The sequence below is a fragment of the Vidua chalybeata genome, chromosome 19 (assembly GCF_026979565.1).
Source record: "Vidua chalybeata isolate OUT-0048 chromosome 19, bVidCha1 merged haplotype, whole genome shotgun sequence".
NCBI classification, from domain to species: domain Eukaryota; kingdom Metazoa; phylum Chordata; class Aves; order Passeriformes; family Viduidae; genus Vidua; species Vidua chalybeata.
This window is the reverse complement of record NC_071548.1, coordinates 10770659-10909626: the sequence shown is the minus strand read 5'-3', so window position 1 is coordinate 10909626 and position 138968 is coordinate 10770659. Positions and strand designations below refer to the sequence as shown.

Sequence of the window (138968 nt, the reverse complement as noted above, 5' to 3'; positions counted from 1 at the left end):
ACAGAGGCATTATTACTCACATAGAAGGCACCCTGCCCCCATGTCTATCTAAGGGTTCATTGTAAAAGGATTAAAAGTTAAAGACCTTCATCTTATGATTCTTTCATTTAATCTTCGTGGCGCCTGAAAGACATGCTGGATGGATGATCACATTTAAAATATTCCTAATGTCGGCTACCTTAGGACTCCAGGCAGGGCAAACAAACGTAATTTATTTCCAGAAGAAAGGGTATATTGAGATGTTTAAGTTTATGAACCACCATTACCATGTATATTTGTTAGGTTCTGACAAATACCCAAATAACATTAAAATCAGCCATTCATCACATATGAATTTATGCAAAACCTTGTATGCCTGGGGCCAATATTTTTTTAGACAGAGTTTCACTTGCAAAAAAAAAAAAAAAGTTTATTTAAAAAAAAAAGCAAGAGTTTTTCATGACTGGTAAACACGAGAATTATGTGAACAGAAACTATTTCATGCTGGGATGGCAGCCAGGGACTCGGGAATGTCAACAAAAGTTCTCCGAAGGTTGAAAATGTCACTGGATTACAATACAAGGTCCTTTGCCCCATTAGCAAACTTTGCTAAAGTAATATTCCCACTACTTAGCAAGGGGGCTCACCCAGTGATTTATCTGTCTGTGATCCCAGCAATGGGGCAAACAGGGACTTCATCTGGAAACCACCTCTGACTGCTGGCTTCAGGATTTAAATTTTTTTATGCCTGCTGAGCTGAGTGTGTATTGGTGACTGTTACATGAGTGTAAAAGAAGTGTGCTGTTAATGTAGTCTAAATATTTATCACCATATCTGTCTTAATTTTAATCCAAGGGTCATTGTTACCAGGGAGTCATGTGTACATACATGCTTTCTCAGCCAATAGCACCCTGTTAATAAATTCATGAGAATATTTTGGGTTTTAAAAAATCAAGTTTCACCATCCATAAGGCCCATGATTTTTTTTTTTTTTTTAATAAATAGCTAAATTTTGTCAGCTGGTAGATCAAAAGTAAACTAGTAGTTTTCACTGTTGTTTCTGGTCAGGTTCACTTTCTGGTCCTCCTGCCCTAGTGTTGAAATGTTTGGCTTGTAGTGGAAGTGTTTCAAGCCAAACAAATAAAATATCTTTCTGATGAATGTTTCCATGCAAATCTATTTAATATTAGATTTTGTAATATGTTTTTGTAGCAAAATTGAATTATAGCTTTTCTAAATAGAAATCAATTCATAACACAGCCAGTTTTTCTTTGCTGATCTTTGTAGTGGCATCATAAGACTGCACAAAGACCACTGTGGGGAAGAAATAAGAGAAAAGTTTAAAGTTTGCTTTTAGATACTCTGCATTTTCTTCTTTTGCAATTTTAGTGTCTTAAAGCATAATAATGGGAATTTCAATTAACTTCTGTGTCTGCCATAGGCTCAGCTGAGTCATTTAACCTGTGTGCTGCAGTTCCTTGTGAGGAGAACAGGACTTCATCTTCTTTGCCACTTTATCAGTCTTTATCAGAATAATCTGTTCTCTCACACCACGTGTTTATTCAAAATCTAGTAAAGTTAAGGCCCAGTGTTCAAGGGAGGATCCTCTATGACGTTGCATTTAGCATCCAAGCCATTGTCTTTGCCAGTGCAGAGCAGCATTCTACATATCATTCTCCAATGCTTTATACTTCTGATTATAAGGGAAGAACATGTGGCTTTTAACCAAAGTTGTGATGATGGCTAATTTGAAAGTGCTAAGAGGAACACAGTCAATAAAAGCATAAAAAAGCAAACCAGTGTAATTTGTCCAAAGTAACTAATTCAAAATTAGTTCAGATAGTGTGAAGAAAATGAACCAATTAGGAAACATTACACATTAAAGTGTTGTGTCCTCACATACATACTTAATTGAAAAATCTATTTGATTTCTTTTATCATTTTCAAAATACCACCACAAAGGTGAGTTCTTGAGATTGCATGAGGGCACTGTGGAGTCATCACCAAAATAACCCCAGCTAGAAATTAGAGCAGTAGTATTTGGGTAAATACTGGACAAGTTTTTCTTCTTCCATAATTTTAATAGAGAAATAATCTTAATTTAGTTACAGACAACACCTTGAAAAAAATTCCCAGCAGTTCACCTCACTGGGCTGTGTTATATAAATGTAATCTGCACCACATTGGCTGGATCTTAGACACATTAAAGGGAAGATATTCCAGCTTGGAGACTCGCCAGAAATCTTCATTTAAAGCTGAAATAAATATAATGACGTCATCATATAATGTAACATCATAGCTTTCAAGGTGAGCCAAACCAAAGGTATGCTGGCAGGGGAATGTTGCCACCTGGTAGATCCATGCTAGGAATAGATACGATACTCTCATGCAGCAGGGAGGAGAACAGCCACACTCTTCCTGGAGTGCCCACAAGGATCCTGCAGTGTTTCTGTGCCTGCAGGTCCAGCGGGAGCCTTGCTGCACGTGGGAGCTGCAGGATCTGTGTCAATGCTCTCTTTTAAGAGAGCAGCTCCAGCAAATTTGAAGAGACCTTTTCATTCCCTCTTCCCTGCTCCCAGGCCAAGCAAGAAGCTCCAATGGTTAAAAGGAAGGGAATGAATACAGTCACTTGAAACAACTGTTGGAATTGTTCAGACAGGAACAGAAATATTCAGCAATCAACATTAAAGACTCTAAATCCTTGGAGGTGTTATTGCAGGATCAGCAGCTTACAGCCCTCTTCGTGAAGCCTGGGTACCAATGTATTACTGTTAAGTCCCCTGCAGCTTGTTCCCTGAGGGGAAAGCAGCTGCCCTGTGTGATGTGCTTTTGAAGAGTCTGGGAGAAAATCTACCGCAGAGAAATCTGCACGGGTGTAATGTCACAGTGAGTCACTTTTCCCTGCTGAATGGTGGGACAGGAGTGCAGAGATGCCACAATTTAGGCTCTGACTATGTTGGTGGATGGCTTAGATGGAAACCAGCTGAGTTGATGCTGTGGGAGCTCACTGGTTGTAGTTCTCCCTCTCTGGGGGTATGTTCATGTGCCTTCGAGCATCGTGCTCTGAGTCAGCACTCAATGCCAGACCAACCTGTGCGTGCACTGAGGCCCTGCCAGCCTGCAGATGTCCTGGAAAGCTTTGGAGCCACCCCTGTGGGGGGCTCTGGCTGTGTGTGGGTGCTTCCATCCCAGAGCCCAGCTGAACTGACTGAAGCAGCAGCACCGACTGAAGGCACACAGATCCTGGCACTGACAGGTCTGGAGTCTGCTCTTCACCCAGGACAGACATCACCCAGCACTCAGGTCTCTCCCGTGGAGAATCCGAGTAGTCGCTGCATCAGATAATCATAACAGAGTTTGAAAATAGGTTTCACACTCCCTCCTCGTTGTTTTCTTTCCCTCATGAGAGGGGGAGTGGCAAGGTTCCCATCACAAAGAACGTTACTCAGAACCAGGACAGATCTTAAGGCACAACACTAAAAACCTGTATGCAATGGAGAAGGACTGGGTGGCTCGAGGGATTGGTAATGGTATAAAGAGCTTTTCACCACTAGGCTTCTGGCTCTGATCCAGAGGTAGTAACTGAAAGCCACAGTCATCTGATGCCTGCAGAGTGGGCTCTGTAGAATAAGTTGTTGGTCTCTGCATAGATCCTACCAAGCAGGATCCCGATCACAAAGCCACCACCAGAACTGTCATACTTGCAGGGATTCTCAATCCAAACTGCAAAATGAAACAGGAATGAGGATGTTTGATCTGTGTTTGTGATTAGTAGCTTAGCAGTTTGTGATTGTGATTATGATTGATTGTGATTGTGATGACTGTGATTGTGATTGTGATTATGATTGTGATTGTGATTGTGATTGTGATTGTGAAGAGTATATTTTTGTTGGGTATTTTTCTTTTGTGAGGAAGGGATTAAATTAGGAGAATGTAGCCAGTATAGCTCCTTGTATTGATACAACCCTAACAGCATTTTCCTTCTGGCATGGTAATGCCTTTATTTTTGGCCTACACCTGGCAACTTACTACCTGGCTTGGATGCAAACCGTGGTCCAGAGGAAGATAGAGCAAACAGAAGAGCCAGGCACTCCTGTATTAATTGAAGTGCCTCCTGCACTGGGTGGTGTAAATAACTTCATAATAAGTGCCTCTTACACCTACTGGTGCAAATACCTTATTTACAACAGCGCAACTTCCCAGGGCTCAGGTTAGAGGTTACCCTTCCATAGGATTCCAAATCACACAGCTCTGAGCACACATTTCTCTAGACAATTTCAGAATATCATTGCCAGGCTGCCGTGTTGTACCTGTGCAATAAAAAATATCCAGTACCTTTCTCGGCAATAAATAAGCTGAGTTTAACTTGAAGTATTAGGGAAAAGAAGTACATAAAATCCATATATATTTATATAAAGGCCAGTGTAAACATCAGTCCTCTGTTTTAAAATGAACCTTCTGGTATTCCAGGCACTTCATAATATTGTCTGGGAGTGAAAAATGGACAGAAAATAATTTTCCCTCACTCCCTCTCTTAGTTTGCTTTGGACATTTAGACACTGCATATCTAGCCAGGTTTATTTTGCCTTTTGTGTGGATTTGTTCCTCCAAGGGCATTCCATTTTTCACACAGCAACAGAATGTTGAATAATATTGCACAGATATTATTGTAAACATGCATAAATTATTAGAGGGATTTTATACCCCAGTGAGACAAGCTGAAATACTATCTTTTAAAATTGGGTGGACTTCCAAGTTCATCATGTCCTTTTGGAATAAGTGGGTAAATTTTTGTTTTGTAGGTAATACTTGCACAATAAATGAGGTCATTGACCTGAACCTTGAAGCTCTTGTTAATAAGCCTCAGTTAAAACCAATGCCTAAATTAGGTCTCAGTGCTACATCTCCTGGCCACAGAAACACCCAGGTACCTCTCCGCACTCTCATTGTATCTGCTCCTGCCTTCATGAGGGTGTGAAGAGCCCTTTTCACCCAGCAGTGTACTGGGTCTGTGGGGGGTTCAGCCTGGCAGGACTCCAGGTGCCCACCAACGCTGCTGTTATCGCTCCTCATCTGGATGGGGGGCAGAAAATACAACAAGGAGTTCTTGGGTCAACATAAAGGCAGGGAAAAATCCCTCACCAATTACCGTAACAGGCAAAACAGACTTAGCTTGGGGAAATTTATTTATTACCAATCAAATCAGAGTACTGAGAAACAAAACCAAATCTTAAAACACCTCCCCTCCACCCCTCCCTTCTTTCCAGGCTTAAATGCACTCCTGATTTTCTCTGCTTCCTCCCCACCAGCAGCACACAGGATTGGAAATGGGGGCTGGGGTCAGATCATCACGTATCATTATTCTGTTGTTCTTCCCTGCAGAGAGAGAGAGAATTCCTCACACTCTTCCCTGCTCCAGGGTGGGCTCCTCTCTCCATGAGGCCACAGGTCCTGCCAGCTCCAGCATGGGCTTCCCATAGGACAGCTTGGCCTGGGCTCCTCCAGGGCTGCAGGTGGATGTCTGCTCCACGGGGGACCCAGGGACAGCCTTCCTGACCATGGTCTTCACCAGGGGCTGCAGGGAAATCTCTGCTCCTGGAGGTGCCTGGAGCACCTCCTCCCCCTCCTTCTCCACTGACCTGGGTGTCTGCAGAGTTGTTTCTCTCCACTATTCTCACTCCTCTCTGTGGCTGAAGTAGCTGGATTTTTTTTTTTCCATTTCTAAATATCTTTGCCCAGAGGCTCTCCCGCCACGGCTGATGGGCTCAGCCTTGGTCCACCTTGGAGCCAGCTGGAATTGGCTCTGTGGGACATGGGGGAAGCTTTTCACTGAAGGCATCCCTGTAGGCCCCCCAGCTGCCCAAACCTGGCCACACAAAGCCAGCACGGTTGTGTGTGTGCACAGTGGAGTTTCTGGTGAGCTGGGAAGTCTAATAAAGCTCCCTGAGCACTACATGAAGAAGGCATTAAGGCTGGACCACCAGGCTGGGAATAGTTACACTGTACTTAAGCTGTCTTCAGAAGTGCACAGCGTTCTGCTCTGAGCCAGAAAACCTTGAGCACAACTTGGCCAAGGCTTCACAAGCGCCTCCTCAGAAGGACTCACTGCTCACCCCACGTGTCTGTAGCTCTCTCTTGGACCAGCTGAAACCTCAGCACCCTGTACCAGAGTCCCGAGGGAACCGGGAGCAGCTTGGGTGTTCAGGGGAGGGCTGTTATACCTAACCAGGAACAGCTGAGTGTTGTGGTTTGTATAAACTGTTTGCCATGTATGTGTGGCATGTGGCAGTAAATGAAACACTTACTTTAAAACTTATTGAAGTCTTTCAGCAAAAAAATTAATGTGGGGTTGGCTTTTATGCGTTGTTTCAAATGAAGCTGAGATTTATACACCTTATTATCCTAATTTTTTTCCAGACACTGCCCTGAATATCTCTCATATCTTATGGGAAATCAAATATCAGAGATCACTGTTAATTTCCCATCTATGGTAAGAACAAAAAAATGAAGTGGCATGTAGTCAAATGTTCAGACTCTAATCATCCACGAAATATTTAAAGCAATCTGAAAGAAACTTTTCAGACTAGGCAGACTAAGTTTCTCTTACTCCTAAGCTTCTGAGAGATGCCAGCAAACTTTAAGGTTAACATTTTCAGTCCTGGGTGCCTGAGATTAGGCATTTTCTTCAATAAGGTGACATCTATGGCAGGAAAAACTTTTGGTTTGAATTTTTGGATGCAGGAATTCACCGCTCTCAGTAGGAGACAATGATAATACACCATACTGTGAAAAACAGCAGATGTAGCTTTACTGCTATGTACAAGACTCTGTCTGATATGGTGAATTTTGTAATTGGTTATAATAAGGTGTTTTGTTTTGTTTTGTTTCATTTTCAAAAGAGCTAATAGATGCACATTTTTTTAAATGGTGCATTTAGGTATATAACATTCCTAGGAGCTGCAGAAAACCCCATTTCCAAATCTTCTCACTCTAAAGTAATGAGAAAAAGAGGTGGGCTTGGAGTTTCTCACAGACAAGAGAAATCTTAAAGCAAAATAATTGGATTCTAAGCCATATATTCTGTCAGGGGGGATTTATAGGGGTAAAGGGAGGATGGGGGAGGAAGAGCTAATACAGCATCACCCTCTTGTCACTTTTTTCCCTCCTGCCTTCCACCAGTGTGGGTGATGTTGTCACATGCTGAAGGAGTGGTCGAGTCCCCTCTGTCCTTCATCAGTCCCTGCAGATGTGATGGATAAACATATTGACTTCAATACAGTTATTTTATGCCAATCAAATTTCTTCATCTGCTTTTAAAAATATGAAGTATTTTCAAAGATCTCTTTTTCTATTTCTTATTGCCTAGAATCTTTCTGTCTTTGGTACAGTAATTACTTGTCACTGAAGTTTCTCTTTACCTGTTATATTTTCCCTGAAGGTTGTCCTAATATTGTGATTAAAATATTTTTTTACTAAATAGTAGGTGTTCTGTGAAATTGCACATTTTATCTTGCAGGTTTAGCTTTGTGGAATTTCTTTCACTTTCTGTAAAAACAGAGCAAAACATGGACTTTAATGTTCATAACTGGGAGACCATAGAGATTAATACAGTCTGCCATATAGACAGCACGGTCCAACCACCCTAATTTCAGTTGAAAACAAAATATGTTTAAAAAATTGCTGTAGCAGTGAATGATTGATCTGAACCATAAGTAGCTCTACTGTGAGTATAAAATAGCCCCATTACAAATCATCCCCAAATCTCCTCTTTCCTCAGAGACTCTTGAGCATCATTTCTATGATGCCACTTGGAATGTGTGAGTCAAATATGTTATTTATTTCAAAGTATGCCTTCCAGCCTTATGGAGCAATTCTACAGTTTATTCTGTAACCCTTGTCCCTCTTCTTAGTATTTTGGATTCATATGAGTGTTCCTGCTGTAAATTGCTCAAAATAGTTTAGGTTCTGTAAGACAGTAAATGCTCCTGGCCCTACCTGTGCAAATTGTCTTACTAAGGTAAATAAATTTATCTACTGGTACCGTCTGAGAAAAATATTTTGCCCCAGTTTTTCTGGGGCAAAACCAGTGACTCATTGGCAGCATAACATTTTATAGATTCCTATCAGCTGAAAAATCTGGCCGCTTTGAGCTTTGAAAACAATAAACTATTTTTTTTAATAAAAGATTTTGTTCTGATTTTTTCAGGGTAATACCTGTTGATTTTTTAAACTTAGTGGGTTTTTTCATTTTAGAAGTCCTCATTCAATTCTGTTACAAAAATCCATTTCTTTTCAGCCTGCATAAACTGAAATCCCATTTCAATCAAAATTATACATGGAGCATGAGGCGAAGATGGAACAGAGCATTCCATGTGATTCTAAGCCAGTATTTCTTATTTTTCAGCTCACTAAAATTTTTTTTAATGTATTATTTTTGAGTTCAAAGTATATATTTAAATTATTCACCAGAGCTGTGAGGAATGGAAAATTTAGATTGTCTCAGGGCTCAAATCAGGTGCCAGATCCATGGCTGCAGTAAATCAGCATAGCTGTGCAGATGTCAGGTGAGCTGGATGGTTTTATGCCAGCAAGGAATCCATCTCCATTTAAATATTTGGCTCAGTAGGAATGTGTAGATGGGCTCTTCAGGTGGCTATGGGTTGGGGCTGAGATCTTGAGAGGAAAGACTTGCAAGGCAAAAGTACTACCTGACTTACTTGTGGCACTAATGTGTGATGTTTGCGTACTAAGTGTGTGCATGGCCAGTATTACATGAATTCCCTTCCACACTTCTTCACTAGGAATATTAAAAGTTGCATAACCTCCAAGTCTTTCTATGAGTTGTTGATTAGCATTCCACCAGGATCACTAACCTATTGGAGTGTCTGTCACTATTGGTGGAAAAGAGTCTTTTATTTCCTTCTCAAATGATTTTGCTTTTCTTCAGTGGTGTCCATAGCAACCCATACTGGTAGTGATGAGTCCCTGATTCTGTTGCAGGCTTTCCACAGCAATGTCTTGCCAGGAACAACAGCTGACCCAGCCTTGTGAGGCTGCTGGGGGACACGAAGCCACACTGGCTCTCCTGAGCAATGGGAGGGGTCTTTCCACACGTGGCAGGTCAGTTCTAGTAAGTGGTGTGGCTAATTTCTGGTCACACTGACATTTTCTCTTATTCTGAACACAGTGATGGGAATCTTACCCTAGAAGGTCTTTTGCCTGAAACCTGAAATTCACCTTTTCTGAATGTGTCAGTGCACAGATGTTTCTCTCCATGTCTAACTATTTCCATGAGTATGAGTTTGCTGCCCCAAGCTGAAAGTTAGTTCTGGTAGCAAGTAGTCTGGGGAAGAGGTTGTCCAGAATATGGCCAAGGGACCAGGAAAGCAGTTTGTCCCTTAATCTTTTCAGTCATCTCTCCTTGTTTTAACCTTTTTGTCTAAGTAAAAGACATCTCAAGAAATGATTCATCTGCAATACAGACTATCTTTGCTGCAGACTTCAAATCAGAACCAACAATCTAATGTCCCTCAGATAAGAATGACTTCATTACCTAGACTCAAACTGGCAAGGAAGACAAAATGCTCTCTTGTGGTCTCTTGTGCCTTAACCTAACAAGTGCTGGACTTAGTAAGAATTGGCTTTATATCACAACGTGCATAAAGCAGGGACTAGATCCAGTGACCTTTCTTCATGCAAGCAATTCTTGCTCACATATGTAATCAGTGGGATGGTTTGCTTAGGTAAAATTTCCCTGCATGTGTAAAAGTGGAAAGGACCTGGACAAAATTCCACAGTTTTTCTTTCTCTGACTCATACTTGTCTCTGGATTTACTTTGTGTGTGTATTGGCACTGCCATTGCATCCAAGCCCCAAGTACATCTCTGCAGCTCTTTAGGTTGCATTTTGAGTGCCAAACAGACATCCTGCATTTCTCATGCACCCGCAGAAGATCTGCCTTTTGGAAGCAAGAAGTCTTGACCAAATGTCTGTTGCATGAAAGGAAAATTATTTGTGCTGTCTGAAATGCCCCTGGCATCTTCATTTGTGCTGGTGGTGTGTCAGTTCTGGTGTTCAGTGTCATTTCTTCCAGGCCAGCTTCGCCCTGAAGCCCTGGACTGAGGGTCCCAGCTGAGCTGGGGCCAAGCACAAGGAAGGTTGTGTGAACAGATGGACAGGCAGCAGTCAATAGAGCGTGCCTGAGTGTGAGAGCAGAGCTCACAGGTGGGAATGGCCAAATGTCTGTCTGTACTGTGGTTAGGGGGACATACCATTGCTAATTCTGCTCTGGGCTGACTTAACTGAAAAAAGGAATTCTTCCCTTACCACATAAGGAGAGATTTTGGCCTGTTGGAATTGCCTGGGTGGTGCAAAGAAAGGTGGGGTGTAGAGAGACATTCTAATTAAGTCTCTATCCCCTTTTGTTCATATCTTTTTAGGAAAGCCCCCGTGGAATAGACCAAAATAATCTCCTACCCCTAGCTGAATAAGTTGTCAGGGTGCAGAACTATATTCTGCAGACTTATGCATGTGTAAGGGGTGTGTAACATTTTTGTCTGAATGGAGCCCTATGTTCTCATAATTTATAGTAAGTAATCTTATTTGCAAAGCATGCCCTTACAGTTTTAAAAAACAGCTTAATTGACTTGCATAAAAATCAAACATGTCAAAGTTTTCCATCTCGACACAAACACCACATTGAGCAGCACATTGCTACAATAGCCATGATGCAGTCTGAGCTACCTATTGAGATATTTCATAAACCAAAATGGAATCTTAAAAAGTTTGTCAGTTTTGCATACCTCTGAATTTCTGAATTTAGGAGTCCATTACTCTACTAATTATACAATGTTTTATTTTTTTCCTTGTGTAAATAAACAAACTTGTGTCTGAAATTTGGCAAGGGGCACTAGAAGCCAATTAGAAGGTGTTCCCAATGTATTACAGTATTACAAACAAGATGCCTTTTCTTAGAAAGGCGAACACACCATGTTTCTTTTAATGAGTGTGAAAATATACCAGTTGCTTAATCACTAGCAACTTATAGTTATAAGCATAAGTGAGTCCTTTCTCAGGAATGAAAAACATAGCTTAGTTTCTTTACTAACAGATGACATTTTAATTTAGGGCTCCAGTTTTTGTCTGGAAGGGCTAAAATATCTGAATTATTTGAGAGAGAAAAAGGGGGTAGAGGGGAGCTATGGGAGGGCAGGCAGGTTTTTCTTTGAGTAGACTTCACCCCATGCTCCTTTGAGTGGTGAGAGGAGTGTGTGTCCCCTCAGGCTGTGTCTGCAATGCCATCTGAGGTACTGTGCCATGTCTAGCATGAAACTGGATCCAAAACTAAAGCACCGTGACTTACTTAAGAGTATAATATTCTTTCTGCATGTTTTAGGTCTGGGTTGGAGCAGCATCCCCAGCAGATTGAGCCCAAGGAAGGATAGTGGCCCAGCTATAGTTTCTTCCCATGGTCCTCTTCTGGGTGAAAAACAGGAATACAGCCTGCAGTTACTTTGAAAGGATAAAGCATCCTCCTGTGCAGCCCAGGCAAGTCACAATATGCTCGTTGTGAAGCAACAAAAATATTAAGCTGGATAAGAGGCTGGATAGAACAAATAGCTCCATATAGAGACCCTTTATCCTTGTTTTCCTTGAAATGTTTGTCTAGAAACATAAAGATCGCTTGATTTATGACTTGTTCAACAAGCTCCCAATCAGATGGTGTTGCATTCAGAGCAGTGAATCTGTCAGCCTGGCACTGCTCCACTGCAGCCAGTGGAGTGCTGAAAATTCCACACAACACATCCCCAGCTGCTGCTCAAAGGGGTTATGGCAGGAGTGTGGTGCTTGTCAGCAAATAGAAGTGTGGAAGAATCTGGACCATCACAATTTTTAATCCTTCTCAGAAAAATAAAATAAGCCTTGAGAAAGCTCTCCAGTGTTACTTAAAAATAGAAGAAAGAATATTAGTGGTTTTATACGGATTATATAAATTACTAGTTTATTAGAAAAAGGGATAATTTTAAAAAGAGAAAATTTCCATTGAAGGGAATGTTTAACTTCTTTGCATCACTTTATGGATATTTTTTTTCTTACATTTAAATATAGTTAAATCTTGTAAAGCAGAAATTTTCTCTTTCCTTTTTTGTTCTTTTTTTAATTCTTTTTGTCAAATAATGCTGTCTCTGCTTCAGAGCACCCTAGCTTCTTGTGTGCCATCCTCAGTGCTGCTCAGCCTTGTGGCATGAGCTGGAGCTCAGTAAGTTACTGTGCCTGGCTTCATCCAGGATCTGTGAAGGTACTCTTAATTCAAGGGAGGGCAATGCTGACTTAGCCAGAAAACCAAGCACAGGAGGTTTAATCCAAAGCCAGCTACAATGCCCAGCTTTAGTTGTGCCAGGTACATGAGTTAGATTCCTAAGTTAGCAGTTTGTGTCTCGGGTTCCAGTGGAGCGTTCAGAGAGGCAGAACACAGTTCTCAGCCTATTTACTGCCTTATGTGCTCTAAAGCACCATCAGAATTTTCACACAGGCATTTTAATAACTGCAAAAGCAGCTCAGGAGTCCCTGAAAGATAAGGATGAAGAAAAGGAAGAAAATGTAGAAAATTGCCCCTTGTGCTGTGATTTTTTAGTGGAAAGTCAGTCTTGTCAAAAAATTGGGTTATTTTTTCCTTTTGCTAATGCATCTCAAAATGTTCAGGTTCTGAAAAAATTGTGAGGCTTTGATTGGGTAGAAAACCTTCTGTTAAAACCAGGAAAAAAAATCAGGTTTGCTTGTAAAAATTCTTTGGATTTCAGTACCCAAAAGTGGAGGGGAAGATCTTTGTTCAAAACTAAAACATTTCAGCTTTCTGTCACTGAAAACCAAAAAGTTGTCATTGAATTTTTTGTGGTGAAAGTAATAGTTTCTAATCTAGTTCTGAGATTTTCCAGGACATTTAGGGAATAGCAAGCTATGCTCTGGATGGGGACACAGAAAGACAAAGTTCTCAGCTTTGTCAGAGCTTTCTGACCATTTCTTTGGGTATGTCCACATGCCCTGATACAGGTGACTCAGGGCTCTGCTGGAGTCAGTTATGTCTAGGTCGGTAGAAAATAACCACTTAATGCTTTTTTTGCCTCAGTTTTTCTTCTGTAAAATGGGACTAATATTCTTGACCTCTTTTCTCTCCTCAGTGTGTTGGTGCTCTCTGACAGGGTCTGTGTCTCTTGGCAAATGAGGTCCTGTTTGTAGCTTCAGAGACATAGCTGTTAAAGGCTTCTGGTAGTACTGCTAAGGAGAGAATATATGTCTAAATACTCCCTTTTATTCAGATTTTTATAAGCATTTTGCTTTACTAGGAAAGATCCTCAACCATTTTAAATTTGGAATGTGTCCACCAAAGGGAGAGCAGCTCTACCAACTTACACCAACTGAAGAGCTTGGCCCCAAAGTGTGCTTTTGGGGGGAAAAGTAAACTTTTGGTGTAGGAATCCTTTTGTTAATACAATTAGCAGATCTTGTGTTTACAGCATTTTTAAAAGTTCTGTTAAAAATAAATTCTAGAATTCCTGGATAAATAAATACTATACAGAAGAGTCCTCTGTAGCCACAAAGGTGCCAAAAATTATCAGTAATCCTCAGTCAGATGGAATGTACAGTTGGCAAGGGGATGGCAGGAAAAAGTCCTCACCAGTTCTGCCTCATATTCCCATACAATGAAAGATGCCAAGTTTTTCTGTTAGTGTCTGTGATGCAGCTGAAGATGGGAATGTTTGTGATTACAGAGACCTTGTTTTGGTTAAATAACCAGTGAAAGGCTCAGTTCAGTTGCATATTTTTCCATCACTAGACGTCAATTTCACATGAGCTGCTTTATTTTGTTAATGAAATTTGACCTTCATTTCTTCTCCCTCTGCATTTAACTCAGTTTAGGTCAAAACATATACTATGCAAATGAAGAACCACAAGTCCAGCCCACTAGTGATGTGGTTTTAAAGTCATGAATAAAAATAAAAGTTATTTACAGGCTAGTCTGGGGCAATATACGCCTTGAAAACTGTCATCCAGGATCCTGGCAGCTGATGTATGTATTTATTTAGGCTTTTACACTGCCAGGATTTATAACTGGGGGGGTGGGGGAGTGGGGCTGGTTTTTTGGAAAGTGACTGGTGATTTTAAAGGCCTTTATTCTGAATGACGAAATTCAGACAAATGAAACTGGCATGTGCTCCCTGCTGTCTGAAATACGGCTTTGTTTGAGCCCTGTGTAGGAAAGCTTCAAGCTCTTGAGGAACCCCCAATCACTTGTCAATGCTGTGTATCTTGGCCCCTGGGCACAGTGCATGTAAGTGGATAATGGGCCAAGAGCTGTTTTTATTTAAAACTGTGGAATTCCCGCTTGGTTCAACAGGAATTACACCTGTTCAGCCATAGGCAAACTTTGGCCCAGGCATTGAAATTTAAAGATGCTGCTGCATCGGGGCACAGCCACCCCAAGCAATCGCAGTCTCTACGCTGTCTTGTCTCAGAAGTACTGCACCAACACAAGGCACACTATGAAGATGAAATCACAAATAATAAGAAGATGGGAAATCTGCTCAATCTGAGGTTCTCCAGTCAGTTTGTCTGGCTCCAGCCCTAATAAATACCCTCCTTAAATGTTCCATCATTAGATCTCTGTGATGGCATTGCTCTGTGCCAACAGAAAAAGTTAGAAACACTTCGCTGCTTAGAAAAAACATCTGCTGAAAAGTTTAGTAGTTTCATTGCAAAGTGTGTAGAAATGTTTAATAGCCAGAAGAGTAGAGCTGTAGGAGTGACTGTGCCTGCATCGTACTTGAATCTTTTCAATTAGCCCTGAAGGTAGATGTCTGAGAACAGAAAAATTAAGAGACTGAAAAGATTTGCCATCAATGCCATGATTAAGCCCCATTCATACTCAATTTCTCAGTGTTTTCCAGACCCCAAAAACATAAAGGCAAAGTCTGAACTATTTAAGGACTGATGCAGCTCCAGATTAAATTAATATCTACATTATAGCAGCTACTACTGTGACTGTCAAAAATTAGTTTTACCCCAGAGAGAAGGTACAAAGGAAACAATGGAAGGTCTTCTGCATGAAACCCTGAAATCAGATCCTAACAGGCACACAGAGCTGTGCAGATGTAACACAATCTAACCTTTTCATGTTTAGACTAAAGCACTTTCATTTAACATTACACTTAACGGAACAGCTTTAAACCAGCCACAAAGAAGTGACCTGGCATGTTTTGACTATAATAAGCATTGATTCCATGCCTATAAATTTTATAGTTGAATCAATTATACTCTTTCTTTATAGGATTAAGGAAAATGTTCCATTTCAAATGGAATTTTTTTTTTTTATTCTCATGACAGAGAGGAATTGAAGAGAGGAAAAAAGAAAAATGAGTGAGCAATGCTAAAATTATTAAGAAAATGCCTAGAGTATTTTCTGCTAGAATAAAAGCTGTCTAGATAGACTATCTCAGCCTGTGGAAAGATCCACAAGTGCTGAAAATATTTCTTGTTTCCCATAAAATAAGAAAATCACCAGCTGTGGTCTATCAGTTCCCAGAGCAGTTATGAGCTGACACTCAGATCCCAGTGCATATGGGCCTGTAATATCAGACTCAGCACTGACGGGAAGGGACACACTTTTCCATCAGAAATAGGATCCTGGGCTTTGGGCAGGAGCCACAAGCTTCCTTGGGCAACTCTTGCACTGGAAATGGTCAGGCCTGGTACTGTGTGTTCATAAAGTGCCCAGTCAAATGTGACTTTGAGTCTTTAGTGGGACTGGACACAGAGCCTATTGATCTGATACAATTAAAGTTTCTCTACGGAATAGATATAATTTACTAACTAATATTACTAATTGATACAGTTAAATTATCTCTATGGAATTCAGTGTTCTCAATACTTCTGGCATGTTGAGTGGCAAAGTTGTAAAGTCAAGTAGTAGGGGAAAGCTCTGGAAATCTTAGGTTGAAGTTGTATGGAGGGTTTGAAGTACTTTTCAAACTCCTGATCATGCTACTATTTATAAAGCAGACAATTCCAGACATTTGCAGAAGATTCACTAAGATACCAAAGCCTGTTGTTAGTCAGAGGTCACAGAGCAAGGAAAGGCCAGAATAGAAGCTCTTCCCATTGAGCCACATCCCACTCTGGAGTGGAAATATCCACTTCACCATACTGAAGAGAGATTGTGAAGCAGCTTGTGACATATATCAACAACACAAACCAGAACTCTTCAGAGTCTCCAGAACTCAGGCAAACTTGTGTACTGCAACAGTCTTTATTTACATGGGCTCTGGGTGAGCTGCCAGTCCAGAAGTGCTAAAGACTATATCATATGTAACGATTGAAATAATATACTTCATTTTTTTAAAAAAGCAACTAGGACACAATTTATGCCCAAAAGTTAGGGGTACATGTTACAATATTTGTTCCTATGTATCCACACAGAACATTGCTGCAAGCCAGTAAAATATAACATGTGACCCACAAAAAAAAAAAAAAAAACAGCACAGTGAGCTGTAAATTTTCTGGGTAAATCCTGGTCTGGGGAGAAACCTCAGAAAAGCTGTACCAAGAGCAGAGAAACCCTTGGCTTTGCCCTGTAGGATGCAGTGCAGTGCAACATTTTCACAGTGAAAATGGAAGTGACACAGACCCTGCTGTCAGAGGACAGCGAAGCATCCTGGCCCAGAGCACATCACTCCACCTTGGGAGGGATCCTCTGGATCAACAGTGATCACACAGAAGAGAAACAGAGCCTCTGGCTGTTCCTTTGCACTTCCTGAAGGTCAAAGCCTGGAGCAAACACACTCTGTTTAAGTGATGAAATGCAGATCAAGGTGTGCTAATTTATGATGTATGATTTTATAGCTCTAAATTACACCTTTTTTCTCATCACAATTACTCTAAGTACCTGACAAAACAGTGCCCAAGCAAATTTCCATAAAATAGGGGTGGGTAGCCAGCTTCTCTTGAAGGACACACCAGGACTTCTAAATCAGAAGCAGTAAAATATCCTTGAGGTTTCTAAAAACACTGCTAATGTCTTTTCAGTCACCTGCACTGTGTTTTAAAATAGATGAGATTTTTAATAATCTTCTGGTCTAAATACCTGAAAAAAAATACTGATCTCTCTTTGCTTCCTTTTTTGGAGACAGTATAGTGCAGACATTACTGTAAAATAGCAGATTTTAATTCATTTAGTCAGTGAATTTTTGCAAATGTATAAGCTTTAAGACCTGTTGATGCAACCAGCATGTATTTAAAGATGCCCTTCAAAGATTTCCTATAGTCAGGTAGGTAGTTCTGAGCAGGTAGGAATGGATTCTTTTTGTAAAAAAAGATTATTTCACCCATGAATAGACTGCCCTGGTTTGCCATCATTAGCAGCCTGATATGGAGAGTGATAATGTAACATTTCCCTGATTATTTGGGGGGTTATTTTTAGAATAGTAGCATTTATATAACAGTCTTGGTAGAGATTTAGGGTACAAAAACCCCCTAACCCAGGCTACAACTATTAACCTCATGTGTTGTGTTTATAAAAAGCCACTTTAATACAGTGCTGTATAAAGTACGTATAAAAGGAAAAATCCATTTCAACCAAGGGGATTTTCAATTAAGTATTAGGCTGGTAAGAGGGTTAACAAGTTTGGTGCTTTGCTTCCCTTCTTTTCTTTCTTTTTTTTTTTTTTTTTCAAATCAAGGCACAACTTGTTATAAGCAGTTAATGTGCAGTTTTGGTGCCACAGATTAAATTATGCAGGGAAAAGTACTGTGGGTTTTGTAAAGACATATATACAGTACACTGATACATATAAATAAGATTATACACTTTCCCCTGTATTTGCATTAGCCAAGACAAGTATTAGACATCATAATACAGAATGGTTATTCAGACTTCACTAATTATCGCTTTGTATCTTTAAATGAGATTATAATATGGCCAGCTCTGGATCCTGGTACAGCCTGACTGAGTTATGCTGTGACACTTGGAGGCAGCAGGAAAACAGCCTGGAAAATAAAAAAAAACTTCACAAAATATTTCATATCAAGTTGGTAAAAGAGTGTGTGTGTGTGTGTGTGTGTGTGTGTGTGTGTGTGTGCGTGCAGGGCAGGAGAGAAAATGGACCTTCACCTCCAGGTTACAAAGACCTGTTCCAGAGCTGGGATTCCTGGTACTCCAGCTGGCTCTGCAGGTGCTCAGGGGAAATCTCAGCAGGCTGCACTGCACTAAACCTGTGGTGACCATCGGGGTGGCTGCTTCCCAAACACTCCCACGCTGCTCCCATAACAAGGAGCTTTCAAGGACTATCCCAGAGATTTCCCATCCAGCTGAAGATGGGGCTGTGCAGTTGTTGTATTGGCTCTGGGGTCAGTAGACCTTTCCCAGTTCTGGCCTTCAGATGTTTGAAAAAGAGGATGCAGACTGGGTGAATTTTTATTTTGTATGGGACTTTCATGGCACTGATATCAATGTTCCATCCTTTTTTTTCGGAGCCTGTTGAGTCACTGCTGCTCTTCCCCTCTTCCACCTCTTACAATTTTTTAGCACAGTCACATCCCTGGCTCTCAGGATGGCAAAGGGGGCAGGTGGCTGAGTTTTCCTTCTGTTCCTTATTGAGCTACAGCCTAGAATGCTTAACATCACGTGTAAATCACAAATAGCAGTAAAGAATTCCCAGTAACTGCAGTAAGATAGGAAAGAAGAGAATCAGGCTCTGCCTGCTCCCTACTGGAAGCTGCTCTATGGTGTTGCTCTGGGCTGCTGCTGCTGCTGAACACACTTCACCCCAGGGCTGGCTGCCTCTCTGTGATGAATGAAGCCACCCTGTGTCCAACATGTCTGGTTTGTTTTAATTCTGCAGAGCTCTTTGGAATCTTCTAGGAAGAAAGGCACAATGTAAGTGTGAGATTGTTGTTTTTATTTGAATTGGGAAATAGCCTTTCTGAAAATAGTAGTTGTAGATTAAATGCCAAACCAGGATGAGGCAATACTGCTTTGTACACAGAGAGGATTATTAGAAATATTTCTTTAGAATGATACCCAGAATGTGAATTACTCAACTTGCCAGGTTACTTATGAAACAGAAAAAGTTACAGAAGTGCTTATGTAACATTGTTTTTCCAGAAAAAATAGGTGATTTTTCTCAGCAGTTCCATCTGCTAAATGGACTAACATCTTGCAAAACCCCCTCATTGCTTTCCCTCCCAGAACTCCTGCGAGGGGACACACACAAAAGCAGATCTATGCGTTACAAAGAGCAATCTCAGATGGTTTAAGTAGGCAATCGGATACAAGAACAGGCTTGGACTATTTGATGGGTGAGAAAGGTCAGTTTGTTTTTAGCTTCTCTGCATATAAATCATCTATGAAAAAGTTTATTTTGCAAATGTCTTGAGCAGTACAAACAAGCAATACAAAGTTCAGTGATTTGGGGGTGGGTGGCAAGTTGGCCAAAAAGGTCTCTTGACGTGCTTCATCCTTGTCACAGCAGCACTCCGTTACACCCCTCTGACACAATCCCAAATTATTCCCTTTCTGCCAGCAGTGATTTGCAGAGGGTTGGCATCAATGCAGAGCGACTCTTGCAGGGCTCACCTCTGCTGAGTGCAGCAGTATTTATAGATTAACAACTGCTTCCTCTGCTTTTGGAATGACTGGCAGTAATGCTTAATATTTGGGGCTGAATTCTTCTAGAAATGTAATTATTGTTTAGCACAGAAGGAAAAAGGCTTAGTCAATGCAGAGTATTCCCTTCTAGGCAAATGTATGGGAGGTCTCCAGTGATACAAAGTTATGTTGTGCTACTGTTTTATCTCCTAATAGCATGTGCACTTCTAGGTACTGAGCTGACAGAGATCTCTTTCAGAGGGTGTATAAGGCACCCCTTTAAAATAATGCTTCTTGATGCTTATTTTTTATTGTATTTTAAAACTTTTTACAGAACAAAAACAACATCAAAGAAACCCTCATCTGTGGCTCTCCAGTAAAGCACCAAGTGTGTGTCCATGTTACTCCTTTAATGGGCATTTCTATTTTATGCCATATTTTAAAAATGCATTTACAGATTTCTTTCTAATTAAATGCTATGGATTAATTTACTGCTCATGAAAGTGAATGATTAATAACAGTGGTTCAGGCCACATATAGTGGGGTAGGCATTGTGCAAACTTCCCTGCATGGCTCTGCCAGAGCGTCTCAGTCTGGACCACTTTTACCCTGGAGAGTGGGGCTGGCCAGTTGTGCAATAGTTGGGGCACTTGCGTGGCTTTTTCATCACATGCCAGCAAGGAAGAATTTCCCTCTGGAGTATCAGTGGCTGGCATGGTCCTGTAGTTTCTGCTGCTGCCATCCGTGGTGCTGGCACTGGTAACTACAGGAGAACCTGGCTGGGAGCTTTGTGCTTGGCTCCCATGGAAGCACAGAGGAGACCAAAATCCCTGTCCCTTGCAGAGGGGCTGAAACTTCAGGACCTGAATAATGTCAAGGATGCAAATACTTTGTGTCTTTAAGAGGAGAGTCATCTTTTTGAAAATTTCTTCCTGTGAAGGTCTAAAAGCAGCAGAAGCTGTAAGACAGGGGAGATAAGAATGACAAAGGCTCGAGATCAAGTCATTACAAACTAGAAGTCAGCATATCACTAATCTGTCTATATTAAAGCATAACTGAGAAAGGCAGTCAATAAAAAAGATTCCCTTGTTAGTCCTTACTTACTATTCCTTGAGAATCCCATCTTTTTTGTGTGTTCAGAGCAACTCAAGCAAGTACTAGGCATTTATGGCAACACGACCTGAAGTAACTATAGGAGTAGTTTAATTTCCAAAAGCTTGTAGTGCCCAGTGGGTTTCCTAGAGAATCCTTCCCAGTCCTGAGATGCACATTGATTTTCACAGCTGTAATATAATTCTGAGCTCACACTTTGGCATCTTCACAAATCTTGTTGATACTGAAAATATGAAGTTATAGCAGCTCTAAAAGGTACAGGTCTGAGCTTTGCTCAACAGGATTTTTGAGAACCTAGTTTTGAGTATAACTTGTGCTTTGACACTTGCTGTCTCACAGAAATCCTTTATTCCTCTGGAAAGGAAGCTTATCTTTACAATGACTGTCACAACAGAGCACTTCTTGAAAGCAGAATTCCCTGTAACAGCTGTTCCAGGCTTGTCCTTCCTATTTTTAGACAGTGGGCACATCCCTCATCTGATATAATCCCAAGTAGCACTGTGAGTTAAATGTAAATTTTCAGTAGCAAGAGTTTAGTCCCAATGCCTTAAACATTTCTTCCAAACACACATTAACTCTGACACTCTTTATCATATTCTCTTTACATTTTTATCGAATAGACCCTCTCTTCACCACATACTTTCCATTAACAGTATTCCCAGCCCACTTAATACTTAATGTTTATAATGCCTTGGTTTTGGGATTTGCATGAAAACATTAGAATACAATTTTGAAGTTTTATACTTAAAAATATATCTCTCACTGCTGTGGGTATGAAGTTTGGACACTTTTTTTTAGGACAGGAAGGCAAACAGAGGCCAATAAATATTTACAAATTGTCGTAAGAGGTTATTTGTTTTCTAAAAAAAAAAAAAAAGCATTGTAATTCTGAGTCTGCTACATCAATTCTTCAAACACTTTGTAATGTTGTAATAGATATTAATTACTATCTGTAGGCAAAAAGGGCTCTGGACAGAATGAAATGATGCTACAGTTATATGAAGAGTAATTAACTACAGTGTGTAAATAATGTGTGTGCTGCTTGACCAGAATTAGCCAAGCCTCACACAATTCATCTGATAATGCTATTTGTAGTTTTAATTTTTCTCCCAGAGAGAGTTCTGGCAGTCCAGAAGAGTCCAATGAAAAGTCTAATGTAAGACTAATGAGAGTCAGTGGAGATTTAAAGTAATGCTGGTTAATACTGTGGGGTGAGACCAAGGATGGTTATTGAGAAGTTTTTAGAAAACAGCAGTTGATCCAATAACATTGGAATAATTGATAGGTTTTCCCTGGACACCAGAATCAATGCTGATATAGCTGGAGGTTGCACATGGAATCAGCTTCTGCAGGGTGATAATGGAATTTGACACCTACACTCCTAAAACTGAGCAGAGGCTCTTGCATTGCAAGACTCCATTGGACCCCAGGTACACTCTGGGATCTGCTTCCTGCATTACTTTCAGCACAGATTTTAGGCCATGTTATGGGGTAGTGGCTACTTGGATGAAACCCCACAATGTCTTCCTGACCATAAACAGTTAATGTTAGGCCAAGTAGGTATCTACAGTAAGGAGCAGAGTAGCTACCATAACTGCATATTTTATAAATAAATAAATATGTGTACATTGCACCCACATTTTCTTTCCCCTTTCAAAAATTTAGCCTTATAAACCCAGGATACCAAGCAGGATTTTATTTCTAGGACCTTATATAAATTATTTTCATATACTGCTTGAAATAACCTACCTCATTATGATGAAACTTTATTACATATTGTCTTTAATTTATTCACACCATATTCTGCAAGGCTGTAATTCTGGAAATTGCTTATGAAGAATGTTCCACTAGGCAAATAAAATGCCAGATGAATATATTATGTAAAAATATTATTAAATTTAAAGAAATGAAAATCAAATCAAATCAAATCAAATCTTAATTGACCATAGAATAGGTTTTTTCCTGGTTAAAATCATGCTCTCTGCACTGAATTGTGGGTATACTTTTTGCAGAGCTCCATAAAGAACTTCCCATCACTCCTCCTCCTGGCTTTGACTGCTGTAAATCCAATCTAAAACCTGGTAAACGAAGAAGGATCTTCACAAAAGAATTTAACACTTGTTCCTTGGGAAAGTGTAAAGAGTGACCATCAGATAGGACTTTGCAGAGAAAATATTTACCTGCATTGATGTCTCGGTAACTGTGAAGAGCATTTTCCAATGAATAGTCAATGTTTGGCTTAAACTCAAGTGGCCCAACACCTAATTCAAGCCGGCAGGTTTTGTTGACCCACAGACCTAATTATTTACACTCTCCAGGTATTGTGACCTTTAAGAAGCACATTTTAGATTGAAGTGAATGGATTTATGCCAATTTACACCAGCTGTGGAACCAGTCCTTAGTTTTACACCCTGTTCTTAAACATTCTGAGTCAGAACCAAAGTACAAGGGTTCATGGATTTTAAGTAATTTCTGGATGTGCTCCTGGATCCATATCCAAGATACCCTTGTTTTAGCCTTCCCTTGCATCATTATGAGCTCCAGAAGATGTGTTCAGTACAATACTTCCTGCATCAGGAAGGAGTCACTGCTGTTTCAGTAATTCCTGTCTACATACAGCATTTTTTGTCAAGGCCCAGTCTGCTGCTAGTTAACACCAAGGAAATTCAGGAGCAATGTCACCCACGCGGCTACAAAGAAATGAGAATCTTTGCTGAAGACCACACCTAAGGAAGAAAGAGGAGGGAGTAAGGAATACAGCAGCACAGAGCAAGTAAACTCTAAAGCCAGAAATCTCACCTATTTTCCAATGTTCTCTTAGTGTCCACTGGACTAAACGGGTGTGTAATTCAGAGGCTGAATTCTGATGTAAACTAAATCCATGGAAACTCAGCAGAGGAGAGCTAGCCAAAATATCAGGAGCAAAACTTTGTTGTTGGAATTAGAAGGGCTCTTTGACCAAGTTCACAGAGCAGTTCTGGAGTCCTTTGCATGTAGAGCACCTCACTTTGAAGTGAACTGGCTCCAGCCTCTAGATACAAACAGACAATTCCTTTTAATCCCTTGAGCAATTGTGCACCTACAGAGAAAAACTCTAGACAAATACACAGCTATTAGTGCAAAGAACTGCAGCTGTCCAACACACAGCAACTGGAAGTATTAGAGAGTTGTGGTGACTTTGTTGCTGACTTTCTTGCTGAACGTCACCAGATTCTGGTCAGGAGAATTTAATCCATCTTCTTACAAGTCATTGCAGTGGGGCAGATGAGAGCATTCCAAATCTGCTTATTTTAAAACCAAATTTGGAGAGTTCAAGTCTTAACTTTGCCCAAGCATTGCTGTGATAAGGATCTCTATCTATACTTAAGGTGTTTTTAACCCATGGAAAGGGGCACATCACAGAGTGAGCTACAGTCAGAGGAAAGATGTCAGGGGTTCCTGATTCAGTGTGTGACAGTGGTGCTTTGAAAAATAGGCAATGATGAGCACTAACTGCAACTGTCCTATTATTTTTCCACAGAAAAATACCAGTTTATCAAAACAGATTTTGAATTACAATTCAAAATTCTGATATTTAGGAAGAAATTTGGATCAAAATCAGAGAAAAATAAAGAGTGAAAGGACCTGCTACTTCCACCCATTTCAAAATAGAGAAGAAGGTGGTAACTGGGACAGTTACTTAGAACATGAGTTGACTGGCTTCTAGTCCCTTAGCTTATACAGCTAATTATTACTGTGGAATTTTTACCTTTTTGGCTTCTTCTCTGATTTTTGGGCATGAGAATTCAAACAAGGTTTTTTTGTTCTTTGGGAAAGGCTTGAGAGTAAGTGCTAAAATTTAGCAATTCCTACAAAGTACAGTTCTTATTTCCTAACCTGGATTTACCTCTGAAGCTCTCACACAGCTGTCAAGAAGGGTTTCTGCACTCTTCCATCCCAGTTTTCAGCATTGAGTCTGTGTTGGGCCAGGGAGCTCTACTCCTATGGACTGAGATTTCTTAGCAAACACAGACGTTCCACCGTATAGGAAAGACTAGACAACACATAAATGTTCTTATTCTTTCAAAGTCTTGTTTTATCTGTTGGCTTTAAACTCACAACCATGTGTATGAGGAATTGGGTGTGCCAATCCCATTAACAATAATGGGAGCAGAGGGCTTAATTCTCCACTGACTATGCTGAAAATGTGCCCCCTAAAGAATGCTGTGTGTGTAATTGATTTGGGCTATTTGTTTGAACTTGCCAAATGGATTTCTTGAATATTTGTAGCTAGTTGTGAAAGCACTCCCATCCTCAACCAGACACACAGGTTATTAAAGGATTTGATTTGACATTTAACAATTTTGTATATTAATATTCCCCACTTTTTCCTAGATCGACATAATCCTTGTAAATCCCAGCATCAACAGTCATTACACCGAAAGAACAAGATGTTGCTGCTGTCGCTGTGTTCCAGTATTGAATTTTGTAGGGGCTTGGTTAATTTGGACAGATTTATATTCTGTCATTTCCTGAACCTGCAGGACCTTGCAGGTTCAGCTCTTTGAAAACATTCACATAAACAATCTCACTTCATTACTTTGAAGGAAATAGATTCAGTGGCATCTGCTAAAGTAGTGATATTCTGTGACATAGAAAGATGTCTTTTTGCTTTCAGTCCTAGCTAAATAAGACTAAATCCTAGGTACCAAGAGACTGGTACCTGATGGAGATCTGATCTTACATCTAGTGAGGATTCCTGTCATTTTGAGCTACTCTGGATTTCAACTGTTTCAGGAGAGAATGACAGCAAGAAACTTATTTTCAATTGATGTAATGATTGATAGTTCTTTCTACAGACAATGTGAACTGCAAAACAAAGAATTCAATGGGTTTTTTTTACCCAAATTTTCCTAGGACTGTTTTTATGATAGTCCCTCATTCTATCTGGCAACACTGAAGTGCTTTTCCTGTCATCTCATTCCATGATCTCAAGCTATAAACTGTATTTTGCCAACCTGCCTCAGACTGGGTATTGCATCACTCAACAGATAATTTCATTGCAGTGAATTGGGCTACTCAGAAAATTTACTCTTCAGCTTCAGATCTGGGTGTGATGGGATGAAGAGGATTCACTCATCAAGTGACTTCCTTATTCCAGTAGGTGGAGCAAGGAAGGAATGTTGGCTCTATTTGAAGAGTCAGGAGCCAAAACAGCAAGGTCAGCATAGCAGGAAGATGTAATTTGCTGCTGGTGTAAACCAGCAGTAACTTTCTACCCCCAAGAGAAAGTAATGAGAGTAGTGACTCTGAGGTGTGTCTGTAAGTCACAAACAGCCTGGGGTTTATCTTCAAGACAGTGTGATTAACACTCAACCCCTTCCTGGAGGCTGTGCCTAAGGGTACAATATTCCCTACATGATGAACATGGATCTGAGCTGGGATTGCTGCTGGATTGAGTAACATCAGTACTGATCCCAGAGTCTGGTTGGTGAATGTGAGTAGTACAAGTCAGTCTTTAGCAGAGGACACTTTTGAGAAATAAGGATACCTGAAACTTTCGGTGGAAGATGCTTTTTTTTTTTTTTTTTAATAACTCTTGTCAGGCATACTTCAAACCCAGGCTAAGGAGCTTGGTTAGGTTAATTTAGGTACAGCTGATTGTTAGTTATGGCAGAAACCCCCAATGAGTGAATGAAGAACTGTTTGGTGCCATCCATTTATCAGCAGAGGTTTGTTCCCATGTATCAGCCTAATGCTGACACTGTAGTGTTTTCCAGGCCTGATTGCATCTCTCCAGGCTGTATCTATGGCAAAAGGGAGAGAACAGCTCTCAGTCTAGAGAAAGGCCTGTCTGACAGCCCCTTCCCCTGGTCCTACTGCTCCATACACCACACTGAGCACCTCAGGAAATCTTTCTGACCCTTTTGTCTTTAGGTGTTAGTTCTGGATTGAGACACTGGGACCTTCTAAAGTTTATTCATCATATAAACCAGCAGTAACTAAAAATATACCTCTTTTTTTTTTTTTTTTTTTTTGTTCTAATATGCTACCTCACTCTTCTGTCATATTTCTGTTGTGATTCATGGAAAGACCTTGAGGCTATAATTCATGTATTTTAAAAATCACCACTGTTATGGCCTTTATTTCCTAATGTGCTGACAGAAGGTGACAGAAGTTGTGGTCTTGGTTGTATTTTGTAGTTTCCCCCGGTAAAACATCTTGAGAGAAGTTGTGGTTGACGTTGTTATGCAAAAGAGGACTCTCACAATGAGGAGGATGAGGTGTAGCTTATTTGCTGGGCTCAGCAGGACTGAAGGGCTGCATTAGCAGCACAGACGTTGGCTTTTCTAAGCCTGCTTAGGACACACAATCCAAGTCTCAGTAGCATCTCCTTTTCTGCTTTCAAAGCAAATTAATTAAGTAGCAGAGAGAAATGGGGTGAGAGCTTAAAATCTTCTCTAGCTGTTCAACAACGTGTAACACTTTGGTCAACAACACATTGTACTTTTAACAAAACAGGTTTTTTTTTTAGTAAATATACTGTACTCTTGCTCATAGTGTTGGCTGCTTGCTGTTAGTGTTGGAACCTCGTGGATCCCTAAAAGAATGAGAGTAGCAATCTAGCCATTGACTGTGAGCCCTGTTTGCATTGACTTGCCCGTGGTGGAGGGGCTGAAATGGTGCAGTGCCTACAGCCTTCATCTTCATGGCACAGTTACCTAATCCATTTTCTGCCCTCAGCAGCTACAGCTCAGCATAAAAGTCACATTACCTACTTCAGGAGGAATCCAGAGAATGGCTCCAGTGTTGTTCTTAGGTAGGTTCCTGGTCCTGTTTCTGTCAGCTGCCACTGGCTCAGCCACTGCTGTGGAGAAAAAGGATTTCCCCTGAAAGCTGCTTCTCCCAAGGCCAAAGCATTTTTGTGACACTGCTGGACTGTGAAAAACTGATACACAGCAAATAGTATTTGTGCATTGCTGAGAAGACCATTTGGGGGTTCCTGGACTGTAAATATTGAAGAGACAGAACGTCTGGGGAAGTGACATTCCGTGATCTTGTCATATTCCACTCCACCCTCTCCAGGTTAAGATGCAGAATTGCAGTCTCAAAGGAAATTATTTCCCCTCCACAGTCTTAAACCTTTCATCTGGGCTTTCATGTTTGACTTAGAAAAATCTTGAATTAGGCAGGAAAAGAAAAAACTCTGAAACAAGGGAGCCCATAGCTCATCTTTATTTGAGCTGAATTTATTTACTCTGTTAACAGCCAGTCTTTGGCTGCAGCACTAAAGACCTGTCCCAGCTCCTGGGAGAACAGGCATTCACACACCCAAACCCACCTCATCTCGAGCACTTGCTGTGCAGTCCTGCAGCAACACGTCCAGCCTGGAATCACCTCCTGGAGCAGGAGCTGTGCACAGGGAGGGGCCCCAGCCCTCCCACCTCTGCCTCCTGGCCCCACAGGGCTGCTCCTGGTGCCCCAAAACCTGAAACAATCCCACCCCAGGAAGGAAAGACACCTTGCTCAGAGAGCAGGGAGACAAGCTGCTGGGGTCAGGCCCACTGTGTGAAAAGGGGTGAGTGGAGCAGCAACACTGAAGTTTGTGCTTCTGATCAGTGGGGTTATTTTAAGATTTTCATGTCCCTAAAACTAGTATATATGTTCTACAATAAATGGTCAACAGCCCACAACTTAGGTCTGTCAGCTCCACTGAGTTCCATGCATGTTCCATACATATGAATCATATAGTGAACTAAAAAAAAAAAGGGGGGGGGGAGGCTGATTTATGCTTATTTCCTCTGTACAACTACAAACATCTGTGTAGAAAACAAATACGGACACTGAAGGGAAAAAAAAATTTTTACCCTTTTCCTTCCCCCCCCTGCCCCCCCCCCCCTCATTTTGAAGCCTTACAAAGACAAGCCATGTGGTCAACATCTGGAATGTATGTGGGAATTATTCAAATGAGCCTTAGTGGTAGTTGCCTTGTGCCAGGCTCCTGAAGTGGCAAGGAGGAGTGACAGCCACCACACTGTGTACATGCCACAGTCTTGTGCACCACATCCACATTCCAGTCATCTTCTGGCTGGCTTTGCCAGTGGTGGCCAACAGGACTGGGGAACATGACTCCACCTATTTCATGTCAAGTATATTTTGCATGTGTCTGACCACATCTGTTCCAGGATCTGTGTTTCACAGTGCCTTTCTGTGGGAGGGAGGGAGGGAATGGATGTTGTGTTGCTGGCTTTAGTTTGGCGGGATAACCTTGAGCCACCTGAGCAGGCAGAGGACAGTCAGTCACACGCTCTGTGCTGGAGCATACCAGTCAGTGCTGCTCATGAATTGAATTCAGTGGATCAGCACCCAGAGAGAACTTGGCCACAGCAGAGACAATCCAGTCCCTGCTACAGCTCCCCAGGCAGTGCTTGGGAGACTCTGGCACTGGATGGCCACCAGGTGAAGCCTGTGGCCCTTGTGCTTGGGCTCAGGCTCTGCTTGCCTGAAGTGCACAGCCCAGGCTCCCGTTCGCCCTTTACCTGTGCAGCCAAGTTTGTAACAGCCCACCATGCTCTGATTGGCTTCCCTGAACTCGAATATGTATTTGTAAATATATGGATCTAAAACACTGCATTTAGTATCACATAGTTTGGGGTTTATTTTTCTTTTCCCTTGACTATCAGCTAAAAGTCACTGTCCGTACTTAGGGAAGTCTTTGGCAAAATCTTTGTCTTCTTTGCTACTCTGTGAAGAGTGGCAGAAAACACCCTGGAACTAAGCAGACTTTCTCTCCTGACCAGACAAATCTTGCTCCTTTTCTTCCCAAGTAGCCAAGCATCTTCTAATTCGTGGATCGTGGATGCCTTATTCACATCAGCGGCTCATTACATCAGTCATCCCGGCACTTACGCCGGTTCCCGGCTAATTCTCTCCGTGTTAGCTTCGATGGGACAGGCGTGCGTAAGCAGCCAGGAACCAGCGGGAGCGTAGCGATTCCTTCAGTGAGCTCAGCAGTGACCGAAGCACTGCTCTTTCATCAGCGGAGCTCGCGTGCTGGGAAGGAGACGCGGAGCCCGCATCGCCACCGCGAGAGCAGCGGGAGCGGCGCTGGGAGCGCTCGGGACTCGCTGCCACCGCATCCCCGGCACGGGGCGGGCGAGGAACGCGCGGTGTCCCCGCGGCAGCGGAGCCCTCTGACAGCCCCAAGGCGCTGCAGCTGCCCGGGACACCGGCACCGCTCCGCGGTGCTGAGCCGAGCCGGGCCGTGCCGAGCCGTGCCGAGCCGAGCCGAGCCGAGCCGAGCCGAGCCGAGCCGAGCCGAGCCGAGCCGGGCCGGGCCGGACCGGGCCGGGCCGAGCCCCGCGGCCGTGGCCGCTCCGCCGCTGCCCTCTAGCGGCGCTCCCCGGTGCTCGCGCAGCGGCCCCGCCGCACCGGCCGCGCGTGTTCGGGGGCTTCTCCCGAGGGCTGTCCCCGGGCATCGCTGCGCGTGGGCGAGCGCAGCCTCTTGGAAAGGCAATATGTCTCACTGTTGGTAGGGCTGGCCAGCGATATTTTGCCAAAGCTGTTTTTCAGTGGAAAATTGAATTAAAACAAACAAAAAACCAAAACAAAAACAAAAGAAAGACCTAACAACATCACAACAAAGAAAACAAAACAAAAACCCCAGAAACATCTTTTTCACAATGGAGATGTGCTTTTGCAGAAGAAATGTGTTTCCCTCGAGAAGAATTCAGCCAAAATTTTAAACTTCTGTCTGCTCTTAGTTTCTGTTGAAATTACTCTTTTTTTTTTTTTTTTAACACAAAGTTTGCATTTCTGAAGCAGAAGAGGAGTCATTTTCCATACAGGTCTATGAATTAACTCTCATAAAACCCCAGCCAGCAGCATGAGCATAGTTTTCTTTTTATGGATGAGAAGCCAAGAAGCAAAGAGGTTAAGTGATTTGGCTTCAATTCCTACAGGCACAATTAAAAGTTCCTGGCTCCCAGTTCTGTGCTCAGAATGTTAGATCGCATGACATATCTTTGAGAGACTGTTAAATGCTTTCAGACTCCCTTGGATTTCAGCAGGAGGATCAGCCAATCGAAGGAGAACAAAAAGAGGGATGGTGCAGCCTCGGCTCACACAGCGCGTCCTCCGAGGGCTGGAGCGAGGCCTGGGGACTCTCAGTCCCTTGCATGACACACCACACAGAACTGGCACTTTCTTCTGGCCTGCCCAGGCAAATCTTGTGTCTTAAGATGGAAGAGTGGTGGCTGTTCCATGGACAGTGGTGTTTGGCCTCGGTTTGAAATCTAGTTGAGACCCAGAATTGAAAACTGGAACCATTGAATCTTCCTGAGTGGTGATAGCGCAGCATTACAGCATTAGCCCCAAGAGGTGATGGTCCAAAATAAAAGATTAAGTAGCTGAAAGGGGACTGAAGGGCTCATCTCAGCCTTTCTTTGGTTAGAGCCAATGAGTGGAAGTGCCTAACTTGTATTTCCAGTTTGAGTACTTTCATAATGTCTAAAAATGGTTAAATCATAGCATTCCAATTCAAGCCATTCTACAGCTCTGTTTTCCTCATACCTCAGTTTTCATATATGCATATAAAGTGTTTCTTAGCCTTGTGAGGGAGGTCTTACTAAAAGGAATGGTATTCAGCTGGGCAGGAGCTTTGGTCAGCCATGCTGGGGGTTTTGTGTATTCTCCATAGTTGCAAGGGGCAAGATAACATCCCGCTTGTGCTCTGTGTGTACATGGAACTCCAGGGGCCACACCTCAAGTGAGGTTCCCACTGTGGTGAGGCAGCAGAGTCTGGAGTGACGTGTTTTTAGTGATTTCCACTAACGTGTCTCTACTCAGATGTTTGGGATACTGAATCACTTTCTATATTGACCGAGTATCTCACTAAGCAGCCAAGATGGAAAATGTTACTTGGATTCTTTTGCGCACTGGAAAACACATTTGTGCTGGGGTGCTTCAGATCTTCTCACTCTTCATACTCTGTGTGTGTTGATGTTTTTACACTGAAGCTTTATTATCTTCATTCACAATTTCTCTCTTTTAGGACTTGTTATTCCTTCCGTTGATGTTCTTCTCTTATTCTCAACCAGTTTCTTGATGAAGCAGGTTGAGGAACTGAACTGTAAGTTCAGGACAATTCCCAATCTTGCATGAGCTACACAAGAAGCCCCACACTGAGTTCAGAGGCCACTGACCAAAGCATGCCTTTTATCACAGGAGCCAGTACAATTCTTCTCCTTTCTCACTTCAGAAAGATATTGTTTTAAAAATACAGTTTCAGGGATGTTAGCGATTTATTTTTAATTCAGAATAATTGCTTATGGAATCCTTACAACTTTAATAACAGGAGGTTTTTTATGAGAAACTTGATTTTTTTTTTTTTTTTTTTTTTTTTTTTGCTGTTCCTTAGCCACTTGTGGAGTTGGGAAGTGTCACTGAATATTCTAAATTTTAAGGGGAAAAAACCCATACCTTTTTTTCGCCAACACAAAACTTCTAATCTTGTTTTTCTTTGATCTCTAATTTCTGTTTCTTCCCACAGCAAAAAAAAATTGATAAATGTTCCTTTTTTTAGGGCCCTGTAGGCACTAATGGCCTTAGCTGCTCTTCACCTGTGGCCTCCCCACACTGCACCCGTGGGTCCAGGAGCTCTGTTCAAGCTCAGCTCTGGGCTCTAAGCTCTTGTTTGGTCAGAGCTGCTGAGGTGCCTCTTTGCAGCTCTGTTGTGGCTCTCTTTGGCTGTGGCTCCCACACTGTGGCCTTGCCTTGCAGACTGTTCTCTCTGCTTGGTCTTGGACTTATTGCCATGGGCAGGGCAGCGCCTGGCCCTGGTTACTGTCACCAGAGCTGACCCTGATGTGACTTCTCAGCTCGACCTTGTCACCAGGGACTTCCCTGATGTGGGTGTTGGCTGAGGCTGGTGCTGCCTGCTCTCCTTGCTCAGGCAGGATAAGGGCAGTGCCTGCTGAGGTCACAGCCCCATATTCCTTGTGGAGCAGCCAGCCCAGTTGTTTCAAACACATGGAAGCTGGGCAAATGTTCATCTGGCTCTTTTACTGCACAATTGTTTTTTTCTTCATAGTGGGGAGATAGAAAGAGTGATCAACTAATGCTAATCTTGTTATTTTCCTCCTCTGTCTGAAATATAGGCTGTTGGAATGTTCAGAATTAAATCTTTATCAGTGGGAGATTTGGAGACATACAGACAGAAGCTGCTTATGCAGTAGCCTGACAGGAAGCCTAAAAATTAAACTCACTTCTTGAAACAATGATCTGCTACCCAGTGAACCAAATTAAAACTTTTTAAATGTGTATTCCCTTCATGTGGAAAAGGGAGCTTTTAGTAATTCAGTTTTTATGCCCTTCTTCTGCTCTGTTAAGGAGTAGCCAGGTAAATTGATTCCTCCTAGTCCCTGGTGCTTATGCTGTTTTGAATCACAGAGTTCATGTTGGTGCCAACTACTTTGCCCCTCATATGAGAGGTTTGTGAGACTTTATTGTACTGAAATTACCTTTATTACCAAGTCAGTTCAAATTCAGTAATTTCCAGTTCAAATTTTTCTATTTTGCAACTCAGACAGCAGGTGAACATCTTGGTCTAAATGCACCTGTAGGTGAACCTGAGACTGGTATCTAACCATCCACTTTAGTGATGTTTAGGCAGCGTAATATGTATGCTATGCATTATGTAACAATTCCTAGAAAAGCCCATGCCATTCCTTTCATTAATTGTTTAAAATCAACATAATCAGCCAAGAAGCATAGGGTTGCTGTCTGAAATTGAGGAAACAAAGGCACCTGGAGTCACAGCAGTGTGAAGTGGTGAGTTGGTGGCTGTTAGTGGAAAGTCACACATCACATGAACTGGTGTCCATCACTGAAATACTCCACGAACATTAGTCCTCATAATCCCTCCTTCAAAGGCACAGAGACAGAGCTGGTTTAAAATAGCCTGTGCTGTGCCTTGTCCAAGAGCCTGTATTAAGTCACTGGCAGATGCAACATGAGGCCAGGCTCTTCAGTCGTGTTGCTGTGCACCCAGTTCCCCCTCTGCCATGGTGACCCTGTCCTGTGCTCCATGTCCTGGACAGGTGCTGCCATCTTGAGCTGGAAACCTCCATACTGGGAGGAACTGGAAAAAAAAAAAGCTAAATTGGGAATTGGTGACCTGGATTGTTCCCATTCTTTGACATATGATTTCTTCAATCCCTGATAAAATGAGTCTTGCCATCTCACACCAACACAAATAGAAGGAAAATTATGTTCAGTGTATTTGAGGGAGAGGGCAATGAGGAGCACTTCTCCAAAATATTGCTTCAGAAGTTTTGTGGGAGTTTGAGCTCTGGAGTCAGGAAAAGGCAATTCAGCTAGGCTTTCAATTTCCTTTTTTTTTTTTTTTTTTTTTTAGCATGCTTTATCATAATTTATTATTGCTGAGGTCTACAAAGAAGTTGTGTAAGTGGCCAGGACTTTCTTTGGTGAAAGCTGCTAAAATTCCCTGTAATTTGAGCAGTGCCACATTGATTGGCATGGCCTGGGCATGGTCTCTCTGGAATTCAGTGGACTTCTACTAGTATCCAAAGCAATTTTGGTTGGAGATGCACTCTGATTTGTGCATGAGGTGCCTGGTAACATGGTAATGAGCAGCTTTATAAATAACTTTGTATTATTATCTTTATGTCTTAGTACTAGTATTGTTATTTTTATGGTACTGTAATGTTTATTATGGCTATTTTATGGTGTAATTTGATTAGTGTGTTACTGTAATATCACATAGAAAAGGGGAGGGCATTCCTGTCATACTTCTGAACACTACCCCTTCTGTTTCCATCTGAGGAACCCAGAGCCCTTTGGTGATCATTAATTGTCCCACACCATATAAGTGAACTCAAGCACAGAGAACTTAAATAATTCCCCCAAGCCCACACAACAAGTCCATGGCAAAGCTGAGAGTTAGACCTCAAGAATCCCACTCCCTGATGTCTGTGTTAACCACTAGAAAACAATCCCATCACAGGAGCAGCAGGTATAATAGAAATGAAGATTGCCATGATGCAGGGGTTTTATAGGTCAGTTGTAATTAGAACACTCAATGTTTTACAAACCCTTTAGGTTTCCTGTTTAGGACTTGATCAAACCATAAACTGCTCGTTTAAGTAAGCTCCAAAAACAAAATGTGCTAGGAAGCTGAGGAGCAAGGAGACAACATTTAACAGCAAACTTATGTTTATTGCTCGTTTGCTTTCCTTGCTGGGATGATGCCGTGTACTCAGATTAAATATGCAGAGCCAAATTTATCCCTTGGGTGTAGTTTTTTTGGACTCTGAATGACACCAGGGTGAATTTGGCACATTTACACTTAAAATTATTATGGGTTTTACGAATATTTGGAATGGTGTCAAAATGTTGTGGGTTAAATCCTGTTCTCAGTTCCACCAGTGCTAACACAGGTTAACACCGTTCTGATCTGACGCTGGATTTACAGCAATGTAATTCCACTGGCCCAGCCTTCAGCTGGTGTGAATTAGTTTATCTGCACTGGAATGCAGGCAGCTCAGCTGCTTTACACCAGCTAAGAATCTGACCCACATTTAAATAGAATTACTCCTAAAATACACAATAGCAAATGCAATGTGAATTAGGTCCCCTGTGCCCCTGATTTGCTGTGGGGAAACACAGCTGAAGCTGGTTCTACTGCTCTAGTGTGCAACAAGCCAAGCTGGTGTCACAAACCTGAACCTGACCCCCGCTCGCTCTTGTGATGCTTTGTAAGTTTTAAAATAACACTGCAGTGTTACACATGCTGTGTGTGTGTGTAAATCATCTCAAACTGCTGCAAATCATTGTCCGTTCTCCTGTTTCAAAGCAGAGATTGGGAAGTGCTTGGTGATATTTGGGCTCAGTTCAGATATTCCAAAGCTTGGATGGATGGATTGTTTTGATTCTTTCTTTGAACTCCTTTCCCACCCCTGCTAAAAGAAACAGATCCACTCAGTTTAGCGACAGACAAGTTGGAGACAATGCGCCAGTGCCCTCCCAGTACCACCCCCCACATGCCAAACTTGCAGACATCTGCGAGCTGGAGCACAGCGCTGCGGCAGGAAAGAAGTGCTGGTATTCCTGGGATGTGCTGCCTTTAGCAGTCACAAATGACTGAAATTAACCTCTCTTCTATGGGCCTTAACTCGCTTTATGACTGGGGGTCTTTGGTTTTATACCACTCTACAGAGGTGCCTTTGCCATGCTAAAGATTTAACTAAATTATAATGAATGATCCTTACCAGCACTGTGCCCCTAATTAGAACAAGTCGCACAGACATATTGTCTCCTTGATTTCCTCTGTTACATTTCTCTCACTCTCTTTCTCTGCCTGAGACACATGGGTCCCATTAAACATTTAGCATTTAATGTGGTTCCCTTAAATGACTTCTCAAGTTTTCAAGTTCCATTTAGAATTGTATGTTACTCTCCTGACTGTGGTTTTGATTTTGTTATGTTTCATGCATTTAGCCAAAGCAACTGCTCTTCTCTCCCCTCTAGTGGGGAGCAGCTTGGGTCAGTGGAAGATTGTGTTTTAGTACATTTTGTAGTCATCAATACAAATCTTTACATTTGTATATAAAATAAGGAGATTGGGAAAAATAGCTCCTCATGATTGGTAAACATAAGTGTGGTGATTGTGTGATGTTCTTTCAGTGCAGTGCAGTTGATTTGTCAATGAAAACAAAGCATCTTTTAGTTTACTGTCATATTTCTATCAAGTTCTCTTTGTAAGTGGTTCTGTAAGACACAGAGTTTCCTATTAATCTTTATATATTTCCAGTCTAAATAGGAACTATTAACAAAAAGCTTTTATAACACATGGTGAGATGTACAATGTGTATTATCCCCACTGAATATCCCTGTTGTACATCTGGAGTGCTGAAGGACAGAAATTTTGTTTATGATTGCAGTGTCTCTAATATACTTTCTCAGTATCTGCTACAATGAGGATTCCAAATTGTCCTTTCCAAGAATATTGAGTCAAGTTCAAAGTCTGGACCCTAATCCTCAAGGTATTTTGTGGCTTGTGCCCAAGGTGTTTCATAAATCTTGTCTGTGCTTGTCTTAAAGCTTGTCTGTACCACTGTAGTTATCCCGTTTCAGATCTATGCCTGGATAATTATTTTGAAATAAGAATTCCTTATTTCCCCCACTCTTTCCCCATTTAGCTCATGCTCCTCTGCAAATGGGACATACTTATTTGGAGGAAAAGGGCAAAATAATCCAAGATAAGCATCTCTTTCCAAATAGTGTCATTAACAGTAAAGAATACTATAATAGCATAACTTTGCAATGGATTTCTGTGCTTCTGGTTACATAAGTGGTGCTGTATGAAGGACCCATGTCTGTAAAGCTGTTGACTTTCTCAGCACCAGATTAACCCTGGCTGCTGTGTTAGGATTGTGGATCCAGAAGCATATTCCTTCTTGTTAAAGGCATTGATACCCTAATCTTCATCCCATTGTTGCAGTATTTTAATGGTGAAATGTGACAAGCAGCAACAAAAACATACGATGAAATTTCAATGACAATGTCTTGCTGCTTAGAGACCTCAGATGTGAAATCAGCTAATATTTCATTACGGTGACTTGCCAACACTGCTTGTTCTTTAGGTAATTCTTAAAAGTTTCTGTGATGTATTGGGTTCCAGGGTTAAGCCACAAGAAGCTTGAAATTTATCTCTGATGCTGAGATTTAGGTTTCATTCACAGTTAAGCCTCTGTCTTGAGTGCTGATAGGTTCTGCAGTGGGGGACTTGGCTTGTTAGTAACATTAGCAGATTTGTGAGTCCTCCAACATGTCCATGGATAATTGTGTTTCAGCCTTGTGTTCTTTGCTATAATCTGCTGTCTGATAATGGGTGACAGGGGAGATAAGAGGAGGAAACGTGCCAGGAAGATTTCATTCAGTCTTGTACACTCTACCTGCAGCTGCTGTTTCCTCTGAGGTGGTGGCTGGCTTGGCATCTTCTGCTTTAAAGCAGAGAAAGCCAGGACTGATGACAGGCTCTTTAAGGCCTTTCTTACCAGCCCCTCGTGGAGACTTTGCTGCAAAGAGATATCACAGGTCTAGGGGCTGTTTCTGGAATCATTCTTCTTGCCATAATGCAAATGGGCAGCTTTTGTTTCTATCAAAGCAATGACCACTATTTATATTAAATAGAGCTCTTTGAAATTCTTTTTAACAGAGCAGTTTTCTATTGATAAATGCAGTTCAACTAAAATTGAAGTGTTTCTCCACGGAGAGCATCAGTTTTGGAAAAAATTTCCATGAGAAAGTTTAAAAGAAGCATCTTGGCTTTTTTGAGAGGAAATGTTATGAAGTTGAAGTATTTTGGTTTGACTCCATAATTTTAATTGCTGTCTAGATTCTCATTTTTATACCAAGCTTACAAAGATAGGTATTTAATACCATAAAGTTGCATTGGTAGATTTCATTGTTTCTACATGGTTGTAATAAAAAGGTTTAGCTAATTCAGAAACTTGGGAAGTCTTAGAAATGCTGGGTTGTGGGGGAAAACTGAAATTTCAATTGAGAATGAAAACAAATTCTAAATGCTGAAATTTCCTATTAGAAGAAATGCTGGTTTCTGAATAGTTTGTGTAGTAAATGCAGAAGAAATATTAATTTCTCTAGCTGTTCTTTTAATTCTTCATAGCTCTGCAGCCTCTGAAAAAACTTGTATTGCATGAGAACAGTTCCTCAGAAAATATTATGATAAATATTTTCCTTTCTAAACTATAGAGTTGCATTTCTTCATCTTCCCAGGAAGGTAGCCCTGTTTCCTACAGACTTTTCTCATAATGATGATCCCTTAATTTATATAAATACCTATGACTGCTGCTACTTTCTTTGCAATATATTATAATCACAGCTGTGATTATAGGCACTGATGTTGGGGGATTTTCTTCTATGAATTAAAAAAGGTGACATTTTAATGTATTAATTAAAAAGGGTGAGAAGCCAATATACAGGCTCTCAAAGACTCTCACGCTCACTGGCTCTATCATGGTACTCCTGTAAGATCTCTGGTGAGGAATTAACAGTCCTGATTTTTTTCCCTGAGCTCTTTGTGGTGTCTTTCTAGCAGAAGCTCTGTGCCTCTCACCAACAACTGAAAAATCTGACACATGTAATTTAAAGGGTTAAAAATCAAGGAGGAAAAGCACAACCAACAAAATGCCAAACCTTTGATTTAATAAAGAGATAATCCTCTTTCTATTAGCTACGATAATAATGACTCACCAGTAGTAAATGAAGGAATATACACAGAATGACATCATGTGAACAACACAGTGTCTGTGGGACTTAAAATGAAGAGGATTATTCCAATATATCAGTTCTGAGCCTAAAACTGGCAAGGATGGATCTGGACTAAAATTTAACATAAGAAATGTTTATTGAAGCACTAACATGAGAAAGGAATTACATAACTGAAGTTATTAAAAACAATAAGCTCCTATTTCAAAAGCTTTAATTTCAGTAGAATAATATACACCCAGCTCGACATAAGGCTGTAATTCTATTGAGTCATTCCAATGACATCAGGAACCACAAGAGGGGATGTGCTGTGGCTTATTGATGTCTGCAAACCACACCCCATCCCCCGGATGGAATTACAACCTCCATCTTTCCATCTTATGCTGGAGACCGGAGTCTCATCTGGCTCTTCATGCAGAAGAAATTGCCTGAAGGTCGTGGAGTTGTTCTGGACTGACACTGGTGGAAGAAAGAGGAGTTACAGCACTGGTGGCTCATAGTTCTCAATTTCCAGGCCTCCTGCCTCTAGGCAGCCCATCGATGTGCTTTATCACACAATAGTTTCCAAGTCCTTTGCACAGATCACAGATTATTCAAAACAAATTACAAACTGGAGTAAATTAATATTTTGTTTATAAGACCTTCATCTGATTTTTACAGACAAATATCTTGCTTAAGTTGATTTTTTTGGTCTGGATTGTCCTTGATCACCCCAAAGATTGCCTTGCTTGCATGGAGAGGGAGCTGGGGAGTGCCTGGAAGTAGCCACTTTTTCTAATTTAGGACTAAAATGGTTGTTTTACTGTACTCTGAGCAGAGAGAGGTTCCCAAAAAGAACAATATAGAGCAAAAGCTGAGTAAGATGCAGATGAGATGGTTAAGCTATGAGTCACAAACCAGGAACAGGCGACACAACTGATTCCTGTGCCCTTGGTGCAGCCTTGGAGAGGTTTCTCTGTAACTCTGGTGGCTCCAGTGGGGGTACAGCTATGTAGGATGCACACCTGAACCTGGGCCCACAAAATGCTTCTGAAGAATCTTGTAGCCCACCTATTTCTCTATCAGAAAGTGCAGTTGGTGTCACTTGTGTGTTCCTTAAATAACTGCACTAGATACCAGTTAAGGTTTACTCATACTAGGCTTAGATTTAATCTTTTATTATAACAAGTAAGGAAACACCATTTAGATCTAACAGGCCAAAGCTCCTTCTATTTATTATTCTGGTATTTGGATACTAAACCCTGACTATCTATTTCTGGTAAACTGAATTGCAGTGGGGAGCAGAAGAGCAACTGGGAGGTCAATGGGATTCATAGTGGTGCCACCTGGGACGTGTCCAGTGAGCCCTGCTGCTGCCACAGCAGTGCTGGGGGAGGACCCGCCCTGCTCCATGACACAGAGGGTGCTGATAGGGTATCTTTTACGAGGCGTTGGAAATATTCTGGAATCTGCTTCCCACCTCAGGCCAAAGGAGCCCAGATTTGGTGACTTTCCAGGCATGCTGCAAAAGACATCCATTGTCAGATACCCAGAGAGGACAAGGACAGGGCTCTGCTCCTCTGTCCTGGAGCAGGGCTGAAATGCTGGGGTTATTTGGTTATTTAGTTTAGTGGGGTTAAAATTCTGGTTATTTAGTCTGTGCTGGGACTCCTGGACAGACAACTTCATTACCTGAAAACTAAATAGCAAATGTATACAGACCCATTAGGGGAACTATAATAGGGACCTCTACCTATGGTTTGGGATAGGAACAATTTTTACACTTGGGACAGAAGGAATTGTTTATAAAATCTTATATAAAATGTAAGAGTCTGTATTTTCCCTGTGTTTCTCTTGTCTTCCCCACCCACCTCTTCTCATTGACTGTAGGAATATTTTGTTTTCACCAAAGAGCTGACTTCTTGGTTTGGATGTTGGTCTTTGGTAACAAGTTTCTAAATGCCCGCTTAAATTTACTCTGCTGCAGATTGCAGGAGAAAAGCAGTTACGAGATGAAGCCCATCAGTAAAAAGGTGGATAAATAAATGGACAGGGAAGACAATGTTTTGGAGCAGAGCTGTAAAACTTCTAAGTAGGGTCATTTTTCTAATTATAGGATGGTGAGGTCGAAGACTCCAGTGCCCAGGCAAAGGATGAAAAAAGCTATCCAACTGAATAAATAAATCTCTTAAAGAAAAAGATAGTTATCTGCCAAGAAACCTAATATGAAATGTTGAGAGTGCAGTTCTGAAAAAGATTTAATTGGAAATATACTCCTAAGAATATGTAAATAGTCTTTCCATTTCTTAACTAAAAGGAGAAACAGATGCCAGTTCTAAGATCTGAGATCAAATATGAAAAGTACTGAGGCCTCTAAATGTCACTTTAAAAGTATATAATTAGATTCTTATCTTGCTAAGAGGTTGGCCAGTAGTTTTTCAGTGAAAGGTATAATTTCTTTGGATATGTTTTACAGCAAATGGTTCAGTTGTCTGCTCTAAGTGCAGTAAAATTCAAACATCTAGATTTTAAAATGTAATTTAAAATTTTAAGTGGCCTTATGACAAAACAGTGATGTGTCAGTTTTGACTAGCCAGTGTTCTGGTGCTCTTTTTTTGGGACCTGCTGATTGGGGATCCTGTGTGTTTTTAGTGCTTGGGTGCCCCAAAAGTAAAAATTTTAGTGATGGTTTGTGGACTTGATTATGATGTCAGTTGCAGACAGATCAGTGAATTTGGGCAAAATAAGTAAACCTATTTTTGTTCATTCAAGGGTCTGCTACTCAACAGAATGTTAGCCTTACAAACAATGGACAACAGTTCCATAGGATTGGGGGTCAGTCATTCAATTCCATCTGGTTTGCCCCTCCCTGACTTTGGTAGGGACCACCCAGGAAAACAATGAACCATGGAGTAGGAATTAATGTAGACAGAAGGGGTGGCTCAGTCACTGCCTGACATTGCAATTTTTCATTTGCATGAGGATATTATATAATTTTTTAAAAATTAATATTGTGCACTATGCCTTCCTCAGCCACCAACAGACTGAGACACAGGGGTTTGTTTTGTTTGTCTGGGGCAACCACTCTGATTACAATTCTACTGAAAGCCAAGACATAAAATGATTGTGACATTTCTGATCCAGCAGGAATTTGTAAGTACCAGAAAATTCAAGCAACTTTCATTCCACAAGTCACAGGTTCAGGTAGGAGACTTGGTCCTGGGCTGATTTTGTTCAGTTTTGATTACTGCAATAAATCTGAAATTAAACTGAGCTTTCCAACACTGAGTTTCCAGTGATGCCAGGCTAGATTTATGGTTCTGGGAACAAACCATACAGTTTTGCAGAGATTGTGGTGTTGCCATAGAATCATAGACCTAAAGAGTCTGGTTCAGTCCCTCTGCTTGCTCTAAACAAAATGAACTCCATCTAAATCCCTTCTAATCAGATGTTTATCTGGCCTGTTTTAGAGACCAGTAATGGTGATTTTCCCTCCATTTATCTAGAAAATGGAAACTACTCAGACCAGCTCCTTTGGTACACCCAGATGTACCTCATGTGATGTCCACCACAGTGTCTGTGGCCCATGCACAATGAAACCAGATCTTTCTTGGATTAAATGTTTCCATTTTGCTGTTCAAAAAAACTTAAATGAAAGAGATTATACAAAATGTTGGAGGTAAAAAATTGTTTCAATAAGCTTGTTTCCCTTATCTTGGGGAAAATCTGAGTTTAAACTTGGAAAACTCAGTACTTTCTAGTTTTTCCAAAGAAATGTCCTACAGTTATGAAATTGTGACAAAATGCAGAATTCCTCAAAACTGAAATTTTCCAAGCATTCCTAGCAGGAGGTCAGCATGGTGCTAGAAGGGGAATTTTATACAGTTTCCTCTGCCCATCCCTGTTTTACTGGATGTGCTTCTCTTTCAAAACTGCTTTAGAAGGACAAGGAAAGAAATGGTGATGAACGTCACTGTCAGTAAAGCCAGCAGGAAACCTTCCCATTGCCTTCTGTTCACTCTGTAGCAGACGTGAACAGAAAATCTGAGGAGGATTAAGGGTGCTTCATTCTCCTGGGTTCTCCTTTGTGGCCTTGTTACCCCCAAAGCCGGACTGAAGCCTTGCCCAGAGCCACTCCTGCCTTCACTCACCCCCCTCTGTGCTAAACTTCTGTAAATCCTCACCATCAGCCCAGCGTGGTGCTCCACTGCTGACTGTCCTCTTTGGAATGAACAACAAATGTTTCGCCTGGCCAGGAGAATATCTGGGAGGGGTTTTTATTTTTTTATTTCTGTGGGGACAGTAGCACTGGCTCTGGTTCGGCGGCTCCGGGGCCGGCACAGACGGGTTGGCGTCCCTGCTAAAGCATCACCTTTGCCTTTGCTGTCTGCCTCCACACTCAGATCTCCCACACGGTCCTGGAATGTGCCTCTTGTCTGCTACTCGGCTGGCTTGGGAGGTTTTGAAAAGGTTTAATTTAGCTCTTATTTGAGTCCCTTTGTGCTGCCAAAAAATCTGAACTTTGGTTCCAAGCAGAGTTTAGGAATCCTGATTCCCAGGAGAAAAGAGGAGGGGAGGACGGGGACAAGTTGAGCATTTTAAAGGAGCGAGAAAGAGATGATACCACATTGATTTCTTTTTTTTTTTTTTTTTTCCCTTCCTGTTTAAAGGGACAGGTTTTTTATGCTCCCATCCTCATGGCGCTGTGACAGAAGGTGCGTGACCAGCTCCAAAGTTTGGGTAACGGCGACACCCCGTGGTCAGCGGAGCCGCCGGGCTGCCCTGACCTCGGGGGCTGTTGTACTTCGTAGTGGACAGTGCTCTGGCTTGTCCCGTGTAGGTGACAGTGCTCTGGCTTGTCCCGTGTCAGTGACAGTGCTCTGGCTTGTACCATGTAGGGGACAATGCTCTGGCTTGTACCACGTAGGTGACAGTGCTCTGGCTTGTATCGTGTAGGGGACAGTGCTCTGGCTTGTCCTGTGTCGGTGACTGTGCTATGGCTTGTACCTGCTGGTGACAGTGCTCTGGCTTGTCCCGTGTCAGTGACAGTGCTCTGGCTTGTACCATGTAGGGGACAGTGCTCTGGCTTGTCCTGTGTCGGTGACTGTGCTATGGCTTGTACCTGCTGGTGACAGTGCTCTGGCTTGTCCCGTGTCAGTGACAGTGCTCTGGCTTGTCCCATGTCGGTGACAGTGCTCTGGCTTGTCCTGTGTCAGTGACAGTGCTCTGGCTTGTACCCTGTTGGTGACAGTGCTCTGGCTTGTACTGTGTAGGTGACAATGCTCTGGCTTGTCCCGTGTAGGTGACAGTGCTCTGGCTTGTACTGTGTAGGTGACAATGCTCTGGCTTGTCCCGTGTAGGTGACAGTGCTCTGGCTTGTTCCTCTCTGCCATGCAGGGATGTGGCAGGCTGCGCTCTGAGGAGCCCCTGTGCGCTGTGTGATGCTCAGAGCATCCTCTGCTCCTCAGCATCCCCGAGAGCTCCGGCTGTGGCCGGGCACGGAGGATTCCCAGGTTATTCCCAGTGCTGGAGTGTCTCTGGTACACTGCAGCCTTGCCCCGGGAGCACAGGCTGTGACGTGAGGGAGGGAGGGAGAGCTGCCACAGGTGGGATGCCCGAGGCTCAGGTGGGTAGCAAGGGCCTCAGAACATCACAGGAGTATGAATCTCATTCCAGTGTGCCACAACAGCTGGGAGCATATTTGTACAGAGCAGCTGTGAGCAGGGTCTGGCCTACACAAGTGCACAGCAGAATCTAATGTGCAGCTTCATGGACAAAGCAGGGACCACTGCCTGGCCTGGCGTAAATCACCAGCACTCAGCTGAAATCAACACACTGCTGGGATATCTTGGGGTGTTGTTGGAAGTCTGGCAATATTTGGTGCATTGCTTAGAGCCCCACATCTTATCTCACATGGATGCATAAAAATCTCAGTTTTCATTTCCAAAAAGCTTTGTACTTGTGGGGAAAAGCTTGATAATGTGACCCAGCACTCTGTGAGAACTTAAATATCTGGAGGCAGATGGAACAAAAAAAAAATATAAAAGTGAAGAAATCCACATGAGTTCTATGCTACACTTTCAAAACTTCAAAATAGCCTCATTATTCTGGAGGCCCTGGTGGCTTCTCTATTAGCTGGGTTGAAATGAAATTTAACCATCTTCAGTGTCTTAGGATTTGACCTAAATTTCCTTAATACAATAGCATGGGAATGGCAATAAATTCTTCCCATTTTATATTAATCATCCCTTTTTAGACCCTTTTCCCCCCTTTTCAGTGATGTTGGTGTATTTCCAACTAAAACACAGCAGCTGTGATCTCAGTAGCTCAGAAAGAGTCAAGGTTTGTAAGTTTTTCATGCCATCCCAATAATTAGACAAATAAGACAGTTCATGTGCATGTGTAAGGAACAATTACACAAAGTAGCAGTCACAGGAACCACCTTTTTGGGAAGATATTTCTTTCCTGTCTGGTTACGGCATCTGTAGCAGGCATCTTTAGCAGATGTCAGAGAGAACTCTGAGGATCCTCAGAAGATCAGCAATGGGATATTTCCAATGATCTTGTTGACCTCACATGTCAGACATAATCAGGCTAACACACCAAACAGTGAGCTGCTTCGAGCTGTCAGCTTGTTCCAAACTAACAGCCACAGGGAGAGTTCTGCAGCCTGTTCAGCCAATCTGGCTCCTGAGGCAGGAGTGGCTGCTAGGGAGGATGCAGAGGAGGATTTCTCTTAAAAGAGTTCTGTATTGCTGTTCATAAGTCCACTCATAGCTGCACGCCAAGTTATGATGGAACAAGCAAGAATAAAGGCATTTGTGTTCTAGAGAGAAGTGGTTTCACTGTGAAGTTATTCCTGCACTGTGGCAAGGGACAGTGGTGGCCAAGGACTGTCAAGTTTTCGAGCTGACTGCAGTGTAGGATGTGGACATGTTATTCATGCTTACTCTGGAGGTGTCAAAAGATCTTGGGCAGCTGGGGACCCAAATGCCAGGCACATCTGAATGGTGGTTGAGTAGAAATTGCAAAAATCTCAACTTGCTCCAGGGAGGTGTTAATAATCAGGAAGATCTCTCCCACCATGGAATGTAGATTTCAAGGATCCAATTTACAGATGAATATTGGAACTGTATTTCAAACTTTTAGACTATCTGATATAAACCATACTATGCAAAATTTAAGTTTATGCTTAGCTGAGATTTGTATCCCTGTCACTGACCACTTCCAGATGTGAGAAATGTTACTGATCTTTTCCGAGTGGTGTAAACTCGGACTATGTGACATACACTGTAGGAAGGTGAAGTGCTGCAACAATCTGGATGAAAAAGGGAGGAGAGTAAATACCTGGCGAGGAAGGGAAAAGGGGTGGGTGTGTGGAATAGCCAGCCAAGGAAACACCCTGTGTTTAAGTTAAAATTGAACTATCCTCAAAGATCTTTATTTGGTTCTGAAATGAGAACACCTCAGCCTGGATCTATTCTATTACAACAATGTCAATAATTACTTTTGGAGACTTGTAGTGATATAAGGTGGAAATAATTAAAAGGAGAATTGGACCTGCTTGATGGATAATGAATAGCCCTGAAGTTTCAAAGGAATAGGCAACAATACTTTGTGTTTCCATGTCACTCTTCATTTGAAGTTCTTGTGTGCTCACAAATAGTAATTAAGCTTCAGAATAGCTCCTTTACAGATTACCAGAATAAGGTGTAAGGAGATTAAACAATTTGTCTAGATTGACAGAGTGAGTGAAAGCAGAAAGAAAAGAAGGAAGATATCCTGCAGGAATGCAGTGACCAAAGTGTTGCCCAACACTGAAAATATATTACTTGTTGAAGCAGCATCCCACAGGATTGACAGACTGGTGCTATTTCTGCACATATCTTATGCATTAAATTAGTTATAGATTTCATCTTCAATGATGTTATTAAGATAGGCAAATAGGGCATCAGAGACTTGAAATGCTTGTATTGGTACACTCAGCTACTGCACATCCCTAGCAGCACCCAGCAGCGCTCAGTGCCTTCAGCTGGGTGACCTCAACTCATGTTTTATGAAGAGAACAGTAGGAAAAGCGTATTCTGAGAAGGGGGTCAAGCTACCACAGTTTTAGCTCCATAGCCCAGCTGCTGCATAAATACCACTCACAGCTCATGCTTCATTAACTTCTTTTGTAGATGAAGCCATGTTTGCGTGGAATGCTTTAAACCTGTCCACACTGATCCCATGGATTCCTCACACACCATGCAGCTGAGGGCTGGATGATCCCACTTCATCAGCAGTTCTGGGACCATAGGATGGGAGCTGGCCAGCAGGTACATGCACATGAATGTGGAAAAGGCACAGATGTGACTTCCTTGTTGCCTTATTCATGAGTGATCAATTTCTGCAAAGTCATTTAAATCACCATCATTCTGCTCAGGTTTGATATCCCACTTCATTCCCACTGCCCTGAACACCCTGACTTGGAGTGCTGTTACACCTAATTAAAGCTAGGTGGGCAAAAAGAGAATGGGCTTCAAGTGTAGCTAAACTTCTTAAATGTGTAGCTAAACATCTTAAATGCATGCTGGGGCCAGATCTTGAGCTGCAGTATTTCAGCAATGATGTTATTCTATATCTGCTGAAGACATAGCTTCTGGTTTCTGATTAGCCAGCAAATAGCTTCCAAAGAAGCCTGGGAATATAATATGCTGGGAATTCTTCACAGACTGTTTTTCCATTAGAACTGGCTGCCAGCCTGCTTAGGAGGCTGTCTGACATCAGGTATATCTTTCCTAGGAAGTCTCTATTATCTGATACTGGTATTAATTTTGTGCCAATTAAACTATTCTGTTCTTATTTCAAAATTAAACCATTCTAATGTAAAAGCCCTGGATGGATAATACTCTTTAATTTAGCTGGCCCAAGACACTTCTTTTGTTTTAAACAAATTAGACTAAAATGGAAACAAAAGTTTTGATAGTCAAGAAAGTGTAGTCCAAAACAGTTCACAATTTACAGAGAGATAATCAGGCAGATGTCTGAGACAGTGGAAGTAAATACTGATCTCATTCACACTGCTCTGAACTGAGACCTACGTGATGAAAGTCCTGGGAACCCCTTCAATCAGCTCCAGGCTGAGCTCGTAATCACCAGCTATGGAAGAGCAGAGTTTGCCTGCAAATTAAATCTCACATCTTCTCTGTAAGAAAGCACCCTGTCCAACTGCAGCAGGGACTTCAGCAGCAAGGAGTATTTGGGGATTGTTTTTTGTCACGCATGAAAGTTGAGGGGAGACTGATGAGGTGTTAGGCTGAGACACCTCAAAGGAACTGATTTTTGGAAATCCTCAAACTATCAGGCTGTTCTCAGGGCTGGCTCAAGTCAGGCACCCCAGAATAGGCATTCAAAATCACTAGCCCCTTTTAAAAACCATCAGTCTTCATCTGCCTAGCAGGCAGATTGGAAAATCAGGCTAATGTAGAAATACTAACTGTGAAAAGCCTTGAAAGTTCTACAAATCTGAAAAAGGTACTTATTAGTGCTTGTAAAATCTGTGTGTATAGTGCAGGATTTCTTCTTCCACTGAGCAGTAGAACATGCTGTCCTTAGCTCCCATGCCCATGAAACTGTTAATATGCTGTATTTATGAATAGCCATTAGAAAAAGCGAACTGTCTTTGCAGTTTTTGGTGCTCAGCCAGCCTGCCCACTTGCCCTTATTCTCCTAGAACTGCTGCTGACTGTGCTGTGTTGCTCTTGAGGATGAATTAAGGCAGAGAAGGAAATATTTCTGATAATGATGCAAACTGAAAAGGGCTTGGTTTGCTTTAGAACTCTAGTCTAGGTTGTTTGGGAACCAGCCCAAATGGGCTAGAGCCACTCACACAGATCAGTTTACACACTTTGCTCTTAGTGGCACCTCCTAACAGGCCTAATTAACATCAGAGAGATAATTTATTAGATATTTGACTTCACTTTGCAGTTACAGACCATGTAAATAAGAGTTACCCTGGAAACATGTTAAGAATGACTGTGGCACATTAATACGACCCCACTGTACTTTCAGATGGATTCTAGGAATGTGTAAAAAGGTGTTGGAAAATCCACTGCTGGAACTGAATACACTGTGATACATTTATTCGGGAGTTGGATTTTGTTCATTTCAGGCTCTTTTACCTCCTCCCACTCGTCCTACCTGTGACTCTCATCCTGGCATTCTGGTGAGCACTGTAAAAATTCATGTGTTGGCTTTGAAAAGCAAAATGATTCTACCCATCTGTGGTGATATTAACATCTACTAAAAGCTAATGAAATGGGTGGCATTATGATGTCAGGAGGAGCAGAGCCAAAGGTGGTTCTCTGAACGGAGACTCTGCATGAATCTCCCCAGACTGCCCAGCAGTCAAGGAGATTATATTCTCAACTGTTAAAGCTGTTTACACATACCAACCAGCACTGACTGCCTCTTTGTGGCAACTTGTTTACATGAATTTATTTTGGGAAAATTCCATTAGACGGGACCAAGATTTCTTCATAAATCATTGAATTTAGCTTGTGTACTGATAAAATCTGGTTAGTCATTTATTCTTCTGAGCAGCGTTTAGTTATGAGTGTTCATTATTTGTAAGGAGCAGCTTACATGGGTAATATAAAAATAATGGATTGCCTATGGCTGTTTTCACTGGTGGATATTTTACTCTGCTGGGAAAGATGTATTAGAAAATCACCCTCCTTACTAATTCAGCTAATAAAACAAAGGACTCATTAACTGGAGTCACAGACCTAATGTATGCTATGAATTTTGCAAATTTAGCCAGCAAAAATCTCCCAGTGAGACACTGAAACTGCTTTGAAAGTCATCCTGCAGATCTGTTTGCTGTAGTCTGTGGCTGTGTCCTCTGGAGCAGTGGGGATCTGGCTGAGATATTGCTGCTGCTGCTGCTGCTGCTGCTGCTGCTGCTGCTGCTGCTGCTGCTGCTGCTGCTGCAGTGCTTTGAGTCAAAGGAGTCAAGGCTGATGGATGGGGCTGCAGCACCCTAATTCCATGCACCAGCACAGAGTTTTCACAAAGTACCATTTGCCACATTGCAAGCATATACAGAGTTTGGGAGGACACAAAATTCATTCCTTAGTTTTGAACAGAAATTTACTCTTGCTCTGCAATTTCAGGTGAATCCACAAAATGTCTGAAAAAACAACTCTCTCAAATTTCTGTCATTTATAAAGCATCTTCTCTGCTGATTTAAAACTTCTTTACTAGCATTTGCTGCTTACATAGCCATAGATCATCACTATGCATTTTAAAAAAGCCCAAAAAGCAAAGTCAGGATCTAGACATCAGTTTTCATACAAACTTCTGGCAGGACCTGCCAGGAATCTGATTTCTTCATTTCAAGCAAAGGGACCAAGGTCAGATTCTTTGTCAGTACAACAGGAATAACTTCTTTATAACTGTCAGCATCAGTTCACACTAACGTGGAATTTGACACATTGCCATCAAATGGAAGGTGACTTTTTATCCTCTAAATTCACACAGACATATTAATCCAACACTGAGGTTTGGCATAATCTTTAATTATATATAGCACATTTCTTCTCCAAGTGCTTGACAAATATCACCCAAACACAGCCATGTCTGGTAGGGAAGTTAGAAACATTCCTCACTGCTCACCAAAGAAGGCAACTTAACGCCTCCTTTTATTAAAAATAACATTAATTCAGAGAACCACAGTTTCAATTGTGTTGGAAATATTCAGTCAGTCAGACTGAACAGCATGAAGCTCAGTTAATGAGGTGTTTAGCTGCTCCTTCCAAAGCAGCTCCTTCTTTACCTTTGCTTCAGACAGTCTCTGTGTCTCTTGGATGATTCTAGATCTTTACTTTGAGTTAATAATTTGCAAGTCATCTCCAGAAGTTTGCTTATTGTAATGTCCAGTTTCTATAAGGACAAATGGATTACACCTCCTGCAAACAAGGCTGTTGCCACTAAATGATAGTAAACTGTTGGCAGTAATGCTCAAGGGCAAGCAATATTTTGTTATGGAAGAAATATTTCTGGTGAATATTAGATATTTTCTATCTCATCCATTGAATGTCTTCCTCCACAAGTTTATATCTTCACCTTCACCAAGAAACCTAATAGGCAAGTTATTGTGTCTGCTTGTATGTCTGAGTCCTAAAGCAGGACCTCTGAGATCTTTCTGTGTGCAAATAACTCAGATGGAGATTCAAGTCATCCTCCTGACACACAGGAATAAACACAAAATCTTGCTTTCCAGACAAAAGGAAAAGGTTAGGACAACACAGGTGGTTTATAAGTTAGTCCCTGGATTACTTCAGTCAAATAAGGGGATTTAAGACAGACTAGCAGAACTGGAGTCTGGATGTTTGTTACCTGTGCAGGTGAGGGAAAAATGCATGAATAAGCCTTGAGTTCCCATAAGCTCCTTCCTCACACGTTAGGCTGTGGATGCTGATTTTAGGGCTGCACTTTACCTTTACAGAGGCAGTGGCATCAGTGGATATTAGGAAATGGAAAATGAGTTCCACACGTGCAGGTCCAAGTGGAGACATTCCCCTTGCTGGACTGCAAGCTGCCACACAGTGCTGATGTTCAGAAGGACTTCCCTTTGCAAGCAACAGCTTTATTTTCCAGCTTGGGGTCCTGAAGGACTCTCTTAGCAATATTTCCCTGAGAAATACACAGGATCAGCATATCTCCCAGCCAGCTCAGCCCTAAACTCTGCTTGTTTGGCCCAACCAACTTTTGGAGCTCACCAGCCACCAGCTGGAGCATCTCTGGAAAAACTGGTGTGGCTGAGGCTGAGCTTGGGTGTGAATTGGACTCCAAAAGAGAAACTTCTCTCTTAAGACAAGTGTGGGAAGTACTTTAGCAGCAACAAGCTTCAGGCCAAGCAGTTACTTAATATTTTTAAATGCCCTTATTGATTCTTCGCTTTTAAAAAAAGATTCTCAGACCCAGTCGTCCTGAAAGCACTGGAGGGATCCAGGGCAGTGCGGGCAGGATTTACATGAGTGCCTCCACAGAGCTCTGCCAATGCACTTTTGTCCTGGCCAATGCCTTCTCTTCCAAGCCTTGGCCTCTCCAAGGCAGACACTACCAAGTCAGGAGGAACTATTATTGGGTGGTTTGGAGCTGTGGATCCTTGCCTGCAGAAAATGCTGTGCTTGCCTTCTCCCTGACCCGAGGCAGCACTTCCTGCTGGGCTTCCAGAGGCAGAAAGTGGAGCAAGGCTAAGTGTGGCTAACAGGGAAAGGAAATGGCGAGGAAGGGCTGTGTTCACACCACTCCCCAAAATCCACCCTGTGGCAAGGATCCTGCCTGCGACTTCCAAGGGATGTTCTGCTTTCTCCAGTTTTAAGGAAATTATGTGGCTCCAGCCTGTCTTGGGGATAAGGATTCCCCTTGCTCGCTGAATGGTAGGACCTGTGTCTTTATTTCAGTTGCTGTGCTGTTCTCCACGGTGCCCAAACCCATCCCAAAGATCAAAGAGGACCACTGTGACCTCCCCTAGGGCTGGGAGGTCGAGGAGATCCTGGCTGTTCTTCCCCTGAGATGCACATGTGCTCTCTCCAGGTGCTGGGCAGGGCCTCAGAGGCAGCGTGTCCGGTGACCCCAAATACAGAGAACTTTGGGTCCTGGCTGATTTTCTGTATGACCTTGGGAAAACTCCTTGGCATGTCCACTTCTCTTCACCTTTTTTGCCTTTTACACAATCCTTAGGGATATAATTGCTTGTACTAGAGAGGGGCTACAGTGCTAGGAATGCTGAGGCATTAAAGGTCATGTTCTTCAAGCTGGAAAATCTCACACTGAAATGAGTAAATCCAGAAACTGGGACAGTTTGACGTTTAAGCCAATAGATCACTTTTAACTGATTAAAATTACAAGATTAGGGAAAACTTAGTTTCCTATACAACAACCAGAGTAAAGATAGGTAACTAGAGAAAGGCTATCTAAAAAAAAAAAAAAAAAAAAAAAGAAAACAAAACCCAAAAAAAAAAACACCCAACAAAAAACCAACCAAACCAGAACTCACAGAAAACAGTTTCCCCCATGGCTAAGGGCACAAGCTATAAAATAGATTTTTTTTTCCCCCTTCACAAATCATTTAAACATAAGTAAGAAATCAGTAGCTCCCTCTTCAGAGGCACCCTAAGGAATAAAAATGCAGTGAATCATGGGTATTTTATTACTAGTCTGTGTGTCTATCTGATGGCAAGCATCAATGGCTTCCCTTACACAGGGTGCCCAGGGGAATAGAAAAATGCAGGGAATAGCTTACTAGTTTCTGTGTCTGTCTGGTGGCAGAAATCCATGTTTTCTTATAGAAGACACTGTGGAAATGCACGGGCAGCCTTTCAGTGTGTGTGTGTGTGCCTGGCTTTCTGGTGGCCAGGCACAAAGTGGGATTGAAATGCTGCCACTCGGTCATGGCTGCTGTGCCAGCAAGGCACGATTTTGGGCTCAGCCCCTTGCAGCAGAGGCAGAAATGTTTGCCAGGCAGGTCTGTAAGGGGAGCCAAGGACAAGCATTAGGAGACTGAGAATGCTGGGGGGAATATCCAGAGTTTAGTAGTAGAAACAGATATTGATACAGGAGTTTGTTCTGAGGTGTGGGATGGGAATACAGATAGAGAGAATCTCCTCAGATGCTCTGGGTTGGAGTGGCAGTGCAATAAAATACCAAACACCACTGTTAGTGCAGCTCACTGGTTTCTAAGCTGCTTCTGGGTGAATGTTGACAGCTTTACAAACCAGCAGGTTCCAATATTTGACTCCCCATGTAGTCTGAACCTCACAGACAAGAACAGGGGATCAGAGAGGGCCAGAGGCAGCCAATCCCAGAGGAAGAAATTTTTTCTCCATAATGCCGAGTGATCTGTTAAAGGGCTTATCTCAGAAAATGAGTTTATTTTACCTGCACATGCTTTCAAGAGGGGCTGTCTGGCAGGCCATGAGCATCATCCAGGGATCTCTCCATAAATTCTATATGAGCTTTAATATTTTGTACAGAAAGTTAACCATGTTATATCTACACTGAGGTGTAGATATACACACCTGAGTATCTACCCAGGGAAGAGTAAAGATACACAGGGTAATTTTAAATAGCTGGTGGGGACAGAGATCAGTCCAGCTACACTCAGCATGGGATCATTTGCCCTACCAGCACTACTGTGCCTTTTTCCTGCTGGACTCCTGTTGCTCTGTGAGCTCAGTGATTTTCAAAGGCGGGTCCTGTCTCTCTTTTACATCTCAGTGCAACACCCAGACATGCACCAAGCCTTGAATTAAAGACTGTAAGCAACAGGAATCTTGGTCAGTCCTAGATAAGATACCACAGTGATGAACTGCCCTCATTGTTAAATTTGTGCAAGTTATTTCTTGGTGTAGGCACCGTCCCTAACGTTGACATTCTGATCTTAAAGGGAAGGGGTTTCTGAAGACCATGGCTGGTGCTCGTAAACCTCTTGGCTGCTCTGCCAAAGACTGATGATTTTTTCTGATAATAGCAGCACTCCAAGGTCTAGGCAAGAATAGCTTTTTTCTCCTTACTTTGGTGCATGCTTCTATTCATCGTTTCCTTATAATTAAAAAAACAAGCCATATACAATTTTGTTCCTCTAGTGATTTATTTTATTTTCATGGTGTCTGGAGACATGATGTACTCCATCCTCTCGGAGTGGTTATTAGCATCTGGCCTGGCTATTTCTTATGGAAAATTATAAAAATGTTTGGTGAGCAAAAGAGAGATGCTAAGTGCTTTGGTGGTCTGATCAGGGAGGGTATTTAGGAAAACTGCATATTTGGTTTTGAATTAAATTAAGGCTGTAGCCTTTTCTGGTGGCAGAGACACACAAATTGCAGCAGAGTTTTGTATTTTTCTTTTCAATCATTCTTTCCTCTTATAATGTCTGAATGTTTTGCATGAAACTCCTCACTGGAATGTTTTCAGTTTTGAGCAACTTGTGGTGTTTTGGTGAAGGGTAAATAAGCATCCTGACAAGGCAACCATTGGAGCAGCCAAGGGCAGCTGAAATTTTATAAGAGTTGGAGGGTGAATAATTTCCAGTATCACAGAAGATCAGAAGACATGGATAGTGGGTCTGAGTCAAAGGACTGGAAATCAATCTGAGCAGGCTCTGGATCGGGCAAGTAAGAGAAGAACTGGCCAGCTGGGAGAGGACAGCTTTCCAAAGGACATTCTAGTGCCTCACATGTAATTTCTTGAGCAAAAAACTGCTGCAATCAAACCCTATTAGTACCAGAAATGTCCTTTTTTTCCCAGTGTAATAATAAACATTGAGCTTATAGGGAATTAGAGGTACCACTTCAGTGAAAACATGCTTCATTAATTCAGTTTTAACAAGAAAAGCACATTTTTCTCATTTTTTCAGTGGTTTTGGTCTATTTTTGAAAGAAAATTTTTGAAAGAAAAACAGCTCAGTATTTTCATGAATGTATTGAAATTAGTAAATGTGAAAAACAAAGCTGAGAAGTTACCAGTGAAATTATTCTAATGTAAGACAACTGAAGCCTAAAGTATGCAGTTGCTCAATATCAAATTAACACCTACAAAGTTAAACCCAGGAATTATAACAGATTATTAGAAAAGCTAAATCATTTCATTGAACCTGCAGATAAACTATACAAATTCTAATAAAATATTTAAGAAAATGGCAAAAAATAATGCTTATTGTAAACACTCTGGGACATTATTACTTTCGTGGTTGTATATGGAGAGGAGTTTTATAAATAGCCATAAATCACTTGTGGACCAGACATGGTATTACTATCACCAGCACTGGAATTGGTGTTGTTATTGCAGTGAGCTAAAATAACATGATGCTGCTCTTTGACACCCTGTAAGAAACATTGGATCTCAACATATCCTGATTTATTCTGCTTCTATAATTTCTGCAAAGATATTGGCTGAAGAGCTCAATTCTTCCCTTGGGCCTTGAACTGCAGGCTTTCAGCTGATTCAGGGTAGCACTGGCCCACAATTTTGTGGCTCTTTCCATAGCTCTGTGCAGCTCTGTGGGAATTGCTAAGGGAAGATGAAATTCCATGTTGGAGGCTCAGACCTTCCTGTGTCTGCCTGTTGTAACCCAGAGAGAAGATATCTTAGGGAGAGTACAAAACTTGCAACACACAGTCAATATTTTGTGCATATTCTGTATTTGTCCATATTCTGTATCAATGTTCCACATCAGCCCCTTCCACTGCAGTCCCCATTTTCTATCTGTAACTAATGTATATGCATACACATGCATGTTTTGATTTGCCACTTAATTTAACTCCTCTGTGCTAAGAGAAACACTAATATTTATTTCAGAGCACTGTAAAGCTTTTTTTTCCTACAGTGTCTGCTCTCTGATTCCAGGAGAACACTGTCATGTGAAAGAACCTATTCAAAATCCATTGCATTCCCGTCCTTTTAATTTATGCAGTCAGATTTATACTCTGACTTCACATATCAGTTCTTGTCTGCTCTTGAGTTCATTTGCTTTCACAGCAGACAGAGCTGCTAAAGTAGCTGCACACATACCAGCCTTCTTATACTGGAATGATATTGTCCCTAGGTGGGTTTCCCTATAATTGCCACAGATCGTCACAGAAATTCTGGCAGAGCACATCATAAGTTCAGCAAATGTGAGAGGATTGGATGATAAAAGCCTGTTTGTGCTGCTCTTAACTCAGTAGGGGTAAAAGCTGATTCTTCACGTGCCCAAAATGAAATTAAGGGGGCTACTCAAAGAGGTCGTGGTTGCACGGTCACTTTAATCTGGCATAAATCTGGCTGCTGCTGAAAGGGGCTGTTACACCCCTCTCCCCCTTCCTCTGCACCCAGTCACTTCTTTCACCCACTCCTGTCTGGCACCAGTGTCTGCCTGGCTGTGCAATGTGTTGAACCACTGGATCCAGCTGAGTATCAACTCAATTACTTGAATACTTTTTTTAAAAATCAATTTCTTGGAGTAGTTGAGGTACATGAATGCTTGTGCTGGAATATGAGCATGCAGGGATGGGTGTCTGGGGGAACAGGGAATGGAAGAACAGCTTCTCCAGTTAGTGCCTCAGGTTCAGCTTTTATATTTTTCACATTCTCTTCTGCTTTAGTGTGTAAGTCTAGGCTTCATATAAGGGGATGGTGAGCTCTCTTCACAGAGTAGGGAGACAAAACAATTCCTTCTCTAGCTGGGGACCCAAGGACAACCAGCCCAGATCTCAGGCCCAAGAGCATAAACAACATGGACTGAAGAGAGAAAAACAAGAAGGATGGGACTTCATGGGCTGGAGCTGTAATTCGACAATGAACTCCAATATGCAAATGGACCAAAACTTATAGAAGTGTGAGATCCTACAGCCAGTCGTCCATTTTTGTGACCATTTTGGTTCATGTTGGGTGTAGCCCTGGCTGCCCAAGGTGGATCTGTTGAGGCCTCCTAATAAACACCTACTTTATTCTTTAGCTCCATCTAGTCTCTGTTCTAAGTCAGTCTTCAGAAGGCATCACAGAAGCAGTCCAAAAGGCCATTGAATGATGGCCTGATTAGACCAGCAGCATCCAGCCCACAAAAATGAAACTACCCAGGCAAGGCTGTGAACTTCTCACATTTCTTGGCAACTCCTCTTCTCTTTTCTCATAAGCACCTTCCCATTTCTCAGTAGCCACTGGGCACTGAGGTTTGCAAGCCCTTTTTGTCCTAGGGATCTCTTTAGCAGTAAACACAGTTACCCGTGTTTCCTTCTTTTTTCAATTTGTAATTCTACTATCTCCCACCAGCACTACTCCCAGCATGTCAAATTAATTCAAATTTCTTGTTGTTATCTTTTTTATTTTCCTTTTACCACAATGTGCATGCCATCCTAAACTTTTCCAGAGACCAGTCAACCCAAGAAAAACAAGGTATTTTTCCAAATTATCCAAACAATGAGCATTTCATTTCTGAGACACATCCCAAAGCCCATTTCCCAGTTCAGTGAAATACTGTCCTAGTTCTGTTGGGCTCAGGGGCAGCACACAGTTGAGTTGTCCCAAGAGCAAAGCAGTGCTTTGGTTGTGGCTCCTGGGTTTCCTCCTTTCCAAAAGCAGCAATCCGTGTTGGCACTGTGCTTGGCTGTAGCCGCATTCCCCTCCTGGCTGCCTCGCCGTGCGAGGGGAGCCAAACCAAAATTCCTCAGCTCCCCTTCCCAGCCCACCCCGTCCCCACCCATCTGTGTGGGAACAGGGAGGCCACTGCTGGGACCTGCCCCACCAGCAGCCAAGGTAAGAGAAGAAAGGAGAAACTCCCACTGCCAAACTCTGCCACAAGAGAGAAATTCCTTTATTCACTGCTGGGACTGGGCAGGTTCAAACCTACAGCAATGGGAACTTTTGTAGCATCTATGGCTTTTTCTTTACTGTGATGGACAAAGGCCCTGTGTGTGGCACATCTGCACAAGACTTGACACCAGAATATGCTGGAAAACGGAAGCAAAAACCTAGTAACAGAACAAGAAAAAATGTAGGATCACCCTGGAAAGAGAGAAATCTTCCAGACCAGTGTTTTGCATTTGTCCATCCTTGTTTCAGTTTTATCACAAAACTGGAGGTAAATAGTGCTGATTGCACCTTCTGAATCAAGTTGTATGGTGCAAAAACACCCTAAACTCCACAAGCTTCATCCTGTGCCACTGTTTCAATTGTACTGGGGAGAGTCTGGGACTTGTATCCCCCAAAACCTGTCCATTTCAAAGAATAGCAGGATTTGGGTGTGAATTGTTACACTGGTGTGTCTCAGTTTTTCTCCTGCCCCAGAGGAGGGTGCTATATGATGATGTCCATGGAGTCAGTGATCTGTCCAGCTTACAACAAATGAGGGTCTGGCCATTAAAATGGAAGTGTTGGAGGAAAAAAATCTATGCTGAAACAAGGTTTTATTTTTTTGTCCAAAGTCATCTTGCCATGAGGAGTTCTGCCATTCTGCTACTGGTTTGAAATATTTGCAGTGTGAGGATAAAAATGAAAATGACAGTAAGGCTTAAAGCTTTATGTAACTATCCTCTGAGATGAATTACACACAATTTAACAAGAGGTTCTGTGAAACAAATTGAGTTTTCTGCAGAGAATTGTCTTTGTGGTTTTAGTCAAAACACAAGGGAAACATTCTTAGCTTCTTTTTTATTTTACAAATTTTTAGAAGAAATGTTCTCTTTCTTGCCCTTTATTTTTCTTTTTTTTTTTTTTTGGTAGTTTGCTTGAAATGATTTCTTATTTTTTTAATTGCTCTGGTCTGCTGTTTTTCCTCCCTGCTCTTGGAGCTAATTTCTCTTTCTTTGTCTCAAAAACTGATCACATTTGTATCATCTCCAGACAGGTCACAGGAGGTACACTGAATGCACACTGGATATGTTGCACATCTGGTTTATATCCTCCTCCCCTGAGCCACTTTCCATCCCACAATGCAGTATTCCTGTATCATTACCATCTATCAAAGCACAAAGGACACATAGACAGTGGAGCTAAGTGGACACAGTACATGAAACACAACTAAAATCTCAATTAGTTTAAAATAGCCACTTCTCTTTTAAGCACAGTTCCCAGTTAGTGCAGTAGAGCAGTATCAAACTGAGGAACTGCAACACAGTGCAAAGGTTTCCAGAAGGTAAAAAAGCCCAACAAACTCAGTGTTCTAGGTTTTCTTTGCAACAGCCTTCTGGTATTTGTATGTAATCCTGAGAGACTCATTTTAGAGACAGAAAAAAAAAGTTTCTATTTAGACAGAACTTGCGTTGGTCTCTCATTTTTCATGACATGGACTAAAGCAGGGGTTGCTACACTGCCTGTTGTTTGTAGGTCATTTCTCAGGGACCCTTGAACCTGGGACTTCAGCAGAGGGGCAACTTGTCCTGTAGGTGACAAAGGCAGTGGAAGTGCCTTCAGATCAGCATCCACTGCCCCTTCTTTGTCAGTTCATCTGCTCTCCTCCTGAGAGATGGGAGAATCTTTCTTGGTCAGCACAGGACAATAGCTCTGGATCAGTGTGAAAGGACTGAGCCAACAATCATCCCTGAGGCACCACCACTACAGGGCAGGAGATCCTCAGAGCAAGGGAGAAAGAAGCACTTCATGCTGCCTTGGGCTCCTCTGGGTCTGGCAGAATCTCACTGCAGAAAGTGTTTGTCCCATAGGCAGGTTTGGTTTGGCTGGCAGCAGCAGCAGCAGCTTTCTAGGGGTTCATCTGAAAGTTTGAACAGATCTGCTCGGTGTTTCAGACTTCTGCAGCAGCACAAACCAGGCAGGGCTGCAGGCAGGCAATGCTGGGGGACTGAAAGACTGACTGACAGCCTGAGGGATGGGCTGCCTGGCTGACAGCCCAGCAGACAGGGGTGCTGGGCAACCCCCTCTCAGAGCAAGCAGCTTCCTGAGGGACTGGAGTGTGCAGCCTCTTGTGAGTCTGCAACCCCACAAGGCAATCTGGCAGCTCAAAGATCAGCTCTCGTAACTAACTAAAATCTCTGCTTCTATAAACTCTTGGGTTTAGGGGGTAAAAAAAAAAAAAAAAAAAAGCCCTCTGAGCATCAGACCCAGGCCCTGGAAAGGCCCTGGAATGGGAGCTCGTCTAGGTACTGCAGGGATGGTATGTGCTGGGAAGGGCAGCACCAATTGCCCATTGTCTCCATCCTTCCATCCCTCCATCCCCCCAAACCTACGTGCACACCTGCACCTCCACACGCCCAGTTCTGCTCTGATCTGCTACTGGATTGAATTAAGCTGAAGGATCAAAGAGCAAAGCTGGGACAGTTTCCACACAGAGCGTAGACAGGGGCTCCCTGCTCTCAGGGACCAGTCCTGTGTTTGTCCCTGCTGGCCTCACCTGATTCAATCAAAACACAGCCCAGGGTCTGCTGTCCCAGCCCCAGAGCCCTCCCATCACACCCCCCATCAGCTTTCTTCCAACTCAGACTTCTTCCAGCTTTGCCCAACTTGCTCCAAAATGCCGGGAAGTTCAATTCCTTTTTCTTTTTTCTCTGGAATTGGCATTAAAGCTGGAAGGAAAGGCATTTCTGTCTGGTCAGAGAGAGGGAATCTCTGTTCCAAATGCTTTTAAAATAGGCACATCAAACTTTATGATATTGCCTCTAAAACAGTGGGTTCTATTTTCCTTATATAAAATCTGGAGCAACTTTCCATGCCCACATCCATGCAGCCTGTCTTATTCCTGGGTTTGGGGAGGCTGGGACTCCATTATCTAAGCAATGCATTTTCTTATGATAAACTTGTATTTTTGCAACCATTAAATCTTCAATTTTAGAGTGAGCTTCTATTGAAAGTGTAGCTCTTAGTAAATAATAACACACAGTTACAGAGTTAAATGCAAACTCTTAAGCAGAATTAAGCGACTTTATTTAAAGATTTCCTCAGAGCATGCAGTCCATTATGCCACCCTAAAAATTTTAGGACAGTCAAGGTGATGTATTTATTGTTCCTAAGTTCCCCACCCTAATACCAATCAATTTGGGCAGTGGCTGCATTGTCCATGTGATAGAGACCAGGAGGTGAGGTTTGTAGGCAGTAAACTCTGCTCATGAGGCAAATGAAGTGAACAATGTCTGAGTGATAACATTAGGCTAAATGCTCATCTCCCTGATTTTCTGTAACCACTACAGCTCCTTTCAACATCAACCAGCTCTGTCACCACGGGATGGACACAGCCATTGCAGCCCAACTTTAGTGAGTTTGTCTAGGTAATATCCAGCAACACTGTATGGGGAGGTGTTTGCACTCTGTGTGCCATGGGAGTTGAGTTTTGAGAGGGAACACTAAGCACTTCTGTAACTGAATTCCAAAAATAAAAGGAAGCTACCAAAAAGTGCATAGGCTAATAAAAACTTAGTATTTTTTGTAGTCCTTCTTCACTGATAATGCCCTGTATCCACCTCCTGCAGGACAGAGACAGCAGATGAGCACAGCTGAAAATAAATGAGACACATGTGTGGGAACAAACTGGGGCAACAGTTAAGGAAAAAGTGACTTTGCTGTCATTTCATATATTTTCTTGACTTGTTTAATTTAAGGAGTTATGTTCTAAAAAAGCACGTTTTGGTGTTTCTGTTGTCCCTGAGCTTCTCTCTGTGTGCTGGTGATTTACTGTGTGCAGCCCAGAGCTGGAATCCACTTTTCCCTCTGCTCAGGCAAACCCTTCTGGGCACACATGTGTCCATCAGACCTGCTCATGTGGGAGTGTGGCTTGTGATTCAGCAGCAAAGACATTGATGCACATGGAGCAGAATTTAAAATTTGGGAATAAATTAGCTAGGTGGCTTGAACATTTGTCATCCCTGGTAATCAGGAAATAGATGGGCAAGGAAATTGATGGAAGTAGCATCCTCCTAGCCCTTGGCAGCCATGAATTTCAGACTGTGCAGGATGATTCCTTTCCTAAGCAGAACTGAAGATGTTTCAGCAGTCTCGGGGTATAAATAATGCTGCAGTTCATCATCCATGCTCCTTGGGATGGATCCCAGCCAGAGTTAGAGCAATGCCCTCTGTTCAGGGCACTCTGAAATCCACTGTCAGACCAGTTGGTTGGAGGGAAATTCCTCTTTATTCCTGGGTGGATGAGCTGCCATGAGCTCCTTTGGGGTGAGTCAGCCCTAGGTGCTGCTGGAATGATGAATTCAGGGCCTGGTCAAGGGTAGAGCTAAATGAGACAACCACAATATTCACCCTCAGAGACAGCAGTAGTGGTGGGTAAGAAAGATTTAACCTCCCTTGGCAGTTTGGGCACAGCTGCTGAGGAGGCTGTGCAGCTGATAAAAGCAGCCTAAACTGCACAGAATTATCCTCAGTTCACCAAAGCTGGTGTGGAGAAGACCTGAGCAGGTCCAATTCCCACTGAAAGCCTGGGGTGAGAAAAGGAAGACTTGTCTGACTCCAGAGGTCATGGTCTCACATCCATGAGCAATTCTTTCCTGAGTCTGGGCTGGTAAGCTGTAGCTGGTGCAATCACACAGATGAGTTCCATAAGCACACATGAATAAATAAATAATTTGGCTTCTTATCAGCTGGAGGGATTTTGGTCTTTGACTCTGTTTTTGTGATTGTTCACTTGGCTGAAACTCATTGCATCAAAGTGTCTCTTAAGAAGACCTTTTAGCCCCAAAGTCATATTAATATTTAAACTGTTGTTCTCAAGCAGTGCAACAGCTGTGTGATGTGAAATAAAGATATTTTTCTGTCTTTCCCTGAGCAGCTCTAAAGTATCAAATGGAAAATGGAGAAGAAGGGGATATTTTTTTTTTTCTGCTATGACTCTTATATAAAATACCAAATACTAACAAATCATCCCCAACACTCCTCTGGTGCTATAGATTTGATCTTAGCAAAACTTTGTGTATCACTGAAATGCACTCAAATATTGAGGACTTAAAAATAAATTACTCTGGGCAGAAAATGTTCCTGAAAACATTAATTTCTGCAGTTGGAATGCTGAAATGCAGTTCAGATCCATCCACTGTTGAAACCTAAGCTACATTTCTATAATTTAGAGCACTTAAAAAAATTCATAAATATATATATGGATGTAAAAATAAATATAGACACAGATCCACTTCATTTATTTGTTTTGCTTTTGCATATAAATGAGCCTAAAATCATGGTTTTCACAACTGGGAAATGAATAAATGTATTTGCATAGTTGGCAGGGCTGAATGAAGGCAGAGCTATGACTCTACCATGAGGCTCCTGCTCAGACTTGAACCTGGCCCACCTCAGAATGGCCAGTAAATGTCAGAATTGGGAAGAACAAGATGTCACATGCCTTGGAACTGTTCCCTCCCTAAAGGCATAGAATCTGCTGTACACAGTTTGTATTTCAAGCTTTTCTTTGTACCCAGCGGAGTAGAACCACATTTTCTAAGTGAAAAATGAAATTCTGGTTCCTTCATGGGACGCTAGGAGATGTTCAGCCTTGATCCATCCCTGTCAGTTGCTTCCAGGAAGAATTTGCTCTGTGAACATCACAGTTGAAAAAGATGTATTTTATCTCTTTTAAGTCGTTGTAGTTTCATTTTTATCAAGGTGAGGAATCAACACACCCTACTCTGAGTAGGACTCTGACAGTTTGGGATGGTCCATGAAGGTTACTACATCTGCAGCCTCAGGGCAGATGTTCAGCAGCAAGCAACTAAGAAATGAAGGAGTAAATTTTATACAGGTTGGCCTCAGATGTGTTGTCATTTCCCAGTAAATTAAAGAGTCTTCCACTGGACCTTTAAATTTATTGTCCCAGTATTATTCTATGATTGCAGAAACAGCCTGACCCTATTTTGCTGGACTCTTCCATTCCCTACAGGGGAGAGCCCAGTGCTGCTCCTGTAAGGACCATGGCACCAATAAATTGAGCACAAACCCCTTTTTGTGGCTTTTCCTGGGGCTGCTACTTAGTGTTCCTCTTTCTTTTTTACTGTTTTTTGGGGTTTTTTTCCCAGAACTTTTATCAAAGTATTTGCCAGGGAAAAAAAAAAAGTGCTCTGTTAATTACTTGTATGCTTATAAATCATATTTTGGTAATAGAAGCACAGGAGTTTATTACTGATGCTGGAACTAATCCTATACAGCTTATGGCAAGTAGATAGACGTATATCCTGCACTGATGGAATATTGAGCTCTGTTGATATGTGGGCAGGAGAAGTGCTGTGAATCAGATATTCCAGTCCATTTTGAGGACTGGTCTCAGTTTTATGGACACTACAGGCACATATTCAGAGTCACACCAAAGGTTCTTAGCAAATCTCTAAGCCAGGTTCATTCTGAATATCTGAAGCATTTTCCTGAATTCATTTCTTGAAATCATTCAATAGTTGCTGTTTATTCTGACAAATACAAAATACAAAATGAAGCAATGTTCTGCCTGACTTTGGTCTAAGATCCCCTGTATTTAAGGTTGGCTCACTCAATTTAATAAATAAAGGTGCATGATGCTTGTGTTATATAGAAAGATGCCCAAATGGATCTTTAGATCCAAATCTCCCCAAATGTGGAAAAAATAAATGCACTTCAACTGATCATTTTTTACTGAAAATAACAAAATATGAAGATGAGCTTGAGATTTGGAATAGCATTAGTGCTCCAAACTTTTGGGTTCATGTTGAGCTGACACTGGGTTGGCCCTGCTGCTTTGACAGAATAAGGAGAATTTTATTAACTCAGAGTTCATTGAACATTTTCTGCTTTTTACTGTTTTTCATTTTAGTGCACATCTCTGCTCCCAGACCTGAAAAAGGATTAAAATGCCAGATAGGAGACAGATCACTCAGCATTTCTAATCACACATCAGAAATTTCAAGATACATAGTTCTCACAAGATTTTCTTCTTTTTGTAGACCATAAAAGGATCAGATAACCTTCTAAAATCCAATCTGATCTCTTCAGTCATTAAAAAATAAGTTCTCACTGAGAATCTAAAGTAGGCTCCTACTGCAGTGATCACAGTCAATCAATCCAATTTCACTCCACTGCTTCAGAAATTATTTATGCATTAATTCACTGGGAGTAACAGAAGTCTTCATTCAAAACAATATTCTGACAATTGAAACAGGGCTGGAACTATTGAAAAAGAAAAAAAAAAAAAAAAAAGCCTTGGAGTACTGCAGGGGAACATTTCCATATACATTATATCATAATTTCAGATGGTTATAGGCAGTTTCTTTGTAACTCTTTTTCATATTAATGTTTCAGTAATGCTCCAGAGCAGCTATCCTGTCATTGTGAGTGGAAAAATGTGCTCACCTGCTCAGTCTCCCTGAGAAGCAAAGACTGAATCATCTAAACTGCAAATTGGTAAGTTTAGTTTTGCATTTTCCATTACCTTCATCATTGTAAAAGTGAATTTCAAATAAAGCAAGTGACTGATTTCCTTTCAGGGAGCTTTCTGGAAATTCCAGTCTTGGTAAATAAGAACTTTTGGTGCATGTTTTCCTGCAAGGTAAGTCTGGTAGAAAGAGCCAATTAGTTGAACTGCCAAAGTGCTTAGTGGCATTAGTGTAACTACTTCATGTCCTATTTATCTGTCTGTGATAAAATCTTTTGGCCTTGCTGAGGAAGTTGATGCTCTCAAAAATCCCAGCCTTTCCCTTTTTTCAATGAATTCTTGTGTCTTTAAAATTAGAGCAGATGTTACGTATCTGCTCTTTATAGAGAGACACTACATTTCTGGCCCTGGGCACAGTCTGCTTTTTCAGTACACTTTGTACAGCACCTAACGCATAGTTCCCTGTGCTGCTAAAGATCATAAATGTAGGAAGATAATGTCATGCCTTGGAGTGATGCTTTTACCAATTGATCAGTCTGCGGCTTAATTTGGGGAAACTGAACATGGATCAAATTATTTACTCTGAGAGGGAACAGCTTCTGCAAACACACAAAATCTTCTGTTAGCGTCTGTGTGTGGATGGCAGGCAGAAAAAAGCCACAAACCACTACAATGTGCTTGCAGGAACTTCCAACCATTTCTTTCTGTGGCATAATGAAGCACAACCACACCTACACCCACACTCAGAGCAGTCTGCAACCCAGAGAGGGAAAAATCAGCCATTTGCTAAAGGTCTTTATTTTATGGGATAGAGGTGACTTCTGATTTTGATCAATTAAGCTGAACATTTTAAGAAAAGGAGTAAAAAAACAAGCAGGAGGAAAGGGATGTGGTGCTTCCAGTCCTTGTGGGCTGTGATCCTGGTTGAGTGCAGAAACAGTGGCATCTAGTGGGCAGCTGCTCAGCTCGGAAAGGCACTAGGTGTAAAACAGGTCAATGATTGGAGCTTATGATTATGCTTATCATGGATGAAAGTTTTTCCCAGGTCTGTGTTAATCCTTTTCTTTAAAAGCATTTGGAAAACAACTATTTTTCCAGCTTTTCCACCTTCAGTATACAACTTTCAGAATGCTTATTCTTTTGGTTTGCAGTCGTGTAGGAAAGTCCAGCATTTTTTCTCAAGATTTTAGACATGGAAAAAAAAGAAACCTGCAACTAATCCTTGAACACACTCGATCTAGTTCAACTATAGAGGAATTCAAGCTCAGCAGATCTTTGAATGAAAGATCTGTGTAGAGGAAGAGACCAAAAAAAACCTGAAGGACTCTGAATAAAAGCTTAATTACATAATTCTGTAGCTATAACTAAGTAAAAAATTATGCAGTGTTTACTTTTTATGCTAATTATCTATGAGTTTTTCACTGCTGAGTCACAATAAATGCTTGAGCTAATTTATTTATACCTGATCCTAAGATCCTGTTCTCTTGTTAGTTCACTGGATTATGTGTAAAACACTGTGTATTTTTCATGGACATACAGAAATATACAATAAGCAGAATGAGGGGATGCTGCATCCATGGCAATATTCTAAAGCAGTCACACGCCTTCACTCTCTTCAGCTTTCAGTGTTTGCCAGTGATGAGCAAACTTATGAAAGTCTGCTGTGCTGTGCTGTGCTGGCCTTCTCTTCTCTGGCTGCCTCTCCCATAGGCTGGAGGGTGTTTCTTGTTTACTTGCAAAATTAATTTCTATGAAGGGATGACTTGCCTTCTTAAATCTGGCAGAGGGTGAATGTCTTAAAAAGCAGTAACTTGGCTATGTTCTTCATCATCACAGGATTCCAGAGGCACTCATAGGCTTTAGTCTCAGTTTCTTTTATTATTTTTAACTTCAACATTTTTAGTTCATTCTCCTTTCTTTCATACTCTTTTTTCCTCCCTTGATTCCTTATGTTTCAAACTTTCCTATATGGTGTCTGCTGCTTTTCTTGCCTTGAGGGACCAGGAGGTTCTTCAGTGGTCAGTTCTAGCCCAGAACAGAGGTGTAGATATTTATTAGAGAGATGGATTTAGTTTGAACGTGAGTGCAAATATGAGTTGGCTCCTTTGCCCATCAGCCTGACACCAACGTGGGCTAAAGGCTCTTAGCACTACACCATAATTCCTTCTCTTATGAAGTGGGGAAGAATGTGGATCAGTGGTCAGGAAATACTTCATCTTTCAATGTTTGTAGTTTTCTCCTTATTAATTAGACTTTATATTACTTAACTTTTGGAGATACCTACGTGAGATCCGTCGGCCCTCATGTGGAAAAGCAAACTGCAAAGCAATGAACAATTTCTATTCCATGTTTGCCTTAGGATTAGTTCAGTGTTGCTGAGAAGAACTGAGCAGAACCTTCTGCTTAACCTTCCCAGTTACCTTAAAAATGACTGAGTATAACTAAGTGAGAGTTCTTTCATTTCAAATAAGTACTTGAAAAATTACTTTCACAGGGTGACAGTTGACATAATTGTCATTAAATTAATTTTTTACTGTGCAAATAAAAACAGATCCAGGATTTCACCTAGTGACTTTAACTCAAAGAGATATGCAAATTTAGATTTCTGTATTGAGAGAGTTATGAATGAAGCACACAATAGCAGCCTGATTATACTTTTTCACACTCCCAGATTTAATCTATGATTTATCTTGGCAGTAGGGGAAAGCAAGCCTTTGATGCTTTGAGATTTAAATTATTTCCTTGGAGTCATCTAGGAGAGCTGCTTTACTGGAAGAAAAGTATACCAGAAAAACTGTTGATCTAGTCCAGCCTGTCGAGTGCTCTGTAGCACTAATTACCTTATAGATATTCATAAAATTGTGTTTTATTTTACTCCCAGTCCTCAGGCTTCAAGCGTGACTGCAGTGAAGAGCTCTGAAAGTTACTTTGCTCCATTCATAACTAATTCTGTTGCCATTACAGATCACAGCAGTCATTTAAGAGCCATCAAGCCTTTTTTTGTGTTGTTTTGCAGGTATGATATGTTTCCCATCTAGCTGTACAAGATATTCTTTTCCAAGGTATGAGTTATAAAGGCACACAGGAAGGAAAGGGCTGGCTAGATTCATTTGCCCCTCCTGGCAGAATTACAAGGGAAAGGGATACTTGTGCAGAGAAACTACACAATTGCTAGTCTGCACCATAGGGCTTCCCAGCTGCTAGAAAGTCCTCTGATGTTGCCTTAGTACTTCACAAAACTGAGCCTCACTTCCAGTGAGTTTTGTCAGAATATAGTATGGGAGACCAAGGGAACAAAATCATCTGCAAATGGAATTGAGTCAAGCTTTTATTATGAAACAATACATGAAATACTCATCAGGCAGTAAGACATAGTGTTACATAAATGTTGTGTCTTCGTGAAATATTGTTATTTAACCTAGAAAACTGTAAATAAGGATTCCTCCAAAGCCCAGAAAGCTGGCCTTCTCTTCATGTTGGTATTCTGCAATTTTCTATTGACCTCTCCCTCCAAGTTCCTTTTGCTTCAGACAGTCTAAACCTGTGCCCTTGAAAGGATCTCTAGGACTAATACGTTGTCCATAGCTCAGAAACTGTGGAAACCCTCAATTCAGTTATTCATGCATGCAATCATTGCTGGTAGAAAATACATGGTGGTCTATAACTCATCAAGCCACTTAGAGCTGGAAGTTCTGCTGGACATGAGGATTGCACTGTACTGCAGAGAGGTTCTGCTCTACAATGAGCACGTGGCCAATGCAGGAATAATCTTGTCCTCCTTAACACAATCACGTATAAATCCATGTGGAGATCTGCAGGAAAAAAGAAAAAAAAAAGCAGAATATCAAAATCTCTGCTGACATTGGCCATACTAATAACATCTTAAGGAGTTCAAATAATTTAAACACTTTTCTAACATTAATTCTTCACAGTGGCCTGGGAACAGCTGTTGGGAAGAATTCCTGTAGCTAAGTGAGCCAGCTTTCAACTGTGTCTCAGCTGGAAGATTTTTTTGGAAATTGCCAACTTGCCTCCTAAGGCTGAAGTTTGGGAATGTTATGTTTTTGTTTTTAAATGAGTTTCAGACCTTTGTTTTATTGTGGATTAATAGAGCCCCACTGAAGTCTACCACAATGTCCCAGTTTTTAAAGGTATCCAGAGAGGTACAAATAGATAAAAGAATGTTAAGCAGATGAACTTTCTATCTTTTGAAACAGATCAGCTGTGACAGATACCATCTCTGTATTGTGCTGCTTAAAAGCTTTTGAAAATATGAAGCTAAATCTGCAACTTTCATATTAAAAAAAAGCCTCACTTTTATGGTGATGATTCAAACTTATCTCAGTTGATAAATTTCATGTCTGTTTAAAAAACCTCCTTGCAAGTCAGACTGCATCCTGAGTATCTCCAGGATGACAACTGAGTTTAATCCCTCCCCAGTCCCACTGAGAGCTAAGTGAACAAGTACAAGACTTAAACAGAACAGTTGGAAAAAGAACATAAACAGACAGGAGGGAAACAGGAGCAATCTGAAGCCACATTAATAAGAATGTTCTGCAGTCACCAGATTACACCCACATAGCAGAGGAGTGCATAACCAGAGTTCTATCAACGTGAACAGAGCAGAGTGACAGAGCAGAGCCTGGGACACTTCTGTTCCCTGCCCCTGATCAGCTGCCCAACACCTTTCAGCACAAGGTGCTTCCCCAGCCTTTGGTTATTCCCTTCTCTCCCAATGTGTGGTTCTGCCTTTCATTATGGAGGAAAAACTATGCACTGTAGAAGAAATATGTATAAATGTATATATACCAGGGTAGGTAAACCCATTAGATTGGATGCACCAGATCCCTGTTGCAGTGTGGGAGGCAATGAGGATTCAGCCAGTGTTCAAGGAATTGTTCTTCTGATCTCTGCTCCAAGCGCTGGAGGTAAAGCATATACTCCTAGTTAAAGAAAAGAAAAAGTAATTTAATTGTGTGATTCACTCAATTCTAATGTCAGGCCAGGGACCCAAGATACTTTCACAGCTGATGTAAGAGCCATTAATTTATGCCTTAAATAATCAAATATAGTGAAATGGTGTTGCTGGTCAGCTTGCCCCAGCCATTACTAAATATTGCCCTAGCAATATTTAGTAATGACATCATCTCCAGAGCAGCAAAGGTGTTGAGCAAGAATTATACAACAATATTCATAAATTAGGAATTCTGTATACACATTTGTTATTTGCATATCAACATAGAAGCCTTTGTTAGGCCTGAGGGTACAAAGGATTCTCACAAATAGATCTGTTATAGCCCCTTTTGAAAACTGGTTCCTGCTGCTTAAAGAACATTAACCCCTTGCAGGATCATGTGGCAGGACTGAAGGATTCTGGTAGGTAGCACACACTACCTACACATTTCCCAAGCCACAAGTGCAGCTGGTTTATTTACCTTACTCTAAAAATTTATAAATCTAAAAATACTTGCAGCAAGCAAATTTAAGCTCTTATCTATGCCAAATCTATATCTTATAAAATTACAACAGCTTTATTAAACCCCATTTGTAATTCCTTCAACAAAATAATTCTGTTTTTATTTTAAGCATAGGTTGTATGAATTTTCAGTACCTATTCTGTTAATAATATTGAAATAAGTTAAAACATTTATTTTATTTATCACCAATGCTGACTGGTGATAAATAAAATAACATGTATTTCCCAAACCAATTTATAGAGAGAGGCTTTGGTCTCAGCAAAAAATTTATTGAAATAAAGCAGGCTGTGTACCAAAAACTTGACCTCCATCAGGGACAAAGTTTACTTTTAAAAAGTCCCAGTCCTAGTGGGCTCATAAGCTTTGTGAACACCAGATACATTTATTCAAACTAATCCCCCATTGCTTTGCAGAGTGGGCACTGTTGGAATGGAAGCTGTAGCCTAAACCCTTTGCACTGGCCAAGTATTCCAGCATCAGGATCCTGCCTTTCACTGGGCTTTCTCTGCTCAGAGCACCAGGAGACTTGGCTCAGATCTCTGGGGAGAGACTGCCTTAGGAACTGGCAGGGAACAGAACTATGTGACTGAGAAGATGCCACATTATCAAAAGTAGGATCTCAGTCAAATTAAGTTTAAAATGTGCTGATAACATAAATTACATTTTCTTTTCATAATCAAAGGGGGCTGATCTTTCTGTCTGTAACTGAACAGGTTTTTGACTCAAGCAGCACTGTGGAAGCCAAAGAGTGTCACAAAGAATTGCAAATTACATTCCCCAGCTCAGCATGATCTGGCCCGGTACAAACAACTTGTGCTTAAAACAGATGAACAGAGGTGGGTTCATCCCAGCATTCATTTCATTCTGCTACAAAGCATCTATACAAAATCAGTTTTTCTCCTTGAGTCCATGTGCACAAGCTGTGCACAGGGATGCAGCAGCCTTGCACCTTTATTCACATGGAAAATCACCACGTTCCATAGGGCAATGAGGGTTGTTTTTTTTTTTTTCAGAAGATGTTTCCTTTTCTACTGAAAACCTTGACATTTAGAGAGCAAAACAAATATTCTTATGTTTGGATTTTCTTACAGAGGGTCAGCTTTGCTTTCTAGATAAAAAAAAAACAAAAGAAAATAAGTAAAAGAAGGTTGGAATTTCTCAAAAAGTGTTTGCTCCTAATCGTGGTAGGATAGAAAGTGGCAAGAAAGCAGAGTCAGAAATCCAACATTTCTTTAGGCCTGAATCCATCCTGTCCCCACACAGAGTCATAGAATTCATAAGGATCACCAAGTCCAAATCCCTGCTCCTCACAGGACCAGCTAAAACTAAACCATAGATTAAACAGTGCAAGCATGCATGTAGCTTCTTGCCATACAGGAATTACCTCAATCCAACTGTTCTGCTGCTTCATTTATTCCGTATTCAATATTTGTTATATTTACCACATAACCTTAATTGTGGTGGTGTATTAAGCATAAGTACAGATGGAAGCTGTACTCCTGTTCATTTGAAAAAACTACAAGGCTTATTTAACAACTTAGAAACCAAACCAGTCCTGAGTGTTGTGGGCAGCAGTGCAGCCTTCTGGTTTTTGGCCGTATTGTGCAATTTTCAGTGTACAAGGTTGTCAACAAGCATGGAGCAATATCTGTGTGACAGCTTTGGTTTGTCGTGGTGTCCCCTTTGACAAACAGTGTGTTCACCCAGTGTTGGGCAGGTGGATTCTTTTTGGCTGGTGCACATTACCCACTGGAAAGGGAAAACCAGACACTGTTTCTACAATCCTGCAAGGCAGGTAGTGCTCTTCATGTCCTATGGAGTCCAGAAATGTTCAGCACCTTGCTAAACTGAGCCCCCTGTGCTCATCACGTACACAATCCCTTGTGTGCTCCTGGCTTCTGTGGGTTTTGCCTCTTCAGAACCATGTAATTTTAGCTCAGTTTATTTACTTTGGAAAGAAATAGGCAGTAGTTTTAAAATACCTTAAGTACCCTTGATAAGTGCAGGATTATGTGTTAAGTCTTGTCAAAGCAAGGAAAACAGAAGGCTCTTTAATTCTTTTTCTTTTGTTGTAACAGAATTTAGAAATAAATAAATGTAGATACTGCATGCAAACCCAAAACTGTTGCATTAAGCCAGCAACTAAAAACTCTTTACAATGTCATAAAAAAACATCCTCTCTGTAGCATCCATAAATAAGTCAATGAAAGTAAGTAATTTTTAAAGCTGGTTGAGAACTACCTCAGTCTCCACACTGACCACTGACTCCTCCATCTCCTCTCTGTCTGCAGTGCAGAATGTACTGTAAGCAGAAGACCTTTCCTGTTACTTAGTTTTTCAGGAACAAGCTGATGAAATCCACATCTCTATAAATTAAAAGCCACTTTCTTCTCAATAATTTGATCTGTGTTTTTGAACCATGATAAATAATCTTCTCATTCTGCAAGTGAAAATTTCCTGAGCAATACTCAGTACTTACAGAATGCTTTTAACTGTAATTGAAAGAATTTAAAGGGTTTTTTAATATTTCATGGAAGAACTCAGCTGCTTTAAAAGGTGATATTCATAACATATTGCCTGGAAGCAATAGAAAATTAATACTAAGGACAAATGTTTTGGGGGATTTGGTGTTGGGTTTTTCAGTTAATGCAATTTAATAGTAAATGTTACAAATCACCCTCATTGGCTCATCAGGGAAACCAGCTTTTCTTGGTCTGTCTTCACGACGAGTCCTCAGCATCTGTTTGGCATCTTTTTCAGACAAAATTGGTGAAGTGTCTAAAGACAGAATAGCAGAAATTAATTCCGAAATTATCAAAAAGTTAGTATTTTATCTATCAGTTGTGAAATGAAATGTCTCCAAACCTGATTTTTTTTTCTATAAACAAAGTGCTCTTTCATTACTGCCCCTTCCCAGGAGCTATTGCATTCCAAGAGATAGGAGTGGAATTTTAAACAATTTTTATACTTTTGTTTTCTCTTGTCCTACTAGTATGAAGCAAAGCCCACATATTCATGGTACTATAAAATGAGGAAATACAACAGCACCATCAAACCACTGGCATTAGTTGCTCTTCCAACTCTTTGTTCTTTTCTGTATTGTTTTATAGGATTTTTTTCAAAGTAATGAATTAGATACATTGCAAAGAAGAGATTGCATTGAACATTCCACTTGCAGGACCTTGGTAAAATAATATTTAAATAGTAAGCAAGTAAAACTAAAATTTTGGGGTTTACAACAAATGACTATAGTGTGGTAATGCAGAGAGTTAAATATCAAATACAACATCATGATTGTTAAAAATCAAATCATGGAAAGCCTGCAATATAAAAATAGTTGAGTGTTTAAAAATTAAATATATTAAAATATATTAATAATGAATACTAAAATAGAAGGTTGACAAACTAATACTTCTCATATGCTCTGCAGCTCTACACATATGCAGGTTTGTTGATATAAACTCCTACCTGTAACAGTGGTCAGCAGGACCAAAAAGGAGACAAACACAAGAAACTTCTTCATTTTGATTCTGCTTTCTCTCAGTCTGTTCCAAAATGAGCAACCCTGACCGAGGCATTTGCCTATTTGAAGGAGCTACGTCAGTCCCAAATGTTTGTTTATGCTTTAATTTGAGTGATAGTATGATTCTGAAGACATCTGGTCTGAAGGTTTGAATTAGTCTATTATCTGCTCACACATTCTCTGCATAACTCTTTTCCTGAGGGAAAGAAAATAGAAGGCCCTTTTTTCCACCTCAGGCTTCAGAGCTACACTGGCTATTTTAAACTTGTGAAAATAAAGCCTATCCCCTTATATTTAGCATGGCAAGCAAAGGTTTTTGGTGCCCAAGGTAAACTATTGTTTTTTAAAAGAAACAACTGGCCAGTACTTTTAATCTCAGAGGCAGCTGCAAAGGGGCCCCTTTTTCAAAGGTTGTCTCTAACTTTGCTCCAGCAGAGAAGTACTTACTAATGGGCTTTAACTCTAGCAAAGCCAAATTATGACTGCTGAGAAATACAGCAGAGTTTTTTATCAAATTAATAGAACTATACAAATGAAAACCCACATAATTCTCCTCCTTGCACAACAAGGGCAAGGATTATAAAGCATATTAATCATAGTGTTAAGGATGTAGGTTAGCAAATGTCACTGCAAACAGGTAGTTTTGGCCTTGAGAAATATCTAGAGCTCTTCTGGGCAGTGTAATGCTGAACACGTGGTACCAGCATCACCAGTTTGTAGGGCATGAAATACATCCCTTCAACTATAACATGTAAAATAGGTAGTTGGAGTTCATTGTTGGCTCTTACATGAGGGAAGTGAGGAATTTCCTTGGAAATCTGAGTGTTGCCCAACTGTGCAGTATGTGCATTTTTCAATGTTTTTTTTTAAGATACCAAGAGCCTAGAATCCAATAAATTTTGTAAATGCTGTATGGATTTACATCATTGCTCACTATACTGTTTTGAAAGTGCAAAAACCTGTAGGTTCTAATGGCAGCCACTATTTTTAGAACTGCTCCAGGGAAACAATTGAACATGTAATGACAGAACAAAATTATGAGGGGAAGGCATTTATGGCTCGGCAATAAAGCACAACCATGGGGAGGACAAACACAGCACAAAAGCACAACCTGGCAAGACCTCACTGCTCTCCACAACTACCTGAAATGTTGTAGTGAGGTGGGGATCTGGCTGTTCTGCTGGGCCAACAGAGGACATGGGGAAGTGGCCTCAAGCTGAGACAGGGGAGATTCGAAGATTACCATCGTTTGGTGTGGTCAGGCTTTGGAAAGGGCTGCCCAGGGAGGGGGTGGAGTCCCCATCCCTGGAGCTGCTCAAGAGGCGCTGGACCTGGCGCGGGTGCTGCGGTTTAGAGGTTACAGTGGCAGTGCCGGCTGCACGGTCGGACCGAGTGATCGTAAAGGCCTCTTCCAACTCTGATGACTCCATGATTCTAGGGCAGAACGAAATTATGGGGGAAAACATTTATGGCTGGGCAATAAAGGCACAAACACCGCAGTCACTCGGCACCAAGCTAGCGTGGCCTTCGCCTCGGGTCTGAGCCCGACAGAGCTGGAGCTGGAGCTGGAATTGGAGCTGGAGCTGGAGCCGGAGCGGAGCCGCTCCGCCGGGCACTGTCGCGGCCGCTGAGCGCCACTGGCGACATCCCCGCTGTCGCGACAGACGGGGGTGGGCGGCGCTCGCGTCCTGGCAACGGCCCCGGGCCGCTTCCGCTTCCGCCGCTCCGCGCATCCCGCGGCGCCGCTCCGAGCCCGCCGAGTGCCCCGGCCCCGGCTTCGCCGGCAGCTCCCGGGCGGGCCGAGGGTCGGAGCTCGCTGTCCGCTCCGCCCCGTGTGCGGAGGGGCCCGGGGCAGCGGCGAGGGGCAGCCGGGGCCGTGCGGCCGCGCCCTCCCGGCGCCGGGGACAGCGGCGGGAGGAGCCCGGGGGCGGCCGGCGCTGCGCAAGGCCCGGGCGGGCGGCGGAGGAGCCCTGGCCGGAACCCTGCCTCGGCCCCATGTGGCGCAGGTCGGTGCCGAGCCCTGAGGAGGGATTAGAAAATGGTGCGTGAAGCTGCGCCTTGGCTCCCTGAGCGAAGGGGCCGTTCCGGGGCTCGCCCCGCCGCCTGCCCGAGAGGTGCGAGGGGTTAGGCCGGGGAGGCGCAGGGATGGAGGGCTCGGGCGATGCCTCCCGGGCCGGGGCCGACTGGCGCCTGGCCCTGTGGACCCTGTGCTCCGTGCTCCTGCCCGTGCTCATCACGGCGTGGTGCAGCTTCCAGCGGTCGCGGCGGCAGCTGCTGATCCGGGACATCTTCCGCAAGAGCAAACACGACTGGCACTACACGGACCTCTTCGGGCAGCCCTCGTACTGCTCCGTGTGCGCCCAGCACATCCTCCGCGGCGCCTTCTGCGGCTGCTGCGGGCTGCGCGTCGGCGAGCGCTGCCTGAAGAAGGCGGACCAGCGCTTCCTCTGCAAGGAGATCACGATGAGGGGCACCGCGGAAGCCCCCAGCTCCATGCCGCACCACTGGATCAGGGGCAATGTCCCCCTCTGCAGCTGCTGCGTGGTCTGCAAACAACAGTGCGGCACGCAGCCCAAGCTCTGCGACTACAGGTACTGCACGCCAGTCTGACTGTGTAAAAGCACTACAGTGCCATGACAGTGTTGTGTTTTCCATAGGGTTGTTGGGAGACCACACCCCAAAAGGGATCCTGCAGTACTCAGATAAGATACTGTTAAAGCAAACTTCAAAGAACCTAAAATTAAAATTGATGTTTGTGAGTCATAGATTAAGAGTGTGGTGTTGCATCTCACATCCACTCGTTCTCTTAATTGCAGTACTCTAGCATGATGTGCAGGCTGCTGTATAATTACATACAAGAGACTCCCAGTGTCCAAGGGAGTTTGTATTTTAGGGGATGACATTAGGAAGTTTCTAGTAAATTTTTTGGTTGCACAGTGGATAGCCTGGGCAGTTTGACTGGCACAGCTCACAGTTCAGAGAACCAAAGTGTGCATCTCAAAATTGGCATCTGCTCAGTGTAAATAAAGCAAATAATGTCCTGTAGAGGTTTCAGGTTCATTTTTAAGGGTGCTCAAAAAATCTAAAGAGAAGATTTATAAGCTACTGCAATGTATTGATAAAATTGTGATGAGTGTTTTAAAAATACAATGAACCATTAAATGGACTTGCCCTGAGATTAGTAAGGTTGCTTGCAAAGTTGTCAGTGCCACAATGCAATGACAAGTGCCTCGGTGTGTTTCTTCAGCCTACTCAGAGGATCTTTTCAGCCTAGATTCTGCCAGCTTTTGCTTTGCTTTTATGTGATACTGTCAAACTGCTTGGTAAGTAAGCAGAATTACAGAGAAAAAGAGCACATTATCAGAAACAAAACCTTGAGAGCTGTGTAGGAGAGGAGGGAAGGGCAGGAATTTGGAGGCAAAGGGGAAAAGGAAGGAAGAAAAGGAAAAGAGAGTCAGAGTGTAAGGCAAGTGTCATTGCTACTCTAGCTGTGTGTTGGATTAGTCAGGAGGACTCCAAAAATAGCTTTCCCAGCTGCTTAAATCAAGGCTTTGGATGTAGTAAATGAGGATTAACATTCTGCAGAGGCTGAAGTGGATATTGCAGTATTTCCTCTTGATATAGTCTTGTTTTCCAGGACAGCTTTTAGAATAGGTCATAAAGCAAAGCAGTTTTGCATAACTAAATCCCATCAGCCTTGTACAGTTCTGTGTAACCTTTTAAGTTTCAGGCTTAAAAGGGATATTATCAATCTTAAGGAATGCATTAATTCATTACTTGTAACACTGTTGAATTGAATTGAGCTCCAGTATTTTATCTGTGCTCTCTAAGGATGGACAGGAGTTCAGGTTTTTTTTACAGGCTTTCAGTGTAACTGTTAATATTACAAACAGGAGCACATTTGTAGCACCTATTTTTTTAATTAAAAATAACTGAATTAATTTTAAACTGTTGGATTTCTTTCCTAGCAGAATTCAAATGCTTTCCTAGACCTGCAAGCACATGACCAATTTATGTAATTTTCTATAGCCAATACATAAGCTTCCAGGGAATGAAATATTACTTATAATGGTGCATGTAAACATAAATATTTTTACAAAATTCTAAAATAAAAGAGCAAAATCAATGTGCCTGTTTGAAGATTGTTTTCATGTATTTTGGTCTTTTTGCCAGGTGTGTGTGGTGTCAGTACACCGTGCATGATGAATGCATGGTGGATTGCTTGAGGACTGAGGATTGTACATTTGGAGAATTCAAAGACTTAATTATTCCACCCTACTATTTGTCTGCAATCAACCAGATGCGTAAAGAGAAAAGAACCAGTTATGAAAAGGTAATGGCCTGCTGCTTCTTGGGTTTAGAATATACCAAAAAACCAACCAAAGAAACCCACAGACAGACCTTGAAATTTGAACTCAATATATTGTGATGGTAGCAACTGTCAGGTAAATGTTTCAAGGTCTATGAAGTACTTGCTGTGTTAATTCAGAGGTGTTTGTCATTTTACTAACGTGGTTGTTGAAATAGAAGTAGATGTGTTTTTTTTTTAATTCCAAAATACAGAGATTTGTCTACCTTACTTCCTTGAATTTTTTGTGAATTTTTTTACAGCTTTGTTCACAGCATCATTCCTTGTCCTGAGCACTGCAGAATCTTCAGCCTTGATGTTTCAGACTTTTTGTCTGTGTTTTGTCTACTTCAGACCAACTGGTAACTTCCTCATCTCAGCACTTTCAGGGGATGGGGCTCGGAGCAAGGCTGTAAACATTTTCAGACGTGCAGTATTTGTGTGACTGACTGGTTTTTACCTTTTGCAGGTGGTCCCTTACTGCAGGAAACACTGGATGCCAGTAATGGTGCTGGCTAATACTCGCAGTGGAAACAACATGGGTGAAACTTTACTAGGAGAATTTAAAATGCTGCTGAACCCTGTTCAGGTATTTACAGTGCAAAGCCACCATAATAAAACCACAGTTTAGATTAGAATAGGTATCACCTTGTTTACACAATGGCAATAGGGTCTTGTGGAAGATCAGTAAAGGAAACAAATTCATGCCATTTGTTCTTTTAGCAAGGAACAGCTTCACAGAGAGCAGCAAAAAATGCAGAGGTTTCTCCCAGCCCCACGTTTGTTATGATTCTAATACCAGTCTATTTTTTTTGCTTACGGTAATACATGCAGTAATTCAGTCAGAAGTATCTGACTTTTGAAACAGTATACACTTTTTAGAAAATGAACCATTTAAATCCTCTTTATAGGAAACCTGTATTTGTTTAAATCCTCACTTTATTTGTGGAAATGTCATCCTTGACAGTTTAGCTTTGTGTACTTGCTTTCCCCTTAAAATCCACTGGGATGGCTCAGGATGTTGCGTAAGACAGGCAAGTTGTTCTTGGATTTCCTGGCTGCACCTTAATAGTCTTCCTTTGAAGTTCAAAACCCAGCTGTAAAATACAGCCTAAGAGAAATCACTGTTTTTTTGTTTTAAGTGCATCCCAATAAGGCTTTAAAGAATAAACCTCTTTGTGTACTGAGTATTTTAAAATTACTTTTATCTGAAGTCTTTCATCTTTACAGAATTTATCATCATGCATCTAAATACAGACTTTTCCAAGGGCTCTGTCAGCTCAGTTTATCAATGCCATTTAATCCTAGGGAGGCAGCTGGAGCTCTCTTGTGGATCTGGGAAATAAATCCTGCTCATGAAAGTCAAGACATCTCATTTGCTAATACAATACTGCAAATGCAGAATCTTTGTTTTACATTAGAGTTAACTTCTTGAAGTTGTTTATCTGTGAGGCAAATCCTGAGTCATGTTCTGTGAACTTAAGAGAATTCCTTATTTTCCTTTTTTCTAGGTTTTTGATCTGAGCAAAATTGCGCCTGCTAAAGCTCTTCAACTCTGCACTTGGCTGCCTTGCAATGCTGTCAGGGTTCTGGTCTGTGGTGGGGATGGCACAGTGGGCTGGGTCCTGGATGCAATTGATGAAATGAAGATAAAGGTATTGTGTTTTAAATTAAAAGGTAAAATGAGTTTCGAAGCTACCAAAGTTCTACCCCTCATCTCTTACCTGCATTTATTGCTTTCATCTTCCTGAATAGGCTTACAGAGGAAGATTTGCATAATTGCTTATTCATATTGGGGAAGGGCGTGGGAAATGCATCTTATGATTCCTTGTAGTTCAGGAAAAATAGGAACACTTTAGATTTTTAATTATATTCATAGTAGTTCTTTTCTGCAAAACAAGGAGAGAACAAGCTGCTGGATATTTTCTGCCTTGTTATTTCCTCTTTGTCTGAACAGATTTATATTGTCATAAATGGCATTGCTAATATTGGCTAGTGTGCTCTGACTGCTCCCTTCTCCCAGCACACTCAATCTTTTATAATAACCTCATAATTTTGCCAGCTATACTGGTTATGTTGCCAGTGCATGAGTGAGTGCAGTCATTTGCTTCTGCTCCTTGTCATATATTCTGGAGAGTCTGTCTGTCTGCAGCCTTGCCCATTAACTGCAAGTAGAGGAGAAAAAATAAACTGTGTTTACTGTGGATTTCAAATGGAAGATATTCTTGTTTATGGGATGCTCCTAAGAACTCCTGAGAAAATTAAGAATGGAAAATAATTACAAGGCTTTAGTGCTTTACTTAATAAACTTTTTCTCTCATGCTGAAAGAAAGTTTTTATATCAAAGTTTTTTACTGTAGCTTTCTCGTTAATACATTAAATGTTGTAGCCGAAGGCCATTATTACAACTTCAGGCATAGTCCAACAAGCTCTTTGAGAATTATTGTGTGCTGATAAAGTAGAAATAAAGTAACTATAAAGGTTAATGAATATGAGTATATGGTTGTGTGGTCCTGGGCACTTGATATATTGTCCCTCAGTGCTGATATAGCTGATGAAATCTGAGTTTTTCTTTGTTCTGTTCAAATTGAGTCATTGGTATTAGGTAAACTGTAGAGATTATCAGCAAAACCTTTTTCTTATCAGCAGTAGGTTATTTGCTCTCTTCATTTATCTTGACTCTCAAATACAGGTTACCTGGCTGATAACCTTCCTGGAAAAAACATTAACCAAAGTGCCAGTTTACTGCAAGTGCCTTTCACAGCTGAATTGCAAAGCCCATAGTACAGCTGAAATAATTGTTCACCCTTCTGTGGTGAGGAGAGTCAAGCCCTTTGCTAAGGTGGCTGTTCTGAGGAGCTCCTGTCACTGTGCTCTGCAGAGCTGATCATCACCTGCTCCATCTGTGGGTGACAGTCTGAAACTGAGACACAGACTTTGCTCCTTTGAGTATCTGTGTTTGTGTACGTGGTTGAACACTCTGGTACTCTGTTGTTTAGACCTAACCTCACCTCAGTCTTGTAGGAGCATTTTGGTGTCTTGCTGCAGTTCACAGCCATATGTGTTACATCTCTCAGTGTTCATGTCACTGCCCATAACCAAAGCATCATTCCTGGGAAGGAATACTCTGCTCAGTATTCATATTGTGTTGTTCCCAATATTGTGTTTGTATTCTCTTTCCTTCTCACAATGGTTTAACATTTCCTTCCTTTACATTATGTCTGGGTAAGTAGCTCAATGTGCCGCCTGCTTTGCCAGCCCCAGAGCTCTGCTCTGTGTAACAGGCTGCTAGGAAGGTGAATTTATCTAATCTGAACATTGGGGATGGAAGGGAGACAATGAGTGCTGAAGCAGGAGCTAATATGCAGTGGTTTTGTATCCTAGGGGCAAGAACGATATATTCCACAAGTTGCAATTTTACCTCTGGGAACAGGGAATGACCTGTCTAATACACTGGGCTGGGGTGCAGGTTATGCTGGAGAAGTCCCTGTAGAGCAGATCTTACGAAATGTCATGGAGGCAGATGGAATCAAACTAGACAGGTAAGGAACAGTGAAAACATAAAATGTGTAGAACCAAACTGCTGTAGCTCTACTGATAGTCCATTGCAGCAGTTTCTTTACATAAACACAAGTATGGCTAGAAGGAACTACAATGTAACTGAGGTCTGAATTTAGTCTCTTAGTTGTTCTACAAGACTTAACTCTTTCATAATTTAACTAAATTCGAGTATTTTGCTTTAATCCCAGTATAGATATGAGATTCCTAACTACAGCTTTGATACTGTCTGTCACAAGTCTAAGTACCAACTGTTGTTTTTCAGATGGAAGGTTCAAGTAACAAACAAAGGATACTACAACTTAAGGAAACCAAAGGTATTGTTTGCAAGTATAAATATGAATTCTGTGGAATACCTGTGTGTTTGTCATTTTTTGTTGTTGTTGTTGTTACCAACTTCCCATTAAACACTCTGAATTTTAAGCCCTAATAATGATTTTTAATAAGGTATAATTGGAAGTTCTGTCTTACAGGTATTCACAATGAACAACTACTTCTCTATAGGGCCTGATGCTCTTATGGCTTTGAATTTCCATGCCCATCGCGAGAAAACTCCCTCTCTGTTTTCCAGCAGAATCATCAATAAGGTGTGTTTGGTAAAGGGATGTTTCCTCCTTGGAGTTGTTGATTTGACTTCAGGCTATTTTTAGCTTCACATTCTTTTACCACTACTTCCTTCTTGCCATTTTAAGAGTTTGAATTAGCTTTTCTTAGGGAAGGGGATTCCATGGGTAAAACATGTTGGCAAGCCCACTCATGAGTGTTCTGCCTTGCCTCTGCTAAATTTGCTGTTTGCTCAGTTTTTGCTCAGAATTTCTCATTTGCTTTGAAACTTCGTGAGTTAAGTGCTTATTTCCTTTTCAAGTGAAAATCTAGTTTCTTATACAAGTTGTAGCTCATCTCATGAGGAAAGTTTACTTTAAGGATGTGCAAATATATTGTGTGTAAGTTTTAGATAAGGTTTGCACAGCCATAACTGTACATAAATATTTCAAATAGTTTTCCTATGTATTATATTTTTCTAACAATATTTTATTTTCTCCCTATTTTGTTTGGATTTTTTTTTTCCCTATAGGCTGTTTATTTTTTTTATGGAACCAAAGACTGCTTAGTACAAGAATGTAAAGATCTTAACAAAAAGGTTGAGGTAAGTTTTTTAACTTGTTTACCCTCTCCCTCTGGACAGTCAGTGAAGTGTAAAAACTTACCTTGTGAAAGAAAAGAAGCCTTGCTCTTTACAATATTTGTACTTAATGATATTTGTGTGAGGGTGGCTATGGCATTGGAGTATTTTTGTGTTCCTTTTGCTGTGTGCAGCTTACTTCATGGAATTCATGTCTTTGGGCTTACTGCAAATTCCTGATTTTTTTTCTGGCCTTGACTCAGTTCTATGAGTGCAAGCACTGATATTCAGCTATGATTTTCCATAGCACCAGAGGCCTACATAAGGGAGAGTTCCTTTTTTATTTTCTCTTCTAATAGAAATTTACTATCTGATTTCTTGTGAAATCAGAAGGATTTTTTTTAAATATGGAAAGAAAACACATTCTCTTGGTACAGGGCCAATTTTTCTTTAAGTGGAAGCCTATTAAATGCATAAAGTGAATAAGTTCTGTTAAAGTACTGAATTTGATCCACAGTAATTAACTTCTGCTTGTCTTTTAAAGCTAGAGTTGGATGGTGAGAGGATTGAGTTGCCCAATTTGGAAGGCATCATTGTGCTGAATATTGGATACTGGGGAGGTGGCTGCAGGCTCTGGGAAGGAATGGGGGATGAACCTTATCCTTTGGCGAGGTACAGAGAGCATTTTTTGCTTTGTTTCTTCCTTTAACAGTTCTTGCAGTTTAAGAAATTCCCTCAGTAGACTGTGCTTATGTAGCCAGGCTTGTCTGCAGGCTGGAAGGGTTCCTTGGGACAGGCTATATCACATTTATTTTCCTTGAGTTGGAGACTTGGAGTAAAGGCATCCTACACATCAATGGCCTTTTAAGACTTTCTCAAAATGTTTTGCAAGACAGACAGCAGAAGCATTGGAGAGGCTATTAACAATAAAATGAGTCTTTAAAAAGTAGAAGATAGATCAATTTCAGAATCTGAAATACCACATCTCATTAGAGGTTAAAATGGAAAATAAAAACAAAACATGTCCAAAATTTTGAGTCCCATGTTGGGAGCAATACCAAAGAGAAAAATAACTTCAAACATTAATTATTCTCTGTTTTGACTTCCTTCTCCAGAAGTTGTCTGTATAAATATACCCATAGTTCTGTTACGAGGCTTGTGGTCCTGAATTTCTGAAAAATACCTGGGCAAGGTCCTTTACCCAGATCTAAAAAATTAAGCCATTAAAAGATTTTCCTTTGGATTGAATATCTGAGTAAAAAGACAGAAAATTGTACAAGTTTATGGAAGAGAAATCTGTTGTGGGCCTTAAATGTGCACAGTGAGCCTTGGAAGGTCATACACGTGTGATTTCCAGAGGCCAGCTGGGGTGTGCTGAGTGGTGAATTGCTCCATAGCTGTGGGGTTTGATGGCTTTCTTTGCTGTTCAGTGTGATTTGTTCTCCAGCACAAATACATAAATGTATTGGTAGCACAGCATTTGTCTTCTCTCTGGGAATAGAAGCAAGAGGACATAATATATGGGCATATGTGCTGGAGCCCATCAACTCACTAAAAGAAGTCTCATTTTTTATTTCATAGACATGATGATGGACTTCTGGAAGTTGTTGGTGTTCATGGTTCTTTCCACTGTGCCCAGATCCAGGTGAAACTGGCAAATCCTGTTCGCCTCGGGCAGGCACACACAGTGAGGGTAAGTGCTGCTTAGGGACTTGCTCTCCTAAATTTTTTTTTATACACAACACAGAATCTCAAGCACTCAACTGCTTGAATCAGGTCTGAAGTTGCAGTTTGCAGTTGAGATGGATATTTCTCTTACTTAGTAAAAATTTATTATGTCATAATACACAGAGCTCTGTTGCTGTGGTTGGTGGCCTGTGAGTGCCACTCACAGTTTCTGCCTGGCCAGGCTGTGAATCTGTATTGCAGTTGTAAAAGGTGATTTCAGAGCCCCTTTGAACTGCTGTGGTTGTGTTGTTGTGTTTGGTGCCAGCTGATCCTGAAGAGCTCCAAGATGCCGATGCAGGTGGATGGGGAGCCCTGGGCGCAGGGGCCCTGCACTGTCACCATCACTCACAAGACCCACGCTCTGATGTTGTACCACTCGGGGGAGCAGACAGATGATGATGATGCCTCCAGCCTGTCAGAGTGACACCAGGGCAGGGAGCAGGTGGCTCAAGACCTGGACATTTTGTGGAATTGGAATTTCACATGCGGCAGCGAGGAACTTCAGCTCGTTAAAACACCGATGTCTGATCTGGACTGAGGTTTATGAACTAAGGCTCATACTTGTGAGTGAACTAGAGCTGAGGAAAAAGCCATGCTTCTGCACTCATGGAAACTTTCACAGCTGAATTACCACAACTGGTTTGCTGGAGATGCCCTCCAGCCTTTCCAGCTGGAATGTGTTCCTCTAATGGCTGAAAAGGGACAGATGCTGCAACCCTTCCTTGCTGTGCAGTCAGGTCTTCTGCACATACACAGCACAGTGTTTCAGAGAGGTGTTTCATACCCTTGGAAAGGGGAACAGCTGGGGGTCTGACCTGCTTCCATCTGCCCCAGAAGAGTTCCAGAGCAGAAAACCAGATCAAGCAGAATATGGGTTGATGTTCTGACAGCAGCCTGCTCCTGGCTGCCATCTCTGCTTGGGAGCAAGAGCAGTAATTCTGTGCACCTCCTTGTGCAGTGCATTTCTAATAAGCTTCACTGGGAGAGTAGAGGATCTGGGAGCTCTGGGAAGGTACTCAGCAAGAAAATTGCTTTTGGACCAAAGGTTTCTGGAAATGTTATTTAGGAAATGACCCTTTTCAGTGGCTTTGTAAGCCAAAGAGTACCCTGAGGTCTTGAGTCCCCAACATACAATTCAAAATAATTGTACCATGACTTGCACTGAATGATCCTGTGACTTGACTTTGCTTCAGTTCAGTGAGAGACTAATTCTAGTTTTTGTAAATAGCAACATCATAGTTTTCGGGGAGGCTTTTTGGAGGAAAACTTGGACAAAGGAGCATCTTTTTTAGCTGTTTAGAGAAAGGGTTTGAAAGAAATAATGATGATTGGCAAATGTGGGGTATTTTTTAGAACTTGTTGAAGAAAGTGGCTCCTAATTACCTGAGAATGATCAGTAGTAAGTCAGTCTGTTAACTTTGAATTGTAAGTGTGGAGGTTGAAAGCTAAGTTTGCAGAGGTGGCATTCATGTGTATAATTTGATTGTGGGAAAAAAGCATGGAAGCATTTGTTTTCTGACTGGCTCTTAGGGGGTAAAAGATACCTTGTTGGTTACCCTCATTTCCCTTATGGATATAAAGTAGGGAAAAAGATGAGTGGTTGATCTGGTAGTGGAGGTTCAGAGCACCTACAACAGTACACAGGGACTGTCAGCTTGGCATGTCTGAAGCTTCTCAGGTTAAAAGCTTCTCAGGTGAAAACATCTTCATGGTTAACAAAAGTAAAAGATCTTATTCCTGTTCTTTTTGTTGTAAGAATTTTAAGCCTGCAGCAGGTAAGAATTGAGTTGAGGTTTAAAATACCTCACTGAGTTAATTCAGTTTAGTTACTGAAGGTGCTCTTCCAAGTAGGGAGAGAATTTATCCTGTGTAAGCCGAGATCATTAGAAGGTGAGAACTTTGGTCTGAACTTTGAATGTTGCTGCTTTTGTCATGATCCCCCAGTTTTTATTTTTTTTTTTTCTTTATGCTGACTGAAAATGAGACCATTGGGTAAAGTAGGCTGTGTTTCTAGTTTTTTTTAAATGAAACCATTTTTCAAAAGCCTGTAAAATTATGTTTGCATTAACAGTGAACAATCTATTTATATTTTAAAATAATTTATTGAAACTTGGCAAAGTCAGTATTTTTAAAACCTTCAACTGTAATCCTCTTTGGAAAGCATTTTTAACTTGATGGTATTCCTTGTAGAAAGTGTATGTACTAGAACTTCAATACTACTGATTCTCAGTGAATTTATAGCAGTCTGAAAATGTGATTAGACTGTAATGAACTGTAAAGCAGAAGCCATTTGTAAATTCCATTTCATTAGCCTTATACACCTCACTTTAATTATTTTATTGTATGTAAATATAAATGAAAAATTATAGTAAAATATATGTTAAAAGTGTTTAAAATACCCTAAGTATGCTATGATAGATGAATCCATTACTTTCTTTTAGTTATGAGCTTCAATTTGTATTAGCTTCAAAAATCTTTCCAATTAAGTTATTATTATTTTAATAACTTGTAACCATCAGCACTCTAAAAGTATTTAAGTTCTATTCTGTAGTTCTTATGTAACTGTTGTTTACAAACAAATGAGAAATCCCTGGAAAAGGAGGGTATGTGCTCTGAAAAGCAGTATTTGAAATGACACTGCTGGCTACTCTAGACTATTAATAATGCAGTTTAGACTTCCCTGAAGTTGATCAGATGATTATTCAAATTTATTTATAGCCCAAGAACCTTTAACTGTTGAAAAACTTCACTCTTCTTGACTCCTGACATCTAGAAAAGAAATAATTGATGCCAAGGTTGGAAGTCTCCCTGTGTTCCCACAGGTGAGGGGTGAATGGGCTTCTCCACCTGTGCCCCAGGGGGCTGTTTGTGCTCCCTCCCACTGCAGCTTGCCATGAGTCCAGTCCAACAGGTGTGAAATCCTCTGGGAGAGGCAAATCCATCATTCCTGCTGCAGAAACAAAGTGAAAGTAGCATCTAACTGGGTGCTTGTTTGGGAAAACCCCTGCTAAATGGTCTTGGCTTTGGAGGTGAAGAACTTTGGGTCTCACCAATGACTGTAAGTGATGGCAGCAAATGTGGCCGTGGTGGCTGTGGGGAAGCCTCTTGTGAAATTGTACTTATGGTTTAGAGAACATTCTGTAAGGTTGAAGTGTCCATTGTGACTCTGTAGCTGTCATACGTGTGGCAAAAAAAGGTCTTGTAAAACATAGTTAGCCCTGGAGTCTGTGGGAAGCCTGGCTGCTCCCAGCTGTTCTTTGGTTTCAGTGTATCCTCCTTTCTGCTGTGTTGCAAATTGGGTTAAAGCCTGTTTGGAATGACTTCGAGGGAGCTGTTTCCAGTTTCAGCCCCAGTCTGGCGTCAGCAATGGGCTCCCAGATTGTCTGGCAGCAGGAATGGATTTGGCTGATTTGTAACAGAGCTGCAGTTGCCCAGTGCTGTGGTGTGCATTGTGAAACTGCTCCGTGCTTTTTAAATGCTGTAGGTGCATAGAGCACCATTTCAAACAGCTCCTCCATCCAAGGAGCTCTGGAAATCCCCACAGTATATTCTCTGTCTGGGAGAGGGGACTCTGCAGCTGGAGCTCCTGTCCTGCACTGAAGAGTTTTCCATTATCCTGTTAATCATAAACATTGAAAAAATAGAGAAAACAATATTTCAAAAAGCCAAATGACAAATTGTTTCTTCTGCCAGTCTGTATATTATAGCTTTGTGTAAAATGTACAGGGTAAACAATAACACTGATTGTCAAGCACTTCGAAGTGAGTTCATTAAGTTTATTTTTAAGTTACATTGCTGCATCCAGTAGCAAGTTTGGTCAGATTCTGATAACTTTCTTTAATGTAGGTTCTCAGTCCTGTGACAGGCAATACAAAAAGCCTAAATCTGCATGGAGAGCCTTTCTGTGGGTCCTCTCCTTGTCTGGCTCACATTGTACTTGATCACTCATGTTGAAAGGATGTGCTGGGTATTTTTATGTGCACAGAACCCCCTGTCAAAGGGTTTGTCAGACAAGAAAATTGGAATGGCTTCACACAGCTGTTCTTGGTTGGCTTTTCCAGTCACCATCACCACCAGGACTCCAAAGGTTCCCCAACAGCCCTGGCCTGTATTGAAAGTACAATCTTTGTTCTCATTGCTGCTGGGGAGGAACATCCCTTTTCTCCACAGGTTCTGAGAACTGACCCTTAAAGGGTTTGGTTTCAGTCTGGCCAATTCCTTCTGGTTCTGTGCTACATTGCACTGAAGCTTTTACAGTGTGTGTTACTGTATCTCACTGGTTAAATAAAAAGCTCTGCACCTTTAGCTGTGATCAGCACAATGGCATCACTGTTAGAGTAGTTAACTGTTTTTACTTGGCTTTTGGTAGAGCAGCACTGTAACCCAAGTAGTCTGTGGGGAAGAGCAGGACACTTAAAAATCTGCATGTGTTCTAATTGAAAATCCTTTTTGAGTCTATATTTCATACTGACTACTAGCAGTTTTCTTCCTTTTGGAAAATGAAAAATTAAGTCTTCAGTTGGAATTAAATTAGGCTGTCTTCAGATTCAAAAATACTAGGATGTAACTGATTCTTTTGAATGTCAACCAGTTAATTAGAAATGCTGGTTTATTCTGAGAAATGAGAGGTGCTTCTTGAACACAGGGGTGAGGCAGCAGAGACCACTTCTTCCTTTGGTAGTTAAGTAAATGGAGAGAATTTACACATTCTTTATTTCAGCAATGTTGAGGTCACAGTTTTAAAGCACGACATGATCACGATTTTATCATCTAAGAGTGCTGAATACCCAATTCAGGCTTTGGGCATCTCAGGGAGATACTTCAAGCTGGAATAAAGCCACATGCCTTGACTAAGCCTAGCTGTATTGTGCAGACTGACCTTAGCGGAGGATCTGGCCCTTAACTTTTCAAAAGTATGAATGTGCTCAAAATTGTACTTTTTAATACTGCCCTGTGTCCTGTGCTGTGTTCCCCTACTGCTGTATGTAGTTAATTCTTTGCATCGTTTAATTTGCAACTTGTTTGTAGATTTCAGCATAAGAATTGTTTTCTTTTTAAGATTATGTAGGAACTTATATTGTATGTGAATTTATTGCATTCTGTACCTTCAAGGTTTACATCCCTCAAAAGCCATTTATTTTGTCTGCTACAAACTGCTTTAATCTTTTGAGTACCTCCAGCCATCTTCTCTTTCTAGGATTTTGTAGTTAAACAGAATGGATTTTTATTTTTGTAGCTGTAACTTCAGTATGTATAATAGTTGTTTATTAAGTAGCGATCAGAATACTGTAAAATGTTGCTTTTAAGAGCTGTAACTTTTAATTAGTAATTACTACTTACAAGAAAATGTCAGCATGTTAACAGTTCAAAAAAATATTCTTTAGCTACACATGCTGTGATGCTGCCACGTGGGATTTATATTGAATGTGTTTGTCTATATGTTTTAAAGTGGCATTAAACAAGGAAAATATGAGCCTAAAGTGCAAGAAATAGCTCAAAAAATAGAAGTCATAACATTTTAGGCAGTTTTCAATTGAGAAAGGTGACATTTGGGATTCAGTATTTTTTTATTTCCCACCGAGCAGTGAGGAGTGATCAGTGGACTCTTGGCAGATCGGTTGCTTCCTTATGATGTAGTTTGAGATCTGTGTTTAGTGCCCAAACGTGATGTCTGCACCATTCCTGCCCCTCAGAGAGCAAAACCCCAGAGCAACCCCACAGCTCTCAGCTGTACAGTATGTGAGGTCTTACTTGCCATGAAAGAACCAGTTAGCATGATCTTGAACCTCCAAAACAAATGTTTAAATCAAAATTGGCAATTTTTTCCTTGGCATCAAGCCATGTTTTCAAACCCCAAACTGGTTTTCCTTTAGTTTTGAAGAGAAGGCAGGCTGAAATGGAAGGGTAAGGAGGTAATCCTGTAAAAGTAATTGTTATAAAAGCAGAGACATCTGGTTTTATTTGCTGCAGAGGCAGAGTGAGTGTGCTTTTGTCTCATACAAATTTGTGATGGTTGGTGCAGTGGTTGCTTGGGCACAATGTGTGATTTGGGTCAGGTTCTGCCTGAGAAGCTGCAGCTTCAGTGGAGCTGCAGAACTGCCCCGTTCTGTGGTTACTGCACATTAACACGGGGGAACTGAAAGCTTCAGTTGGTTGTACCGTGGCCTCTCTCTGTGACTTACACTCCCTAAAATTCTCCATATTCTTCATAAAAATTCGTAAATACAGATTTTTCACAGCATTGGCTGTTATTGAATTTCCTAGTGCATCTGTTTGTCTTGTTGTTTGTACTGTATTTCTCTGTAGATTTAAGGGCGTGGATTAAAGTATTTAAACTCAGCTTTTCCTTGCTATGCATAAAAACAAATGTGAGTCTTCAACTCTGCAACAGCCCCGGGATGAGGATGACTGCCTAGCTCTGGGAGGGCTGCAGCTGGATGAGCTTAGGCATTTGAGAACAAGTTGCATTTTGTTCAACCCTGTGGCCGTGCTACTGCCCAAAATTCCTGCTGCAAAATATGAGTATCTGAAACCTCAACACATGGGAAAAATTCTAGACAGCATAGTAATGTCATCTGGAGGTAAAACTAACACTGGTAACCTGCAAAGATCTCAGCAGCTGTTGGCCTGCTCCTGGTTCCTTTTTCTCCACCCGGGGAGGAGCTGAGGTTGTGTGGCTTTTCTATAGGTGTGGTTAAAATCGTTTGAATTCTCACGCTTCAACAGCAATGTGAAATGTCCATATTGTTCCTTCTCACCTCTGTTGCCACTGATTTGGGGATCTTAAAACAGCTTCTGATGCTGCACATTATTTACTCGAAGAGGGGAAGGAGCCCTGCAAATGCGTTACCTGTGATGAGCAGTTTCGAGTAAGAGTTTTAACAGGAGATGTTTTGGTGTCTGTAGAAACTGGAGATGGGGCAGGAGATGCTGCTGAGAGCAAGTCAGCAAAACTCCCACGGGGCTTTCCCCAGCGAGGGGAAACGCTGCTGCCAGGAGACCTTCAGGGATCAAGTGGCTCAGTGCTTTCTCCTGATGGCAGCAGATGGGTTCGTTTGGGCCTTTGGAAGGGACTAAATCCTCCTGTGGGGCCACTTTATCATAGTGTCGGTTCCCTCCCCAAGTCCTCTCCTCTGTTCCCTGGTCTCATTTGCACAAAAGAGAGAAGGGCTCTGGCCTCTCAGCTCCTGTATTATGCCACAATCAAACCTTTTAAAGACTATTTGTTTGTTGTTTTCCATTCAGGACGGGGTCAGAGCATAGATATTCAGCAGGTTTTTTTCTTAGATGGGTAAGACAACAGTTTCACAGAGCTTTCAGGATCACTGGCACTAACGCTGATAACCATCAAGGTTTAATGCATTTTTAAACGTTTTTAGAATTGCTGGAGTGAGCCGTGCAGAGCACCAACTTGAGCCAGACTTTAGCCAAAAGTTGTGCAAGGAGTCATAGCGCAGGTATGTGTGGGGAAGAACACAGGACATTAGCAAAGTGCAAGTCAAGGCTGAGATCTGTTTCTTTTTTTTGATAATAACAGTAAAAATACAAAGTTTTTGTGAATGAACGGTAAAGTGGGTCAAAATAGGATTCAAGGAGTCTGGTATCAGACACTTGAGGACTAAAGCTCTGGTTTCAGGATATCTCCTCTAACAAATGTATTTTCTTCTTCGGGAAAATCCCTCCTTGCCGAGGGGCTGCAGGCAGACTCTGCCTGTGCATCTGTGGGCAATGTGAGAACACGCTGGTAACCGCAAGGTAACAGATGGCCGGAGGGTCCCGGTGACCGCGGGCACTGCGGCGCTGAGTGCGGAACAATTCCCTGCGGATCCTGGGATGTGCCACCCAGCCGTGCCGAGGGCCATTGTCCCCGCCCGGCCGCGAAATCCCGATTCCACGCTTAAGAGCTGCAGAAAAGAGCCTCCCTCTCCCAGACCTGCAGAAGAGCGTCTCCCCATGTCGTTCATTGAAAATATGGAAAGGGCAATGCATATAGAAATCTAATTATTGGCAGGCACAGCCCAGCTTTTAGCATGATAATCGTGGGCCCCGGAGCTTTCTTGTGCACGGACCCTTGAAAGATAATCATGAAAGCAGAAGTTAAAACTATTGAATTTCCATCATTCATTCAAAATTCGCTTTGATTATTTTGACACGATTTTTGTTTGTTCCTACACCGCGATGAGAAACTGTTATTAATCACTTCTAGATATTTCAGAGACAAAAGGGGGCTGCCCGGGACAGCGGTGTGAAGAGGGAAGGGTGACGGCGCGGTGTCCCTGCTGTCCCCAGTGCTGGGGGGCTCTCCCCGCGGCGCTGCCGGGGTTGGCGGGGCGGGGGAAGGAGGAAGGGTCGGTGCCAGGCGCGGCCGCCGCCCCCGGACCCCCAGCCCACCCCTTTCCCTCCCGCTGCCCTTAAAGCCCGGCCCGCGCCCGGCCGAGCCGCCGGCCCATGGCCACGGTGCGGGGCTCGCCCGGGCTGCTGGCCCTGCTGCTGCCGCCGCTGCTGCTGCTGGCGGGGGGGTCCCGCCCGGGCAGCGCCGATCGCTGCAGCTGGAGGGGCAGGTGGGTGCGCACGGCCGGGCCGGGGGGCTGCTGGCACCGGGAACCGGGGATCGCGGGGAGGGAGCTGCCGGTCCCGCCGCGCTGGGTGCGGTGCCGCCGTGCCTGGTGGGTTTGCTTCAGTCACCGGCAGGGAGATAGGCCACAAATGTTCTCCATATTCTCAAATATTACGTCCTTTCCCACTATGTTTTGTTGCCTTTTTACTTTTCTTTGAACTAATTATGGCACGGATTTGATAAGTGACCTCAGCAAAAGTAACTGTTCTGAAAGCAGTGGAGTTGCACAGGCTTGAGCGAGAGCTTGGGAGCAGGGCCAGCACCACCCTTTCTATCAAAAACATTTTCTTGATGAGTTTATACTGGAAATATTAAAAATAATTTTAGAAAGTAGATCTTTAAACCAAAATCTTCAGGTGAAACATCGCTGTGCAGCTCCTGCTGCAAGTCAGTGGCTCTCACCCCCATCCACGCGCTCGTAGGTGGGATTTTCCTGACAGTTAAGCATGGCCAGTCGTACCACAAGGAAGAGTTTTGAGCTGTTTAGCAGTGAGAAGTTGCCCTCTGACATTTCTCTGGGTGCTGCAGACATTCAAGCATGGATTTAGTGAAAGGGACTGAGGCTCCTTCCCGGGCACCCAAGCTGTGAGCATTCCCTGTCCTCTGTGGCTCCTGTGTGGCGTTGCAGTTTAGATCCTAGGGGTGTGAGGGAAGGAAACCAGTCCAGGAGGAGGAAGCCAATTTAAGGGTCATTAGGAGAGTTAGGAATAAGATCTGTATGGCCAGGTGGTGCGTGGTGAAGTGGCCTCTCCTCTCCTCTCCTCTCCTCTCCTCTCCTCTCCTCTCCTCTCCTCTCCTCTCCTCTCCTCTCCTCTCCTCTCCTCTCCTCTCCTCTCCTCTCCTCTCCTCTCTCCTCTCCTCTCCTCTCCTCTCCTCTCCTCTCCTCTCCTCTCCTCTCCTCTCCTCTCCTCTCCTCTCTCCTCTCCTCTCCTCTCCTCTCCTCTCCTCTCCTCTCCTCTCCTCTCTCCTCTCCTCTCCTCTCCTCTCTCCTCTCCTCTCCTCTCTCCTCTCCTCTCCTCTCCTCTCCTCTCCTCTCCTCTCCTCTCCTCTCCTCTCCTCTCCTCTCCCCTCCCCTCCCCTCCCCTCCCCTCCCCTCCCCTCCCCTCCCCTGTGCCGTTACTGACAGGTCCATGGTGTTTCCTGGCAGTGGTTTGAGCTGGGAACCCCGATCCCGTGCCGTGGAGCAGGTCCACCTGCGCTGCACCGCGGGCTCCCTGGAGTGGATGTACCCAGCACGAGCCCTGCGTGTGCTCCTGGAGCCCAACCTGGCCAGTGCCCAGCACACCACAGTCTGCATCAAACCCGCCAGCGACTTCCAGGGCGCCAGCATCTATGTGGAACGTGCTGGGCAGCTGCACCTGGTGGTAAGCGAGGCAGAGGGGGCTCAGCCCCGCCACGTGTCCTGCTTCAGTGCCCACAGCCCACAACGAGTGGCCCTGTTCCTGCAGGCCAGCCCGCAGAGGGACATCAGCCGCCGCACCGCCAGCTTCCAGTACGAGCTGCTGAGCAACCAGAGCACGGCTGGCCCCGACCTCAACAAGATGGCTCTGGTTGAAGGTAAGAACAGGGGCTCCACTTCTGGGGCAGATCTAAGGTGGCAGCTGATCCCGATTGAGCTGGTGCATCCCTGGCGACAGAGGCTGTTTTGGTATTGCAAAGGAGGCTCTTCTGCCTGGCAGTGTCCTCACTGAGAACATCCTCTGTGCTTATTTCTTTGCTGTGGGGGTATTTGCATAACAAGAATTTTGGTGTGCATCTGACCACAGTGCTCTTCAAGCTGGTAGTTCTGTCCCATTTCCCCTCTGAATTCACCAGTCCTTTTGCAATGGGACGTACTACAGTGTTATAAGTAACTGCTCTGTTTTTTCTAGCTATGTGCCGTCCTTGTGATAACATGGAACTCCTTATGGCCATTTGCAGCAGTGATTTTGGTAAGCTGACTAAAGGGGAGTCATTCTGCCTTTAATTTATATGGATTATTTGGGTTTATTTGCTGTTTTTCTTAAAATAATAGCATGACTGTGCTCTCTGATCTGGGAAAGAAACTGTGGAAAAGAATGGGGGGGGCGCAAAGTGAAACCTAGAAGGGAGAAGCTTTGCTGCCAAGATCCTAATTTCCTGCAGGCAGAAAGGTTATGAACTAAAACTGAACTGTGAGTAATCCTCACAGGTGTGCTGCTGGCTCATAGGTGTAGCTGAGTCACATGTGTGTAGATGTACACTCAGGTTGAACATGCTTTGTGTGGTCATTTTTATTCCCTTTGTCTGTATGGTTTTTTTATCCCAGTTATGAATCTGCCTTCTCTCTCCCCTCAGTCTGCACACTCCCCAGTTTTTTTATTGTAGAGGCAGTGAGTTGTTTGCAACTTAGCTAAAGATTTCATGTGATTTAAACTCTCCTTCAGTGACATCCTGGTTAGGTTTCATCCCTTATGAGGGAATAGCACAGTTATTAGTCCATAAGAAAAGAAATAATAAGAAATAGTAATCTGATAATACATTAAAATATTTTCCCATTTTTCTTACTAATGCAAGATATTTTTTTCTTCCAATTGCAATTTGTTAATTTTATTGCCACATTTTTCCACATGCACATTTGTACCTCTTTGATTAGTTCAAATAGCTAAAGCTGTAGAGCTGCCTCTCTACATAGCCACAATTCCATTGCTGTAAATGTACCTTCATAAAGAAATAAAATTACAAACTCCATATGCAAGATTTAAAAACCTCACCAAATCACTGCTTTCCCACCAGAGTTCGCCATACTTTAAGGCTGATAAAATCAGACACCAGCATCACGGTGCAAATACAAACCAGTGCAGACCATGCTTCCTTAAGAGTGCTCCACAGCTGGTAATTTTTATTGTTCCCCTAAACTAACTGGTGCCATCCAGCCCGTTGTCTGTCCTGGAGGAAGGTGCGGTCCCCAAGGCGCTGTCCCCACCGGAGAGTGACAGATGTGGGGGCCCAGGCACACAAAGGGGGCACTCACACTCACGGCAGCAACAGCCCAGAAGGAACAGCCCTTTGAACTGATTCTATTTATGGCCTGACTTCCTTGCCCTGCGCTCACAAATCGCTATCATCAGCCTTTTTGATTAGAGAAAATGGCTGCTAATGAAAGTGTAAATGACTCTGGCAGTGAATGGGGGCTTTATGGTTGTCCTTAGCGTGGGGGTCTGCAGTCACTGCACCCCGAGCAGTGCAGGAGCAACCTGGAGCACCAGGAACAAGTGCATTATAACTTGTCTATAGACTTGCCTGTATCTGATTAAAAATGGTCACACAAAGGTGACAGAGAGCAGAGACATCTGTTACACAAAATTCTGGATTCCCTTGGAAATCTAAATAAATGAGGAAGTTCTTGCATCTTGGGTTGTTGAGTTTTCTGTACAAGAGTGAAGGAGTTTAGTGGCAGGAGGGTGGTTTTGTAACCTCTCACTTGCTGAAGAGCTTTTTCTCAAATGGTGAATGTTTCTGAGCCTTCTATGGATGTGGATTGAAATTAATTTAATTAGTAGAAGAATAATCGATTGCTGTGGAAAATGGGGGTAGTGACAATGATAAAGGTGGCTTCGGGACAACAAACACCTGTCAGATGGGATGCTTCATTCTCCATATGATGGATCCAAATAATGCTTTCAAACAGAGACAATGGCTTCTTATGCTTTCCTTCCAGCTAGGATCCTTCTGGGAGAAAAAGGTATTATGTATGCAAAGTGATTTTTAAATAAGCCTTCAAATAAAGTCAATTTAAGAGTACTGAGTGTTCTTCATCATCTCCAAAAGTCTTTTGGTGGATGGATGACATTGTCTTTTGAGAGGGAAAAGAACCACTAAACCTTTAAATGAAAAACATTTAATAAGCTCTCATATTTTTGGCCAAATAATATTCCGATTCTCCTTGGATCAACCTCTGTTAGTGCTGTGAAAACAAAAGATCCAGAGTCCCCTGGAATCAGGAAGGATTGTGATAGTCATTGTTTTGGAACAGAGACTGAAAAAAACTAATCCCTGAGCTGACCTCTTGTCATGTGCTTTTTTATCCTCCACTGCTTTTCATTTTCAAACTTTTTCCCCTGGTGTCGCTGGTTTGAGTAGTCATAAAGCACAATTCCAAGGATGTAGCAGAGCTTGCATGGGGATCTCCTGTGCAAAGGGTGCAATGTGAGCTCAGAAATGTGTCCATGTGCAGGTGGTAGGTATAAAAATTGCACAGCAAAGCTGCTCTCCAGTTATTTCATTCGGTGAGCTCATAGTACCTGCTCTGTTCTCCTGCTGCTCCATAACACCTCCTGTCTCTTCACATCCAGTGCTGAAAGGATCCATCCGAAGTGTCTCCCACGACCCAGAGAACCACATGTCCCAGGTCGATGTCAGAGTCCAGAAGGTCTACAGGCAGAAAAACCAGATTTTCCAGCAGGAGCAAGGGAGTGGGGAGTGGCGGGGTCCCATCCGAACCCTTCTTCAGTGCAAGGTGAAGAAGGGAGGGGGAGATTTCCTCTTCACTGGGAATGAACACTTTGGGGAAGCCTGGCTGGGCTGTGCTCCTCGGTTTAAGGATTTCATGTTGGTTTACCAGGCTGCCAGAGAAAGGGGAGCCAACCCCTGTGAGTTTGAGCTCAACTGACATGGGAAACACTCTTGCTGAGAGTTGGAGAATTTCAGTCCAATCTTTGAATACTGAATCTGGAGCAGAGTTAAAACCAAGGACTAAAGTTAACAGTTCCACCCAAACTGGGACCTGGAGGATTTCCTGAAGATAATGGCTCTGTGAGCCCTGTGAACTGGTTTAACTCACATTAATTTCTCTTTCATCACATTTTCTTTGCCTCACAAAATAACTCTGGATTTTGGAAAGACAGTCTTTTGGGGAAGGTTAGAAAGCAGCCTGTGCTCAGTACTATAAAAGTCTCTCTAACATCTCTTGCTCTGTGTAAATATTATGTGCTTTTTCTCTAGATATTTTTCTCCTCTTTCTTTAAAGTCAAATCTGAAAACTCTCTCTAACCTGGGAGGAAAAAACTAACTCTAAAGCAAAAAAAGCCCTTTCACCACCAAGAATTACTTGATTTTTAAAATGGAATGTAGATGCTGTAAAAAGTACACACATTCTGACATTGAAAAACATTAAGGAGTTTTATAAAAGCACAAACAAAATGCAACTAAGTTGCCTCCTTAATGTTCTGTTGAACTAATTTAGGATCAATAATTGTTCATGATATTTTCACCTAAATTATCTGCCTCTTCTCAATTAGCTTTTATTATTTGATTGGTGGTTCCTCCCACCCTCCTTTCGTGCTTTAGCCAGACTCACACAATTGCCTGTATTTATGTAAATGGAATTGCTACACCGTAAAATGATATACAAATGTGTCTACCACACAGAACTCAATAAATGGTGTGAATAAACCCATTATTTCCCATGTAATGGCATCTGATTGCAGCCTGGGCAACACGGGCTGACAGATGTGAGCCCATGACAGGGCCTGGAGAAAACTGAATGAGGAGAACTCTGACAGGCCACAATTAATTGACTTTTGGAATGACTCCTCTTTTCCACAGTTCTACTTGGCTGAGCAAGATTCACAAATTGCTGTCTTGAACTTTTTTATGGGACAAAATAGCTGCCAATGAAAGTCTAAATGACATGAGCGTTGAATAGAAGTCATAAAATGACCACACTGTGACATGTTTTTAACTGACATTGATTATTTGAGAAGTAGCAGCCACCTAATTGGGAGGGAATTAGGAAGGGGGGAAGAAATGGGAGTCAGAGGACTGGGTACAGAAATATAGTCTGTTAAACACTAACCAAATACAATTTTACTAAAATAGGGATAAACATTTTTACATATATTCACAGAGAGGATGATTTGGAGTCTAAATCAGTTCTTTTTGCTGTGAAAAAGTATTCACAAAGCTAAATCAAGAGGAAATGTCATTAACAAGGAGGAAAACAGACTTTGTATGAATATGACCATGCTGACTTCCCTGGGGCCTCAGTACTTGCTCAGGCCTCCGGCTGTACTCACAGTCAAGCTTACACAGGCTTAAAATACCTCTTTGTCTGTCTTCGGAAACTGAGGTGAAGCTCTGGCAGACCTAATTGACCTCCTAATCCCAGGGACATCATGGGACAAGTAGGGAAGATGAGGATTTTCCCCTCCTTGGTTTTTGTAGCACCTATCACACTGCTCAAGCAACTCTGTGTGAGTCTGCAAACTCTTCAGTCTGCAAACTCTTCAGATATTTCCTTCCTCAAAACCTTCCTCAGCCCAACTCACTTGGAGAACTTTAGGTGGAAATGTTTAACTTGTTTCATGGATGCTTTGTTTGAGTTGATTTTTAAATCTGTTGAGGCACCAGAGCTGCTCCCTGCTGAATTGTTTTCCACTGGCCACATGGGGAGGATTCCTGATACCACCCAACTTCACTGGGTGGTATCAGGAATCATCACCTATTGCTGTTTCCAGGTGTAACTCAGGCTGGCAGATGCTGGATCTCACCTAAGGCTTTTTAGAGCAATCCCATACTGTGTCTTTAATTGTCCATCTTCCTCCACCTGATGACCATGGTTTTGCTTACCCAAAAATGTCTCCAGTTTTGTTTCCTGGGAATGATGATCTCCTCATCCTCAGTGAGGGGGCAGCATTATTGATAATGGGTGTGTGGCTCAGGGGAAGGAGGCAGTTTAGGACCAGTCCAGAGAACACCACAGCTCTGCCTGCCCCTTGCCCAGCTCTCCCATAGCCCAGTGAGTGATGCACTAGAAGAGCTGTCCTTTGTACTCTGTTGTGCCTTCACTTCTGCCTCCCTCCCTGCTTCAACCCTGAGCAGAGAACAAAACATTCAGAGTTAGGGTTTACTGAGAGTCTTTATTGAATTCCAGCCATCACCAGTAACCAGCCAGCTCCTGCAGTGGTCACAGGCACAGGGACCAAGTGGCACAAAATCCAAGGTGGTGGCACAAAATCTATGGTGGTGGCCCTGCCTGTGTGTGGCTGGCACAGCTACAAACAATAACACTGTATACAGACTGAAGTACAGGGCTGATATCATCAGTATAATCAACAGTTTTATAACTGCATAAGCATGTATTTTTCTAAATACACTGCTCTACTGATGTCTTTAATTGAAGAAAAGATTAAACATTCATTTATTTTCATTCAGCAACTGTTTTTTTTAATTTACTCTCATTTGTATATTAAAATGCAAATCAATGCACATTCTCAGGGTGTTAACTCCAGAATTAGTTCTTTTCTAGACTAAGTTGCTTTCTTTGTAATACTAAATAGAGAATTACAATTAAAATACGTGCTCCTATATATGTCTTGTCTAAAACCAGTGCAGCTCTTACAGGTACTGCCCGAGTAAAACCACTTCAATTGTGTTGAAAAGGCTTTAAAATGATCATTTATCATGCAGTAACTAGTATTTCTCCTAAACACACTAATATTTATTATTAGTTATAAAAGTTGTATCACACTAATGTTCCCAAATATGCATGATACCTGAAGCTAACCAAAGCATTTCTCAGACACCCAGAGATTGGTCCTAGTAATGCCAAGGTCCTCATTTCCATCCCCATATGGATCATTCACTCAAGAGCTGGACTCAGTGATCCTTGTGAGTCCCCTTCAACCAAGAATATTCTGTGATTCTGTGAGTTCCAAATTAACAGAACTTCACTCTATGACTTCTAGTCATTCATAGCACAAAGAAGCAAAGCAGAGGATCAGGGGCCCAGTAGAAGGCTTGTTTCACTGCCTGGTAATGCAGGGCACCTCATGTGTTCCACATGCTTGGTCCTACACCAGTGTCCCATGTCAAGAATCCCACTTTGTCCAACGAGGCAGAACAAAAGCTGCTCTTTACTTTGTTTGGGTGTCCCTCCAGACTATGGCCACAGAAGCCCACAGACTCAGAGGGCAGTACTGACACCTCTTTAAAGTCAAGAAGCAACGAACGGAGGATGGGGACTTTCTCCACTGCACAGACTGCTGGAGCACGTTTTTGCCCACAACCAAGGGGACAGAGTACTCCTTCAGCACCCTGCTGAGTGCATCTGCAGCCCTGTGGCACAGCCAAGGAGCAGAAGGCTTTCTCAGAGGGAACTGCTCTTATCTTTCACTGCTGAAAAACTGAAAGAACTGAGCAGAAAACCCAGTTTGTCACCCATTGCTGGCTCCCAGCAGGACACAGCCTCCTTCTGCACCTTTTGCAGCATTCTGCTCAGGCTGAGAGTTTCAGTGCTGACTGTTCTTTGGAAAGTGGAGACCCTTCAGAGAGTAGAACTGCTCCAAAGACAGCCATGGCACTTTTAGATCCACCATCAATTCCATATCCTATTCTGACCAAAAAAAAACAGGAAGAAATTAGACTTGTGCTATCCTTGACAAAGTACTAAGAGTTTACAAACCAAGTAAAAATAGACCCAAGCCTGAATTCCTGAAAGCCTCTCTCCAAAGCACTTTGGCTAATGTGGAATGTAGTCACAGAGGTTCTTTTAAACCTTCTAACAATTCCCTGCCAAACTGCCAGCAGTGACTTTGTGTTCTGTTTCACCAAGTCCTGTAAGGGCAGTTTTAGAAATCCAAGTCTAGGAAGGCTCTTGTGTGAGCTTCCCATGGGCTACAAGAAATAAAAGCTGGCACAGTAAGTTCAGAGGCACCAACAAGGTACAGGCCCAATAACTATGAGATCCAAATACCTTGATTGCCTACAGATTGTTTTAAAGTTGTAAGTAAGAAGTACAGATTTCTCTGTACCTGGTGAGAACTTCTGAAGACATACCACAACCCAAAAAACACCAGGAGAATTAAAAATCCATCCCAGAAGAACAGATGTATATTCTCCTTTGTGCTAATTCACTGTATGTTAAAAGACTCACCCTGTCTGCCCACAGGCTTCATGCAGAGAGGAACCAGCATTTTCCAAGTACTTGCACTCTGTCTTGAGACTCCTCAAATTGGAGTCCCAAAAACATGCAGAAAATCCAGTTTCTACCACCTGAACAACAAAAGGTACACCAGCAGAGAATATCCCACCTCATAAAGAGGAAAAGCTTTATGACAGGAGACCCTGAGGGCAGGAATGCACGCCCTGAACTCCTCAGCACACACAAAAAAACCCAGCACTGAAGAGCCTTCAGTGTGAAGATGTGAAGCATGTTCTGGGTCAGAAGATGACACACAATGCTTCATCCCACACTCTTCATCACAGCATGCACACCACTGCTCTGCAGGATGTTTTCCTGACAACTCTCTGGTGTATTCACAGTGTCTGGCCTGATGTCATTTGTTTCCTGGTGATTCTAGTACCATTTATTTCCCATCAATTCTAGAAGTCCCTGCAGTTCCATTCTGATGAGATTTGTCATAGTGGCTTTTATAACTTACAGCCATAAGACTTGAACTTAGGGATTTCAACAGCTCTTTCTGTAGCATCTGGTGGAGTCCTACACTGAGAACACCTGTATGGACAACAGTCTGTGCATGGGCAAAAAGGCAACAGTGAGACCTTCCTCAAAGCCTGAATTTGTCAAGGAACTCTTCCTGTTTCTTTCTCAGAGGGGTTATTGTTACCCGTGAGCACATTAATTCTGTTGCTCCTTTACAGGAAACCACAGAAGCCACAGGGGCCAGTGAAAACATTTAACAAGGATTTACATCGTAACTTTGATTTCAGGTCAATCAAGACCTGTGCAAACCATTGTAGTTTTTACCATCACCAACTTTTTCCTAAATCACTATCTAAAGGCTTTAGCAATTCAGACCAAAGAACTGGCAGATTTCCTAAACTGCTTAAAAGAGATTATAATTTTTGTATCAAATAGTCAGTATTTGACACAGATTATCTGCGCTGTAAATGAACTAAACTGAGATACAAGACCTTATGCTTTCATGTGACAGAGAGAGAGAACAGCATCACTGGAAAACAGCCAGAAGGCTGGGTACAAGGCCTCAGTGAACTGGGCTTTGAATTTATAGATCAGGTTATTCTTCTCCCCCACCGCCATGAAAATCACAAGGCCCCCCTCGCAGTGGAGCAGCACCCCTATCTTGGTAGCCTTTGTGTTGGGCAGGCTCTTTTCCACGTCGTTGTGCCAGGATGATATTTTGGAGTTGAGCCACTCGATGCACCAGGACTTGCTGTTCCTGCCCAGGCGGCTCTCGGGGCCCTGGCGCTCCATGCTGCCGTAGCAGACGCCGATGCCACAGAAGCTGCTCTTCTGCAGCTCCACCTCCCAGTAGTGGACGCCTCTCTTGAAGCACTGGAAGCCCAGCACCTGGCGGTAATCGGTGAAGCGCTGCGGGTGGTACTTGTGACCTGGGACGGTGTCCGAGATGGACATCCTGGTGTAGTTTTCAGCCAGAACCACGGTGTTGTGAGCCGTGTTGTAATCCAGCGTGATATTAGCAGCATCTGCAATGACACAAATCACTCGAAGGTACTGAAGAACAAAGCACTTTTGTTTATCCTGTCCTGCCTCAGCACTTGTTGCCATGTTTATCTGCCAGCTCTGCTCTCCTCCTCAGTGCAGACAGTTGTTAGGGCCACAGTACAAGCTGCTGGGTTCAACTGCAGCTCTGTGTTACACAACATGCAAATGAAGGGCCAGTTTTCTTCCTTCCTGCAGCCTCACAGGATCACTTTATCACCCAAATATATCCTGGCAAAAGAAGGCGATGGCTGATCTGGCAGCAAAAGGTATGACATGTTTTATAGCATCTTAACAAGCCATCACGGGCCTGCATTTCATTTAAAAAAATCCAGTGCATTACACTGTATTTCTAGGCTACCCTAATGCTGTCTTTTTTGGGGAAACCAAAACAATTACTTAAAAAACTTCATTTATCTTCATAAAGATTCACGGATGCTGAAGATTAATTTGATTCATCCAGCAGAAGAACTACTTAGAAACCTCCTTCCCCCTTTTTCTCCAGAAATTTGCTTCATTTGTAACAACCTCTTAAGCTAACTCAGATGTACTTTTGTCAGGTCACTACAGAGGACACATAAGACCAGTACAACAAGAGCATAGTTCATCTTTAAGGAGTGTAATGTTGGGTGTCTTACACTGCAAGAGCTCCTCTCTGGGTTTCTTCAGGAAGCTGTCTAGCAGCTCTTTAGCAGCAGCAGCAGCTGTGGCGGTTGGTGTGGTGGTTGGTGCTGTGTCAACAGAAGAACAGAGTTTGGCCAGCTGGGAAGAGACCTCACATGTTTAAGACCCCATCACAGACACACTCAGGCTGGAGCTGATCTGGTTCAGCCTCTTGCTCCATGCAGGGTTAACTTCAATATTAGCTCAGGCTGTTCACTGTCATGTCAAGTTTTGAAAATCCCACTCTCTGGACAGCTTCTCTCAGTGTTTGATTGCTCCCACAGTGGCCAGCAAGAGCTGAACTTTTGTTCAATACACCAACACTAATGACCATTTTATCATTTTAAGAGCAGTCAATGAAAATTAGAATACTGAATATGATGAATGAATATTAGAATGAATATTAGAAAATTAGAATATGATGCAAGTTTGGACTCACCAACTTTAGCAGCTTTCTTTTTCTCTTCTGAAGGGGAGAAAAGAAAAAAGTAAACTGTGAGCTCTACTGGGAGGCAAAAGCCACTGGTAAGACTGTGTCATTTGTAGCACCATCACCATGGCTCTTCTGAAACTGCAGCAGTAAAGAGCTGACAGTCCAGCAGGCTGAAGCCATGTACAAATACCCTCACACTGGAAAGCTGTACATCAAGCCCAACCTTCCATTTGCTTCCTATTTCACGGGGTCATAAGCCTGGAAGGAGCTTGATCTCTCCTTCAGGAGCAGTGTGTTCAGGCACGTGGAATACTCCTGTTCCCATGAGGAACACTGACTATTCCTTTCCTCTTTACAACAGAGCTTTTAGTGCAGCAACAGGAGCTGCAGCTCCAGTCCAGTCCTGCTTCCCCAGCACACCCCCGACTGCTCCACACCCAGCACTTGGACCATGTGTCAAGAGCTCCCTGGAAGTAACAGAAGTTGTTTCTTAACACTTGCATTTACTTCAAAAAGAAAACATGGAAGATCATCCAAACAGGGTACAGTGCCCCTTAATTCTGGTATCTGGACAAAACAGAACTGAAAGGCCCCGGTATAACCTGCCACAAAGACCATCACCAGCCCTAGACTGGAGGTAGCAAAATGTTTGAGTAAGTCTCCTTTAATGACCACTTACTGGTGGTATCTGTCTCCCCCTGCGAAGTGATTTGAGCCTGGGGAGCGGTTTTCTCTTTGTGGGTCTGGTCTGTGAGGGAGGAAGAAAAAAACCAGAACATGAACAGATCCTAAGCAGAACTCAATACATACAAATCTATCAAACAAACCAAAAGGTGTTTGGCACAAATTAAAAAAAACTGCACCAACAAGAGGGTGGGGAGGCTCTGCTTTGCTTTACAGCCCACACTGACACCAGTACAGGTTGATGCACCCCGTGTACCTGTGCAGTTCACCTGTCCACCTTACAAGGCATGCATCCCCCAATATCCCAAAGCACCCTCCCCTCCCTGTGCCAAGGTGCTCACTGCAGGTCATCACTGCATCACCACCACAGCAAACAGCTCTTGGGTAACTGCCTCAACTCTTCTTTAACAGTAAAGCCATAGTTAGGACAGGATGGTGTTCTGTAGTACTTACGTGGTCCATGAGGCTTTTTTCCAACAAACGGTTTGTTTGGATTAGCTGCTGGAGGGGCCTTAATTTTTGGCTGCAACGGTTTGGCTGCAATGGTGATAATTTACATTATGGTTTGTATGACCAGGAACAGTCATGCATTATGAGGACATTTTTCCATCTTATTTTTCAGTTATGCGAACAGAACTGAAGTGATATTTGGCTGAGATGGGAACTGCACACCCATGCCCCAGTCCAAAAGATAATATGGCTTAACCTGGCAAGTCGACCTTTGTTCCACAACACTTACACAATCAGCACCTTTCCAGCTGGGTAAATGGAGTCCTGCTACTCTAAAGCCTTTCCAATCTCCCCTCAGATCCACATCCTAACCACACCCAACCCTGCTACACAGTAACACCATAAATTACTCTAAGGAAGAAAGGCTGAGCTGTGCCAGAAGGGTGTAATATCATGATAGTCATCAGCTTATCCAAGTATAAGTAACAGTGAAGAAACACTGGCACATTTTGTCTCTCAGTTTAGCCCAGACTGTAATGTTTTTGTGTGGAAATGGAACACTGCAGAGATTGGAAGACACAACTTATATTAATTGACTGTATTTGTTGCACTTTTTAAAAAAATTGTATTTGGATTGGAGAGGAAAGATCCCTCATTTCAGCTCAAAGCAAAAGTAGAAAATGCCAATTTCCCCAGTGATACAGTACCTTCTTCTTTTTTCTCCCGACTCTGAATTACTGATGTTTTCACTATGTCTTTGAGGGTAATGGCAGACTGGTAAGTGGAATGCATCACATTTGGGTCCATTTCAACTACAGGAACATAAGCCTCTTTTGTTGATGTTTGTTGCAATGCTGCTGCTCTCTGAAACAACAAATGAGAGACCACCTTGTGTAGCACACAGAAAAATACAACCAGCTTACTTTAAACGTTTGTGCGTTCGTCTCAAATTCAAGGGAACAAAGGCCACAGTCAGACACAGCTCATGGCAAAATTCCAGCAGCAGCTCAGACACCTTAATTCCCACTGGTAACCAATGACCACACAGGTCACAACACAGAGCTGCCACACCTCACGGAGGTAACTCCTGCCCAGTGACCCCTCTGCTTGTGGCAGAGGCAGTGGCTGAACTGGGACAGTTACCAGACACCCCTTTGTGGAGGCTCTCAGTTCAGTCGAAGAGAGAACAGAGAGAATTCTCTCAGGCTTCAGCCTGGGAAAGTTAGGAGAAAGAATTCAAACAATTATCTTTCTGTTCATGTTGTTTATAGATATGTTCTACCACAGTGTGCTATTCATAGTGCACCAGTAGTGTGAAGGGTTTTTACTTTCACACCAATTGTATTTCACCTTAGTGAAATAAAAGACTATAAAAGAACTTGCTACTTCTTAATACACATTCTTTAAGCCTTCTGAATCATTGGAGTCTTTTCGTCTGTCCCTGACTCAACAGTGACACCCCTTCAGCATTCTTTCACTGATATTTGTGTACTTTTCAGGACATCCTTTGATAGCAGGTTCTTGCACACCACTGCATTTCCATTTCACTGGAAGTCTCTGGAGAGCAGGATGACCACAGGAGGTTTTTGTCATTCTGCAATCTAGAATGAAGAATTGGATTCACATTTAAACGACACATTACCTTCAAAAATAGAACATCATCACTTTCAGTCAGTGCCATCTCAATCTGATCTTTGAGAGATTGAATTTCATTCTTCTTATTTCCCAGAACACTGTAAATATAATCAAACTTATTCCAAACTCTCTTTTCTTCCTCTGTAATTGCTTTCATGATCTCATTTTCTCTTTCTTCAATTACAGCTTTAACTTCTGAAAACTCATTTCTGATCAATTCCTTCTTTCTTGAAGCTGTCTCCTGGGGCAGACAAGAACAGATAGGCACTGGTTTCAAAACAACAGTTTGTAAACAAAATACTCTAAGTGCTACTGCATGAAAGCCTCTGAGGAAAACGTGGGCTTCTCTTCCTTGAAACAAGCAAGAGCAGAGCTGTTGATTTCTATGTGGTTTGGGAAGAAAACTCCTTCACTCACAAGGCATGGAGCCCATTCTCAATGTCACCCTCACGTGAGGGTATAAGACCTTGCACAGTGCCTGGTTTACTCCCATCTCCCACAGAGCTGCCTGGCCCTGCCAAAACTCCTCTTTTCTGTTCCTTCCTAGTAACACCTTCTCTTGCCAATGCAGCCTCAGCACTACAGCCTTTGTCACAAGGGTACAATCACCAACACCATGCAGTGGCCAGCGGGTGCCAGGCAACCTGAGAGCACTCTGAGCAGTTCTCCACTTACAGCAGATTGGTTCTGTTTTGTTTTCACCGTGCTCATTGCCCGGGCAGTTCTTTCACCCTGGTTATGCAGCTCCACAAGTTTTTTCTTCAGCAACGACTGCAATAGGAGAGACCAGAAAGTATTTCAGAGAGGCAGTTGTCATGTCTGCTTTCAGTTTTAAATACTCTTGTAAGCATTTAGTACTCTCAGCTTAAAACCTCCCTTCCCTTGAATCTTAAGTAGCATCCTGCAAACGTGTGGCTTGTGGCACCCACACCCTCCCCACCTCTCCCAAGAGCAAGATGCCATTGCTGACACTCTCTTCACAAAGGACCTGGTGCTTTCATCAGCATAGCAGTTCTCATGCTAAGAATAAATGTTACATTAGCTCTCAGGTTGGGCTTCCAGCACAAAGTTGATGCTATTGTTCACCCCTCTCCTTTTGAGAATGTTCTCTCTCAGATGTGATTTACCTGTTCCTTTAGTTCAAGATTCTGTTAAACTCAATCAGGGCTAAGTTCTGCAGCTAAGCTGTGTACACACCAACTGAACAGAAGGGAGTTTGACCACCTAAACTTTTTCAGCATACTTTACTCATCCACACTGATTTTCGGCTGTGCTGGAAAACAGAAAGGCCAGGTTTCCTTCCTTTCTACTCCGTGAACCTCCTTCTGGCTTTCATCTACATACTTGAGATCTCCCTAGGATACCTTTATAATTCTTCTTCTTAAGAACATCTGCAGCAGAATATCGGTCCCTCAGGCTGTGACAAGCCCTGGCAGGGGAGCAGAGCAGCGGAGGAGGCTCAGAGCTCTGGGTGACGCCACAGAGTATGGGAGGCCTCACTGGTGAGCCCAGCCCAGCCCAGGACAGCCCAGCCCTGTCAATGCAGCTCCCCGACAGCGCCTTCCCAGACCCCTGCTCTTGAGCAACATCTTGGAGAGACGAGGAAAACGAAAGGAATGGCTCCAAGGACGTGTCTGAGCACAAGCTGGAGGGCAGATAACAGTCTATCAATGCCAGACACGAGATTTACAGTCGACATCTTGTTCCGGTCTCCTCCCGCACTCCAGAGCGGCTCCCCCGGCACCGAGGGAGCCAAGGGGCACTCCGGGGTGCCCTTGGGAGGATGTTCCAGCCCCGGGGATGGAACATGGTGGGGTCACCGGCCACCCCCGTCCAGCCCCGGCTGCTCACCTGGGCAGTGGCTTTTGCCTGCTCCAAGGGGCTGGTGGGGCACAGCTTGTGCCCGAGCAGGCAGAGGGAGCAGATGCAGACGCCGTGCTTGCTGCAGAAGAACTCGAAGAGCCTGTTGTGCTGGGGGCACTTGCGCAGCTGCAGGTCGCGCAGGGGCGGGCAGAGCTGGTGGTCGCGGAAGGCAGGGCTGTCGCGGTGCGGCCGCAGGTGCTCGGCGCAGAAGGACGCGGTGCAGGTCAGGCAGGTCTGCACGGCCGGCGCCTCCTGGCAGCTGTCGCAGGACACGGGGGGCTCCCCCGCCCAGCACCCCCCCCCCTCCCCATGCCCACCCTCATTCTCCTCCTCTTCCTCGCCCTTGGCCCCGGAGTGGCCCTGGAGCTGCTCCACCACCCGGCACAGCACCGTGTTCTTCTGCAGCTGCGGGCGGGCCGCGAAGGTGGCCCGGCACTGCGGGCAGCTGAAGCCCCCCGAGAGGCCGGCCCAGCTGAGCTCCAGGCAGGAGGCGCAGAAGTTGTGCCCGCAGGGCACCGTCACGGGGCTGCTGAAGAGGCAGAGGCAGATGGAGCAGGTGAGATCCTCCTCCAGCCCCGACAGGCCCGGCTCCGACTCCAGCGCCGCCATCGCCCCGTCCGCAGCCCCAAGAGCCCGAAACAAACCTGGGCTCGGAGAAACGAAACTACGGCCTGGGCTTTCCGGAAAACGACGTGTCCCATCCCCGCCCCGACGGGAGGGGCGGCAGCCGAGGGACGAACCCTGCGGCGCCCGCCCATGTGAGGGGCAGGGCAGCCCCGGGATGCTGGGGGCTCTGCCCTGCGGAACGGGACCGCGGGGCGGGGACGCGACGCCCGCGGGACTGCGGGCGAGCCGGGCCGGGGGCTCCGAGCCGGGGTCGGGGCAGCGTCACCCGGAGGTGCCCGGAGGCCTCGGGGTCGGTTCTGAACGGCAGCGGGGCGTTTGGGGTCGCTGCCCACCCGCGCTGCCCGCCCCGCTCCCGGGCTGCCCCGGCTCGAGGGAACTCGGGACACCCAGCGCTGTCTGGCCGCTGCCGCGATCACCGCGCCCGCCGGCTCCGCCCGGGGCTCAGGCAGGGTGTGAACCCCAAATCCCCCCGAGCACCGCACCAGCTGCTCCGAGTTTTGGGTAACCTGGATGCTGGAAATCCTACGGACTCATAGGACTCATAGGTTTGGGTTGGAAAGGACCTTAAAAATCATCTGTTTGCAACAGCTGATGTCAGTGCAACGTTTTTAAAGCACACAGGTTACTGCTTTGTGATTGTGGAAACCATCTCAACAGAAGATGCTTCCTCAAATTTCTTTTTCTTAGTCTATCTGTTCAATAATCACCATTTCTAACACGAACATTGATGCTGAATAGCAACATGGCAAGTAGTCATGTCTTAACTAACTTGACCTCAAATTGTTCCAGTGGCCTCTTCCTACTCCCTCTTCTGCCCTGTTTGCTGGTGTCCCAGGGGCCCTCTATATTTCTCCTCCCATGCTGGCAGCAGGGATAAAAGGAGCAGCCTGGCACAAAGTCTGTGACCCTCCAATAATTTAAACAGAACCTGATGGGCTGCAGCAGAAGGAGCCATGTGCTCTCAACTCATGTCCAGTGGGCAAAGAACACCAGTGGGCAAGAACATATTTTGTGGAGAACTGCTGAGGTTCCCTTTAATGTAATTTAAAAGTATTAACAGGCAATCTTGTTGACATTAGTTCTTGGGGACTTCCAAGAATGTTCAGGAGTTACACAGAATCACAGAATGAACTAGGTTGAAAAAGACCTTTAAGATCATCTAGTCCAACCTATGACCTAAACTAACACCTCCTCATCAACTAAACCATGGCACTGACTGCCACATCCAGTCTATTTTTTAAACTATAGCGATGGTGATTCCATCACCTCCCTGGGCAGACGATTCCAGTGCCCAACCACTCTTTCAGTGACAAATTTCTTTCTAACATCTAACCTCAGCTTCCCTTGGCGCAGCTTTGGATTGTGTCCTCTGGTTCTGTCAGTGCTGCCTTGGGAGACCAACCCCCACCTGGCCACAGCCACCCTTCAGGAAGTTGTAGAGAGTGATAAGGTCACCTCTGAGTCTCCTTTTCTCCACGCTAAACAAGCCCAGCTCCCTCAGCTGTTCCTCACAGGGTTTGTGTTCCAAGCCCCTCTCCTGCCTCGCTGCCCTCCTCTGGACATGCTCGAGCATCTCAACGTCCTTCCCAAACTGAGGGGCCAGACCTGGACACAGCACTCGAGGTGTGGCCTCACCAGTGCCAAGTACAGGGGAAGAATGACCTCCCTGCTCCTGCTGGCCACACTGTTCCTGATACAGGCCAGGGGCTGTTGGCCTTTTTGGCCATCTGGGTACACTGCTGGCTCATGTTCATGCTCAAAATAAAGCACTCAAAAGAAGGGATGTTGGGTGGTCTGTTACAAGTGAAATCAGCGCCTAGCCAGTTCTTTTGGACTATTAAATTAAATCTAGAGAATCATTGTAAAGCTATGTTGCACAGATAACATGGACTTGTACCTACATCAGTTATCCCTCCAGCCTTTTAACACTCCTTGAGGATAAGCTGCAGAGGGGTTGTGTGTCACAGAGCTCTGAGTCACTGCCCAGCAACAGATACAGGTGCAGAACAGACAATGGAGGCATTTGGAGCTGCAGGGCTGTGACAGGAGCAAAAGTTCAAGATCAGCTCTGTCATGTGCTTGAGGGTGGAGAAGTTTCTAGGAGATGGGCACAGTGCCACAGGTTTACAGCATGGTTGGGATGTGCTGATCAGGACTTTGTAATTGCTGTCAGAGGAAATGCAAACACCTGACAGGGGGTGGTGATTGTGACTGCAAAGGAACACTCTTAGAGAGCTGTGCTGTGCATGAGATGGGACAAAAGAGCAGCTCTTAATGTTTGCATTCTTTATTTTTCCATAGGTTCCTTAGTCCAGATAAGCCCACCCTGGGCTTATCTGGAATAAACCTCTGTCATCTTTCAAAGACTCAGCACCTTCATTGTATTTTCTGTGGCACTCATGTGGAATCAACTGATATAGACAAAGGTATGCAAATAAAAAGTGTAAATATAAACCCTCACAACTGTAGCTTCTGCTTCTGGAGCATAGCACAGGATGCTTAGAGCTCATATGAGCAATTTAAGTTCTGCGTTGTCAAAGAGGGCTTGAAATTCTGGTTTGGAGAAAGCCCAACCACTCCTGTTGTCTATGAGACAATAAATTTTAACATAAAAAAATTACTGCTACCATTTAAATAGCTACTTAAGTTATTACTCACTTTTGCTTGCAAATGCTTGAGAAATTCCTGTGATTCTGAACTAAATCTAACCCTTTGCCCAGATACTGCACATTCAAAGTGCCCCACGGGGCCTAAGCAGGGCTTTAGAAGCACAGTGGGATAAATGGCACCTCGCATTCCTGCCCCCAGCAAAGGGGCTGAGACATGGGAGAGCCCCAGGGACAGAAAGGCAGCAGTGAGGGTTTGTTCAGCGTTTCACCACCTCCTTGTGGGATTCATGTGCACATTGTCCCATCCCAGATTCCTCAGAGCAGGATGTGGATGGGACAGGGAGGGCTCTTGGCAGTTCCCTCAGACTGCCTGCCCTTGGTCTGATTTGAATTGAGCAGTGAAGCAGTAGCTTCACGCAAACTTGGTAACAATGGGTAAATAAAACTCAAGATTTTACCTTCCAACCCTCTCTCAGAGATGTATTTGTTTTCCAGCATCATCTGTGTGGCACAGCCAGAGTGACTCTGCATCCATTTAATTCATGCCAAAAATGCACAGTAGGCAATGGAACAACAGGTACTGTGAAACACTTGCATTTAGCTTTTGCAACTTCCTAAGAATTAACAAGTAACAATTTCCCTTAGAAAAATAATCTTTCCATTAATCCCCACTGTCTGAGCCTGACTGTGTTCCGTTTGACATCTTCTTTTCATCCAGTTTGCAAGAACAGCCACACAAATCTAACTGAACTTTTCTCTAAAAGAACAAATCCTAGCATGAAATAATGGTATCTGAAGTGAACCACAAAACACAAATTCATTTTACTTGTATAAAAACGATTCCTTCACAAACAAGACATTTTACTAGGGTGACACAAAAACACACAGTACTTTAATGGATTCATGCACTAGGTCAGAGTACATGACAGCTAAACCATAATGTACAAATTTTCAGGTGTGTGTTTGTATCTAGGGTTTGCTTTTTCACATGTCTTTTCTGTAGGAATTAACTACCTAGCACAGGGATTATCTGAAAGTGTAAGACTTGCCAAGGCTCTAGAGGTACAAGGTGCCCCCTCAATGCTAATAATTATTAGAGCTGTCAGTGCAGTGCCTTGCCAGCACCTGGTGACCCATTCTGCTGCTGGAAAGAAGCAGAAAGAAGAAAGAAAGAAGAAAGGAAAGAAGCAGGAAGAAGAAAGGCAGCACAGAAACTTCAGCACTTAAAGGGCAAGAGGGTTTGCTCTAAAACCAACAATAAAGGCTTTCAGAGCCTACATGGATTAACACAGCAGGACACAATTGTGCCAGGGGTTCATGTTATTTTCCACTGGTTCTAAGAAAAGTTGACAGTTACCAGTGCTGTTTATCTGCCTTAAAATTACAGAAGCTTGAAATCCACAGGCTTTACTGCATACGTTTAGGTGAACTCTTTAAGTAACTACAAAGTCACAGCATTTGTATGCTGTGGCAGCAGCAGAGGGACAGTTTTGCATATCAACAATATTTATAATAAATTTTAAAATGAAAGTGACCTCTGGCAGTTATACAGCTCTAGCCAAACCCAGACATTTAAACAGTTACTCACAGTACAGGGTTGGGTTTTATCTTTTAATCAAACCATTCCAGTTCTGCAGCTTGGTACAGTAGGAATATTCAAACCCAACAGATCTATATTACACTTCCTATAATAAACAAAGTTTTCATGTATTACATAAAAACATAGCCTAAGGGAAAAAACTGTTTTTCTTTTGGCCTACTTCTTTTTAAGACAGTAACATCCATCAGTGCACTTGCCACCCTCAGAACCAGAAGGCAGCATTTCACAGAACAGATCTGTACAATTGTTCACATCTTTTCACATACTAGATGTTCCATTTTCAACGCTGGATCCATTAACTGGAGGCTCCACAATCAGTCTTGGCTCTATCAGCGCATCCCAGCTTTCAGTTATCTGAAAACAAACCACAGGCAGCACTTGGCAGGTGCCAGCAGCACCAGCAGATGCAATTTCTGTGCTGTTATGCTTTTGCCTAGACCTGAACAATGGGACCATTGAACCAAGATCACAGCTCCCCCTGTGAGTCACTGATCCTACTGGTGAACCTCAACCTGCCCCATGTCCTGGGTAAGGAAAGGTGCAGGTAAGAACAAGTGTGATGAAAGGAAAAGCTGGTAAAGGATCTCTATGAGACATGATGATGTTTATTAGCCAAAGCAAGAACTTTGATGAGTGGCGGTGACCCCAGTTAATTGAGTACCATGCAAGAACTGATAATTATGATGTAAACATGCACATTCTTGCTAGAAAGAAACAATTATTTCAAATCAGATGCATGATTACAAAGGGAATGTCCCTGAGGTGAAGAGAGGCAGGAAGCAGGGCAGGTGCCAGCTCTGCAGAGCTGGTGGCAGGACTCAGAGCAGGCCCCACGTACCTTGGTGTCCTGAGGCACCGCATACTCGATCAGCTCCTCTCCGTCTGCAGACTGGTACACCAGGTCAAACTTCCCTGGCTCCTTAGCAACTGAAAAAAACAAACAAACAGCTCAACCAGCTACAAACCAAAGAAACTTTAAATGTTTACCACAAAAGCCAATCAAAACCAGTTTGGTTTTGGGGTTTGTTTTGGGGATTTTTTGTGCTCAGTGTCTGGGTTCATAATTGTAAGAAAAAATCTTGAGGAAAAATTGAATACTACACACCAAAATTAAGGTAATTATATGACTACTCACATGAGAAAGTCAACAATATGTTGCTGAAATTTGAGAAAAATGCTCATATGACAATTCATTAATTCTGGCTTAAATGGAAACTGCAGGATACACAGTTTGAGAGACATGAATCATTTCAGGTCTCAGGAACTGCATCTTGTCATTGCAGGGACTCATTCCACACCCACTGAAGATACACCATTATGGCCTCACACTTTCTCTGTAAAATAATAATATAAAATATTTTCTTTCTTTCTGAAATAATTTCTTTCAGAAAATGAAACCACAGTAGAGGTGAGTTACTGACCACTCAAACGGACTGAAAAAATTATTTTGTAAATACCCATGAGCATCTTTCAGCTCAACTAGCAAGGGTTAGAACTTCTCAATTTAAATAGCCTTTTTGAGGAAGGAATGAGGAGGAGAGGGGTGTGTTGAGAATGATCCCAAGGAAATTTGGAATACTCCTGAAAGATGAAGTGTTCCTTGGACTTCTGGTTTTCCAGGTGACAGCAAATGACAACAAGCCCTTGGTGTCCCCAGGTACGTACATTGTCCTGCTGATGTTGAAAGGATCTCAAGTTCAATCTGCTTTTTTTCAGCATTCCAACTGATTATTTTTGCCTCCTTCACAAAGCAACAAGAAAAGAATCAGGTAAGATACACTTCAGCACTGGATAACTATTCCATATTTACAACCAGTGCACTACTTGATTGCTGCCAGAGGAAATAAGTATATTTGGCTATCAAATTTTCCAGTCTCCTTGTACAAAATCTACAAAGAATTAATGCTCAGCAATCTCTAACTACTGGTATCAATAAATCAAAGTTACTCATTGTCACTAACTTTGCAGTTTAAATCAGTACTTGCCCAGAAACCAAGTTATTTAAAGTAGCAACAAAATTTTACTTGCACCAGTTTTAAGAACTTGCCCTGACTTCAAATAGCAGTAGACTCAAATACAGCTACATTTTTCTATTTGAGAGTCTGCGTTTTTTGTCATCTCTAAAATATTAATGATTATTAATAATCCTTGTAGTTGGTAGTTTGTTGTTGTTTTTCTTTTTTAATAACAGCTACACCCTTCAAGTTTTCAATTACTTTCGGCTTCTATAGTTTTGATTTTTACTCCTGCACCAGGAATAGCCTGTGGAGTCAACTGGATGCAAGGAAAAACACTGCACAGCATCAAAATATTTAAGCCATACCTCACCTATCATAGTTCTGTGAGTGAATGAAGGGAGGAAAGAAAACCAGTACCTTATAGTCTGAAACTTCAGGACTGTAATTTTCAGTTAGTTCCAGGCGCTGTTGAAAGAAATACAAGTAACAAATTGTAACTTTTCCCAATCTTTGATGATTCCACCTACAACCAGTTTATTCAGCAACAGAAAAGTGCAAGAGCCAAGTCTCCTACTCCTGGGAACCCAAGGCCAATTGTGGTCCCAGGTAGACTTCCAGGACTTGCTGCTCCAAAGGATTTAGTCCAAGTCAGGCTGTGTGAGGAGATTAGGGAGATGGATCCCAGTCTCCTCAGCTGCAGGGATTTCATTTTTATTTACTTTTTTATTTTGCAGTGCAGTGTAATTATTTGTATGGTAAGATTTCCAATAACATTTACGTGGAAAATTACATTGAAATGACAGCACAGACAGCATTTCTTGTGTTCTACAAATACAGAAAGTCTAAAGAAATGCACTTAACTTCTGTATATGCTCCAAACTTTGTCAAAAATCAAAGCCAGGCTTTACAACAAGTGAATTTTTTACAGAAACTGTTAGGTCAGAAATTTAAGAGTGGCCCAAATGAAGCAATTTTAACCTACTGACATTTAGCATTTCCAGAGTTTACCTTAAAGGCAATTTTTTCTCCCACTCGGGGTGGAGCAGCTAGAAGAGGTAACACACTATAGTCTCTCTTGGGAATCTCCATGGGATTCTGTGAAACAAAGAGTAAACCACTGATTTAATTACTGCATCAGTGAAAACAGAAGACAATGTTCATGCTGTTTGGATTGCAAGAATCACTGAGAAAAGCAAGGTACATGCTTTGTTTTTAGATATAGAATACAATCACTTTATTGTTGTTTCACAAACACGTCCTCAGGCTGACAAACAGAATTACAGTAAATAAAACATCAGCCTTTATCCCACTAATCTATTTCTGCTGTTATGAATTACTCTCATCCTATAGGTTCTTTGTACAGTTCAGGCTGCCAGAGAAAGGTGACCTCTGCCTGTGTCAGTCACTCACCTGGACAAGGACAGAAGCGTTTGTTGCAGCTTCATTTAACTGCCTCTGTTTCTGGCCTTCACTGCTGTAGTTATAGAAGAAGCCAGGGTTTGCTCCTCTCCCATGGCCCCTCATCATCCCACGAAACCCACGGCCCCTAGGTCCTCTCCAGAAGTTATCCTCTCCTGTTCCACGCCCCCTTCCACGGCTCGGGCTGGCAAACGGTCCTTGGACACTGGCTGGCAATTGTTTAGTGCAGTTCCTTACTATGGAATTACCCAGTCCAGCACCTGCTGCAGATTTTTTAATGACAAGTGTGTCTGAATCTGAACTATCAGAGTCTGAAGAGGAGCTCTGTGCTTTGGGAGCTTTGGTGCTGGCTTTTACAGCCACCACATGGTTTGGCACTGATTTTTCCTTTGCAGTGCTGTCTTGTGCTGGTGTCACCTTCTCATCCTCTGTACTCGAGTCAGAATCTGAACTAGAAGACTGGGGTTTTTTAGCATTTTTACTAATTGCAGTCTTAGTCTTTTCAGTGTTAGACTTTACAGTCACTTTATTAGTTTTCACATCAGAATCTGAAGCAGCTTGGGATTTGTCTTTGGGAAGTGTCACCACTATAGGTTTATGGGAAGATTTATTTTCCTTTACATTTAATTCACTGCTGTCACTGTCAGACGATGTGCTGGAGGAATCTGAAGCTCCCACCCTCTTTTTCCTGGACTGTGTTGTGATCTTTTTGGTGCTATTTTTACCAGAATTTAGAGAAAAGCTCTCATTTGCCCGTTCTAAAGCCATCTTTGCTGCAGCAACCTTTGTCTGCTTTTCATCCTTCTTTTTTGTTGCCAACTGCTTCTCCCTCTCTGTTTTTTTCATCTTTTTAGAATGGGAAGTAGAGCTCTCTTCCTTACCTTCTGCGAGTCTATTTCTTCCCCTAACTTCTTCCTTTCTTTTTCTTTTCGTGTACCTTTTCTGAGAGGCCCAAGTATCTACAGAGGTCTCTTCCCTACAAGAGGAATACTCAAGGTTATGCTTCTCCTTTTTCTTTTTCCTCTTATGCTTGCCTTCATTCCTAGACAATTCTTCCTCATCCTCCTTATGTCTGTGCCTTTTTTTGTCTTCTTTTGTTGTGTAAATAAAGACATCATCTATGTCTTCATAATCATCTGCAACTATCTCTTCCAATTTTACTCTGTTAGAAAAAAAAAAAAAAAACAACAAACAAAAGCCACCATTCAGCATAATGAACACTCTTTCCCACATGTGAGCAGCTCAGGCAAGTTCCTTTAGAGTGAAGATGCTCCAGTTCTTCCCTGGACAGTCCAAAACCCTCCCCTGCAGGCACAGGCTCCCCTTCCATCTTTGGGAACATTTCCAACTGCTTGGCTCCCTCCATCCTTTTGGACATGCTGGGGTGTCTCAGGTGCTGGGAGTCAGTGTCCGTGGGCACCCGGCTCCTGCTCCACTGCCCAGGGAAGGAAGAGCTCAGACCCTTGAGGAAGCCCCATCCCTGTCCCACCAAAACCTCTTTGGTAGAAATTCACCAAATCCCAGAATGGGTCAGGCTGGAAGGGACCACAGTGAGGTCATCTGATCCCACCTCCCTGCCTAAGCAGGGTCATCCCAGAGCACAGGGCTGTGTCCAGAGGGCTCTGGAATATCCCCAGTGAGGGAAACTCCACATCCTCTCTGTCCCAGCGTGTGGTCCCTGCACAGGGAAGCTCTTCCTCATAGTCAGGTGGAACTTCCTGGGCACCAGTTCCTGCCCGCTGCCTTTTGTCCCATGGCTCGGCACCACCGGGCAGAACCCGGTCCGGCCCCTTGGCACCGCCTTTAGATGCTGATAGCCACTGATGAGGTGCGTGTGTGGAACTGACCCCCGATCCCGCTGTCACGGTCCTGCTGTCCTGATCCCGGTCCCGATCCTGCTCTTTCTGTCCGATCCCGCTGTCCCGGTCCCTATAGCGATCCCTGTCCCTGTCCCGCTGTCCCTGTCCCGCTGTCCCGGTCCCGCTGTCCCGGTCCCTATAGCGATCCCTGTCCCTGTCCCGCTGTCCCGGTCCCTATCCCGCTGTCCCTGTCCCGCTGTCCCGGTCCCTATAGCGATCCCTGTCCCTGTCCCGCTGTCCCGGTCCCTATCCCGCTGTCCCGGTCCCTATAGCGATCCCTGTCCCTGTCCCGGCCCGGTCCCTACCGCAGCGAGTCGTTGTCCCGCACGAGGCGCGCGCTCTCGCCGGGCGGCAGCAGCGCCCCCTCGAGGAAGAGGCTGAGGCGGGCGCGGCGGCTGAAGCCGAAGCGATGGCGGATGAGGCTGAGCAGGTCGGTGACGAGCCGCGCCTGGCCCGGCTCCAGCAGCAGCCAGCACAGCGCGCAGCCCGGGCTGGCCGGCGGAGGGTGGTCGAACACCAGCCGCAGCCGCACCGGGCCGCCGCCGGCCGCCATCACGGAGGTGGAGGAGGAGGAGGAGGAGGAGGAGGAAGAGGCGGGCACGGGGGCGGTGCCTCAGGGCGGGCCGGGCCGGTCCCGTGACTGCGGGAGCTGAGGGAGCGATGGGGCTGCTCCGAGCTGTGACCGCGCTGTCCGTGCTGCTGCTGGCGGCAGGTACGGGTCGGACCGGGCGGGACGGGACGGGAGCGGGGCCTCTGGGCATGGGGCCTCCGAGTAAAGCGCTCCTGTGTCCCGCAGCCGCTGCCGGGCAGGGCCCGGGCTGAGCCGCGCGAAATTCCGCCTGCTGGGATGGCGGTCGGGAGGGACGGAGAGGATAGTGGCAGTCCCGGCGGGAGCAGCAAAGCCTGGCCACCTTGGCTTGGAAAAGCCCGATTGCTCCTGCTCCAGTGCGCTGTTGCCTTCTGCCCTGATCCTTGAGATTAAGGGTTGGAGTGTCAAAGGTCTGTTCCGTGTCCCAGATGGGCAGTAGACTTTACTGACTTAAGGTGACTAGACTTTACTGACATAGATTATATTTTGGATTCCTTTAGAAGTGCCTCTCTGTCTGTCTGCATCTGCTCTCCTTGGGGACTGTGAATGTGGGTCCCCGCAGACACCCACATCAAAGTGCTGGGATGAGTTCAGTTGCTCGGGTCATGGAGACAATAACTCTTAAGGCTGCGGGTTCGATCCCCGCACGGGCCGTTCACTAAACAGTTGGACTCGATCTTTTTAGGTACCTTTCAACTCAGAATATTCTGTGATCCTTGTCGAAATTGCAGCTAGTTGTGGGAGTTATTTCACTGGGGCTGTGCCTTCAGCCCAGGCCTTGAAAACACTTCAAGAACAAATTATTCCAGCGATTGGGCTGTTATTCCAGCAGCAGCTCAAACTCCAGGCTTTGATAAGGAAGCACTTAATTAAATGCTTCATTCGTGACAATAACTCAGCTGTGGGTGGGGGTGTAAGTATAGGCAGATTTCTTATAGTAATTTTCTTTAATAGTAGTAACACTTCTAATTATCACACTCAAGATTGAAATGTAATGTTTTAGAACAATTTTGGTGGAAAGTCCAAAGCTGAGCCTTTTTACCTAGCTGATTGTTATTTCCCCTCAAGGTGTAGTTCTGAGGCGGCCCCAAGAGCCCAAAGAAGTGTGGGGATATGTGGAGGTTCGGAGCAAGGCCCACATGTTCTGGTGGCTCTACTATGCAAATAACCCAACCAAAGACTTCACAGAGTTACCTCTTGTCTTGTGGCTTCAGGTAAGGTTTGGTGAGAGACACCTAAGCAATAATTCTTTCCATCTGTGCCTGGTTCAGTCTGATATCTGATATTGTGCAGCTCTACAGAAACAGGATTCAAAACTGCCTGGTTCTAAATGCCTTGCCTTGTGAATGAGGTGTTGGGGTTGGGAAAAATAAGGATGATTTCATTCTGCAGTTGTGGGATGTCCTCAACTGCTCACCTTCCATCAAGTTTGATTGCAATAACAGAGGTTGTTCTTATCTTTCATACAACAGTAGTGATTTTTGTGCATTGTAATTTCACAGCTCCTTTCCTGAAGAGGTTGAAGTCTAAACAATGTTCAGAGAGAGAGAGTAAATAAAATAATCAGAGATTGAGGATGATTTCTAAATGGAAACAATCCCAGTTTGATAAAAATGGTGCCGTGTTCTCCACAGTATATTTCAGAAGTTAATGTTGAATAGAATCACTTGAGGACTTGTTCTTACTCTTTCTGGGTTATTTCATCAGAGTGAAACCCACAAGCTATACATGCTGAGTGAGCTAATGACTTGCAAGCCCCAGTTAGCATAGTTAACTTTTGCACTCCATATTCAGAGAATAAAGTTTTGAAACTGTAGGCACATAGCAGGCAGCTCACCAGAAGCTCTCACAAGTGGGTGACTGCTTCTCTGTTGAATTCTTGCTTTCAGAAATGGCATGTGTGTGCATAGCCCAAGACCATGAGGAAGAGAGCCTGCTCTGCAAATTAATGTGTAGTGCAAAAGCCATTTCTAAACATTTACAATCTGTCATTCTACTTACTGGCTACCTTGTATTTTTCTTCCATCTCTCATATCTATGCCATGCTGCCTTTTAACATCTATGTCATTTGATATTTCCCTGCAGGGAGGTCCAGGAGCTTCAGGCTGTGGATATGGGAACTTTGAAGAGATTGGTCCATTAGACAAAGAAATGAAACCAAGAAATACAACCTGGGTACAGTAGAGAGTTCAGCTTCTAACTACTAATTACAAATGTTTGCTTGTGTAAGCAGATGATCACTACACAAAAAAACACAGAACAGTTTTTTCATTTAAAGTTCAGTAGAGCTATAATATTTCAAGTTAAAATATTGTGGTTAATAAATTAGCTTATAGGAATAGCCTTGTTTAGAACTGAGGGGTAGACATTAATTTGATAAAATGTGTCTGGTCTTCTGTAGAACTGTGAAATGAAGATGTCTGGGAAACAGCAGAGAAACTGTAGAAAGTATTCTTTCAAATCACAGCTTCATTGTGTGCAGTCACAGAGCTTTTTCTGGGTGGCTGGCAGTCTAAAACCTATGGCTTATAATTACAGGTCCAGTATAGCCTTGAAGGGAAAACAAATTACAGCTGCCTGTGAAGGTGGAAATTTAATTAGAGCAATATATTTGTGCTCTCAGTTACCAATAGTCTGAAGTACTCTGGAGTTCCCCTAGGTGACCTGCTCCTGGATCACTGGGAGTTTTTGGGTTTATTTCTCATTACAGATGGGGCACGTTGAAGGACTTTATGTTGCACCTAATTTTTCTGCAAGTTTTTTCAGGTCCGGGGATTTGCTGGCTCAGTTAATAATTTGTACCATCCAAACTAAGTTTTTTTTGCTGGTGCTGAACTGAGGTTTTATACAAACCTTTCTGCTTCTACAGTTGCAGGCAGCCAGTATCTTGTTTGTGGATAATCCTGTGGGCACTGGATTCAGTTATGTGGATGACTGTAGCTTGTTTGCCCAAAACCTTACCGCAGTAGTTTCTGATATGATGGTTTTTCTTGGAGAATTCTTCAAGTGTAGAACAGAATTCCAGGTAAGTGAATTGAATTCTTGTTTATTGTTGTATTTTTCTCTGCTTTTAAATAGAATTCAAAAAGAATTAGGGAACAGACTTCCAGATGAGCAGTGTTTTGCTGCTAGGTAGTGTGTGGTGCAGGTATAACCACTGTCTCTTATTCTCCACATTTCAGAAGTTGTATCTTGATTTTGGGGTTAGTTAGATAAGCATTGAGGTTGATTTTTGTCTGTTGAGTGATCTGAGCAGCATATATAGGATCACAGCTGCTTATAATTCCAAAATACTTCAGAACCAACCCCAGCAAATCACCAGGATGTTATGGAAACCTAATGTGCAGCTTAAAATAAGAAAAACATTACATGTTTGAGGATGAGAGGTGAACAGCCAGTGCCTGGGTCCTGTGGGATCTGGGAGATGGTTGGAAGCATCTTCTGCCCTTTGCACAACGAGTTCCTTGTGTGGTTTTTCTCTCCCCAGACCATCCCATTTTACATATTTTCTGAATCTTACGGAGGTAAAATGGCTGCTGGGGTTGCTTTGGAGCTGCACAAAGTAAGTACTTGGAGGATACAGTTTGCTTTTCATTTTAAAACAGGGTTCTACAAGTACTTTTATTTTCTGGAATACACTGTCCCTATTGCCTAATTCACAGTGCTACTTACTTTTTTCACTTAATGAAAACTGATTCTAGAGTCATGGATAGGTAAAATTTAATTTATTGGTGTTTTGTTTTGGTTTTCCTCTTATTCATGAAGGCTGTTCAAAAAGGGACCATAAAGTGCAATTTTATGGGGACTGCTCTTGGAGACTCATGGATTTCACCTTTGGGTACGTTTAAACTCCTCAGACTGTGGATGATTTGTTGTTGTTATTTTGTTTTGCTGGGTGTTGTAATCATTCCACGAGTGCCTGAAGTCAAAAAGGCTATCCCTACCTTAAGTAAACTAACTCTCTAGTGAGTCTGGTAAATCAAAAATAAATACTGCAGCCTTGCAAGTCTTCTTGTGACTGATGAATCTCTCTTTAGAATCTATCTAGATTAGGAAAAGTCAGAGAGCAAGGTCAGCAAGGAGCACACTTGTATCTGAAGTGGAGGGATGGTAAAATGTCCCTACACATCTCCGCAGCCTCTAAGGTGTTTTTTAAGTCCTGTGCTGAAATGTGGCCACCAAGTGATTCATAAGGCTGCAAGTGAGATTTGTGTCTGGTGAGGATAAAAAGCAAATTAAAGGGCTCTTGGTCCTTCAGTGGTATTGGCAAGGACAGGCTTCACAGATCCTCTGCAGCACAGAACAATACCAAGCAAACTCTTAGCTGTCTGCCATCAGCTTGAGAATTTACAAACAAAGTTGTTATAAAACAGATTTGTTTTATAACTCAGTTTTTCCCTTTTGACTTTTCAAACAGATAAGTTTAGATAATTCCCATCTTGTTAGACCTCTGCCCATGTTCTGGCAATGTGCTGCAGTGCTGGGGGGAGAACATTTTGGTAAAAACATGTTGGTTGCTTTAAATAAATTTCACTGGTTAACTCATAGGGGGTTAATGATGTTGCAGGATTTGTAAAGAACCTGCTCTGTGGTACGTAACTTTAGGGTTAAACAGAGCTTACTGTACCTTTTTACTGATTAATTCATCTCCATTTATTTTTTCTCATAAATATTGTTGCCCCAGTAAAGGAGAAGTAAGTTAAATCTTATGTCAATAATTGATTGTCAATTTGATGTGTGAAATCTGTCCCATTTGTTTAGACTCTGTGCTGTCCTGGGGGCCCTACCTTTACAGCACTGTAAGTACCTTCTTAAACTCTCGGTCCTCACCTGATCCCTTGTGCTGCCATACAGTGCAAATGGATGTTGAATTTTAAGATTACCTCTTGGCCTGAATAAAACCTCAAAAGCATGGAGGCTGTTAGCAATAAATGAATGTGGAATTGTAATTGAAGCTGTCCTTCTTTGTGTTTGTCTCCCAGTCTCTCCTTGATGATAATGGTCTAGCAGAGGTGACTGCTGTTGCCAAAGAAATAATGGATGCAATAAATAAAAATCAATACGGGCTGGCTACTGAGCTATGGGGCAAGGCTGAAGGTGTCATTGAAGAGGTAGGATCTTTGACTAACATTAAGAACTAACTGCTGCCTGGGGAGGCACATGATTTCAAGTTATCCTTTCTATGAGTGCTGAGCTGGCATGAATTCTTCAGCCCTCTGCCCAGGCATTTTTGCCAGAGTTTGTTGTATCCCAGCACTGATATAAAGGAGTGTTTGCTATGCCCTGCTGGGAGAGTGACAGAGAAAGTGGGCAGGACAGCCCTTATGGTCTTCCAGTATTGCACTGACATTTCAGCATACAACTAGTCCTCTTGAATCCACAGTTTCAATTTAAACAAACTGTATCTCCTGGAAAGCTTTAAATATTGAAAACTGCATTCCAAGACACAAACTTGAAGTTAAGCACACATCTCTATTTGAAGAACTACAATAGGTGCACAGGATGGAAAGGAACCTCAAGTTATGGTCTGTTACTGTGGGTCACTGCATCTTGTTACTTAGAAAGTTCCAGCATAAAAGACTGGTAAAGTTTTACTTTGGTTTCTCCTGTTAAAAGGTTGCTCCAAAATCTCATTCTTTGTTATATATCATTCTTTAGTACACATAAGGCTCTGGCTTCCTTGGACAGAAAGGCTAATCTGGGGCCACTTCCTTTTTTTACTTTTTGTGTTCTTTTTTTGGAGTTTTTTGATGTTTTTGTTTTTATTTTTCTTTCTGTGATTCATGACTGACAGTGGCTTGTACATAGTTGGTTTCACTTCTTGCTGTTCAGAAGGAACTTTTGGTTCCTGTTTTACTTTTCAAATCTACTTGGCTTCCTCTCTCAGTTGTGATGGTGCTGGCAGGTGAAGGCATTGCAGTTCTTCTGCAGTTGCTGTTGTGAGCTGATTTCTGACCTAAGCATCAGAACTTTAAAAACTCAAAAATCAAGTAAAGCAAGACTTCAAGAACCTGGAGTAACTTCTGTAATGGCAACACTGCTCACGTTTGTCCTTGGATGCAGGCAGCCTCTGTCAGCTGCATCAGAGCTGCCAATCTGCAGTGCTTGGGCACATCCAGCTGTCAGCAGTTCCAGAAGAGGGGTGGCTCATACCCAGCACCACATTTTTGAGGAAGCATTTTATATTTTGGAGGATTGTAGGTTGGAAGGATGTTGAGCGAGAGTGGCACCAGACCAGACCTGGCAGTAGAGGCTGTCTAAAAGCATCACCCGGCGCTGCAGCTCTCTGCCATGAGTAACGCAGGGTAAGACTTCCTGTAGCTTCACATCTGCTTCAGAGGAGTAAATAACATCTCTGGCACAACCCATGTGTGAACAATACAGACTTGAGGAATCTCCCACTTCTCAAAGCAAATGTAGAACTGAAGTTTTTCCACAAGTATCTTCCTGGTGTGCCGGTAAAGTGACAAGTCACAGGGTCCTTTATTTAGGATTAACTTATCCTTTTTTTTTTTTTTTTTTTCTGTTCAGGAGAGACTATTCTTCATCTCTGAGGAATGTTTTTATGAGTGTTACTGAAATTATCTTGTGTTTTCAGAACACAGACAATGTGAACTTTTATAACATCTTGACTAAGGAGGTTCCAGAAGTGAAATCAGATGAACAAGAAAATCTCCATCTCAGTAAGTTATATTTAAATACTTAAATTTCTGAGGCCCTGTGTTTCCATTCACATACCTTCAACTCTGACAGTGGAAAGAGTCTCAATGTAGCACATCTTTAAAATGGATGTTGATATTCTCCCAAGCAGAACTTGTTTGCTGTTGCATAAGTAGAGACAGATAGGAATGTGGAACAACCCTATAGATGACACCTCCACCTCTACATCCTGCACAAATTACAGCAAGGAAGCAGTCAGTATAATTGCAACATCATTTCAAGACCTTTTAAGTTACTTCCTCTTACTGTCTTTCATTCCTGTCTTTAAGACAGGACACCAAAGTGTCTCATCAGTAGAAACAGTCTGATTAAATTCTTTCTCCATGATTTTTGTGCATCAATGTGAAAAACACACATGTAGAACTTCTTTTAAGCTCTTTTTCTGTTGGCTTCATAAGGGAAGGTGAAATTAACTCCTGAAAGTAAAACATTGCAGCTCAAAAATAACTGGTCTTTTGAGAAGAGCCAAGTGGTTAAAGCAGAAGCTGATGCCCAGAAAAAGTACAATGCTAGTTAAAACTAGGAATGGATGGATTCTTCCTGTATCATCCTGCCCTAAATAAGGGTTGACTTCAGTGGTTTCTAGTAAAAGTAAGCAAATCTCTCTCTGTGGTGTTGCATTTTCATTAGAAAAGGGTTTGTTGGCCGTGGTTGACACTGAAGATTGTTATCTGTGCAGGATGGAGTCTTAAGTGTGCCACTGATCACAGCGTGCTCGATATTTTCCAGTGCGGCTTTACCAGCGCCATGTCAGAAAAATGCATCAGAACAGCCTCGATGAGCTGATGAATGGGCCCATCAGAAAGAAGCTGATGATCATTCCTGACTGTGTGAAGTGGGGAGGTACTTTGCTGTCTGTTAGTGTGCACCTGATGAGTTCATTACGGCTGTTTACAGTATTGCATCCTGTAGGAGAATACTCTGGCAACTGGTCACGTTCATTTGTCATTGTCCATGGGGCTAAGGAGGGGATTTGTTCTCAGAAATGAAGATGTTGTGGGGCAGGCCTGTGGGAATAAGTGTGGTTCTGGTTCTGATTCTGCTGCTCATATCTATCTTTAGCCAAGTAACTAAAAATACAGGGGGAGGGAGGAAGATCCTCTGTTTTTCAGGAACTGGTTTCTGTCTTTCATGCAGTCTTGCTGAAATTCCTGTCAGTTTTTCTGTGCCAGAAGTCTGGTGTCATGTAATGATGCATCTTACAGAGGAGGGGGTGTAAAACAGGCTTAAAGGACTGATGTCAGCACTCTGTGTGTAAATAGGAGCCAGAAACTACAGCATTGTCTATGAGCTCCAGTGAGAGCACAGCTGCTGTCTGGTCCTCCTGTTCCTCAGACTGATAAATCACTGCTACTTTTGGCTAGGACTGGTTTTTGTGCAGCTGTGAACTCCATTTTAAAGCCTTTAGCCCATGCTTCTGTCCCAGTTTGGGGATGACATCCTTCATCACTTAAAATTTGTCTTTCTGCTTCCAACCAGGTCAGTCGAGACAGGTCTTTGAGAACATGGCTGAGGACTTCATGAAACCTGTCATCGATATTGTTGATCAGCTTTTGGCAGCCAATATCAGTGTTACAGTCTATAATGGGCAGCTGGACCTCATTGTTGACACCATGGGTGAGGAACTTCTTGACTGGGGATGGAAACAGAACATGTGATGAGTAGAATGTGGAGCTGTCAGTATATTGGTACCCAGATTTCTCCAGTCTTCTGTGCAAACCTCTTACCTAACTAGCAGTGCTTAAATATTACAGTCATAAATGAGCAGCACTTAGGATGTTTTGCTTATATCCCTCTGAGACAGGCAAATCCTTTACTTCCATTATACTGTTGAGAAATGGATCTGCAACATCAGTAATTGCTTGCTTCAGTGAAGCTAACAATTGACTTAATCCTCCTGGATAGGCACATAGATGTGTATGTGTGTGTGCTCATTCATAGGCAAAGAATGCTGGTAATTAATGAGGGAGGGTGCAGTAGAAGAGTGATCACACCTGCTCTTAGTGTAGGCTCCTGCACACCTTGGGCTTTGTTTGCTGCTTGCAAGATGTTGGTTTGATCCAGGGGCAGTTTGGGAGCCAGGCCAAATGCTGCTGAAATGCCTCACAAGGCTACTGTGCTCCCTTCTGCTGGTCTTTTCTCACTGAGTTAAAGAATCTGCAGTCACAGACTCCACAGACACCTTCCTATGTTGTGAAAGGCTTTATTCCTTGTATGTCTCTGTCCACTTAGATATTCAGATGCCCTTCATGAACCACACAGCAATCAATAAATCCAGGAAGCATGGTATTTAGGCTGTCAAAACAGATTACCAGCTAGTGATGCTCCAGTTTATCACATTTTTGTCTAAAAAGCTTTGTCCCCCTTGGAGTCCTAGAATTGATCTTGTTGCTGTCTTGACCTCCACATTCTCTAGCAGCACCTGGAAACAGAAAGCCTTTTCAGTCTCCTCTCAATGAGTGTCCAAAAAACAGGGAAACAGTGCCTCTTCTCATTTCCAGGAGGAGGACTTGGTATGGCTGATCCTTCTGCATGGCAGGACATTCAAGGTGTTTGAGGTGCAAAGTGAAATATGTTGGAATTTCTAGGGCTGCAGAGCCTCCAAGAAACACATGTTCAACTTGTACAATCCTAAATCCATTTCATACACACCTTCACTGTTTACTTATTCCCTTCTCCCCTCCATTGGTTTGTTTCAGTTTGTCCTGAATTTTCCTAGGCATAACAAAATTGTTTTTAGGATCTGAGTACACAGACTCTGTGCTAACTGCTGTACTGGTATCCAGTACAGGGGACATCCAGCTGAACTGGACTCCCAAGCTGCTGTGGAACCAAGTATCAGTAATTTCCAAGTATTGGTAATCAATGCTTGGAAATCAATTACCAATACTTTCCAAGTATTAGTAATCAATGCTGTTTCTTATTTCCAACAGGCCAGGAGGCCTGGATCCGGAAACTGAAGTGGCCTGATTTGGAGCAGTTCAGCCAGAAAAGGTGGAAGGCACTGTATGTGTCTCCAGAATCTACTGAGACAGCTGCTTTCCACAAGGCCTATGAGAACTTTGCTTTCTTCTGGATTCTCAAGGCTGGGCACATGGTAAATAATGAAGTCCTTGGGGTGGAATCAGCAAGAAGACTGAAGATGTGTATGTAGCTGCTGTCTGCTTCCTTATAGCAGCTGCTTATCCTTTGCTTTTCTCTGTGCTAGGTGCCAGCTGACCAAGGAGAGATGGCACTCAAAATGCTCAGGATGGTGACTCAGCAGCAGCACTAGGGGAGGGGAGGTCATCTGGTCTGGCTTCCTGTCCAGCACCAGGGCTCTGGAGAAGTGTGATTCTGGATCCTAAGCCAAAGGAGGCACAGTGGCTGTTTTGACACACAGCCTCCCTCATCTTGCTGATACCGTGCACAAGTGCTTGTGGAAAGGCATTTTTTTCCTTGAATGAGTTACTGCTTTTGAATTTTTAAGCTGTGATTTGCTGCCTTAACACTGTTCATAAATGACTCTTGCAGAGGGAAGTCACCTGTCATAAAGAACAAACCCTGAACATTTGCCTTGGAAGGATTTTGTGCTCTTGCCCTTCCCTGAATGCACCCTTGTATGTCTGCACACCAAGAGTAAAACTGATTTGACTTGATTTGCTTTGTGTTCCTCTGGGAGAGGTGACCTGCTCCATGAGGCTGTGGAATGTTCCTTCCTTTGTCCTAAGGCTTGAGTCACCTGGCTGGATTACAAGCTCAAGACTGGAAATGCCAGGACAGAGGACCTGCCCTAGAGGAATCACAGTTCATTTCATCTTGCTGAGGTGCCTGAATTAGGATCCAGGATTCTTCACACTTCCTTTGCTGTGGAGAGAGAAAAACATCCCACAGAGGAGGATTTGTCCCTTTTCATCTGACCATTTGTTTCTTGTTTCCATTTTTCTTAATGCCCACTACTCAAACTTTGCCTTTATCCTCAACACCTAAAGCGCATCCAGCAGGAATTCCTGCTTTTCGGTATCCTGAAGGAGAAGGCCTGTTAATACTCTCTTGTACCAAAGAGTCCCAACAGACAGGAGCCTCTTAAAACCTTCTGGGTTTAGCCAGAAGGAAAGGAGCATTATTTGAGCAATAACAGCAGAATTTTGAAAGATAATAGGAGTGTTTAAAAGAAGGATATACAAAATCTTGATCCATGTTTTTTAGAGATTTTTTTAATGTCTTGCAGAGACCTATTATTTTGAAACATTTTATAATACATAGTCAAGAAGAGACTTGGTCAGACATCATTTGACTTCTGCTATGGAGCATGAAGTAGTTGTTTCTTACTAGTGTCTGATAGGAGGCACAACAGCTGTTTCCAGCTGTCAGAATCCTAAATAAATAGCAACCTCTCACTTACTCCAGCCACTGAAACTGTAATGAAATTCCTGATAGCATTGTCTTAGCACGAACTAAGGCACTGTCCTGGTTGAGGGCAAATTTGGGAGGGAACTTCAAAAGGGTCCCTCTAGAAAGGAGAATCAAGCCCTTCCCTCTACTGGTTTGGGAAAAGATTTCCTTGGAGAAAAGTGAAAAAAAACTTTGTTTAACAAACAAAGTATTCACAAGCACAAACATTTAATATTATTAAACAATAAAACCTCTTGCTGTTCTGAAGAGATGGCAAATTCAGAAAGTCCTTGTTGTGGGGTGTAGCTCAGCTTGCTCAATCTCTTATCAATCCCTCCTGTGCTGGAAAATGCCACATCCCAGGCCCCAGTGGGCCACAGGTGTGAGCTCCAGTGTTTTCAGTCCAGAGCAGGTTTGAACAGTTCCAAGAAAAAAAAAAAAAAAAAAAAAAAAAAAAAAAAAAAAAAAAAACCAAACCAAAAACAACAACACAGTCCAGGGAACTTCATTGCCTCAGGTAGCTGAAAAAAAAAGAAAAAAAAAAAAAACCACAACTAAAAAGCAAAGGAGAGCTCTCTCCCATCTGTGCTGCAGACAACACAGTCCAGGAGAGAAAATTGCTGAAGCTCTCTGTGTCTATGATTTGATCACAACTGCCTCCATTTCACTGCTTCACTCTCAGATCTAGTTTTAAAGGTGCAAAACTGACTTCTGGGCTGAATAGACAAATGGGGATACAATTCAGCATCATAAAGCAATACTAGGACAGGCACAAAGCTGCGTGAGCACACTTGCAATCACCCAGCAGCTGCACTATTGGCACCTAATAATTGCTTTCCTTTTTCAAGTTCCCTACTTGCATTCTTGAGAACTTTAGCAATGCAAATCCAGATTTGTTTTTTTAAACACCTTTTTTCAATAAATAGGTCTAATTCATCTCTTTTCAGCATCACATTGATTTCACTGCTTGAAAATGACATATTTGCTGTTTTGGCTTTTAGGTGAACAAGGGGAAGTTGCTACCAGTGTGTAAATTTGCATATCTGAATTCTTTGAATATTTTTAAATAATTTGCCTAGCAAATCAGTATGGTTTTGCCTGGGAAATATGCTGGTTTGGGCTGTTATAATTTTCTTCCTAGTAGAAAGTATGGGCTGTGATTTGGATTTGTGTTGGAGATTGTTGATAACACAGGGTTGTTCTAGTTGTGGCTGAACAGTTCTGACAAGGCCTTTTCTGCCCTCATCAGACCCTACCAGTGAGGGGTCTTTGGAGAGCACAAGGAGTTGGAGGGGACACAGCCAGGACAGCTAACCCTAACTGGCCAAAGGGATGTCCCAGGCCAGGTGATGTCATGCTCAGCTGGGGGAGAAGAAGGAAGGGGGGACACTGGAGGTGATGCTGTTTGTCTTCCCAAATAACTGCATGTGATGGAGCCCTGCTTCCTTGGAGACAGCTGCACACCTGCCTGCCCATGGGAAGTGGTGAATGAATTCCTTGTTTTGATTTGCTTGTTGCCTATTAAACTGTCCTTATTTCAACACATGAGTTTTCTCACTTTTAGCCCTCAGTCTCTTCCCCATCTGTCTCGGGGGGACAGTAAGTGGGCAGCTCTGTGGTTAGACCATGACAGCAGTTTGAGTAGGCTGGTCCTCAGTCCTGTTATATACAACACTCTGCATTAATCCTAAATTAGTACTATAGGGCTTGAGAGAGGAAAATAATTGAGAAGGTGGTCTCTCCAGAAAGCAGCATTTAGTGCTGTTCTCACCCCTCTTTATCAAATGGGACATTGATTCAATTGTCATGGGCTGGTGCTCAGTCACAGGCTTGAGGCATCTGTTCCTTTTCCTGCTTTGTTTTAGCTTCAGCAGGTTTTCCTGTTGGCAGAGACAGTTTGGGAGGAAGAAAGATGGTGTCAAGAAGGCTGGTGGTAATGATTTGTTGGTTTTAGGGGCTATGCCAAATCTAAATGTGCTAGAATAAAAACACTTGCCCATGGAGACAGGCTTTTAACTAGGGTTCATTTAAATGCAAACAACAAAGCAGCAATCCGTTAGCCTCAAGGAAGATTCGTTTTATTCCAGTAAAGGCTTTGTCACTGGTGCGTCACAGCTCTAGATCATGACAAAGGTAAGTCACCTATCCAGCAGAGGCTGTAAGAAATCAGTTGCTTTGAAAGGAGTTCAAGTCCTGCTGTGTATCTGGTTGGCAGTGACATAATTTGTCCACTTTGATTTCATGCACTGTGCCTTTTCCAGATAAGGGCAATCACTTGGCAAATCCATTAGAGTGATTCATTCTAAATATTAATAAAATGTTTTACAGATGCTGGATCAGTCAGAAGAAAACAGCCCAGTGTTTGTTTTTCACCAGGCTCTGATTGCATAGGTAGCCTGACAGCCACTGACTTATTTTGCTCACTATCATTTTAAGTTAATTTTCACAGAAACAGATCTCTGTTAAAAATCAGTAATTCAGCATGCTGCTTCAGCATGAACCGTTTTGGCTTTCTATAACAATCTACCTTCTTCAAGCCAGAGAAAGAAACATAAAAGTTTCTTTCAAAGCCACAACAAAAGAAGAATGTCTGTACTGAGGCAAGATGGAAATCTTGGAGCACTTCTTCATTGTCATGTTGTGTCTATTATCCTGTAAATATTCTTATGTATGGCAGCACAATTTTTATGTGTCACTTCTGAACTCTGAGACATATTCATGATTTTCTAGAAGGGATTCAGGAATGGAGTAGAAATTTATCTGGCCCACAAACTGATGCAGAAACAAATTCAACACCCTTTGTGAGTCCACCCTCACAAAGTTTCTCCAAACCTGGTTTTAGCGTTAGCTATATGATAGATTTGATAGTTAAGGGTAGTTACAGGTCTTGTGGAGGAACAGATGAACCATTTAGTCTTTACTTGGGGAGGATTTTTTTCCCACCACCCTTTGTGGTGGGTGATTGAGGTAGGAGAGAACCGTGTTGGCAGGAGAAGAGGTGTGTTAGCATAAACGGCCTAATGCTGCAGTTTTCAACCAGTCACCTAAAATATTACCAAGGAAAGCAAAGGATCCTTTCATATATTGACCATTACTCTTCACTGTGTTTAAGTAATTCAGTGGCAAGCATTAGCAGAATTGATTATTGAATTAACTATAGCAATGGCCTAAACCAGTTGGGAATACTGCTAAGCCATGTCCCACCCATAGGAGATTTCAGAACTTCCAGCATTGGTCTGAAATGCTCCTAAAGCGGTAATCTTCAGAACGTGCTTTTTTTTACTCCCTCCTAACCTATTTGAGGCTGGAAAATAAGACACTATAAGGGCACAGCACTATGTCTCAGAAGACCAAAAATATACAGATTCCAGCTAATGTGTCAGCTCTGCTGTTCAGTACTTCCATCGCATTATTGCACAATTCTAGATACAAAGTACATTTGGGGTAAGGCAAGATTTAGGATGTAGGACTTGTCCGGATTTCATTTGGATGTCACATAGGCAAACACAAATACAGATTCACAGGGGACTTGAAAAAACAAGGCCAGAGTGACTGTACAGCAGAGAGGCAAACATCACACTTTTACTGAAGCTGATTGAAATCCAAGAGCTTGTTTCTCTTCTCCCCTAGTTTTTATCCTCCAGTTTCAACACCAACATTTATAGGTAGATACTGTTCTGAATAGGGCTGTATCAGTTTTTAAATGCTGTGAATCCTCTAAGAAACAGCTGGAATAATTCCACCTGCAAGCTGTAGTGCCTAGACTTGACAATGCCTACCACAGTAATTTTTGAAGGTAGCTATAAAGTCTGCTAGAACCAGCCTGGTTAAGCTGCTTTTCTATTGCTTCTCTGGTCCTGAAGTGTCCTTTTTAGGGCTATATCTCTACAAGCTGGATGCAGTGTGTCTTTGAACCAGACTCTGCTCACCAGCATTAGCCCCACTTGGCCCGTGGATGGTCACAGCAATAATGATGCTGCATCTACATTCTCCTGTATAAATACGTTTATTCTGTCCTTTATCTCCCACTATCAGCCAGCTTGGACTCATCTCCCTCAATCTGTTTGGAGACACAAGAAGTGATGACTGACATTAGCATCAGTATGGTATACCATGTTCTAATCTTGCTATTCTCTCCCATTTCTCCTTGCTGAATACAGCAATATCTGGGAATTAAATTCCTGTAGTCAGCTCTACTAAAAGCAGATGGAACATATTTATTCAGATGTTGTGTAGTCCATCTTAGATAGGACAAAATAAACAAAATTGTAGAAACTTCATTTGAAGCAGTAAAAGATGACTTTCAACAGTTTATATCTTGTGTTATGGGTGAGTTAGGCTAAATACACTGGCTGGTGCAGCCTCACCTGTTACAGCTGCTAGATGATTTTCTAGATGATTCATTTCTTTTTTAACAAATTGAGGGAAGGAAAGGAGGGGAAAAAAAGTCTTCAGGAATCTGGGGCTTAGGTCTGTTAATGTTAGGCTTAGGTCTGTTAATGTTAGGTCTCTTTCCTTGTTAGAGCCAGAGAGGAATGCCTGTGTGTCACTTGACAGCCCTATTTGGGGTAGAAGTTTAAAATTGCTTGACTGCTGCTACTACACTGGGTCTGCTTTTCACAGAGTTGTCCTGGAGCTTTAAACATTTTGTTGCTTTCAAGAGGTTGCCAGATGCAATTGTATGTTATAATCTAAAGGAAATGTAAGCCTACCCAATTACTTGGAGCTGGTCAGAGGAAAGTGGGCAGCTGCTGTCCTTTCCCTGAGGCAGCAGGGAGGTTTCTGAAATGTACCAAGAAGAAAGCCTTGGCCTCAGGGCATCTGGGGGACTGTGGGATGTGGAAGAGGGAGAAAATTGTCCATTCACCTCGGCTTTACGTATTATTCTTCTTGCCAGTCTCGGCAGGTGGGTGCCTTGCGGTGGTGACAGATGTGCAGTGGAGTGACCGACCACTCGGTGGAGTAAGGAGACCTCGGAATGCCAGGGGAACACGCTGGCCTTGGCATCTGCAATCCTGGTGCTGTCCCTGGAAACACCAGGGAATATTCGTTTGATCCTATGAATTCCCAGTGGAATCGGCTTTATGGGAACCGCCACAGAGGATTGTTTATTTTAGCTGTAACTTCGGGAGAACAGGTAGTTTGGTCTTTGTGTAGCATGTGTGTTGTAAGAAGAAACAAATAAGGCATTAATGTGTTTGAATTTAGTGCAGTTGCTCTCTAGCTGGGCTCATCAGACAGAGTTTTGCTCATGCCTAATTCATAATCTGGTAATAATGTTGTTGAAATCAAGCAAGAGCATTCATACTGTGTAAAATTAGTCCAGTAAAACTTTTACAAGGTGAAGTCCTATAGCATCAAGAATATTTCAAAGGAAGATTCTTGCTTGTAGAAACGTTTCTCCAAAATTTTAAAGTTTTGTTCTTGCTGTTTAACTTCTTATAATAGAAAAATAGATTAGAGGAAAGGTAGTAAAAAAAAAATCAAGTATCTTGCTTCTGTTCCAAACTTAATTAAGCTAGTCTGAGAAAACTCCATTACCTCTTAAGTAATATTTTTAAGTTCTTAGGGGCAAGGGTTAATAAGCTGATTATTTCTGCCTGTTACCAGTTTGTGACATTTAAAGAGAATGTCCAATTGATCAAGTACATCTGTTATGTGGTTAATCAGAGCAGTCAGTGGGAAACAGGATTTGATTCAAAATACAGTAAGACTATGAGAAGCTAAATATTCAAGGAGGGCTATATTGTGTATACCATAAAGAGAAATTGGACTGTGGAGCTGTTCTTAGGGGCTGGGTCTCTGGATGTGGCTGGAACACAACCAGAATTGCAGATAGGGCCATCAGCCCTGGGGAGTGCCCTCCTTTGACAGTGTTTCTGACAGCAGATTGCAATTTGCTATGTGAGTGGAACTGACATTGATGGAAAAGCAGATGATTGTAAAGAAATCCTGCAAATGACAGCCATGGCCTGTGGTATGCAATGAAATATTTCCTCTTGAACTATTTATTCAAGCAGATATGGTAGCACCACCAATAGTCGTATTTCAAGTTCTAGAAGGAAACTAGAGTTGGCAGTATTTCACATAGTTCTTGAATCAAATGAAGAAGTTGCAAAGTATCTCTGATTAAACACGTAGTTATATATACCAGTAAGGAAAAATAGCCCACTGGTGCATGCCCTACCTAGAAGTGGAGAAGCAGGGATGAGCAAGGAGCAATGCCAACTACACCACTGAAATAAAAAACAACCTCCTGGATTCAGCCCTAAAAACTTCACCTTGGCAGAGCAGCTGCCCAGCAAGTGGGTGGAAAGTGTTTGGTTTGCTGTCCTGATTTTAGTCCCCATAGGACACCCCCAGCTTTAAGCTCACAGACCTTTACTGACAGCATCTCTCATCCCAATTCTCTTGTGTTCAGTACTATCAAATCATCTCCCAGCTGTCAGATATTTGCTCCACATATTCAGCTGTCTGTAATGACAGCTTCTACAACCTCTCCAACTCTCTTATCAGCTTCATTCCAGTGCTTGCTGGTACTCAGGCTGTCTGTGGCAGTTCTTGAACTTCAGCACTAATTCCCCAAACCATAGTGCCTAAACTAAAATCTTCTTCCCCTGCATCTGCCCCTTCCAAGTTAGTGCAAGATTGATACAGATTTTAATGATGACAGTTTTGATCTAAATCCATGTTGCCCCTTACTTGCATATCTAGACCAAGTTCCTTCATCTTCCAGCAGAAGATAAAGGAGAGTCAGTGGAAATTAACTGGATTTCAAGAAACTGAGCACAACCCCTCTGAGGGGTGGGAACTCTTCCTCTAGTCATGACAAACAGGAATATTCATTTTTTAAATTA

General features: G+C 42.7%; 6 protein-coding genes and 2 long non-coding RNA genes across 12 annotated transcripts; 5 read left to right on the top strand and 3 right to left on the bottom strand.

Moving 5' to 3' along the window:
- Positions 1-65790: 65790 nt before the first annotated feature.
- On the top strand, positions 65791-67125 carry LOC128797473 (uncharacterized). The gene is made up of 3 exons (XR_008434149.1): positions 65791-65839; positions 65923-65984; positions 66962-67125. It is a non-coding gene; the product is annotated as an uncharacterized LOC128797473 (long non-coding RNA).
- Positions 67126-69137: 2012 nt separating this feature from the next.
- Positions 69138-76490, bottom strand: C19H17orf67 (chromosome 19 C17orf67 homolog). 3 transcript variants are annotated; one of them, XM_053960223.1, is made up of 5 exons: positions 75953-76145; positions 74756-75006; positions 73965-74065; positions 70620-70753; positions 69138-69622 (listed from the first exon to the last, which is right to left on the bottom strand). In XM_053960223.1, exons 2-4 carry the CDS (start codon positions 74808-74810, stop codon positions 70637-70639), a joined length of 273 nt encoding a protein of 90 aa, XP_053816198.1. In that variant the 5' UTR covers positions 74811-75006; positions 75953-76145; the 3' UTR covers positions 69138-69622; positions 70620-70636. The 3 variants fall into 3 exon arrangements, with proteins under 3 accessions (XP_053816198.1, XP_053816199.1, XP_053816197.1); XM_053960224.1 differs by having other exon boundaries at positions 76054-76127; XM_053960222.1 differs by lacking the exon at positions 74756-75006 and having other exon boundaries at positions 76054-76490.
- A 291-nt stretch (positions 76491-76781) lies between these two features.
- DGKE (diacylglycerol kinase epsilon) lies at positions 76782-91906 on the top strand. The gene is made up of 11 exons (XM_053960215.1): positions 76782-77401; positions 78984-79143; positions 79628-79747; positions 80670-80813; positions 82543-82700; positions 82982-83033; positions 83190-83303; positions 83792-83863; positions 84384-84511; positions 85421-85532; positions 85833-91906. Exons 1-11 carry the CDS (start codon positions 76956-76958, stop codon positions 85989-85991), a joined length of 1665 nt encoding a protein of 554 aa, XP_053816190.1. The 5' UTR covers positions 76782-76955; the 3' UTR covers positions 85992-91906.
- Positions 85446-99603, top strand: LOC128797548 (meteorin-like protein). The gene is made up of 4 exons (XM_053960221.1): positions 85446-85532; positions 95332-95741; positions 96056-96115; positions 98498-99603. Exons 2-4 carry the CDS (start codon positions 95408-95410, stop codon positions 98812-98814), a joined length of 711 nt encoding a protein of 236 aa, XP_053816196.1. The 5' UTR covers positions 85446-85532; positions 95332-95407; the 3' UTR covers positions 98815-99603.
- A 1439-nt stretch (positions 99604-101042) lies between these two features.
- On the bottom strand, positions 101043-111575 carry TRIM25 (tripartite motif containing 25). The gene is made up of 9 exons (XM_053960214.1): positions 110345-111575; positions 109169-109264; positions 108501-108734; positions 107566-107722; positions 106862-106945; positions 106404-106472; positions 105731-105757; positions 105267-105359; positions 101043-104612 (listed from the first exon to the last, which is right to left on the bottom strand). The coding sequence occupies exons 1-9, from the start codon at positions 110963-110965 to the stop codon at positions 104080-104082; spliced, it is 1914 nt and encodes a 637-aa protein (XP_053816189.1). The 5' UTR covers positions 110966-111575; the 3' UTR covers positions 101043-104079.
- A 1212-nt stretch (positions 111576-112787) lies between these two features.
- Positions 112788-114168, top strand: LOC128797550 (uncharacterized). Its single transcript, XR_008434175.1, has 3 exons — positions 112788-113105; positions 113285-113409; positions 114088-114168. It is a non-coding gene; the product is annotated as an uncharacterized LOC128797550 (long non-coding RNA).
- A 294-nt stretch (positions 114169-114462) lies between these two features.
- Positions 114463-120981, bottom strand: COIL (coilin). Its single transcript, XM_053960216.1, has 7 exons — positions 120734-120981; positions 118561-119731; positions 118159-118245; positions 117568-117615; positions 116858-116933; positions 116031-116119; positions 114463-115546 (listed from the first exon to the last, which is right to left on the bottom strand). Exons 1-7 carry the CDS (start codon positions 120979-120981, stop codon positions 115451-115453), a joined length of 1815 nt encoding a protein of 604 aa, XP_053816191.1. The 3' UTR covers positions 114463-115450.
- On the top strand, positions 120840-133656 carry SCPEP1 (serine carboxypeptidase 1). Of its 3 annotated transcripts, none has more exons than XM_053960218.1 (13): positions 120840-120858; positions 122086-122231; positions 123103-123192; positions 123887-124042; positions 124505-124579; positions 124783-124855; positions 125779-125816; positions 126000-126128; positions 127616-127700; positions 128467-128580; positions 129217-129354; positions 130671-130834; positions 130946-133656. In XM_053960218.1, the coding sequence occupies exons 2-13, from the start codon at positions 122157-122159 to the stop codon at positions 131009-131011; spliced, it is 1203 nt and encodes a 400-aa protein (XP_053816193.1). In that variant the 5' UTR covers positions 120840-120858; positions 122086-122156; the 3' UTR covers positions 131012-133656. The 3 variants fall into 3 exon arrangements, with proteins under 3 accessions (XP_053816193.1, XP_053816195.1, XP_053816192.1); XM_053960220.1 differs by lacking the exon at positions 120840-120858 and adding an exon at positions 121040-121140; XM_053960217.1 differs by lacking the exon at positions 120840-120858 and adding an exon at positions 121531-121702.
- Positions 133657-138968: the final 5312 nt, after the last annotated feature.

What these genes read in the sequence shown, in the direction of transcription:
- COIL (XM_053960216.1), bottom strand. Translation starts at nt 120,981, where the DNA reads ATGGCGGCCGGCGGCGGCCCGGTGCGGCTGCGGCTGGTGTTCGACCAC. An exon ending in TTCAACATCAGCAGGACAAT is followed by an intron (nt 116,120 to 116,857) that starts GTACGTACCTGG and finishes TGTTTTTTTCAG; the next exon opens with TTGCTAAGGAGCCAGGGAAG. An exon ending in CGGTGCCTCAGGACACCAAG is followed by an intron (nt 115,547 to 116,030) that starts GTACGTGGGGCC and finishes GTTTGTTTTCAG; the next exon opens with ATAACTGAAAGCTGGGATGC.
- LOC128797548 (XM_053960221.1), top strand. Translation starts at nt 95,408, where the DNA reads ATGTACCCAGCACGAGCCCTGCGTGTGCTCCTGGAGCCCAACCTGGCC. An exon ending in CAAGATGGCTCTGGTTGAAG is followed by an intron (nt 95,742 to 96,055) that starts GTAAGAACAGGG and finishes TGTTTTTTCTAG; the next exon opens with CTATGTGCCGTCCTTGTGAT. An exon ending in CATTTGCAGCAGTGATTTTG is followed by an intron (nt 96,116 to 98,497) that starts GTAAGCTGACTA and finishes CTTCACATCCAG; the next exon opens with TGCTGAAAGGATCCATCCGA.
- TRIM25 (XM_053960214.1), bottom strand. Translation starts at nt 110,965, where the DNA reads ATGGCGGCGCTGGAGTCGGAGCCGGGCCTGTCGGGGCTGGAGGAGGAT. An exon ending in CAAAACAGAACCAATCTGCT is followed by an intron (nt 108,735 to 109,168) that starts GTAAGTGGAGAA and finishes TGTCTGCCCCAG; the next exon opens with GAGACAGCTTCAAGAAAGAA. An exon ending in TCGGGAGAAAAAAGAAGAAG is followed by an intron (nt 106,946 to 107,565) that starts GTACTGTATCAC and finishes TCACCATTGCAG; the next exon opens with CCAAACCGTTGCAGCCAAAA.
- SCPEP1 (XM_053960220.1), top strand. Translation starts at nt 121,089, where the DNA reads ATGGGGCTGCTCCGAGCTGTGACCGCGCTGTCCGTGCTGCTGCTGGCG. An exon ending in CTGAAGGTGTCATTGAAGAG is followed by an intron (nt 126,129 to 127,615) that starts GTAGGATCTTTG and finishes TTGTGTTTTCAG; the next exon opens with AACACAGACAATGTGAACTT. An exon ending in ACAAGAAAATCTCCATCTCA is followed by an intron (nt 127,701 to 128,466) that starts GTAAGTTATATT and finishes GATATTTTCCAG; the next exon opens with TGCGGCTTTACCAGCGCCAT.
- C19H17orf67 (XM_053960222.1), bottom strand. Translation starts at nt 76,276, where the DNA reads ATGTTTTCCCCCATAATTTCGTTCTGCCCTAGAATCATGGAGTCATCA. An exon ending in CCTGACCACACCAAACGATG is followed by an intron (nt 74,066 to 76,053) that starts GTAATCTTCGAA and finishes TTCTGTCTTTAG; the next exon opens with ACACTTCACCAATTTTGTCT. An exon ending in TCCCTGATGAGCCAATGAGG is followed by an intron (nt 70,754 to 73,964) that starts GTGATTTGTAAC and finishes TTCTTTAACTAG; the next exon opens with GAGTATATGCTTTACCTCCA.
- DGKE (XM_053960215.1), top strand. Translation starts at nt 76,956, where the DNA reads ATGGAGGGCTCGGGCGATGCCTCCCGGGCCGGGGCCGACTGGCGCCTG. An exon ending in CCAGCAGAATCATCAATAAG is followed by an intron (nt 83,304 to 83,791) that starts GTGTGTTTGGTA and finishes TTTTCCCTATAG; the next exon opens with GCTGTTTATTTTTTTTATGG. An exon ending in GAACCTTATCCTTTGGCGAG is followed by an intron (nt 84,512 to 85,420) that starts GTACAGAGAGCA and finishes TTTATTTCATAG; the next exon opens with ACATGATGATGGACTTCTGG.